This window comes from Lissotriton helveticus, chromosome 10, assembly GCF_964261635.1.
Source record: "Lissotriton helveticus chromosome 10, aLisHel1.1, whole genome shotgun sequence".
Classification (NCBI taxonomy): Eukaryota; Metazoa; Chordata; class Amphibia; order Caudata; family Salamandridae; genus Lissotriton; species Lissotriton helveticus.
In genome coordinates, this window is record NC_136071.1 from 454,786,073 (window position 1) to 454,930,251 (window position 144,179).

Below are 144,179 nucleotides of genomic sequence, written 5' to 3' on the forward strand. Positions count from 1 at the left end.
AGTAAAGCAAAAAACGAATATAGAAATGGTCTACAAGAACTGCTGAATCTTGATTCTTTTAATTCTATCAAGTGGTTTGTCCATATCAAAAAATGGTTTACGCTCCTGGGTTTATACTCAATGTGGGAGGCGCCTGAAAATTTGTTGACATCTTCTAAACTATTGGTTAAGCGAGCCTTTTGGACCCATATGAGTGACAAAGTAGTTAATGGAACTAGAGTTGGGTCTGCAGTTCAGGATTTTCTATCATTCAAGGATGAGTTCCGTTTTGAATCATTCTTGGACGAGATAGAGCCACCCATCGCAAAGTCCCTCTACTTAAAGTTTAGGTATGGGATACTCATGCTGAACCACAATACAGATCGATGGTCACAGAAAAAACTGGGAGAATTGAATGTTAAAAGCGGGTGCTGTCCTATGTGTTCCAATGCCTGTATGGAAAATGAGGTTCACATGTTTTTTATATGTAGTGCTTATGTGAATGCCAGAAAGAAATGGTTAAAACCAATGTGTAACCTTCTAGGAACCAGATCCTGTTCTACAGCTTATAGGGTCATGAAAAGTAATTCAACCCAGTACATTGTATTTAGCATAAGTAGGTTCCTTTACTCTGTCTACATCACTCGTAAGAAACATGGTCAGGTACTCTGAGCAGGACCCGTGTATATGTTTTTAATAATCGGACAAAATGAAATACATCTTAAATGGAAATTGTAAAAATTATTTTTAACATTACCTTCTTGCTACGCGTGCTACTATGAATGTATATTTTTTTTAACTGTATATCTGTCTTTTATGGCCAAATTGGCCGAAATAAAGAAATAAATAAATAAATAAAAAACGCTTTCCTTATGATACTACCAAATCTATCATATATAATAGTACTGTTAAATCACAGATTGATGTGCAGAGATGCATCAGAGTGCTGTATATAGTAAAAGACGAAGAGGTAATTGATTGAGAATCAATATTGTACACGTTAGTAGAGAAAGGATATATTTGTCAGTGACTGGTGAGTTTATCCCTGAATAGCTAACCATAAATTGTTTTCTGAACTTTAGGAGTGTTGCAGCGAGTCTGATAAATTGGTGAAACAGTTCACACAGCAGTATCTGTACTCTGACAAGGAGGATCAATCCTCATTCTCAGTTGGTGCCAGCATATTTAACAAAAAATAGTATAAGGCTTGTGCTAACAATTGTTTAGTGGGTGTCTCGGTGCATCTGTTGTATTGCATCAGCAATTCATTACCTCTAACACCAATATAATCAAACTTACTGAGGGGGCCTTCAACCGAAGCTGCTCTTCTGACTGCTCTGCAGCTGTGGTATAAAGTCAATATTTATTTTTGACTTATTATTCCATTTATATTTATACAATGCCTTCAACAATGCATGAGTGGTCTGTAAACAAACATTAATCAAAACTCGAGGATAACCTTCATATTATCCCCAGTGGAAGGCACAGGGAAAAGAATGTCTAGAAAGCTTGAATTGGGAAAATAACTCAATCTCAAAATTAACCAACTGCTTTAAAGTAATCCGTTGTCCTTAAGACCACTACAAATACATTTATTGAATGCGGTGACGTAAAATATTCCACAATTTTGTCCGGAATGATTGACTGCCCACTGGTTTTAAAGGAATGTCTAAAATGAATACAATATGTTACACCTTTTTGTTCAGGTACACAAAGTAGGAAGTTTGGTAACAATTCATTCTTAAATGTACATCTGGAATAAAGATTGGGTGTGTATTTCTTCAACATACAAATGAATTGAGTGATATTTTCAGATGTATATCAACATCATCCACTGTTAGTCTGGGACTCCGTTAAAATGAATAAACAAAGATTTGCCCATCTAATAGGCCAAGCGAAAGATTGTCTTTACTTGTTTCACAATTCCTTGAAATACGTTTTGTGGCACGAGTTGGTGGATAATTGAAACCTCCATTAGGCGACCACCTCTTTCAAGTCATTACGGAAACTGATTCCAGTCATGAACTTTTCACCGACAAATCTTTGACTTCAGGTGTGTTCGTCTAATTAGTTTAAAAGAGTCGATTCAAAACTACAACACCCAGAATGCATCGTGCTGTCACACAAGGGTCCGGAACGCGAACATGGTTTCTTTAATTTCTTGTAGCAAGTGGTAAACCTACAATTAGAAACAAAATTTGAACATTGGTGAAGGGTGTAATAAAACAGAATTATTGATTCTTTTAAATATGGCAAACTTTTCTGTAAATCAAGATGGCAATACTTTCAATTGTTTACTATAATAGGAGCTAGAATCACTACATGGGACTGGTGTACCTAAAAAAACAAAAAACTATACAATGGCCTTGAAGAACTTCCAAGCAGGAAAGTAGTACATTTGTTTGCCACAGTATCAGACCAGAAGGAATGCCACACAGGGGACCTTTTCAGACCCTGGCAATCGAAGTTCAGACGTTTAACCTATGTCGGTATTTAAATGCTGTTTTTTTTAGGTTTGCTTTTATGGTACTTGCATATTCTATATTTACTTTAACGGGCAGTTCGACCGTCTCCTTCAGGCAATAGCTTTTTTTCCCCTGAAAGCTTCAGTAACTGGCTTGAGATATCTTGGATCAGTCCAAAATAATCTTTTATTGTCAATGTTTTCCATCACCACTGCAATGCAAGAGGGACTATTTTATGTCTAACCCCGTTGACAGAGGCCTGGCCAGACTGAGAAGTCAGATATTATCAAGCAACTAAAACAGGAAAGCTACACAAAATAGTAAAACGTTTTTTTCCTGTAGCTCACAATTTTGAAGATTTGTGTCTGTGCTTGCTCCCCGCAGCTGGTGGGGAAAAAAGCAGTGGCAAAGTGTGTAGGTTTAACATTTGGCTCGATGCACACGATCGGTCCACATGCCACGTAAATGTTAAACCTTTTTGGCTTCGCAAATGCGTGTTATTTATAGGTAGAAATACTTTATTTGTTATTTACTCAAAATCATTACATACAAGAATAAAAACACATTGGGTTATGAGCATTATTATACCAATTAGATTAACTAGTATCACATCTTTAGTCGACAGAGCACATATACTACATTGTGCTGAGAAATATCGTGGTACATTGATAATCAATACCATATTTCACACCAGTCACAGGCGATTTTCCTTCAAATCAAAGTTTAACATGTTTACAATGGAACAACCACACTACCCTCAATTTTAAAAATTCACATTTCAATTTACCATAGTTAAGGTGCAAGAGGTAAAGTGAACTTGTGCAATGTCTTGCATCTAACAGCAATATTAAGAGTGCACTTAAATAAACCAAATCATTCTGTCTGATATAGCAACTATAAAAAACAAAAGCACATATAATACAATCTGATGCAAGAAATATCGAGGTACATTTTAAAATTGTTTCATATTTCGCACCTATCACTAAAACCATTTCTCCAAATGGAAGACAAAACCTTCTCAAGGGAACTACCAGCCCTACCCACAAATTTGGAATACATACGTTGGTATTTAAAAAAATGAAGATGTACTAAATAAATTGTACCTGTGCAATATCTTATGGTTAGCAGCAATGGTTAAACGCAGTTGTGCAGAGTCTTACACTTAGCAACGCCAATTAAAGTGCAAAGTCGAAACAAAGATCCAACGTCGGACTCCAAGTGCCGCACAGGCCTCAGTGTAGTCGCCCAAAGTAAAGTCTAGGTATCAATTCCAATCAAATCCAAATATACTTTATTCGGTTTACATATTTGAAAACCATAAAAGTTCACAATTCATACTTAAAAATATAGGAACCACAGTTATCAATACATTATGTGCAAATCTCCCAATACATGTAATGAACACTGATTTAAAAGAGAATAAAAGAAGATTTAGATCGCATAACCTCATCAAGGGTTTGGGGATCTCATGGTGAAGAACGTTAACCAGTTTTTAGGGGTCCACATAGTTTCTATACCTGTAACAGGATTTCAGAAAAGCAACCACAAATGGTATACAATCTGGCTTTAAAAGTTGTATAAAATAAAGAGCGGGGCGTACCTGTCTAAAATTTAATTTAAAAAAAAAAATGGTTTTAAAAAGAACCTCCGCGGGGCATCATAAAAACTGCAGAAGAACACAAAGTGCAGCAGGTCCTGAGGAGACAAATTGTCGCAGCCACAGGGTGCTAACACTTGTCCTTTATGGCACCCCCTCCGGACGGCTAATAAAAGATGAAAATAATCAAGTCGAAGCCTAGTTAATAAAAAACGCTCGTGAGCCGACAAGGGCCACTACAGGTATGGCTCCATATCTGGAGTAGACTTAAGCATTAAATACTTGCGGATGCTTTTTTTAGACAATTCCAGTTCATCCCTGTCTATTTTTTTACGCAGGATGGAAGAGTGCTTCACAAAAGCCACATCCTGTCTAGTAATGCTTTTGGGACTTAAAAAGAGGTCCGGACGCCCCAACTCCTCAAAACTGCCCTTTAGGTAGTGTAACCAGGGTATCCGAATCATATGATCCAGGCTCATGATTTATTTCATTATCTCCTGTGTTAGGCCAAGATCTTCATTAAGCCAACATTTGAGCCAAAAAAGCAGAGGGCGCATAGCCAAAATGTCACTGATAAAAGTTAGGCCGGTCTCTTTGTGTATTACCAAATTCGAAGTGCCTTTCGGGACCCCCAGCAACTATTTTAGAAAGGTATTTTCTAACACCTGGATACCCTCACAACCTGTGTATCCCCACAGTTCGCTGCCATAACTAGCGATTGCAACACTCTTTGCTTGATAGATTTTTAGCATCGCCGCTATGGGTCGCTTGCCCATTTTTCTGTCAAAGTTAAAAATCGCGGCGTTTGTCCTAGACACTTCCCCCCTTTTCTTTCTAAGTAGAGGACCTCAGTCCAAGCGAACATCCAATAAGACACCCAGGTAGGAGAAAGTTGATGTTAAAGGTACTTTCTCTCCATTCACCATAAATGGAAACTGCTTCTTAGGGCGCAACCCTACTTCCATTACGTAAGATTTTGAGTTATTTATGGCCAGATCCCTTTCAGCCATGAAACTGCGAAAGGTTTCAAGTAGGATCTGCAGGCTTTTTGGGGCACGAGCCAAAAGAACTGCATCGTCTGCATATAGCAAGACGGGCAGTCCCCTGCGGCCTACGAATGGAAAATCAACCCCTGTGTCTTTCAAGGTCTTGTCTAAGTCGTTAATATGTAATTAAAAAGAAACAGGGCTAGAATACACCCCTGGCGAACACCCCTTTCTGTTCTAAAATTTCTAGAGACCCTCAGATCCTGGGCATATCTGATGTTTGCCTTGGTGTCTTTATGCATGTCCATCAGGAAATCCACCAGATTTGCCTCCACCCCCATGGCCCTCATGGATTGCCACATCTTCCCCCGATTGACGCAGGCAAAAGCGGAGGAAAGATCCATAAAGGCCATGTAGATGGTCCCCTGGCGTGCCACAGTGTACTTTCCGAGAATCAAGTAAAGGTTGAGGCACTGCGCCAAAGTAGAGTGACCGGGGCGAAACCCATATTGTATGTCAGACAGGGTCTTGTTTTCATCTGCCCATGCCGTTAATCTGTTTAAAATAACCCCTCCGACAACCTTAACCACAAAGTCGATGAGGGATATGGGTCTATAATTCATAGTAATTTTTCGATCACCCTTTTTATAGACCGGTACAATTGTTGATATTCCCCACGACTCAGGGCACCCCTCCTTCGCTGCCGCATTAATCACTGCTACCAAGATGGATGCCCAATGTGAGGGATTAGATTTAAAATGGTCCGGTGGGATGGCACCTGGGCCAGGTGCCTTATTGCAAGTAAGACCAGTAATACCTTCCTCTACTTCTCCTTGAGAAAATGAAATCGCAACAATTCCTTGAGCTCTTGCCTGCAACCGAGGTGGGGTTAAAACACTTGTAAAATTATTGCTGAAATGAGACACCCATTCCTCTTCTGTTATATTAGTACCTGCATCCTCAGCTCTTTCCCTTTCGAAGAGAGGTCTATTAACAATGCTCCAGAATCTAGAGCTGCTGCGTAATATGGGAGGATCTAGGAGTTCCCGCCAGGTAGCCTCCTTCAACTGTGACTTACATTTAGCCAGTATCTTTTTATAGGTGTTGCGGAGACTTCTTATCTGGGAATAGTTCCTGGGAATTGCTTTCAGAGCAACTTTTAATTCTATGGCAGCTTTGGAACACATTGGATCAAACCACTTTGGGTCAGTGACTGACCTATTTTGTGTCGGGACTGATAACAATGCCCCCACCTTAGAGACAATCCCCTTAAATGCATTTAATATACCCTTAGCTGTGGAATCTGAGTCCACGCAGTAGAGGAATTCTACTGCACATACTTTGTGGACTTTTTCATGGAAAAGAGACGGGGTCAATTCGTTCCATTTGAGTCGGCGCCTTCCGTCTGTTGGTTTCAGGGTGCCTGGTTCTACCACCCTGTCCCTCCTTTTCATTACATTTCCTCCAAGTTTCAGACATATAGGATTATGATCACTGAAGGCACTCTCTTGAATTATGAATCCTAATAATAGTGACTGGATACTTGATGATAACAGGATATGATCTATAAATGAGCCACCATTGCGCCCTTTAAAAGTCGGGACCATCTGTTTACCAGGTGAAGCTACAAAACGCATAGAGGAGGACAGATCATAATCATCTAATAAGTCCTTTAATAATTCTCCCCTTCGTGAGTGCTCAAAATGAAGGCCATGTATTCTTGCACACCCCATATCACCTATATTAGTTCATTCTAGATTCTCACCTGCTATCATAAGGCTATTGCTTAAGGGAGTGCAGTACTTCTTGAAGAAATTATGTAACTGAGATAATTTACAGATCCCCTGTCTGTGTACTGCATTGTAAAAATTGATCACACATAGACTCGAGATACCTTGCCTTAAAACAACCTCCTGGAAATCGCTATGGGTGGAGGAAAGGTCCTCAATCCTACATTTCAGGGACAGGGTTATAAATATAACTAAACCACCCATCGCTCTCCCACTGATTGCTGGAGAGGCTGGGACAAAGAAAGCCCTATACCCCTCCAGGAACAGGTTGCAGTCCACCAGCCAGGTCTCGTGAAGACAAATCACAGAGAAGTGCCTGATGAACTGCAACCATATCGGATCTACGATCTTGTCTGCCAACCCAGCAATATTCCAAGATAGTATATTATAATCTTATAATCTGAATCTGTTCCCCGACAATGGATTAGGTGAATCCTCCATCAACACCGGGGAAAGGGCTACTGACTGCTCCTGGGTAATGGGCTCTGTTTCGGTGATAGCCTCAGTTGACTCAACAAATGGTGTCTCTAGGGATATATTGACCGGGTTTACAGCAGCGGGAGAAATAATATCAACCGGTGATGGTGAATGGACCAAAGTATCTGAAAGCACTGGGTTGTCACTTAGTCAGTCACATTCGTTCAACCCTGACAGAGCTGCAAATCTGTTTAGTCCCTGCACCATGGGAGAAAGGTAACCATCATTCCTAAAATTGTGCCTGGTTTCCTGATGATTAAACAAGCCAATTCTAGGGGTCTTCACTGGCTTATAAGACCAGGCATATTGAGCTGCATTGGGCTTGATCTGGCTTAGGTTCATCGATTTATAGAAGTATCCTAGTGGTAATATCTTGATACCATGTTCCATCTTTACTGGGTTAGCATTTACCCCCCAGAAGATCCTCTTGACGGACAAAGGGTTATTAAAATTCACAACAATACAGTCCCCCTCCTTTGATTTCCTCAAATTTCCAAGCCAGGCAACTCGACGGACCATGATAACATTACGTACAATCGCAGGCCCCACATCAGTATTGCCTGACAACCAGTGGGTGACCTTATTTTTAAGTTGTGTAAAGTTTTCCTTTGAGCCCATTGGAAGAGATGGCACATTTCCCAAGATAACTACCAACGGTGTTGACTGCGGCGGTAAATCAATTACAGGTAGTTTCTGCTGGTCATCATTGGTGTTTCCCTGTGTCTCGTCCCCAGTCTTTCCCCCTACACTAGAGGCTACACCTTGTTGAATTACTACCTGAGCCCCACCTGGAGTCTGATCAGCAGGTATTTTATCGTTCTGCCCTCCGAGAGAGCCAGCAAACGATGCACAAGTAATTTGGTGGTTTACTGATGTCTCATCTATGTGTGCCTTATCTGGCTCCTTATGTAAGTTATGGTGAGCTGGTCCAGAGCTGTTTCTATTTTGAATAAATTGTATGGCCTTCTGCTGATCTGCTATACTTTGTTCAATATTATGTAGCTTTGTCATAATTGGGCGGAGCTTATCTTTCAGGATACTGCATAATACAGATTTAAATACTTCTATTAATGGAGGTTCTGTTGCTGCCGTATCTAATGTCCGTGATGCGCCTTTAACTGCTGATGATACTACTGGTACATTAGATTTGCTTTTTTTGGCTTGACTTTCTAATGTATTGCCTTTTCTTTTTATGCTCCCGCTTGATAGGCGTACTCCCCCCTGTTGAAGCATTCAAATGCAGTCACTGATGGCCTCTTTAAGTGTGGAAGGGGCCGCCCTTTGCTTACAGACCTTGTTACTTTCATCTCTTCTACGTATCTGTGAGGTAACAGCCTCCTGCCTATTAACCACAATTACAGTGGGAGACAGGGGCGGCACCAACACATTTTGCTGAGACCCCCCAGTGGGGGAGAGCATGACTATTTCTTGGGTGTCATTTCCTCCCTCTAATAGATGTACAGGGCCTCCAGCCTCTTCGGGGCAATTAATATGCTGGATGTTTGCTGCCTCAGGTATCAACAAGGGGCCACTAGTAGGCGATCTGGATAGACGTTTATGTACCATGTCGATCTCCCTATCTATCAGTGATGCTGCTCTGGACAGAAAAGCCTCCATAGTGGTTATGGTACCTTTCGCATTGCCCAGAGCCCGGACCTGAGTTGCCGGTGCATTGCGCCCCCCCATAGTTGAAGCGCTAGGATGAAGTCGGGGTTTTTCCTAACACAATAATAAAATATAAACACAAAATGACAGTAAAAACAGTACGTTCCCTGGAGAGGGGGTAGAGGTGTTAAATGAAAAAGTTAAAATGTTTATCCAAAAGAGCACCAGGTAAAATTCAAATGTGACTGACCAAGTTCCTTGTGAAGCGCTGGAAAAAAGATAAATGGAAAGGGGGTAGCCCCGCCAGGACTCCTCCTGGCTACGACAGGCGCGGACGGGCCTGCCCTTGGCCCGGTCTTTGCCTGGGCAGCGCCCGCACGCGTCCTGCCCCACGTGAGGGCCCAGGTGTTTTTGAGCACCTCACGGCGCTCCCGATGGTAGGCTGGACCTGCGCCCACGAGGACTCTGGGTAGTGTAGTCCGGGGGCGAGTTGATTAGTTCCCGGTATGACCGCGTTCATCCCAGCCTTCTCCCTATTTATTTATTTATTTATTTTATTAACAGCTTTTATAAAGCGCGAACGAAGGCCCAAGGGCATCTCGGCGCTAAAAATATCTGCACTGTCTAACCAGAGAAGGGGAAGCTGGGTTTACAGATTAAAAAGCCAGGTCTTAAGTTGCTTGCGGAAGGACCAAAGTGAAGGGCATGTTTTAATCGATTGCGGTAAAGTATTCCAAAGCTTGGGCGCTGATACAAGAAATCTTCTGTCTCCCCATAACACAGTTTTGGTACGGGGTACCACAAGTTCATGTGAATTAGAGGAGCGTAGAGTTCTGGAGGGACAGTAGGGGATAAGATTTTTGGTGAAAAAGGCTGGTCCCATGTTGATCAGGGCCTTGTAGACTATGCAGAGTGTTTTGAATTTGATTCTGTTTCTAATTGGGAGCCAGTGTAGATCTCTAATGGTTTGTGACGTGGATTGGTGTTTAGGAATTCTTCCTAAAAGCCTGGCGGCTGCATTTTGGATAATCTGCATTTTGTTTAATACTCTTTCTTGAGCGTTTAAAAAGAGTGCGTTGCAGTAATCTAGTGTAGACAGTACCAAGGAACTAACCAAAGTTTTGCCAGCTGTCTCAGGGAGGAATGGCAGAATTTTTTTGATCAGTCGTAATTTATGAAAGGCAGAGGAAGTGATCTGATTGGCGTGAGGGAGAAAAGTAAGACGATCGTCGAACATGACTCCCAAATTCCTCACCTTACTGACTGGTTCAGGCGGGGGACCCAGTGATAACGGCCACCAAAGGGAGGACCATTCCGGGGTCAAGTGTCCGAAAATAACAACTTCCGACTTGTCGGAATTTAATTTCAGGCAATTGGCAGCCATCCATTTCCCTATTGCCAGCATGCCCAGGTTGAAAGCATTTGCTATTTTATGGCCATCGTTCCTGACGGCGAGGACCAGCTGGGTGTCATCTGCATAGGAGGTCAGGCTCATCCCATGTGCCCGGATAACGTTGGCAAGGTCCGACACGTAAATGTTAAATAGTGTCGGACTAAGGGATGAGCCTTGAGGAACTCCACATGGCAGTGACAAGGCGGATGATTGGAAAGGTCCAATAGTGACCACCTGGGTCCTGTCCATCAGAAAAGATGCTAGGAGTTTTTTGGCATTATGTTTGATTCCCATGCCTTCGACACGGTCGATCAAGATCGTGTCGAAAGCCACCGATAAATCAAGCAGTATCAAGACTGCTGTACCTCCAGCATCACGGATGGATCTAATATCATCCGCAGCTTTAACCAAAGCCGTCTCTGTACCACGGTATTGGCAAAAGCCAAACTGAGATTCATCGAGTAGGTTATGTTCCTCGATAAAGGCTGATAGTTGAAGATGCAAAGCTTTTTCGACAATTTTAGCCAAGGCTGGGAGGCTGGCGATAGGCCGGTAACTTTTTAATTCTTCCATGTCAAGGTTTGGTTTCTTGAGCAGCGGTTTGATAAGGGTTTTTTTTAGGACATCTGGGTATATGCCTGTACTAAACATAGAATTACAAATTGCAGTGATAGCCGGCAAAACCACTTCAATAACCGGGAGCAGAACTTTTAGGGGGCAAGGGTCCAAGGCAGAGCCCGATTTGATGGAGGATATAATGTTCCGAATCTGAGAACTGGAGACCTCTACAAACTGCGAGAAGATGGGGCCGGTGCAGGAGACAGGTGTTTTAGTGAGAGTGTCATTATTATTGGCGAAGATCTGATAAATGTCTTCAACCTTACTAAAAAAGAAATTGGCTAAAGCGTCACAAAGCGATTGGGAAGGGGGGGGTTTCAAGTTGGGTGAATATCCTGCTAACTGCTTGGTGGTTTCATACAACGCTTTGTTAGAGTTTTGTACTGATTCAATTCTCTCACAATAATCATTTTTCTTAGCCTCACTAATTAGAGTTTTATATATGGCCACCGTTTCTTTATACTTGGTTTTGGCTACTTCTGAATAGTCTTTACGCCAATGCCTCTCTTTATTCCTACACTGCTGTTTGTGAATACGTAATGACTCCGAATACCAAGGGGCCGATGGGGCAGATCACCTGCAAGATCGTTGGTTGACCTGGACCAAGTCCGAGGTTGCAGAGCCCACCCACTCATAGAATTGTGTGGTGGCGGTGTTAGGGTCAGTTGATAGGAGAGGCATAGAATTTATCAAGAGTGTTTCCAACCTGGAGCTATCGATGTCACCCCACGCCAGATAGGACTGGCGAGAATTGGGGCGTGACGTAGAGGCACCGGAGTCATGCGTGGTCAGTGATGCCAGGATGGCATGGTGATCTGACCAGGTAAGGGGGAGGATTTGAGTAACTTGTAGACCCACTAAATTAGTGAAAATGCCGTCCAGTGTATGGCCCCCTTCGTGGGTGGGTGAGTTCACCAGGCGTTGAAGACCAAAGGTGGACATATCAGCTAAAAAAGCAGCTGTCTCTGGCTCTTCTAGTTTATCAAAATGAAAATTGAAATCACCTAGGGCAGTGAGGGAGCTATCGAGGGCAAACACTTCCAAGATGGACCTGAAATCGGAGATGAATTCAGTTCTGGACCCCGCTGGTCGATAGAGAAGAATCCCTTTAAAAGTATATGATGGAGTCAATTTGATAGAGAATTGTAAGGCTTCACAGGAGGATAAGGTGATTTTATTAGTTCTCACCGTGAATACATCGCGTGCAATGATTGCAATTCCACCCCCTTTCTTACGTTGTCTATCTAATCTGTAGGTAGAAAACCCTTTAGGAACTGCAATCACTAAATCTGGATCAGACGAGTTGTCCATCCAGGTTTCCGTCATAAAAAGCAGGTCCAATTTTTTATCCTCTATAAGATCACATATGTCCTGTCGGTGTTTGCCGAGCGAGCGGACATTAGTGAGGGCAAATGCGTAGGATTTCAGGGATTTATCCCTATTGCAAGGGGTGGATTTCAGAGTGCTAGGTATAGAGGTTTTACAGCCTAAACATATTAGGACAGGGTTTTCAGCTAAGAGCTGTGGGTCGAGTGTGAGGCAGGAATGAAGAACAGGAGGGCGCAGTTGTAGAAGCTGCATCGCTGTGTAAGAGCCTCGTAGGGGCAGGGGTATAGACCAGGGGTGGTGGCCCTCGGCCCGGGCCAGGCGCGGACGGGCGCAGACGGGCTTGCCTTTGGCGCGCCATCGGCGCACTGCCGGCGCGCCCGCTGCGCCCACCCGCTGCGCGGACGGGATGGTCTAGTGATTTTATTCATGATGAGGCGGAGGGGGGTGGGATGGTTCGAGCAGCAACACCGCTAACCTTCCCTCACCAAGATGGCGGCTGAGGAGGGTGGGGTGAGGTCCCAGCGGTTAGTTACAGCCGCGCTGTAAGTGGCCAGCTGAGTGTGCAACCTCAGGGCGAAGCAGATCTCGCACCGAGGTAGGGACAAACAATTTAAAAATGTACCGGTTAAAATATGAACAAGTTTTAAAAACACGTTATTATAATCAATAACGCGCTGACAATTCAATGTGCAAAGGCAAGAGTAAAGCAAGATTCCCCCGGCTTCCGCCTCAGGGGAGAAAAGTGCAAATTACTCGAGGAACAAGGTGCCACCCTTAAATAACCTGGGAGGGTTCGAGCAGCAACACCGCTAACCTTCCCTCACCAAGATGGCGGCTGAGGAGGGTGGGGTGAGGTCCCAGCGCTTAGTTACAGCCGCGCTGTAAGTGGCCAGCTGAGTGTGCAACCTCAGGGCGAAGCAGATCTCGCACCGAGGTAGGGCCAAACAATTTAAAAATGTACCGGTTAAAATATGAACACGTTTTAAAAACACGTTATTATAATCAATAACGCGCTGACAATTCAATGTGCAAAGGCAAGAGTAAATCAAGATTTAGGGCCACAGGAGTCCCCTTTTGGTATCAATTGAATGAATGGTGTGCACAATCTGCCTCTGCATCTGCCGTTGAGGGATGCAACCTGCCTGATCAGGAAACAAACTGAAGTGCGACGTAGGCCTCCATGATAAGGGCCAGCAGTGGGAAGCCTGCAGTAGCGGTCATTCCTACAGCTTGACGGTTATTGCACCTTTTGTTACTACAAGTGACGCCTTTTGCCATATATTTATTGCGGGGTGGGGGCTTTCCTTTCAATATACAATTTGTGAGAAGGTGGGTTGGTATATGCTGTCCACTAATTAAAATGGGCACCTTGTACCAGGCCACACAACCTTTTGATGTATAAGGTCAAAGATAACCTTTGTAAAAGCTATCCTATTGGTAGCTGCGGAGAGCAGCCTTCAGGCTTAATCTTGAAGTAATGTAAAACAATTTGTTTTACCTGAATATCATCTCCTGAATGACTAAATGAAAGGAGAACCACACAGTAGTTATATGAAAATATGTATTTATTAATAAAATTATCTTTACTAATCTCTACACGAGATTATAACTTAATACTGTAACAATAGAACATTCGTAAGTAGGAGAATACACAGCAGTCTTCAGGGGGAGACCGAATCATGTACTAAAAAAATGGTATAACAATCACAACTTCAATAGACACAGTGCCTAGAGCACGTAGAATCATTGGGACCCTAAGTAACCACCCAGAGGAGTAACACAGGGAGCCCACGGAGGACGGGTGCAGTGAGAGAATATAACCGCCTGCTCCTACAACTCTATGGGAAAGCCGCGGTTAGAAAGTTAGAGTTTAAGGACACTTCTACGAGGACATCAAGCAAACCCTTTGGAACATAGGAGGTTCTAAGGCCAACCCACCAGTGAGTATCGAAGTACCCGTGTTACCTATCCCAGAGGAGTCGGGTGCATAGGGGGTCAAGTGGTATCTGAAACCTTCGTCGTTTTCAGTGGAGAGCTGCAAAGAAGTACTGCTGCCACGAAAGGCAAAGAGTGTCCGGTGGAATATAAGCCTGGATTCAAGGTGGATTCAAGCCAAGGGGACAGAGTCTGGGCCGCAGCAAGTGACCAGGGGCTCGGTAGTTGAATGCCCACCGATGTCGGGTGCTTCAGGTGCGAAGAAGGGATGCTTGACTCTGCAACCATGGGGTCCAGGAGATGTCAAGGAAAACCAGGATCTGGAGGTGAGCTGTCCCACGAAGGATGTTGAGTGCTGAGGGGTAAATTTCCAGTTGGAGCACTAACAAGCCTTGCCAAATGCAACCAGTGCTGTCAGAGGAAACAGGTTATGTATGGACCAGCAAGGTCAAGGGGACTCCCCAAGCAATGGAAAGTCAGGGCACATCTCGAGAAACCGGGTAAGCTCAAGAACAAACAAGGGGACCTTCACCCGGACCCACAGGCCAACGGACCATGGATCACGAGGAGAGCACAAGCCAAGTTTGCAAAGCACCAGCCCACAGAGCACTCAGTGAGTGGAGGCCGGATATTTTCTGTGAAAATACTGGTCGGGGTTAGGACTACATGGAGTCCAATACTCAAGCTCAGGAATCACCAACAAGCATATGCACTTAAATGTACGTGCTGCACAGGGGTTCAGGTTGCACACCCCCACGAGGGCTACTGGTCTCAGAATCACTAAGAGGTCAGATCTACCCCAGGGATCTTTAAAAACACACCTCCTGTGTTGCTGAAATCTTCGGAGTCTGCAGGAGCTCTGGAGAAGCAAAGAGGTCATATGTGTTTAGGTGCCTGCTGCTGCAGGGGAATAAATCTTTTACTCCAAGGGAGTTTCTTCAGTCGTACAATGATAATGCAGACAGTCAAAGTACTTGGTTTCTTCTTAGCAGAATCTTGTCCAGGTAAAATCTAAAGTCCTGTAGCCAGGTAATCCAATTTATACCCATGGGAAGGGGATGAAAAGATTCTGTGGACCCTCCTAGGGGAGGGGCAGGACAGAGGGGTGGTTATACCCATGTCCTTTGCCCAGCTTTGCGCCGGAGCAGGAGCCAATGACACTCAGAACTGGTTTGAGCTGGACTATGCACAGGGATACCAAATGTGCCTCTCGGAACGAAACGCGTTGACTGATGTCCAAACATTTTCAACTGAAGACATAATAAAGAATATATTTTGGAATACATCTGAAAATTTTCAACTCATTCTGGTGCACCGTCTTTCCATTCTTAAGATTATCACGCGGTCAGAAGCCACTGTCAAAGTAAACTGTTGAATTGCGGCCAATAGTCTTTCTGACATTTCCTTAGTTCTGATAGAAATACATGGGTACAGACAACCTGATAATGATTGGCCCATTCTCATTTCTTGGATGCTTTGCTCCTTCTTCAAAGTTTCCAAAAAATGATAGAAGTTAGGATGAGGTTTGGCAATTGATTTGTTGAAGGAGTTGTGCTAACCCTCTATGGCATTGTTTGCTTTTGATCCTCCCTCTGCTCATGTCGAGTAACAATTCCACCACTCAACATGGAAACGTGGTCTCTTCCTTTGGTCCGACCTGCTCAGATGGCCAATCCATGTGTCTTCAAAATAATTTAGTATGGGTGTTAATTTTTCTTCATTTGTTGTAAAATATTCTGATTCTGTAATTGCAGTGTAGTACTCATCTATACTTTCAGGCGGAACAAAGCAAAAGGCAGTTTGTTTTTTAAGTTCAAACTGAAGTTTGCTATCTGATATATAATCCTCAATTAAGGATGTTTTTTGAAGTTTACGCCAAAATGTCTGAGAAAAGTGAAAGAAACATCCTTGAATTTGGCTATCTGGGTATGTTTTTGTTATTGTAATAATCTTAGTTAATTCAAAGAAATTATTACTTTTCTAGGACTTTTGTTGGATGTTTTAGAATTTTCACTGATAATAATTCAGTATATGTTGAGGATTATTTATCAAGGAGGAAACTGTATATTAAGGGAATTACAGTATTGTTAATGTGTGCATGAATAGTGTATATTTGGGAGAATGGATGGGGCATCCTTTTAAACGTTCCACCCATCATCCAAATATCACTGTTTTCTAATCCTACTAGGTTATGGGCTGTGCTAAAGATTATTATTCTCTTTTGAGGGGTTTCATTGTCATGCAAGAGGAAAGGTTAATTAGAATAAGTAACAGAGAGTTCAGGTGGAATTATTATTTTAGAGTAGGTTTGGGGTGTGACTTTTTCTGGGTTACTTATCTGTTTTTGACGATGAATAATTCTTCACTAATTAGGTATGGTGAGAATACTACTTGCAACATGTGGGGGAATGTGTTGGGAAACCTCCCTTAAAACTGCACCACAGGTTTCATTGGAGGGGGATGCAATATCTGTTATTTCATTAATCTTCTTCTCTAACTTCAATCTCCATTGCAGAGGCGGAGTGGTTATGGTCTGTGGTTCTTACAATAGTGTCACCAAGAGTAACCGCTCTGTCTATGCAATGGGTTGAGTAATATTGCACCACACCTCCAATGACACCTAGGTTCAGATAGTCTCTCCTTACAATACACATACCCACTATGGTTCAGTAGACTGTTCCCTCTTTTTGATTTCAAGTATTTTGCTTCTTTAGATGGGGTAGTCATTCTATTTTCTGAAAAGAGAGAAAAAAATTAATGTTATATTTAATATTTTATTGTGTATACCTGTTTAGAGGGAAAATGACTGTATATTTGATATAATAAATGTGGCAGCTTACAATTCATGCATTTACATGTTCTGTTTAATATTTTAACTTTGTTGTTTTTCTAACTTAGTTGGTTTATTACATAAAGATTCCTGCTTTATTGGGAGAAAAAAACACTAATTTGTTGTATTGAAAAATAGTACAATTTTCTTACCTTTGAATTAGCTGTGGTTACAATCAATCAATCAATCAATCAGTTTATTTGTAGAGCGAACTACTTACCCGTAAGGGTCTCAAGGCACTGGGGGGGGGGGGCGGAGGTGCTGCTACTGCTCGAACAGCCAGGTCTTGAGGAGTCTCCTGAAGGCCAGCAGGTCCAGGGTCTGTCATAGGCGGATGGGTAGGGTGGTCCAGGTCTTAGCGGTGAGGAAGGAGAACAATCTGCCGCTGTCGGTCGCTAAGTGGATGCAGGGGAGGGTGGTTCGAGGTATAGAAGTTGAGTTGTTTGTTGGGGTATGCTGGCCCGGTGTTGTGGAGTGCTTTGTGATTGTGGGTGAGGAGCTTGAAGGTGATCCTCTTATTGACGGGGAGCCAGTGCAGGTCCTTCAGGAGGGCTGGGGTGGGGAATGTCGAGGGTGCGGCGTGCAGAGCCATTCTGTATGCGTTGTAATCGTTTCTGGAGTTTGGCTGAGGTTCCTACGTAGAGGGCGTTGCCGTAGTCCAGTCTGCTGCTGACGAGGGCCTGGGTGACTGTCCTTCTGTTGCCTGGTAGGATCCATCTGTAGATCTTGCGGAGCATGCGGAGGGTGTTGAAGCAGGAGGAGGAGACGGCATTCACTTGCTGGGTCATTGACAATGCGGAGTCCAAGATGACTACCAGGTTGCGTGCATGGTTAGTAGGCATAGGTGCGGCTCACAGTGTGGACGGTCACCAAGAGTCGTCCCAGACAGATGGGGTAGATCCAATGATGAGGACCTCCGTCTTGTCTGAGTTCAGTTTCAGGCGGCTGTTCGTCATCCATTCGGAGATGGCCTTCATTCCTTCGTTGTGGTGGGGGCCTTGGTGAGGGAGAGGATCAGCTGAGTGTCATCGGCATATGAGACGATGTTAGGGTCGTGCGACCTGGCGATGTTGGCGAGCGGTGCCATGTAGATATTGAAGGGTGTCAGGCTGAGGGATAATCCTTGAGGTACGCCGCAGGTGAACTTGGTGTCTTTGGAGCAGAATGGGGGAGGTCGATACTCTGGGTCCTGCCGGTGAGGAAGGAGGTGGTCCAGTCCAGTGCTTTGTCTCTGATTCCTGTATTGTGGAGGCGTGTGTGTGGCGTGTGGTGGCAGACGGTGTCGATGGCCGCCGAGAGATCCAGGAGGATGAGGGCCACAGTTTCTCCGTTGTCCATCATGGCCCTGATGTCATCGGTGGTGGTGACGAGCGCTGTTTCGGTGCTGTGGTTGCTGCTGAATCTGGATTGGGATGGGTCCAGGATGTTGTACTTTTCGAGGTAGTAGGTCAGTTGCTTGTTGATGATCTTCTCGATGACTTTCGCAGGGAACAGGAGGAGGGAGATGGGCCAGAAGTTCTTGAGGTCCTTGGTGTCAGCTTTGGGTTCCTTGATTAGGGCATTGATCTCGGCGTGCGTCCAGCTCTCCGAGAAAGTCGGTCTCGAAGGAGCTGTGGATGATCTTGCGGAGATGAGGTACAAGGGTGCAGCTTGCTTTGTTAAAGATGTGGTGCGGGCAGGGGTTGGCTGGTGAACCAGAGTGGATAGTGTTTATGATTTTGATGGTGTCTTTGTCGTTGATGTGGGTCCAGGACAGCAGGGGGTTGATGGGGCGGTGAGTCGGAGGTGTCTGTGTCTGTCGAGGGGACCTGGTTGCTGAAGCTGTCATGGATGTCTGCGATCTTGAGGTGGAAGAAGGAGGCTAGGTAGTCCCAGAGGTCTTGTGATGGCGGGATGTCATTTGAGTTGGCACTGGGGTTGGAGAGTTCCTTCACAATGTTGAAGAGCTCTTTGCTGTTGTGTGCGTTGTTGTCAATGCGCTCTTTGAAGGAGGTCCTTTTGGCGGTTTGGATGAGTTGATGGTGTCTGTGAATGGCACTCTTGTAGACTCTGTTGCAGTCTGGTTTCTGTTCATGGTGCCACTTCTTCTCGAGCCTACGGCAGGCCTGCTTGGATGCCTGGAGGTTGGTGGTGAACCAGCTGGTTTTTCTGTTGGTGCGTCTGTTTGATGGTTTCTTGAGAGGGGCGAGGGCGTTGGCGCAGTCGTTGATCCATTGCCTGAGGTTGAGGGCAGCGGCGTTGGTGTTGGTAGTGTCTGTTGGAGGGTTTCGGGCAAGGGCTGTGACTTGCTGGTCTTCGGAGACTTTTCCCCAGCTGCGGTGGGGTGCCTGTTGTGTGCGGTGGTGCGTGGTGGGTTTCTTGAAGGTGAAGTGGACGCAGTGGTAGCCGGTCCAGTGGAGTTTGGTGGTGTGGCTGAAGGTGATGTGGTTGCTGGCTGAGAAGATGGGGTCGAGCGGGCGTCCAGTGGAGTGGGTGGGAGTTGTGACGAGTTGTTTGAGTCCATGGTTGGCGAGGTTGGCGAGCAGGGTGGTGGAGTTGCAGTCGTTGGTGTTCTCAAGGTGGAAGTTCAGGTCACCGAGGAGGATGTAGTCCGTGGACGCAAGGGCGCAAGGGCGTGCGTGCTGACGAAGTCGGCAATGGAGTCGGTGAACTGTGGCCGGGGGCCAGGTGGTCTGTAGATGAGGGTTCCTCAGAGGGTGGTGTTGGGGCCGGTGTGGATCTGGGAGTGCAGGTGTTTGGCGGTGATGAGCGAGTCGTCTGTGCTGGTCGAGATTCTGAGGGTGTTTCTGTGGACGATGGCAAATCCTCCTCCTGTTCCATTGGTGCGGGTGATCTTGTAGCCGTCAGGGATGGCTATGGCAATGTTGGTGCAGAGGAGGGGTTCATCCAGGTTTCCATCAGGAAGGTGACATCTGGGGAGGTGGAGTCGAGTAGGTCCCAGAGTTTGATGGCGTGTTTTCGGGCAGATCCGGTGTTGAGTAGAAGGCAACGGAGGCTGTTGCGGTCTACTCCAGTGGGCATGGTGGTTGTTTGGATGCTGGTGTAGATGCAGATCTGGCAGGAGAAGGGTCCATGGGTCCGCTTCGGGGTGGCCTGGAAGAAGGTGTGTGAGCGGCCGGTGTTGAGTTCGTGGAGGGTGCTGGCATCGTAGTGGTGTCAGGCATTGTAACAGTCACAGGGGGCAGGGGTTCAGGTGCTTGACGCGATCCACGCACGGACAGGTGCAGACGGGCTGGCCGTTGGCACGCCAACGGCGTGCCCGTGCAGCAACTGGCATAATACGGGGAGTCTGGAGGGAGGAGCAGCTGGAGAAAGGGAGCAATACACCAATGGGTGCGCAAAGGGGGTGGGGACGCAGGGGATGCAGCAGCGGGAAAAACGGGAGGAGTGAGGACACAAAACACGAAATGCAGGGAACAATGCCAAGGCACAATACAAGAAAAATACAGGGATTCAATGCACAATATCGGAACAGCAGTGGAGAGAAAAACAAAACCAGTGGAACAGATACCAATGAGGGGCCAAGAACTCACTGCAACAGCTGCAGCTGCGGGGTCAGGGACACAGGCACAGGAAGGTGGAGCTGTGCGGCGTGGGGAGCGACCTGCTGAGAACAAGGTCAAGGGCCACTCTCTTCACTGCACAGCGGCCGCCATAATAAGGGGAGGTGTAAGGGAGGAGCAGCTGGGAGGCAGGAGCGATACACCAATTGGCAAGTGAGGGGGCGGGGCCGCAGGGGACGCAGCGGCGGGAAAAACGGGAGGAGCCAAGACACAGAACACGAAATGCAGTGAACAAAGCCAAAGCACAATACAAAAAATACAGGGATTCAATGCACAATATCAGAACAGCAGTGGAGAGAAAAACAAAACCAGTCACAATAAACAAATGGTGAAAAAGTGAAACAGATACCAATGAGGGGCCAAGAATGCGCAGCAACAGCAGTAGCAGCGGGGTCAGGTACACGGGTACAGGAAGGTGGACCTGAGCAGAGTGGGGAGCAAACTGCCTAGAACAGGGTTTAATTCTTCTTCTTTGGTAAATTGATTGATTTTCTTTCATGTTTCTGAAATTAAATATAATTGTTGGTTTTTATTATATATATATTGTTTATTGAGAAGTTTCCTACGGAGAGAAATATAGTTAATATTTTGTATGGGTTTTTGCTTCTGAAATCTTACCTTTATAATATTGTTTAGGTTGTTTCTTGATTTTGTGAGTGAGTTTTGTTTGAGTTGTGTTTTGAAAACGTAGAAAGATATTTATTGTTAGCATATTTTAAAATTATTTGTCTGAAATACAATAATATAATTTTTGTTAGGTAATAACAGTTTCAAGTTTTATAATTGGACAACATTTTTTCATTTTTCTTTGAAGAAATATTTTTTCATGCTTATTTCTCTACATTTCCTTAACACAGTTTAACCTATCTATTTAACTGTTATATGTCTTTTTCTGTGGAAGAAAAAAAACAATTTCTTACAAATTTTAATATAATATTTATTGATGTGAAAATTACCTTGTTATGTTTTTCTTTTAAATGGTTGTTGAAAGTTTTGAAAGCTGAAGGATAAAATATTTGGACATTGTTTATAATTTTTTAGGATGGTGTTTTTAAATTATTATCATTTGTGTTTGTATACTGTTTAATTTGTTTACTTGATTTGTGTTGTTTATATATAAGGAAATTACCTTGCAATATGATTTCCTCAACTTTTTGTGGATATTTCGATATGTATTCTCGTGAAAATGTTCAGGGTAATTTGTTTTTGGATGTAGTAGTAACCTGTTGGTATCTAAATATGTAGCAATATGTTTAGTTTGTGAAAACATTTCTCATGTAGTTCAAAATGCAACATAATGTTTTACTGAGATAAGTTGATGTTTTAGTTGTATTAGCAATATGTTTTTCATCAATATACAGTATTTTTGCAAAGTTGGAAATCCTTTATTTTAGAAGTAATAGTTTTAGCTTCATGTCTATTTAGTAATATTTTTGAGGTGTGCATGTTGTAGGGTAGGAATAGAAATTCAAACCACACCACTATCCAGCATTTTCTCTGAGGCAAGCACCCTTTGGAGTAGGAATAGTAATTTAAACATACCAGTATCCTGCACCTTTCTTGAAGTAAGCAACATTTGGAGTTGGAATAGTAATTTTAACTCCATTACTTTCCAGCTGTTCTGAAACTTAAGCATCCTTTGGAGTGGGAATAGTGATTTGAAAATGCCACTGTCCTGCACCTTTCATGAAGCACACAGATTTTGGAGTTGGAATAGTAATTTAAACCCCATCACTATCCAGTGTTTTCTCTGAGGCAAGCACCTTTTGGAGTTGGAATAGTAATTTTATGCACAATACTATCCAGCATTTTACAGGAGGTAAACACCCTTTGAAGTAGGTATAGTAATTTTAACATACCACTAGCCTGCATCTTTCTTGAAGCAAGCACCTTTTGGAGTTGGAATAGTAATTTTAACCCCACCACTATCCAGCTTTTTCTGTGACTTAAGCCTCCTTTGGAGTGGGAATAGTAATTTTAACATACCACTATCCTGCACCTTTCTTGAAGCAAGCACCTTTTGGAGTTGGAATACTACGGAAACGCCCTCTATGAAGGAGCATCGGCCAAGCTTCTGAGACGATTGCAACGCATCTAGAACGCCTCGGCACATCTGATCCTCGACATCCTCCGCCGCAGCCACATCACACCCCACCTGAGAGACCTGTACTGGCTCCCCGTCAACAAGAGGATAACCTTCAAACTCCTCATCCACGCACACAAAGCTCTCCACAAGACCGGCCAGCATACCTCAACAGACGACTCAACTTCTACTCCCCCACCCGCCAGGTCTGCTCCACCAGCCTCGCCCTCGCCACACTTCCCCGTATCCAAAGAACGACCGCCGGCGGCATATTCTTCTCCCACCGCGCCGCTAAGACCTGGAACACCCTCCCCACCAACCTACGGCAGACCCAAGACCTACCGGCCTTCAGAAGACTCCTCAAGACCTGGCTATTTCATCACTAGCAGCACCCTCCCCCCAGCGCCTTGAGACCCTCACAGATATGTAGTGCGCTTTATAAATGGCATGATTGATTGATTGATTGATTTTAACCCCACCACTATCCCTCTTTTTCTGTGACTTGAGCATCCTTTGGACTGGGAATAGTAATTTTAACATATCATTATCCTGCACCTTTCCTGAAGCAAGCACCTTTTGAAGTTGGAATAGTAATTTGAACCCCTTCATTATCCAGTGTTTTCTCAGAGGCAAGCACCTTTTGGAGTTGGAATAGTAATTTTATGCACAACACTAATCCAGCATTTTACAGTAGGCAAACACCCTTTGGAGTAGAAATAGTAATTTTAACATACCACTATCCTGCACCTTTCTGAAATCAAGCACCTTTTGGAGTTGGAATAGTAATTTTAACCCAATAATATTCAGCTTTTCCTGTGACTTAAGCATCCTTTGGAGCGGGAATAGTAAATTTTAAATACCACTATCCTGCACCTTTCCTGAAGCAAGTACCTTTTGGAGTGCAATTGTAATTTTAAATCCACCACTATCCAGCGTTTGCTCTGAGGCAAGCATGTTTTTTAGTTGGAATAGTAATTTTATACACAACACTATCCAGCGTTTTACAGGAGGCATATCAACTTTGGAGTAGGAATAGTAATTTTAACATATCACTATCCTGCACCTTTTATGAAGTAAGAACCTTTTAGAGTTGTAATTGTAATATTAACCCCACCACTATGCAGCATTATTTTGGAGGGAAACACTATTTGGAGTACGAATAGTTATTTTGATAATTTTATATTTTGCATAATTTCAGAGGCAAGCATCTTATGGTGTCGTAATAGTAATTTTAACATACCACTAGCCTGCATCTTTCCTAAGGATAGTATATTTTGGAGTTGGAATAGTCATTTTTACTTCATCATTAATTTGCATTTTTGAGAAGGAAGCAGCGTTTGGATTTGTAATGGTAATTTTAAACCCACCACTATGCAGCATTTTGTAGGACGGAAACAGTGTTTGGAGTAGGAATAGTTATTGTAACATACCACTAACCTGCACCTTGCTTCAGGCAAGAACATTTTTTATTTGGAATAGTGTACTTTATTTTCGGATTTTTTTTTATAAACTCATTATTATACATTTATTTAAAAACAGTCTTAAAAATATATATAGTTTTAATCACTTATTTTAGATATATCATCCAAAATAGAGTATTTTGTAATGTTTAGTTGGATTTTGAAAGTCTTCGAATCAACTAAAAAAAGTTCATATACTTCATTTTAGTATGTTTACTCATCTAGAAGTTGTTAAGTAGTTAAACATTTTTATAGTTTTTACTTACTTCGGGTTTTAGAAGGCTCGCTTCAAGGTTTGTTGTTCTTAGTAGCAAAACGCATGTGCAGTCTCTGGTAATCAGGTAACTACAGTTTTAAAATGGTGGTCGGCTTCTTTTATACGTTTTGTTGTGTTGCACCTAATTTGAAAGGAAAATATGATTTGTGTACAATTTTTCTTTCTGTTTTTAATGGTGTGTGAGAATGCAAATAATTTTTTTGTTATGTTAGTTTTCGTAACTTTTTTTTGTATGTTATAACGTTCTTTTTGAGTATTTCTGGGTCAAAGTAATTTCACTGAAAGAGTTGTAGGACTTTTGTTTTCAGAATTTAAAAACGGAAGTTTTTCTTTTTTGTGTTGATAGGGTTGTGTGTTATAGTGCTTTTGTTTTGTGGACTTTTAAGATTTACTAATGGTAATTTGTTTTATTTTATTATGTGTATTAATGTTTGTTTATTTGTTTTGTGTTTATAGAGTAATTATTTTTAAATGTTAGTTAAATGCATGCTATGTTAAATATCGTATATAAAAATGTTTTTGTTACTTTCAATCAATCAATCAATCATGGGCATTTATAGAGCGCTCTACTTACCCGGAGGGTCTCAAGGCGCTAGGGGGGGGGGTGCCGCTACTGCCCGAACAGCCAGGTCTTGAGCTTCTTCCTGAAGGCGAGGTGGTCTTGGGTCAGGCGCAGGTGGGTCGGGAGGGAGTTCCAGGTCTTGGCGGCCAGGTAGGAGAAGGACCTTCCTCCTGTTGTCGTTCTTCGGATGCGGGGGACGGCGGCGAGGGCGTGACTGGCTGATCGGAGGTGTCGTTTGGGAGCGTAGAAGTTGATGCGGTTGTTGAGGTAGCTCGGGCCTTGATCGTGAAGAGCTTTGTGTGCGTGGGTAAGGAGACGGAAGGTGATTCTCTTGTTGACCGGGAGCCAGTGCAGGTCTCTTAGGTGTCCGGAGATGTGGCTGTGTCGTGGGATGTCGAGGATGAGTCTGGCGGAGGCGTTCTGGATCCGTTGGAGTCTCTTCTGGAGCTTGGCGGTGGTTCCGGCGTAGAGGGCGTTGCCGTAGTCCAGTCGGCTGGTGACGAGTGCCTGGGTGACAGTCTTCCTGGTCTCGGTGGGGATCCACCGGAAGATCTTCCGTAGCATGCGCAGGGTGTTGAAGCATGACGAGGAGACGGCGTTGACTTGCTTGGTCATGGAGAGGGAGGAGTCCAGGATGAAGCCCAGGTTGCGTGCGTGGTCTGTCGGTTTGGGTGCGGTGCCCAGGGCGGGGGGCCACCAGGAGTCGTCCCAGGCGGAGGGTGAGGATCCCAGGATGAGGACTTCCGTCTTGTCCGAGTTCAGCTTCAGGCGGCTGGTCTACATCCACTCGGCTACCTCTTTCATTCCTTCGTGAAGGTTGGCTCTGGCGGCGGCGGGGTTGTTGGTCAGGGAGAGGATCAGCTGGGTATCGTCGGCGTAGGAGATGATGTTGAGGTTGTGTTGGCGTGCGATGGCCGCGAGGGGGCTCATGTAGACGTTGAAGAGGGTTGGGCTCAGCGAGGATCCTTGAGGGACGCCGCAGATGACTTCGGTGGCCTCTGACTTGTACGGTGGTAGACGGACTCTCTGTGTTCTTCCGTCGAGGAAGGAGATGATCTATTCCAGCGCCTTCTCCTGGATTCCGACGTTGCTGAGGCGATGCACTAGGGTGCGGTGGCAGACGGTGTCGAAGGCCGCGGAGAGGTCTAGTAGGATGAGGGCCGCTGTTTCTCCGTTGTCCATCAGGGTTCGGATGTCATCGGTGGCAGCGATGAGGGCGGTCTCGGTGCTGTGGTTGGCTCGGAAGCCAGACTGTGAGGGGTCGAGGGATCCGTTCGTCTCGAGGAAGGCGGCCAGCTGCTTGTTGACGGTCTTCTCGATGACTTTGGCTGGGAACGGGAGCAGCGAGATGGGGCGGTAATTCTTGAGCTAAGTTTGATATTTATTTTATATGTGTTTCATATATTTTGGTAATGATTAGTAAAATATTTTTAAAAAGAAACATTGGGGAAAGTACTTGAGTATTAATTTTATTACTGGAATATTACTTTTTTTAAGTATAAAATTTTAATAAATATTGTGTTATAAAATAGTATCTTTTGTAGCAATATTTTGAATCAATTTATATAATTTTATTTGATAATTTATTAATTTTATATTCGAGTATTAATTGTAGTACTCGACTATTCGTTTTAGTAGTTATTTATTAATTCCCAATATCCACGTTTCAATACACTTCTCCACTGGAAAAACCCTATTTTGCGTTGTAAAAGTGTGAATTGTTGTAATATGCGCTGTAATAGATCATTTAATGTATTATACTGTATTTGCGTTGCAATGGTATGCATTGTAAAAGCTTGTGATGTAATGTCACTTGCATTGTAAAAGTTGCGTTGTAAAAGCATGTGTTGTATTTGTTTGTGTTGTAACGTCTTTTATTCACCAACCACCAGTGCTGCTTCTGAAGACTCTGCTAACCACAGTAAGTCCTATTATTTATTATAAATATTCCCTAATGTTGGGGTATTGGAATGTTGGTGCTTGGTCCCAGAATGGCTGCCTGGTGGTTGCTGTTGCTGGTCAGAAATAAAGGTTCTCTGACACCCTTTCCTGCCGTCTTCCTAAAAACCCACTCGTGCAAAGAACAATGCATTCGATTTTGTGTCATTCCTGTTATCCCTGCATTATCTTGTTTTTCCTTGTATTACATGGCTTCCTTTTTTGGTATCTGACTTTTTCCATTCTCTAGTCTCTAGTTCACTTATCTTCTGCTTTATTTATAATCTTTACCTCTCTCTCATTTATCTTTTGATACTCCAAGTGTAAGACTAAGAATAACATATTTTTGGTACTCAGATGTATACTTTGAAGTTGCAGGCCCAAGTAAGCTAGAATTATGAATAATATTCACCATGTCTGTTTGTTGAGAAGGCTTCGTATTCCTTCTCATGATCTAACAGAACAGTTCACAAGAGAGTGGCCATGATTGTGGACCCCTCCCAATGTTGTGTGCTGTGTCATTCACTTATACAGTAGACCCGGCGGTTTTCCATGACTGTGCATCATGGCTGGAATAAATATGTGAGGTCCCACTTCCATTGCATTTGCCAACCGACACCATATGTCTTTCATTGACCATTATTCCACCACTGGCTAATCTAACATTGTGAATCAACCAAATGCCCAGAGTGATATTTTTGTTAGAAAATACTGAAGTGCTAACCAAACTGTAGTGAAGTATTGCAGTTGTATTTTTTGATTGAAACAATGTGTCCATTAATTAATAAAACCAAACCTGATTTGCTAAGATCGAATAATCTTAAACTCTCCCTGATTGGGAGGTGCAACTTAATTAAAAGGCTATACCCCTTGAGGTGGATAATTAATGGTTCAAGGCTCTGGACAGCATGCTTGGGTGGTTTCTCTGGGCCTATGCCAGGCCCATCAGGGCCCTGAAGTTCCTCTCCCTTTCTAGGGAATGGGAAGGATGAGCCGTACCAAACTTTCAGCTGTATTACTGGGCCTCAGCGCTACCACAAATAATACCCCTGCTTTCTGATCCCCCTCAAGAAGAGCTTAGTCGGAATATTGTACCCTCATGTTTTGAATTGACCCATTGAGCTGTGGTTCGCGGCTACTTATTCCGGCAATTAGGATTTGGTTATTTTAAAAAGGGCAGGTTCAAGACAATTATATACGCTTTTAGAGTATGGACTAATGTTAGGAAAAACCTTGGGGTTGGTCATTTCAGTTTCTACACCCCCCTTTATGATAACCCTCTCTTACAGGATATATTTCACGATCTGTATCTGATTGATAAATCTGGTCCATTTATTTTTGGGGGGGTTTCTTTATTGATAAGAGTTTCACAACCTTTGAAAATTTGAAGAGTAAATTCCTCTTAGGGTATAATGAATTCCTTAAATTCTTGCACATTATGGATTTCATAGAGAAGAAAAGGGGAGGTGGGGAGATGTACTAGCCAGGCACACATCTTTGATCGGAGACAAATACAAATGATTGAACAATAGTATTGTGTTTTTATCTAGGAGCCTAAATCAATATTCCTATTTTATGCCCTTGCCCAGTTATAATCAATAATATCCATACAACGGCATAATAATCATATCCATATTCAGTCGTAGCACATGCTGTCACATTAAGCAAGGCTACTTCCCTGGCCCCCTAGAAAGCTCAACGAGTTCTCTAAACAAACCAAACCTCCAGCAACCTGGGAAATCCCCCTGGCTTTTGTTTTGATTTCATCCTAGAACTCTTGTAAAACACTGTAAGAATGGCCAGTTCTTCGTGACATCTTTATTGACGTCTTATATCCAACCTTACGTTAAACCGGGCACCTTTCAGGTATAAATATACCAACATTGCCTTAAGCAAACACACGGTGGTGATTTTAGAGCAGAGCAGCTATCTACTTGCCCGAGAGCCCAGCTGATGCGAGAGCCCAGGGACGCTGCCCCTCCTCTTTGACGCACTGAGAGAGACGCTGTCTTTTCTCCTGCCGAGAAATCCAGCTCCGGTGTTTCCAAATACCTTCGCGGGTTACTGGGATATCGAGTCCTGAGACAGAGATACAAGACCTCCTGCTTTCTAATTACCCAGGTACGGAGCTGACTAAACCCTTAAAGAGAATTCTTGAGTCAGATTCTTGGCAAAAACCAACTTAACTTAAACTGCTACTTATTTCTCCTTCCCACGTATTAGGCTTAGGTCAGGTACACAGGAGTAGGCGTATTTAGAAGCACCAGTTGAGTACGTTAGTCAATGTATATATGTATATATATTTTATCTATTTTAAAGTATCATATGGCTAAGAAACCATATCAATGCTTTTACAGTATTATTTTATAAACCTTTTACTGTACGCACTTTACTTTACTATGAGTATTGCAATTGTGGCAATTCATTTCTCTTGTATGAGGAAGAAGACTGCTCAATAAATTACATCTTTTATTGAAAACGCCCGTCTCTCTTTTCTCTGCATACTGGTGAAACTAAGTACGCACATTTGACTGAGTGAAATAGATGTCTATTGTTTTCACACGACTCTAGAGATACACTCTTATTCTGAGGGAGCAAAGTTGTCATGTTATATGGTTGTCGGAAGCTAATCCCTTCTTGTCTATTCAGGAAAGTTAATTCCTTCTTGAACATTCGAGAAGGTTTCTAGTGACCTCTGAGCTAGCTGGCAAACCTTAAGTCTAATATAGTCAGTAGAGACCTAGTCGACCTCAGTCCTACGTCTACACTGCTGAATATATTATTCCAATGCGCAGAGCCTATTGGGAATATAGGAACTACACTACATGGCGCCCAACGTTTGGTAAGGCGATAAATCTAACGCAAGACGTTAGAGTAACTCAGTCGTGCTTTTTCACACAGACCCTTTTTCCCGTAAATACTCCAAAAGACGTCTGGAGTGGGTAAAAGGTTAAAATCCACCGGAACTTAGTAGGAAGAGATTTCTATATATAGTTTTTGGTTTAGTCAACGTTGAAGGATACAGTGTTCCAAAATATTGTGCACCTAATCTTTGTTTCCTTGAAACTTGATCTGCAACAAAAACCTTTCTGTTTGTAAAAATGTCAGAAAGTGAAGATGAAAGGAAGGCAGCTAGAATAGCAGCTCAACTCCTAGCGGATGACACAAGTCTCCGAGACAATGACCCGAATGTTATACTCATTCCGGTCAACATAAGAAAAACTATAACTCTTAAACTTATAGAAAATGGACTAACACCGAGAGGTGGAATAGTCGTATTTGTAATTGAGGCCCATGAATATCGGCAGACAGAGGTATTCTACACATGGATAAACTTTCCAGCAGCAAACGCTGTAACACACGACTTCCACTATTACAAAATAGAGGAACCTCCGGATGAATACACTCCTTTCGAGGAGGTTGAAATCCCATTAAAATACCAAGAGCACCTGCTCTGGTTTAAAGGCGCCCTAAAACATAATAATCACATCACCAGGCTCGGTCCACTAGGTAGACCAGGAGCTACGTGCCGGTTCAAGCCAGCTACACACCACCAGACATTGATAAAATGTCAAGCGAAGTTAAAATAAAAGAACTAACAAAGGCATATAGAGAATTAATTCAATTGGCAACAAAGGACATAACATATCTCCAGAAATTGAAAGAAACAGATAAAGCAGACCAACCAATTGAACTTACCAGAATCATAGAAAAATCCTATGAAGAACTAGGAAGAGATAGTTTGGGTGGGAAACCAGTAAAACCCCAACTAACTGAAAATCCTGAAAAGATATTTATTAAAAATAATCTAAACACTCCAAAAAAGAGTTGGGATGGAAATAAACAATCCACTCCCAAAGAAAAAAGATTCCAGTTCAGAGGAAGGTCTCCTCGGCGGAGAGAAAGGTCTCCTGACCAAGGACACAAGTCTCCCCAGAGGGAGCCCTCTGAGAAAAGATACAACCTTAGAAATAGGGATAATCTGAAGAAACCTGATAGATTTAAAGACATTGATACACATCCCTCTCGATCTTTTCAGACTTCCTCGCAGAAATCGGAAAGAAGAGGATGGTCAGAACACAGGGAAGAGCACGTCAAGTCCAAAGACAAGGAACCTGCTCATCAAAATAAAAAATTACAATTTCCAAGAAAGAAAGTAGCCAGCATTAAAATAGTTAAACATGCCGAGGATACTGAGGACACAACTGAAAAACGGAGAGTAGGCTCAGACAATGCTAGACAGCGCAGCAGAAGTGACAATAGCTCGCAGGATCCTGATGAATCATCTGGAGACAGTGGACACGAATGAATACATTCAGGTGGAAACTGCAGATACCAGAGTTAGCGAACCTCATAAAATATACGAGATAACATTACGTATAGAGGGAGATAAGACTAGGAAAGTAAGGGGTCTATTTTGGGATAACCTTTCCAAAGGCTATGATATCCTTTTAGCTGAAAAAGACTGGCCACCAGAGTTTGTCAGGGAGTGCCCTCATGGCGAAGAAATGATTATGCCTGCCTTCTCAAATCATATTGCAATTCATAGAAAATATACATATGCAAGAAAATGGGCAGTAGCCCAAGCTCCTGCATTATATAAAAATCATGTAGGATGGGATGAGGACTCTCCTCCTCACAAAATCCAATTAAAAAGTCAACCAACTGCACAAAGGCAGTACCCAATTAAGCAAGAAGCTAAAAAACAAGTCAGGGAGATCTTAGATCAACTTGAATACCAAGGGGAGATTGAAACATGCACCTCACAAATGAACAATCCTTTGTTTCCTGTCTCCAAACCAGGCGATTCATATCGTCTAGTTTTGGACTACAGACACCTTAACTCATGTTGCAAGACATTTGCAGTACAAAACTCACACAATGCAGCACTAATGAATAACATCGTACGCGAAAAATACAAAACAACATTAGACATCTCTAACGGATTCTTTTGTCAAAACATAGCACCTGAAAGCAGGTATTTGACCGCTTTCTCAATAATGGGGTCGCAGAAATTTCTGTCGACTCCCACAGGGATTCAAGAATAGCCCAGGATTATTCTCAGCTAGGGTAACAGAGGTACTACAAAAATATGATGATGAGGCATTATCTTATGTCGATGACATCTATCTGACAGATGACGACTTGGATACTCACTTGAAAAGAGTAAACACCAAAATACTTGGGTTTGCAGCAGAGGGTTACAAATTCAACTTTAAAAAGTCACGAATTGCCCATCTAACTGTCCTGTTTTTAGGATATGAATTATCAAGTGAAGGCAAAAGCCTAGCAGACAATTTCTTAGAAAAATGCGCTGTACTCCAAGCACCAAAAACGCTGAAGAACTTACAATCAATACTAGGTTTCCTGAATTTCGGAAGAACTTACATTCTAAACTATGCAGAGAGGGTTAAACCTCTCTATGAACTAATAAAACCTGATTTTAAACCAATCAATTGGACTCAAAAACACACAGAAATTTTGAGATCATTGCAAACAGACATGTTAGCTAAAACAAAATTGCAAACTCGCGATAACACACGCAACCTTGTAATCCGAGTCATCCCAGGAAGATGCGGATTCACGTACCTGACCTCTAATGAGGGAGAAACGGTACCAGTGCTTAATTTGTAAAATATGAAGTGCAGGTGCTCAACATTTTTTCAGAGGCCACACCCACTTCCTCCCTGGCTCCACCCACTTCCTCTACCTAATTACTCTATTGGATCCACCCACATCCTCAACTGGCACTGCTGAAAGTCTGATGTAATAACCAATCTGAATTTCAGCAAGGGAGCCTTCCCGCAAGTAGGGATTTGATAGGAGGTCCCCCTGCCCTGTGAACATTTTGAAAAAGATTAAATAAAAAGTACATTTAAAGCACAATTTTAGAATAAATTAGCTAAAACGACTAATGTATTTAAAAGGGACACGTGAAAAATGTGACCCACTACAAGGCGCTCCAGGGCCAAATAACATTGGGAGTGCAAGAAGTGTGTCTCGCTGCTCCGGACATCCTAAGTTGTGGGCCGGTATCCCTTGTGCATGGCATCCTATAACATCGAACACAACACACGCACAACAACCCACACACACATACAAACATGCACAACACATGGAATGTTGTTTTCAGGACTCCAGATTCATCCTGAGCAGCAGAACTTCACATGACTGAGCTTCTAAGTGTGTATTCACACCTCACAGGTACAGGCCTACCACTGTAATTCATCAATCAAACCAGTAAGCTCACGATAGGGAGAGTACGCTTGGTTCACCCCTCCCGGTTCAGGACCGGGTCCAGAACCTCTAATAATCAAAAGATTGTTCCTCAGACAATTTACACACATAGGATTAGTGTGTGTCATTACAAAAGTCAGACAGTATGGATCACAGGAATGCAGGTCGGGCATGCAGAGCTGGCATGGCACACGGACAATCATGAATGCCATTTTTTTAAAACGGAATGAGTGTCACACCCTCTCCCCCACCAAACACCATACTGCCCCACTGAGAAAAACTCACACTGCCTTCAACTACAACCCAATTGCTGGCTGCTATAAACAACTGAATGCGGCTCAATTTAAATGACGCACTAGACAAGAGCAATATGCATCCTACAAAAAAAAGTAACAACATCCTGGAAAAAGCAAACACTCATAGGGAATGCAAAATTTAGCAAACCATGTGAAATGTAAGCAGGAACAACATGGTTACCTTAACGCTTTTACACTCACTATTCAGGAATCAGTGAGTGCTTTTGCCTGAAAAGTTAAGGACATGACTACAGGGCCCTGAATGGACCCATTTCAATGTCCATTGCTTATATCCTTAAGCAGCAGTATGGTAAAAAGAATACATCTCTGGACGCAGAGCCGCTGTACACATTTTATTTTCCAATCCACACATTGCAGTACCTCCAGGATTGGTGCTCTAGTTGCAAGCCCAGGGTCAACAAAGACAAGAAAATAAAAATAGCGCTTCACTGGCAAACTCTGTAAAAGTGGCGCTAATGTGTTGGGTGTGAATAAAATCAGTCTGGCCAGTTAGCTACCACTCTGTCTTACTTTAGTTAGTTATTTTTCATATTTTTAACCTTTTATTCCAGATGCTGCACTTTGGAATTAAAATGTCAGAAAAATACGACATTTCCAGCAAAAAAAATTCTTTTTAGATCCATTTCACTGGGGAGCAAATAAAAGAAAGGAGAGGAAAGAGAGTGAGAACCCTGTCTTGAAGTCTAGGTTTTCAGCAAGAGAAGAACTGCTGGACAGAAAGAGAGGGAAGAAGGAAAGAGTGGAGGGGGGCAGCTGAAGCGCCAAAGCAGAAGTGAACATGTTTTTTTTCTTCTCTGGGTGACTCACCCCTCTCAGGCATATCAGTCTTCTGACGGCGACCTGGAGTAAAGAGGGCTGAGCAAATCCATGTACTCCCGACCATCGCGCTGGTTACTCAGGTCTCAGGGCCAAAGGTATTTCAGTGTAACTTTGGAGCACCGGCCCTGTCTGCTTTGTCCCGTCTGGCAGGCACACAGTTATTGTGCTCATCGAAAATTGCTTAAGTAATTCCAGGCTGCCCCGGGGCCGGAGCACTGCACGCCCGACACCAGTGGCATGATGGCTCGGGCCTGGGGTGGCGCCGGACCTCTGACTCGGGTCAGGTGACCATCAATGCGTCACAACGTGCCAGAAAAAAAAGCAGCATGAGCTTCGGGTTGTTTATTAGATAATAAACTTACTGCGGTCATCGCTCGGTGACTGGCGGCACTGCCTTTTTCAAGAGGCCTGCTGCGAAGATGAATAAAAGGGCCCACCTTGACATCGCCTAACTGCTGCTGCTACTACTGCAATGCAGTGCGTGTGTGCAGGGGCGTGGTCCGCCAGCCGTTGAAGGAAAAAGTTTACGCACAGCATACGCTGCCCGCCGTGGCCCCTACCCCCAGAGAACCAAATGCAGCCCAGTCAGTGGCCCGCCCATCTGCAACATTGCAAGCGAAAGCAAATTTTTAAGGGTTCTAATTACGGGCTCACTGCGCTGTCTCAGCAGCGATGCACGTCGTCATCAACAGTATTCTTCTTCACCGAAGGACTGGAGACTCTCTCAGACAGTAATAGAGTGCACGAACAAGACTGCATGCAATAAGCCAGCAATTATAATTGATTTAATTTGAGGACGCATGACGTGCAGACTGCAGTGAGGTTGGTTGGCAATGTAGAGTAGGCCCGGCCCTGATAAAAAGGTGCCGGTGCTAAGCCCCGGAAAGCACCGGCACAAATTAAGCAATGAATGGTACCAATAGCTTACAAAACACACTTGTACACACAAGCTGAAAAAACATTCAGTCTTGCGGAAAATGTTGTAAATGCAGTTCAAACAGCTGTAGCAAAAGAAAGAGACGAAACCCAAGGCAAAAGGATAACTGTTTTAACAGCAGAATCAGCCTTCGAGGCATTAACAAATCCACGCAATTTAACTACCGTGGCATTAGATCCAAAATGGATACAATGGGAAAATTCTCTTGCTACAGAAAGAGTAAAATACTATTTTGACCCGAACATGAAAAAACTAAAAAATTTAACATATGAAAAAGAATATCCTCTGCCAATCGAAATTCTGCCCATACAACTTTACGCCTGTGTAATATATACAGACGGATCTGCTCAACCCTCGGTTTGGGGAAAGCAAGCTTACAATGCTACGTGCTCGGTTGTTAAAAACCGGTGGCACGAAGGTAAATTGAGACCACTGATAACTATGTCTCAATCCGTAAAAGACAATTCAGGTCAATGAACTGATTTATTAGCTTTAAAAATGGCGCTCGATATTGCCGATCGCGAATTCCCCACACTAATAGTGTGCGATTCGCATTACTGCATCAAATCCTACAATAATGATTTGCAGAACTGGGTTCAAAACGGTTACAAAGATGACACAGGTGCCACAATAAAGCATAAAAAGCTTTGGGAACAGGTAGTTTTTTTTGCAGAAAGAACTACAAAAGACTCACGTGATACATACACTGAGTCATCAGCGTGATGGCGATCACGCTGCAGGGAATTCATTGGCTGACACAGCCACAGCGGAAGCAACTACCCGGCTTCCGTAGCCACAAAAAAGTGTTCAGAAAAATACATAGACGGGGAAACCATGCTGGCGGTAAAAACGTCTTTAAAAAGCGACTGTGCAGCATTACCCGTGAATCCCTGGAGTGGGGGATAGAGTAATTCCAAACACGAACAGGAGAATCTTCTTAATACAAGAAGCACATATGGGATTAGGTCTAAGGCATCAGATGATTAAAGAATCTCTGACTGAATTACAATCAGAATACTGGTGGCCGGGAATGAGCTTGCATAATCACAAATTTGCAATAAACTGTCAAAACTGCAACAGAGATCGCAGTGGCGAACCGGCCGAAGTAGTACCAGAACACCTAATAGACAGCATAAGGCGATCTATACGCAAAATCAAACAGGAAAAATGCTTCCCAATGTATATTATTTAAGACTAGAATCACTAAAAATGTGGCCCCAGCGCTCGGCTGACGCCAGAACTGTTATAAAAGATTTGCTAGTCTATATCGACACATACGCAATTGGCATGCTACATTCTGACCAGGGTCCTGCTTTTAGCTCTCGAGCTTATAAGGAGGCCATGACCAGCATGGGCATTGCATTGCGGTACTCTTGTCCCTTCCATCCTGAGGGAAATGGGATTGTGGAAAGAAAAAACCGAGACATAAAGCAATCTATAACGGCGAGGGTATTAGGATCGGGTGATGGGTGGGTCCAACATTTAACAAGTGTCCAACGTAGTCTTAACAATCTGCCAAGAAATTCTCTAAAAGGTTTCAGCCCGTACGAACTATTGTTCGGTACTAGAATGCATATTCAGGACTTAGATAGTCAGACTTCAGTGGTAGAAGAAAAATGCTTTGATATCAAAGATCGTTTGGCTATTTTACAGGACTTAAATGAAACAAGAAAAGACCTGAGCAACATAAAGCTAAAACAGCAGCCAACAGCCACTGAAGAAAAAACACCTGTCCCAGCAAGGCCTGTCTGGATTCCAAAGATTGGGGATCTGGTCAGAGAGAAGATCGGGGTGAAGAAGGAATTTGGGCCTTCTTACAGAAAAGCAGTACCTGTCAGCGGAACAAGATCAGTTGTACTACCGCCCCTTGCTGGTAAAAAGAAGAACCGGGTTGTATCCATCGACCTGGTAAAACCACAATCAGGTGGCCAATAATAAGTAGTAGGCCCAGTGGACTCCCAAGAAGTAGCAGAACACCAAAACTTGCTACAATACAAGAGGTTCAAACTGAGAGACTAATCACATTTGATAAACCTGCAGTGAATAAAAAAGGACTATGCAACAATGCCATGGAACCTGTGTCTCTTGAAACTCAAATTGCAACAGTTCGTCAAGAAACACCTGTCTACAATGATGTAGCCTCAGACTATGCTAATGAAACAAAGAAAATTCAAAAAGCAAAAGAAAATCCGGAAGCGATTCCAACAATTGACAGAACTGCGTCTGGCTACTCCATCAATTTCGATGACTTTTCTGAGGATCCAAGCGAGCCTGAAGAACAGCCAACAACTAAAACTTTCAAAGACAAAGCAACAGAACTATTTCGTCAACTCAAAGAAACCTATCTGATTTCTCCATGGATTGAATTTTGGATTGTTTTAGGTGTACTTTTTCTCCTGCTTTGGCTCATCATGGTTCTTTGTTTGGGAAAATTCATTGAAGGAAAATAAAGTACAATGGACACAGCAAGTCAGAACATCAACTTGGTCCTAAAGCCACACAAGTCATCTCACATTGAGAAAAGAGAACTATCATCCGTGAATGTCACAGCCAATCCAATACCCGGTGGGGTAGCTTGGGACAAAACAGATTACGAAATCTATGGCCCGGTCGAGCTCTTGAAGTATCCACACCAGTTTAAGGTTTCATTAAGTGACTTTGTAAAACCGAGCACATTCTCTGATGATTGGGACTTTGAAAGTATTAATGATATTCTGTCAGATTTAGTAATGTCAGCAAAATTTACAGAACATGATTATTTGCAGGGTTCATCTAATTATGAAGAAATGTACTGCTACAACCACTTTGCACATCATTATTTGCATAAATCTGCTCAACCTAGAAATGTTTTTAATTATAATCAATGGGAACATTGTGCAACTCCACCAAAAGGCAGTTCGAAAACATTTTACGAGAAATTCCCATACTTCCCAGGATTTAACGCAAGTGATGCAGAAACGTTTTATTTTAAAATGTTAAATAGGACAGGAATGAAAACAATGCTGACAAACACTAAATTAATCTATTCAGAAGCATTTTATGAAAAACATGAATACATTTGGTTTTGATTTTTGGAAAAACAACATTGAAACAAAAAACATCGGGGGTACCAAAGATTGGCAGGTCCAAGGTATAGAATCATTATTTAGAGCCTGCATGATCCCAGAACAAATTATATTCCTGAATGATACCATTCAACAGACAACCTGTCTTGGCCTAGCCAAAATTAAAGACTTAAACAAACCGTCTATTCCAAAGTCAACACCTGACAGTAATAGCACTACAGATGTTGAGATAGACGTATCCCATATTTTTAACCAAAACAGAACACATCCTGATTGGAAAAAATGGTTGATCTGGCCCACAGACACAAATAACTGTCAAGATAGATTCCTGAACAAATTACAGGGGTTCAAATTGACCAGGCCAGACCCTAGATACTCCCAGAGACAACATCCAGGGATAGTTACAACATACAGTGTAGGAAAACTCTGCCTCGAATGGCTACGCACATCCACACTGGCAGAAATTAAGCAACACTTGACTTTACTTAAAGACGGTGCTGACTTGCGTGATTTCATAATGGGACCACGCAAACACCGTCAAAAACGTTTCATAGCGGCCGGTGTATACGCTGCTACAACGAAGCTTGGAAAGTAATGCAAATTGAAACAGCAGAAAAAATACGAGAAATTGATCGTATCAATTTGGAAAAATCACTTTCTGTTGTGGACAATGGGTTAATGACTCTGTCTTCCAGAATATATTCACTGGACAGTATTGTATCATCTGCTATTGATATAATAGAGCAGGACTTACTAATGTTACAACACTGTCAGTCCCAATTGCGTTCTATTGTACAGCTTGGCTGGACGTTGCAAAATCTGCGTTCAGGCTACGTGCCCTGGCGTTTAATCAACACACCGTCATTATTCTCTATCTTTAACCTCACTGATACACAAATCAGCTTGGCACAGAAAGGAGCAGAGTATACAATTCTGAGCATTGAAAAACTTGAGAGATTACCATTGACAATGTCAGAAAGACCTGTCATTGAATGGATAATACACGGAATAATAACAATTCCGATAACAACTTTACAATTTAAATTCTGTCAAGAGCATATACCAGCAGGCCAGTATGAAAGTTTGGGTAAAGGGTACATTAAGTCATCATGGAAATTACCTTACACACACACATGTTATAGTGAAAAGGAACAGAATGTATTTCTTAGTGGTAACAATTGTAAACGATCACTAAGTGGTATACTTCTGTGTCAAGGTATTAACTTGCATGGGGCCTGTGATGGGACTTCAAATAACCTTTCATGTCACCAGCATGGCACACCTGCAACTCGAATAGAGCCATTCTTTAGCCGGCTTTCTAACGGGAGCTATATTCTAATAGTGGACCACAGATGTTGTGGCATGGTGCCAGGAAAAGCTTATCTCGTGAGCGTTAGTTCCATGGTCACTTGCTGTATGCAAGTATTGTATCCATGATTAAATCAGCTGGGAGGGTTGAGGAAGCTGTGTACCCTTTTCTTTCCCCAGGGTAAGAGCAGTAGTTTATCAAAGGAAAAAGGGGACACTTGTAACACTTTAAAACCGTTGGTTACGGAAAAAGTGATTGGAAACCCTCAAAGAAAACAATGTAAATTTGGGGAGTGCGGTATATGTGTTTCATCCGCCCCACTTTGAAGTCATGGCAGTTATCATTGGGTATTCCAAAAAGTGGTAGGTGCCGACCTCAACCAGAGGTACCTCCGGTCTCAAAGTGCAGTGTCAGAGATAGAGGATTTATTCCCACAAAAAGGTGTGCAAAACAAACTTTACAAAAAAGGAAAAAATCTTTAAAAATAGAGGAAAAAACACCCAAAAAGTTTAATGGGGGTGAGCTCCCTTAGGTTTAAAATATATTCATACTTGAAAAAGATCGAGTTACTAGATCTATTGGTAGTGATAAATTGTCGACATGTTTCAGCTCCTATGGCCCTAGGGGTCTATGAAGCTTTCATCAGGACTAACAAACGGGTACTAATACTCACACAATTTGTGCGGTGTTCTTCAATTGGTCAGCGTTTTCTGTGTTCTAGGAACGCTTCTCTTCAGCGGGGTTACAGCTATTTTAAGCGCAGTGCCGATGTCCTGGGGCAGAGCCAGCACAAGTCCGAGGAACAGCCTCGCCGCGGCACTGCGTTTAAAATAGCTGTAACACCGCTGAAGAGAAGCGTTCCTAGAACACAGAAAACGCTGATCCTAGCATCACGATTGGTAAAGACTGACCAATTGAAGAATACCGCACAAATCGTGTGAGTATTAGTACCCGTTTGTTAGTCCTGACGAAAGCTTCATAGACCCCTAGGGCCATAGGAGCTGAAACATGTCGACAATTTATCAATACCAATAGATCTAGTAACTCGATCTTTTTCAAGTATGAATATATTTTAAACCTAAGGGAGCTCACCCCCATTAAACTTTTTGGGTGTTTTTTCCTCTATTTTTAAAGATTTTTTCCTTTTTTGTAAAGTTTGTTTTGCACACCTTTTTGTGGGAATAAATCCTCTATCTCTGACACTGCACTTTGAGACCGGAGGTACCTCTGGTTGAGGTCGGCACCTACCACTTTTTGGAATACCCAATGATAACTGCCATGACTTCAATGTGGGGCGGATGAAACACATATACCGCACTCCCCAAATTTACATTGTTTTCTTTGAGGGTTTCCAATCACTTTTTCCGTAACCAACGGTTTTAAAGTGTTACAAGTGTCCCCTTTTTCCTTTGATAAACTACAAGTATTGTATCCAAACAGCACTCCAGACAGGGAGGCGAAAATGTGGCCATTTTTGAATATCTCTTCTATTCGAATTGATACTTTAAGCAGAATGAAGTCTGTTCTTCTACAGACAACTGTGCTTTTGACGTCATCAAAAGAAACGTATGATCTTCAAGTTGCAAGGACAACGGCAGAGATACATACACTTTTATCAACAAATTACCCCCTGCATTTTGCAGAAATGTTAAGCCAAATCCTAAATATGTCTGATACCAGCGGTATCCCACATGTATTTAAGACAATTTTTTTCGGGACTGTTAACACCCTTCAAAACAGTTCTGGGCATCTTTCCTAATTTTGTCCATTCTGTCTTTGGCGGCCTACCACTCCTTTTGGGACTCGTAGCAGGCATTTTATTTTTGATACTTCTGCTTCGATATGGCAAGCCAAATCGCAGACAAGACTCCAGCAACAATGGAAGAAACGATCCTGGCTATACGCTATCGGGACCGCATAAATAAAGTCCTTGGATTAGCCCAGCTAAGAGATCTGAATATGACCTGGTTTCTTTCATTCACACCCATCTGGCAGAATTGCATCTTACCTGTGCTTCGATGTATGCTATGCGGAGAAGAATGCGTGTTGGACGTCTGTCTTACACTACCATCAGCAGTACCTTTGGATACAGATACTTTGCAAAGTCCTGTAACGGCTCATGCATCGTGTTGTCCCCAGCGGCTACCCATTCTGATGACGGCATTCGTTGAGACTTCACCCCTGTGATTAGAGGGTAGCGAAGTACGAGATGAGAGCAACATCACCTAGGTACGACCTTCTGTGAGCATTGCTGATCAAGACATCGATGATAGCAATCATTCTCACGACTGCACAGTTGCAGCATTTTCCAACTTGGTCGAACTTTCACCTGAAGCGGTAGACCACTTTTTTGAAAGTCTGTCTGAAATGATGTTTTCCCACAATCAAAAAGAATAAACTTTTAAGCAAACTAGTACACAGCGTTCCCTGAACTCTGAATTCGGCCTTCGGCTTTGATAAACAAAAGCTACTGAACATATTTGGAACTATATTTTTTCTCTCTCCCCTGAAAACGAAATTATTTTTCCCAATTCCAAAATATTTACCTTTTTTCTGGCACATGTACTCTGCTTAAAGCAGAACTATTCTTAGAGAACAGAGCTTCTATTTTTAGGCACTCTAGAGACAATATATTACCTTAGCCTCTAGCACATTTACAGCAACTGTATTTATATGTGATGGAATGGTCTCGACCTTCTTTTCTGTATTAAGAGCCATTTCATGTGTAAATTTCGCAAATCATTCATGCTGATATATATATATGCGTCGTTTTAACTAAATGATTACACTGCTTGAAAAGCGTACAGTACCAATATCATTTTCTTGTATTTTGCATGCACCATTTCAAATGCAAAAAATGTATTTTGGGGTGGGTTGGAATACACATGCACCTTTAAATGTTTACTATTGCTTAGTTTTAGTAATGATGGACATTAGATCGTGGAGTGGGTACTGTGTTTTTATCTAGGAGCCTAAATCAATATTCCTATTTTATGCCCTTGCCTGGTTATAATCAATAATATCCATACAATGGCATAATAATCATATCCATGGTTGGTGCGCTGGGTGCCACACCAGAGAAGACTACACTTCCCAATGGGCATAGCGTGAGAACGTGCTTGATAAGAGGTACGCCGACCCACACCGCTTTTGGCTGCTTTTCCCTGGGCCTGTTGGTGTGCTGGGGGCCGCTCCAGAGAATACTACACTTCCCAACGGTCATAGCAGGAGGACGCCCTTGATAAGGACTGCACCGATCCGTGGCCCTTGTAGCTGCTTTTCCCTGGACTTGTTAGTGTGCTAGGGACCATGCCAGAGAAGACTACACTTCCCGAGAGGCATAGTGTTGATAAGGAGTGTGCTGACCCAGGATGTGCCCGTGCCGTCCACACTCATTGGAGCCCAGAAGAGGCTGGGCAGAGCCCACTCTCTAACAACCAGGATCTAACTGAAGGTACTATGATTCATTCTTTCCAGGTATCATGGTGAAGAGGAAAGTAAATATGGACAAAACGGGAAGGGGCCAGTGGCCACATTGGATGCCTTTTCATCCAGAATGGCAAGTGTACTCACACATGAAATCGAACTTACCCAGAGGCGTTTGTCCTTAGATCCCCTTATGCTCCCACAAAACTGCCCAACAGGGTGTCAAATTGAGGAATCTTGCGGTAACCACTCAACACGAATTACTCTATCTCCCAGCCTACTCTACACTAGGGTAGAAATATTGTCATTTTTACTGGCTACCCCTGATGTGTCAAATAGGGGGACTGATTTTTCCACAAGTATTGACCCCTGTATCGATCCCACTCCCAATTGATGAAGGGGTGGTCCGACGATGAAGCAGAAGCCCATTATTCCAAATCATCCCTAGAAACCCAAACGTGGAAATGCTAAGACATTCTCAGAGTCTCCTTTATACCCGTGTAACGGTTTTGCAAAAGAAGCCCAAGACAGAAGGACAGTAATGATGCTTGAATGGTGTTTTATTTAAGTCAAAATAAACAAACAGGGTTGTAGCCAGAGTCCCATGTGGATTCCTCGCCAGGGTCCATCTTGCTTCAGACGTCCTCGTCGCCACGTCCTAGGATTCCAATACTCAAGATGTCTAGACCAACCAAGGGAAGAGAAAATAAAGCACTATCGATAGTGCGAGAGTCGGGACCAGTAATATGGGGAAGGAGTGAGGGAGCACAACACCACCTAATGCGAAGGGTGTGGGAGGGGATATCTATCACCAAGGAGGTAGGGGAGAGCGGAGCGTATGCCCGACCAGTCAAGATATCACAGACTCGGTACGGTGCGGCTCACCTTAGCGGGAATAGGTACAGAAGTTCCCATCCGACACCCGGATCCCCTTTTGCGGTCACAAACCTGTTGAAGCCACGACCCTCCTGGGCCGGGGGGCGGTGCGTCCTCCTTGAATACCTGGGGTTTCTTGGCAAATGATCGTCCAGCTCTCGGTTTCTCCTTATCAACAGCGATCGTTCTCCGGTGTCCTCAGGGGTTCCGCTGCTTGCTCGTTCTCCCTTCCGGAATTGGACACACCCCTCCGGCCCTCTCCAGCTGATATCGTTCTCCGAGTACGGATCGTCCAGCCTCTGGGATTGTGTGTCCACCATCCTCCACCGAATCCTTAAAGGACCAGCTACATGATTGGACATGCTCCTCCCCGTCCTCAGAACCAGGTAGCTGTAAGGGAGAAAAGAGACCACTAGGTGGAGGTGTCCTGCATTCTGAGTCCAGGGGCCTTGATGTCCAACCCCCCACCCAGTGTAAGCAGAGTACTTCCATCTGGATCTGTGGACAATGAATTCTTTTCTGGACTCACTAAACTGAAGCCTTCTTTGCTGGAACAAATTCTAACTAAGCTGACAGTCATTGGGGAATGCCTAGCTGCTCTTGAGACCACAAACACCCTGCTTCTTTGTCCGACAGAGTGCCTGCCTGATGAGAGGGTTCCCGATAGTGCCACTAGGGACAAAACAATACACCAGGTCAGTAAAAACCTCGAGTTGGGTAGGCCAACTTTATTGCATTCCCCGCTAACTGCTCCAAATCATGCCACACTGCCCAGTGATCCACGCACAACAGCTGCTATACACCAGCCTAATGGCGGGGAGCCCGACTCTTTAAGATTGCCTGGTTTAATAGACAGGGCACAACAGGCTACAGAGTCGTGCAAGGTGTGTTTGAGGATGGTGACCCCCAGGCAAATCAGCATTATGATATTTCAAGGGAAAGTTTTGACAACAAATCTCTTCAAGCGCAACAAGTTCTACACCTTCCACCTGCTGCCTCTCCTTTAGTCTTGGTCCTGGCAAATGTACCACCTTTATGGGACAAGCAGACTGAATCCACCCCTCAATTAATGGATAAGGGTTTGCATTGGCTTTTGCAAAAACTAATGGACAAAGAAATGAGAAACTATCCACTTCACCGGGAAATCATTATGGCACGAAGAGTGGACTGGGTGGGCAGATCCACCAAATCTATCTAGGGTGACTGTGTGGTGGTGAATTTCAATAACAGATATGTAGGCAGCACTCTTAAGTAACCATCAGAAAATGCAGACTATGTGTACCCAGATCATACACTTATGTTATGTTATGTTATGTTAAATTGACTCTTCTATAGCGCACGGCTACTCGGAGGAGTGTCCCGGCACTTTGGCGAAGAGTGAAACAAGGTTAGGTACAGCATAACAGTGATCCAGAAAAGACACAGATTACAGAGTGAAAAGCCAGGTCTTTAGCTCCTTTCTAAAGGCTAACAGATTGGTCATCAGTCTTAAGGATCGAGGGAGATCGTTCCAGCACCGAGGCGCAAGGTACCGAAAAGAGCGACCTCCGATTCGAGAGCGCCTAATGGAAGGAACCACCGCTTTGGCCTCGAAGGCAGACCTGAGAGCTCTTCTAGGGACATAGAAGGCTATCCGCTTACGGAGATAGTGAGGACCAATTTCGTGGAGCGCCTTAAAAGCCAGAGTCAAGGTTTTAAACGTGACTCTCTTGGCCATCGGAAGCCAATGGAGTTGCTCCAAAAGCTCCGAGGCCCGCGCCCTCCGGGGAAGTCCAAAGATGGCTCTGGCCGCCGAGTTCTGCACCACCTGCAGACGGGCCATCAAATATTTAGGAAGGCCCAAATAAAGCGCGTTCACGTAATCGAGGCGTGATCCTATCAAGGCCTGCACCGTTATTCTTTTGTGATGAAAGGACAGCAAAGGGAGAAATGTTCGTAGCATCCTAAGGATGCCGAAACATTTCCCCGTCAGCCCAATGATCTGAGGTCTCAGGGAAAGGTCGACATCACACAAGAAGCCAAGATTCTTCGCCTTTACTGCAACCGTGGAAGGAGGGGACATATCACACGGCCACCATGACTTCCAAGCCGGGTCGGGAGAGCAGCCGAAGAAGAGCAACTCGGATTTGTCTGAGTTGCACTTCAGACTATGTCCCTGAAACCACTCAAAAACGGCTTCCAGGCATTCCCGAATCCGCCCGCCGTCGAAATCCTCCCCCTTGCCACTCGAAAAAAGAAGCTGCGTATCATCCACGTAGGAGATGATCTGGGCACCAAAAGACTCCGCCACCGCCGCAAGAGGGGCCATATAGATATTAAAAAGGGTGGGGCTCAGGATGGACCCCTGAGGAACCCCCACCTCGAGCGGCGGCATTTCGGCGGAGAACGGCGGTGCCCAGACCACTTGCCGGCGGTTGGTCAGGAACGACTTAAACCAATCCAACACCGTCCCACTTATCCCTTGAGTATATTCACATGCAGGGATAAATACAGGGAAGTGAACAGGATAGAGATCATAACCAAAGTCAAGGCCGTAACCCAAGTTATAGGGGGGCTCACAACATTAAGGGGGCGGGGCTTTACAATAGATTTGCACCTCTCTCAGATCTGGAGACGTGTGACTGACTAACTCCAACAACTTCGCTACTGCATGAGAGCACAAATGACCCAGAGCCAGATATTCCAGCTATTCCAGCCCCCATAAGCCAAGGGAGTCTCATGAGTCCCCTGAACACTCAGCTTACAAGTGTGACAATTAATAGTAAGTTCAAACTAGGCTCTTGGAACATAGCTGGAATTAATCCAAAGTTAGGGAAAGAAGAGTGGCATAATCTTTGGCATTCCATTGAGACCATTTGTTTCTAAGAAACCTGGACTGTCGAGTCCATCTTTGTTACCAGTCATTCCACATACCTGCAGTCGAGTCCACGTCGGGCAGGGTGAAGGGAGGGTTATTAACTTTAGTATCTAATACCTTTTCCCTACAAGTAAGGATGGTAGGATCCCAGAATAAATACTTTCACCTGATTCTTTTTGAGGTCTTGGATGACAGTGCTTGGCTTTTAATTAACTTTTATAATAAAGAAACGGGGAATTGCAGGAATTTAGTGGTGGAGGAACAAAACAGAGAATTAGATAAAGTAAATTCTTCCTTAAGAAAGGGCCCCTTAAATATTAATTGGGTGGGGGGCTTCAATGCTCACCTCTGTAAGTATAAAGAGGTTATGGTGTGCGGGCTTACAGACAATAAGGGCAACTCCCTTCTCCACTTCAAGCATAATGACTATGGTGATAGTCTCACAAACTTCTTATTCAAAGAGACTTGGGAATATCAAACAATAGAGAAGGCGGAAGCTTAGAGAAAACATTTAGGAGGTCTAGCAATGAGTCCACTATTGACTTTATTTTAGTTTCCTCGAAAATTAGCAGGAAAGTTGCCCATATACAAACCACCTTCACCTGTTACAGTGACCATGCAATTTTATTGAGCCAACTAATTAGCCTGTATAAGCAGAAAAATAAACAACAGATAGCTAGAAACATCTCTTTAACTAGAAAAAAACATGTACCAACTTAAGTGGGCGGAGGGGGTTAAGCTGAATTTGGCACATGCACTCATAGCACAAGTAAGGGACAATATCCCACTTTGTTTATCGATTGAGACTGCTCCAGCACTACTAGTGTCCTAGTGCAAGGGGCAAATGAGAAGAAGCTGGTTCAACTCACTGTGCTCACATGCTAGAAGAGCGCTCGTTAATGCCCGAAAATCGTAACCGAGAGATCCAGTACAGATGAGTAAGCTGCGAAGTGATTATAAGATTGCTAGAAGGGAAAGAGAGAAGGAAATTAGGGAGGAAGCTTGGGACGAATTACAGCAAGCCACAAATTTGGAGAGCAGTAGAGACTTCTGGAAAGTTATAAATTCTCCCTACTTTAAAGACACCAAAGATCCATCCTGGGATGTGCACGTGAGTGAGGATGCCTGGGTGAGATATTTTGGTCACGATACCCCCCAGGTCACCGTGCCTGTTGAGGCAATCCACCATTCGCAAGGTTCCCTGGAAATTTTTCTCGATGAAGGTATAAAAGGGCTGAAAGCCTGTGTCCCTGGGAAGGCGATGGGTCCAGATAAGGTGCCGGCTGATTTTTTTCAAGATAATTCTGAGCTGTGGGCCCCTCTACTGACAAACGTATTTAACAGCATATTGATAGAGGGTCCCCCTCCATCCTGGAAGAACAGCATAATGGTCCTGAGTTACAAGAAAGGGGATAGAAGTAACCCAGAGAACTATAGACCCATCTCGCTATTGGACACCAAGGCCAAGATCATGCGTAGCATCTTATTAGCTAGGCTGGAGGTCTGGGCCCAAGATCATAACATCCTGATGCAGGCCCAATATGGTTTCCAGAAAGGGAAGGGAACAGTTGACTGATGCCTCAACTTAACATTATGTATTGATAAATATACCAAAGGGGAAAGTTGGGGAGATCTATATGGCCATCATAGACTTGACAGCTGCCTTTGACTTTGTCTCCCATCACAGGCTGTGGTCCATGATGGAAGAAATGGGGACTGATCCACCAATACTACTGTTCATCCATCAGCTATATGCCAACGCCACAGCCTGTGTTAGATATGGCGTCAATGGGGAATGCATTTGTCCATTCAATATAGAGGAAGGAGTCAGGCAGGGATGTGTGCTCCGCCCTTTTCCTTTTGCATCTACACAAACGGGGTTGGGGCCACCCTGACTGAATCCGCCGGTGACGTGCCCATCTTTGACAGCACTCTCTTTCCAATATTAACATATGCTGACAATGCTGTGCTAATTGCTAAGACTGGGGTGGCCCTGCAAGGCCTGAGAACAACGTATGCCTCATTCATGGCCTCACTAGACTTGAACTTTGTCAGGATCTTTTATTATCATAGCTGGAGCTTCTGGAGGTTCTAAACCCCCTGATTCCATCTGGGAGCAAAGAAAATTGAGGTAGTAGATTTTTTTCCATACCTGGGTGTTTTATTTTATAAAAATCATTCTTGGAAAAACCTGGTAAGTGCCAGAGCCCTTGGTATGCAGCAAAGTCTCCAAGCTATTAAGGGTTTTGCCAAAAAGCTGGGTACAAGCCCCCTGGACCCTATCAAAAAGATTTACGCTGCAAAAGCAAAGGCAGCGGTGAAGTGTGGGGCAGGAGTTTGGGGGATGCCAAGATTAAGAAACTTCAAAAAGTTGAAGATACCTTTTTTAAAATAGGGTATCGCTTCACCAATCCTTCTCCAATTTTATCCTACATAGTGAATTAGGGCTGCCTTCTATAGCTGACTCAATTAGATTTTCTCCAATTCTCCTCTGGTTTTCAATATGGTGCAGGTCTACTGTAAATTTGACGCAGCGCATAATTGCTGACTGCTTGAAACTGGAGCACTATAACAGGGTTGGTTGGCTCAGCTACGTAGAAGCGTAACTGAGTGTAATTGGGCGGGGTGATCTTCAGGGTACCTACATCCTGTAAAATGGTTCCTAAACAGAAAATCATTGAAGCATTCATGCTGAGGGCAAATTATATCCGTAGAGAAAAGAATTGTGCAACAAAAAGGGTTAATTGTATATTATCTCATCCCCCATAAAAGAGAGGGTTGTTTTCCCTACATATCTAGTATCGCGCCCAGCCAACACAAATGTATTATTCTTTGCTTACGAATGAACCTCATTCCCCTGATGCTAGAGTTCCCGGAGTAGCAATTTAAACATGCAGATTTGATTCCATGTTCTTGTGACAACTACTCGCCCCAAACTGACCTTCCACTTGTCTTGTTCTGCACATTTTATCAGACAGAAAGAAAAGTTCTAATTCTCCCAATTTTAAGGCGGTATAATTTTAATCAGTGTAGGGTGGCTTTGTATTTTTTAAACTTCTTTTAGATCAATTTGTCTGCTTTTCTGTAGCCACTTTTTTATGGGCATGTATGAGGAAGAGAAAGTCCTATGGTAGACTGGCAAGTAATTAAATTGTCAACCATATTTTGCACTTCCGAATATAATGTTTACAAAAGAGGCACTGGGCGCTTTGATCTATAATTGCTTTTATGAGTTGTGTTGTGTGTATTTGAAGCTTGTATGAAATGTGTTTGTAATGAATGATATGTTTTTATGATCACTACCAAGTGACCGAATAAAGATTTTAAAGTAAAGTAAGTTTACCAATTATTATTATACTCACTAGCTAGTACCAGGGCAACATCAACTCATGGCCGTGAACCCCCCAGCTTTACCAGCTGCAGCAGTAGTTGAGTTTTATGGCCACTTCTATCTGCAACTCACCATAAGCTCACATAAATAGTATTGAAGGCTTGAGGGAAACGTGAAAGAACAGAAGGTTAAAAGAAAGGAAAATGGTACATGACTAAAAGGGTGGGAGGGTGAAAGGGTGCGTGGGGGTAAAGGGACGGATCGGTGAAAGTATTGTTGTAAGAAAGGGTGGCTATTGAATGGATGGATAATCAATTGGAAATTTTGATTCAATATTGGATGACAGAAAGTAAAGCTTAAATATTCATGGTGCTAGGGGTAGATTAAAATGAAAGGACAACATAATATTTGTATTGCACAGATGAATAAGCAAGTCAGCTCTTTTCATTTGTTAAGTGAGCCAGATATGTCCCACCATAATTCATCACCCCTATTCCCTGCCCATGTAATTTTGCCATGTACAACGGAAGTGCATTATGGTTCAATTTGTGACTGCAGAGTTGACTGTACAATGTTGTGGCCTTTTTCAAACTTTCCAATGCATTGCAAACTGAACACAAAATGAGTTTTTCCCTTTGCCCACTCACACACCTCTTAGTACTTTGTTGATTTATTTTTTCCTAAGTTCTTCCATCCCAGCCTAACCAAATATTGGAAAATCTATTATCGGCATGAGCCACATTAGATTTTATAACCATGTGAAGTGATTCCAGAATATAAATATTTCCTGGTTTCCCATAACAGATTTATTTCACACAGATTTTTCCCTTTTGACTATGTTGAATACAATGACTGAATAAGCTAAAGATGACTAATCAATGATTAGTGTAGTGACCCCATTATTCTATATCAAAATCTCTACCCTACCCAGCTAATCCCTCTACCCTGCCCTGCAGTAGAGTAAGTAAAATTTCATTTCCTAACTTAATTCCCAGCCAATTAATTGGTTGGAAATAATATGTGCTGGTGGCGAGGCTAGTGAGTAAGGTGGGAGTAAGTGGATAATTTGATGTCAAGTTTGGCATATGAGATATACTGTAACGAACATGCCAAATACAATCTATATATCCTGTTCCTTTCCCTGTTTTGCAGTGCATCATTCATTGCCCCACTGTCTACTTACAGAAGACAGGATAAGTAATATTCGCATGTCATCAGTGAGGTTTGTGATGTAGTATCGTATTTAATATTCATCTGCCTCTTTGGCATCAGGATAGAATGAGAAATGCATTCGGAGAAAATCAAGGCTATTGGAATTGAAAATAGATAATTGTCAACTGCAGCTGCCCCACCAGCAAACAGTAGCAAAATAATTAACGCACTGACTAGCAATTAGCATGGCTCCACTATTTTAGCACAACACCCTATTCTATTGTGCATAATGTCATACTCTTTAATGAGCGGGAATTTATATTTCCACTCAAAGTGTTTTTTATAGTTACTTGAATAGCCTTTAGAAGAAAAGAAAATCACTGTTTTTTTAACCCTGAGTTATCCTGCCATAATTATTTTTTGTCTCGCGGTCAGTGCTTTTTATGTTAGGCATTTGTGAGTAAAACATAAGTTTAGCCTTGTGACTCACCTAATCATAATTACATCAAATTGCAATGGCCCTAGGGGACCAGCAATGTCCTACTACTGTGCCACGTACTAATTTTAAACAATTGTTTGCACAGAGAATTATTTAAAATGTGTCTTTTTTGATTATGTTATTCTTACTATTGCTACTCCTACTGGTCCATCTGTAGCACCTAACGCCAACAGGCAGGAGATAGCAGTCCATCTGAAGCGGCACAGTCTGGATCGCATTTTATAGAAATAATGGTGGCTGGTGGTCCTGGAAGTTGAGGCTAATAAAGTGGATGCACCTCAGCAGTGCACCAGTGTACTCGGTCAACCTTAGACTCCAGTCTCCTGGCCATCCCATTGCCGGCACAGCACTGACAACAGCAGGCCATTGCTATGGCATGTCCTGCAGCGGTCAACGCCATAAAGAGCCAGCTCGCTACAATGGAGAACATTCTGGACTAGCACCGGACCCAAATACAGAATGCCCTCTTTTAGTCTGTTGTTTTTTTTGTTTGTTTTAGTGGGAGGGACTTGTGGATGGAGAGGGTGGGAAGGGAGTTGGGACCAGGTTTTCTTCTTTAGACATTTCGAATTTTGGGACATTGGGGCTTGTGTCAGTTTGGTTGGGTAGAGGGGTGAGCATGTTGTGTGGGTGGAGAGGGTGGGTTTGTTAGTAAACAAAATAAAGAGAAACTGTATTTTATCAAAATGTATGCCTAAAGTAGTTTGTTGCACTTTTATTTTGCACTGGTGCCTTTAGTTTCTATGCAGCCTGTCTATTGTAAGAGTGTACCACTTAGTTATAGAGTTATACCTCTCTAAGTATTGTGACTATTAGGGGGATGCTGCCATGACCTATATTGTCTACAACAACCTAGATGAATTATTACTTGTAGTAGCAGTTATTTGCTTACTTACTAACTTAACTAGTTCACTTCACTCCATAGTTGTCTTACCTGAATTTAGATGAAGCAATAACATGGAAGGAATCACAACTTCACAGGCAAGGTCCTACTTCCACCCAGATTAGCTCCAACTGTAGGATTAATCGGAATGATTATCCATCACACACAACTTAATGGAAATAAAAACACTGAGTTAGTGGGTTATATCGACACTTATGAAAAAAAGTACACATGATGACTACTTGATGACACAACAAGAATTCCTGATAATGATAAACTAATAGCAAAAAATAGGAATAGTAGTAACTTGAGCAATTGGTAGCTACTAGTAACTTAAGAAATCCTTGAGTCATAAAAATTGGACTCAAAATCTAGAGTGGACAAGATTAGGTTAGGCATTTAAGGTTACTCAAAACAAGGCCTGGATGATGATGCTGACATGTGACGAATGATGGTCTTCATTCAAGATCTAAATTATAGATCAATTTTTATATGTGGGAGGGTAAAAAGGGCCAGTGTGGGCTATTGCTTAGTAGACCCTGCAGTGATGTGGTGTTGCTTTCACCACATCCAACCACAAAAGTGTGTGATCCATAGATGGTGTAAATTAAGCCACCCCTCAATAAATCACACAGTCCAGGGGAAGACGGTTTGGGGTTTGATGAATGGATGGGAATGGGGATATAGGGAAAAGTTTCACAAAGATAAACACTACACCAAGGCAATATTCATCTGGGCAATGATCAGCACATTTTTTGTCAACAATCTGTTGTGGAATGACACAAAGGAATGAGTATGGCACACTACAGTTAAATCCAATGCAAACATCCCTTCTGCCACCAGGACCCAAGTTAGCAGATATCTAATGCTTTGTCTTCTAGGTTGGAGGTGAAAACACCCATCCAGCTCTCCAAATATGAATGTTAAAAGAAGAATGATACTGTACTACAAAAGCAGTTGGTGGATTTGCTTACTCCTGAGAAATCTCTATCACTCATAGGTGCATGTCTGGACTGATCCAGTTGGCAAGTAGGAGTGTTGAGCTCAGTTTTTGCCTTTCATTCGTATATGAGACTAGAAAGCCGGTGGATTGTAAAACAAAACCTTTATTTTGGAGTCAAGGAGAAGGACATAAGGAAGCTTCTTAAGGAGTGCATGAATAAGACTCTGAGGCAGAACAAAAAACACAATATGGGGACTCAGAGTTTCACTTTTTCCACCAGTGCAACACACACACCCACACACATGCACACACATACACGCACAGACACACACAGCAGCATTTCACAAACAAATGCACCTCTCTCCATTTCACGTAGCTAAGTACTAGCCCTCAGATTATTGGTTTACCCTTCAAGCTGATAACTTCTTGCTTCTAGCTATTGATGAGGTAGCCCCACAGCTCCTGTCCTGAGTTCTTCCATTCTCCACCTGACTCTTAGTACCTCTGTCCCAGACCAGTCATGACCCAAGCATGATAGACATGCAGTGCACTGCTGTTGAAGAACAAGTAGAGAAACAGAATTTCAGTATTTTGCATACTTTTTGTTTGTTAACTAAAGTGAATGTCCTAGTCTCTGAAGAACCACAAAAAAAGAAGAGGACCCTGCACATAAATCTGGCTAAGTGTGAAAGGGCCAATCAATATCAGGGATAACATGATCCCCTATCACTTACACCCAAACATTGCAAATCAATCACCTCTAGCAAGTTCCAACATTATAGTTCAACACACTCTCTCACTGTCTGCCACAACATAATTCATCGATCATCACTCACAATCACTTGATAATCAGATCACTCATTGGTGTAATGGTTACCTGTTCTAATCCAAGTACGCTGGTGGGTACAGTATCTCCCCTATGATGCAAACAACAGATTGGAATTTGGCAGTCTTGTGGATCAAACACTTATCTGGGGCAGTCATACTAGATGGGCCCCAAACTTTGCAAATCAATCATCTCAAACTACTTCCCATATTATAGTTCAAAACCCCCTTTCACTGTCTGCCTCCACATGAATCATCAATCATCATCTTTCACACAATCACTCACTTACCATTACAATAGTAGTAGTTGCCTCTCCCTATCCACGCATGGGGAGTTTGGGTATTAGGTATTCATCTTTGAGGCAGGCAACACATTGGAATTTGGTATTGGCATTCTGGCCTGCTAGTGCTAAGTGATGCAAAAAAGGATAGGCAATAGGCACCTAAGGGGGTATTCATTGTCTCCAATGTCATGAGGGAATTATGGAGGCTTCTTCAATGTACACTGGTCCATCTGAAATTTGGCAATATATATGACTGAAATTAGTGGGGCAGCATAACATTGACACAAAAATATTAATGTTCCACTACCTACTTTTTCTGTTGAAAATATAAAAGTTCAAAGAGAAATAATTAAAAAGTGCTGGCATACTTAGGCTGGGAAGTAGAGTTCATCCTCAAACTCAGGTGGTTCACCCAGAAGTTGGTCTGCAGCACTCTAGATTCTGACCAATTATCTTCCCCCTGTTCTGTTTCATGAATTGGGCGATTGTGTGGTATGAAATGTTGATTCATTTTGGTCATAGCTAATCTCTCCACGTTTTGAGGCGAGAGACTGGTCTTTCTCACTGTAACAACTGCACCAGCTGCACTGTACACAAACTCAGTAGACAGAATGGCTATAGAACAATCCCAATACTTTATTGCCAGTCTTCTGAGCTCTGGTCATTGTTGCATCTTCCCATACCAATACATCAATAGACTTTGATCCACATAGACTTATTTTGGATCATCCAGATACTCCTGGAACATCCTCTGGATGGTCAATGGTGCTGCCACTTGCCCAACCTCTTTTGCCATCGCCTCTGGACTGGCCTTAAGCCCTGCCTATTGAAACCAATACATTGCAGAGGTTGGGTCTGGTCCTTCTGCTGCTATTGTTGCTGGTGTTGTGGTTGATGGTATTGTTGGCTTCTGTGAGACATGACTGCCCTCTATGCAAGTTGCCGGCGGTACCCCAGAACTGGTGGGTGGGACACTAAGTACCAGCCATTCTTCTTTCAGGTCCCCGGCTCGCTCAACAATCCACCTCTTGTATTATTATTTGTTGTACCATGTATCAAGCAGTGTGGAAAATATATACTCTTTGGACATGATGATGTCATGTTGCAGCCTTTAGTAGAAGCCAAGCGAAGGGTTAAGCTCTCAACCAAGACATGCGCTTCATTGTTTTCATTTACACATGCCGGGGCAAACATTTCAGACACCTTCTCTACATGGTCCTGTAGCAGATGCAACCACTGTATAGCTTGGCTCATGGTACTGTCCTCCTTCCTAAATGTCTGTGTGAAAATCTCAAAAGGAATATCAACTCTGTCAGGCATTTGATTAGGCCCCATTTGTCTGCATCCATGGTCATAGCTTTCCCATCTGCATCTCCTGCTCTTAGAATGACATAGGCATTGACCTGTTTGTACTGCTCAAAGAGGCTTTGCAATGTGTAATAGGTAGAGTTCCGCCTCCTGTATCATGACTTTAACTGGTGCTCTATTATTACGCAGAATAATCTGCAACTGTTTCTGGGCTTTAAAAGAATGGCTGAAATTAGTGCAGATTCTTATGAAGGTGGTCAGTGTGTTGCTGACTATGTTTTCTTCTTTGAGAAAGTCTTACACCACCAGGTTGATGCAATGGGCCAAACACAGGGCCCTGAAATAGCCTCCTTCTGACATGGCTGTGACTATGTTACTGCCATTGTCCATGGCAACTAATCCAATTCTGACACTCTGAGTCAACGCCATTCATACACCTTGCTGTTAAATTATCCTAAGATGTTTATAGCTGTAAGTGATTTCTCCATGATGAACATGGCTACTGTTTCATGCCTCCAAACGCTCTTAGAATGATCTTCAGGGCCAAGACATGCAGATTTCATTTGCTTTACCCCCGCAAAAGAGATTCAGTCTGCAGTGATGCACATGTAATCAGTGTGGCAAAATAGGTCCAACTTGGAACCTTCCATCTTGGGCAGATGGCTGCCACAATTTCTAAGAATCCCACTCCTTCAACAAAATAAAAATAGAGGAGGTCCAGCACTAAAACGTTTTCTAATTTCCCATTCTACAAACATGTGGTTGGGTGGTTCTGCTCATAGGGATCCTCCTGCCTAAACATGTTTGTACTAGTAGCATCCATATTCTTCTTTTCTGGGGCCACTGACACAGGTGTCTTTTGAGAAGTAATAGACCCAATGTGTGTCATGTTGGGGATGTCACTTTATGCCGTGGGGTCTCAATCTCATTCTGAGTCTTGTGCCATTATGAAGTCGCAGAAGTGGTTAATTTTGTAGGCAAACTGCTGGGGAGAGGGCTGCTTTGCATGAAGATGTCACAGTCTTCTTCCTCATCATCACCTCCTGCCATGATTGAACTTGTAGCTGATGTTCATTGGCTCTCTTCACCACCTCAACCTTGTTCAGCATTTTTTTAAAGATGCTCCTCCCACTTGATTGTGTGGTGTTTTTTCACATGGATTAATTGGCCTCCAGTACCATAATTTGCACCAGGTTTACCTCAACGAACATTTGTGTTTTGCAAATGATGCATACTGCAGTATGCTTCCCCTCTTTGCTAACCAAAAAAGTCCCAAACTGGGGAGTAGTACTTCTTTATTGTGCCACTGCCAATGCCTGGAGGTAGGTGGGCATGTCTACGATTGGTTCTCTGCTTCTCCTGAGGTAGGTGTTGGTGCATGTCTCAGCTGGGGCTTTGTAAATGTTGGAGCTGGTGGTGCTACCTGTGCAACATCTCTCGGAGTAGTTTCAATAGCATTTTCAGACTCCTCTATCTCACATTCCACAATGACTGCCTCGTCACCATCATTATCATCATCATCCTCTCCCATAAGTCTAAGTATTACAGCAACTTTTCTTTTCCCTTGTCTCTTCTGGTGTCTTTTGGACTCTGCCAGGTACCAATCCACGTCCCTATCATCATCAGAAGTGGTGATTGGTGAAGATGGTGGAATAGTACCCTTCCCATTCCTTGCCGGGGATCTGGGAGTCAATGATTCTAGAAGAGGAGGTTCCTACTCGGAAGGAAGCTCACCTTCCTGTTCTGCTTCAACATTCGGAAAATGTGCTTTTGCTGGCTGTGGCTGCTGTCCACTTTGCTGTTCTTCCTGAAACGATTGGGTACTACTTTGTAAAAGGGATACATCTAATTTTATTTCACTGCTTGTGGGAATTGTCAGGATTGCAGTTGCCTCCTCACTGCAGATATGGTCTTGGGCTTAAGTTGAGGTGCTGCTGTTGATGCAGAGTGCTGCTCTCAACTTGATTCCCAGAGGCTGGTCCAGCTGGCAAAAGATATGGTGGTCCAAAAAATGTTTGGAGCGACATGCGACTGGTGGGAAGTTGCTTCTTCTCACTGACCCCTTTCTTGAAAGCATTTTTCTTTGTGGCCATCTTACAGCTCTTAATCAACAGTGGTATTAAGCTTTACAAGCAAAAGTGATTGGAGGACTGATTTGTGACTGCACAGGTCTTCTGTTCAGCTGTACTGTGGGTGATGTCTCTTCTCTTGCAACTAAAAGCGAACAAGCTAGACAAGCATTTATTGTGAAACCTGGCATTGTTTGCAGTTTGAATAAGTACAGACAAAGGCACAAATTTTGGTTTGTTTATAGTTAACCATTTTAAAGTCAAACCTCACCACCATACCACATAATTCCCCACCGGAATAACACACAATATACAGAATGATAGAGCTCTTTCATTTATGTCCATGTATTCTAAAGGAGACACCTGTGCCACTCAGGGAACTCAATAGGCAGATGGAGTAGTAATATTTTGGAAAAAATGGAGGTTAGTGTGTGCCTATGGCAGGCAATATGGTCATAGGGGAATGGACAATAATCATCATTACAGAAATGAATAAGGCTAAAGTCTATTCTACAGTGCACCATAGCCAGGGTGCCCAGGAGGAAACTGAATATACCTATAAAACTGAAAGTTGTTGCATGGCTGTGCATCTATGTTGGATGGATGGATGAAGGGTCAACCAAGGTAAAATGGGAAACACAAATTTACAGTAAAAGAAAAGATTGACAAAAAATTCAAATAAAAAGAACAAACAAGAAGAAAAAGAAAATAAATAAATAAAAATAATTACAACTAAAAATGTACAATTAAAAACTATTAAAATAAACAAATGATCAAAACATGTAATACAAAAATGAATTTAAAAAATCAACAATAAGTGAAATTATCCTCAAGCATGTTATTTAACTGATATTTCATCCTTCCAAGCAGGCCTATGGCAAGGGCACACTGGTTGGATGCACAAAATGGCTGCCAGCCAGTGCCACATTATCAACAACACTGAGCAAGAATGCATGGGGAACAAAGACATGCAGGCCTATGGCAAAAGCACACTGGCGACCTACACAAAATGACTGCCAGCCTAATGGTCAAAATAACAATAACTAGCAAAGAGGCATGGCTACAACAAAAACATCATGCAGACCTAAGGCAAAAGCACACTGGCTGCCTACACAAAATGCCACCAGCCACATGGCCTCAAAAACAAGCAGGAAACCTGGAAAACGAAGAACACATGCAGGCAAAAGCAAACGGGCTGGCTACACAGGATGGCTGCCAGCCACATGGTTACAACAACTACTAAAACAACCAGCAAGGAGGCATGGCCACAACAAAGAAGACATGCAGGCCCGTGGCAAAAGCACGCTGGCTGGCTACACAAAATGGCCAACAGCCACATGGTCACAGCAACAAGTAAGAAGCATGGGGAACATTATAGACATGGAGGCCTATGGCAAAAACACACTGGCTGACTATACAAACTGGCTACCAGCCCCATGGACACAAGAACAGAAAAAAATAGCAAAGAGACATGGCAACAACAAAGAACACCTGTCGGACCATGGCAGAAAGCACACTGGCTGCCTACATAAAATGGCCACCACCCACTTGGTCAAACATCAACAAGCAGGAGGCATGGTAAACAACATACATGCCTATGGACACAGACACCACAAATACAATGGCCCCTGGCCACATGACATGGGGGGAGAAAGAAAAGGGTGGCCTATGGCAAACACATTCACACACTGGCCAGACAATGAAAGGATGAATGGTAATTGCTAAAAAAGGAGAAAACAGCATTAATTCAGCAATGCCAAATTACATCCTTCAAAGGCATCAAATACATTACTTCACCTATACACTATTTGCAGAAAGAAAATGTGAAATTTCCCCAAAAAAATAGATTTTGTAATTTAGTTCAATGCCATTCACGGCCTAAATGCTGCTTTAATTCAACAGACACCACAGAAACAGTTGTTTCATGCACCCATGACTTTTACTGGTCCTACTGACTGGAAGGTCCATAGTCAGACTAAGCCACATACTGAATTAAATAAATAAATAAATATTTCACATTTATTAAAAAACATTGAAAAAATATATTAAACTGCGCAACATATTTCCTTTACAAAAGAAGATAAACCACATGCAAAAAAAACACGTAGGTTCCGTAGGCCACCGTCCACAATAATTTAAAAAATCGAAAAAAACGTACAATTAAATTCTTATGCATGCAATCAAACAAGCAACATACTTATACAAGTTTTTGAACTTACTTATAAAATCTCAAATACAAAGTCCTTATAGCCAGTGGGATATATGCAGCAGACAAGGAGATTGATCCTTCCAGCTCAAAATCCAATTCAAAAGTGATCTGGAGATGGACAATGGACTGGTAGGAGTCTGCTGGACAGGAACAGGAAGTTGGATTCTCTGGGACACTTCCTCCCTATTGGAAAAAATAAATAAAGCCTCTCAGCCTTTTTGAGAGAATGAAACTTGCTCCAGTGTTTTTTTTGTGATCGGCACTACATAGGTGCTGTCACGGCCAGAATCGGTGCAAGTGCAAACCCACTAGCAGCCAGAGAGTATTGTGGCTCTCACACAAATCTCAAACAAGCAAACAGAAAAAACACTACTTTGCACCTGGGAAGGTGGAATTCGGTGCCCAAATTCCAAAAACTTCGTAAGCAAAGCTGGGTCTACCGCCTGGGACTAGTAAAACCCCACATCTTCATTCAATTAGGGTTTTGCTACTTTGTAATTCTTTCAGTGCTGTACTGATGTTCATACAACTGATGAAAAACAACCAATATGTAAATTTCGTTATGGTTACCTGATCACATCTATCTGCAGTGATCCCCACTGTTCTCTTAATTCATCAAATGCCTCTGTTTCTCATGGGTGTAATGCCTTGCCTAGATTACTTGAACAGTCTTCTCCTGTGTCTTCCAGCTAATCCAAACCTGAAGCTCAACACAGAATTTAACAATCACATCATTTGCCTGGTATGCTGAGATTGCATCAAAGCTTTGAAGGCATTATGATTGCTCACTATTAAACATTGCTCTACATTTAAAACCATCTATCTTGAACGTAAAACATACAGAGATCAACATGAAAATATTCCTAATTCCTCATCTCCCCTTGTAAACTGCCCAGTGTTCAAGAATGATTTGCAATAAGTGAAAAAAACATCAATTGTGCAGAATATTTGTCCAAATGTAACAATAGACATAATAAAACACACGTTCACTGTATTAGTACCTTAAAATACATGTTTGATATTTTGAAATGATTTGAAAGTCAATTTGTTCCACTCTGCATCTAATTATTAACATAACTGCTTGAGAAAATCCTGTTGCTCATGGTGACTTCATTAATCATTCTCAATTGCGAATGTATTCATCTTGCCTTTATGAAAATTCCCCTGGAAGCAGAAATGAGAAAGGATGAGCACTATTTTAAGAAATTGTGTTATTGGTTGAGGGGGTGGAAGCCTGGCCCAGGCAACAACCTCAATCCTTGTCAGGGTGTGTAATATTAAGTTTCCAGATTAACCTGTGCTTGCTTAATATTCTGGTAGCTTGGCACAAAGCAGTCATGCATAACTTATAGGCATAGTGTAAAGTATGTATGCAGCACACAAACAGTAATGAATTGCAAACTCAACATAAGAGAACTCCTAACCCAATTAAAGAAAACGTAGAATACATTTTCAGAAATAAATTGACACCTGAACGACACCAATCTAATCAATAGAACTGGAGATGTTCAATTTCAAAGTTTTAAGTGAAAATTCACCTACAAACACACAGCACCAACTGTGATTATCAGGTCACGCCAGACCAGGTCAAAGTCAAAAGTTCAGTATGACACTCGCATGGGTTGACCAAGTGCCTGCGAGAGGAAATGGCCCTAAACACAACATGGATACATCAAATTTTTCCACTGAAAACTGACCGTGTTTTTTACAAAGTGGGCAGCTGTGGATTCTGGGCCTCATCTCAGCAGGTACCTATGGAACCTAGCAATTCTGTAATTCTTTTAATACTAGACACCTAGGGGAATCCAGGATAGGGTGACTTCTATTGATCTCACCAGGTTGGTTTACCCAGCATCATTTGCAAACCTCAAACCCTGACTAAAAACTTTTCATTGCATTTCCAGATTGGGAAGCTCAGGAATCTGCAGAGACCCACAATCTTCCTACCACCCACAATTGCTCCAAGTCTTCTGATAAAAAAGGCATGTCACTTGTGTGGGTAGGTCTAGTGATGGTGACAGGAAACATCCCAAAACACAACATGGATACATTACTTTTTACCACAAAAAACGGAACAGTTTTTTGCAAAGTGAGTAGCTGCGGATTTTGGCCCTAACTCAGGCGGCACCTAGGGAAACCTAGGACACCTGCACATTTTTGACAACTGGAGGAGTATAGGCTGGTGTGCCTTGCGTGGATCTCATGAGGTTTTTGTACCCACAGAGCCATGCAAACCTCAAATGTTTCCCAAAATCACACATTTCTGTAATGAAAACTTCCATAATTCGCAGGAATCCACAAAATACCTACCACCCAGCATTGTCACATTTGGCCCAAACAAATGTGCTGTGCAACTTGGGTGGCTATTCCTAGTGCCTGCATTAGGACTGGATCAAACCAAGGTCAATGGGAATACTTTCATGGGGACTCCATTGACTTCAGTTTAATTCATTTCTGTCCTGGGCACTAGGCCCAACCACACAAGTTGCACAGTATTTTTAACAGCCACAATGTTATTTTTGAGAGCAGTTGTTCACCCATGTCTCATAAACTAATCGGTCTATATTTTGGAGGTATAATGGTGTCATCCTATCTATGGATGGGTCCTTTAATTGCACCCTACCAGTTTTCCACAAGCAGAGCTGTCACTGAGATTTTATTCAACAATAATTAAAATTGTGCCCACTAATTCATGTTTGTTTTAAGGAAGGTAATTCATTTCTGTGGCTCTAGTCATTTTAATACCATTATGGTTTCCTTAATAATCGTAAGGTCGAACTATGGTGCCTCTTCTCAATTATTACTTTATGTTTCCCCCAGACAAGTTACCCATGCTTTATTTATGAGCAAGCACCACATTTTCCCTTCCTCCTTTCCTTTCCCTTACTTCATGAGCAAGACGATTTTTTTTTGTTTCTATCACCTCCAGCACATCTTTTCAGCATTTATCTAGTAAGCATTTCTCTTGTTATCAACTTTTCTCTTATAGTTCCTTTTTTTAAGATAGGAGACTTTTACCTCATGATCATAGTTTTTCTTAAGTTCTCTTTCTGATTTTGTATCTGTTTTTTAAGCTTCTACATTGCCTATCAAACCTGACATTGAGGTTCATCGTATCATTCAAGGCTTTCTTCTTTCACTGCTTATCAACCTTTAAGTATACCTTCAAAAATTCTACTACCTGTGTAATTGTTTCAATATACTATTTTATAAAATTGTCAGGCACTTCTTCATGTGATATATCTTTTCGCTGTTGAAAGCTAGCTAGCAGTTAAAAGGGTTTGTCTGTAATCCTAATTGTATAACATTTTGGATAATCTACTTGAAGTGGGAGGACCTGCTTTCCAATATCACAAACTCAAATATTTTAAGCTAACTGCAATCAGCGGTGATCACTTTCCTCTGTGGTGTCATATTAGTTTGTAATGATGGAGTCTTTGTGGCTTCTGATGCACTCCGTAGAAATCTGACAAAAACATAAGAGAGTAGTATATTGAATGCAGGGTTAGATGTGTTACACTAAGCTCCATGTGTGGTGTATTCATTGTTAATACCTGATCTGGGGAGGATGTTATAAATATCTACAAGAAAAGGAGGGCAGAGATCGACAGTGCTCTCCCACAGAGTATGCCATGGCACAGCAAACTACACGTGCACGGCTAGTGTGCCTCCGTAAAAGTGCAAAATCGAGATTTGGCATATTTTGATTGAAAGCACAGCCCCAGTTCCATGTATAGCATTTGAAGTAAATGAAAGCTTCACTGAGAAGTCTGCACATCGGTGGCTGAGAACCTGTTGAGAAGGTCACACAAAGAGGTATGGCGCTACTACGCAACTCAAAGCTCTACATTCTTATAAAGAGCCAACACTATAGGCAGATGCTACCAGGTTTTAAAAGAGCAGAAAAGTGCAATATAACATTGCAAACAGAAGTGCTGCAAGGCAGAGATCAACCAGGTGTCAGACAGCCAAAGAGATGCCTAAAGGCAAAGTGATACAAGAAACGGTCATCTGCTTACAAGTAGTGAGTAGAGTCATCATGCCACAGTGCTAAAGGGAGTCACCCAAGACAAAGCACCTGGGGTTGTGCTTGCAGCGCCTTCCATAGTGAAGCATCACCCCACCAAAGATGCCCAGTGGGGCTCAGAACATCTACAAAGGGTTCCAAATTGATTGGTGATTGGATTTATGACAGTTTGGTTCTCCATTGGAGACCAAGACAGGGGTCTCATTTCCTGTCATTAGCAAAGATTATCCAGAGGCCAGCACATCGCAACATCTCTGAGATGGTTTGCATTAGCAAGATCACCAATCAGCGTCGGAGAGAACTATACTCTCCACATTAATAAGGTCCACCAATGGTTACAATGCTGCCACCTTCTTGAAACCACCACCGCAATTTGATACTGTTAAAAAGTAGAATATTGGCGCCAGATAGACTGCCTGGATAGAGACATCAGATGATTTAATTAATGTAATTGAAGAAGTAGATAACAAGAAGATTATCAAGTACCTCAAGAATCTTGCTGGAAATGGTGTAAAAGAAGTCATAAAGAAAATGCTGTGAGCTGAAAAATGACATACAGTCAAATCAAATCAGCCTTGAATCTCAGATTCAATCTAACGCCAAATGTAGATTACAAAAGGTACATCTTCAGTCAAGAGTGACACAAAGCTTGTGAGACCCTTGATGAATGTGTTGAGAGACTGTATATGCTCTTCAAACATTAAAAGTTCAATTAATTTGATGATGAGGAATCTATACACCTCTGAGTGATTAAAGCATGCTTGTCATATTCATTTGGATGAGGAATGCTGAGAGAAACTTCTAGTCTGGAGAGAATTCTCATTGCTGCCAGAGCTAAAGAGCACGCTGATAGACAAGCTGCTCACATGGAAGCTGGGGGTGACCAGAGTGAATCAGTCATGAATGTGAAAAGTAATTCAAAGCAAAAGACAGAGACACACAAAGGGCATATTTAGAATGCCCCTACTGTACTATTACGCCCATGGGCGTCTCTTTTGTGATGCCCCAGAGGCGCAGTGTGCCAGCCCATATATACAAGGTCACGCAAAGCCACCCTGTGTGGCTTTTCATGGCCTTGTAAACATGGAGTAAGGCATTGCCTTATTCTGCATGTAAGGTGCATTCCACGGGTGTTCCCACATAGCATAAATTTGGGGCAGCACCAAAACTAACGCCTTCCCAAAGCAAACGCAACGAGGATAAATTTGTTCCTAATTCTGCAGTACACATAGAATGACGAAAATGCCTCTTTTGAATTCTCTATACAAAAAGAAGATGAGTTTCAGATGTGTATTTTCGTTTCCACACCATTGATCAGATCTGTAAAGACTGTGGAAAGGAGATCCATTTTGTGTTAGTGTGCAACATAAAGGAAAAGTAAGTTATTCACGGCATGAAGACAAAACAGCTGCCTGAACTTTCCAGAAGTAATGTTTGATGCATGCCTTTAAGGCCAAACTACCACATCAGCTGAGGAAATCAACACCAAAAGAAGTCAATCGACATTGAAATCTTCATCAAACAGCTCTTCCGTATCAATATCAAGGGACAGTGAAGAAAATTGATCTGCCATGTCAATGATTGCCTCAGAAAAGCATTAACATGTTGGACTAGCCGCCTGTGAGGAAAAATACTGCTCCAAGAGAAATTGGCATGACAAAGCAACAAAGTAATTCAAGCATTGTCCAAAGATCACAATAAAAGTTAATGGTTGTTTATGTTATATGTTATGTTATAAAAGTATTTCTAGAGCGCACTATCACCAATTGGTTGCTTGGCGCTATGATCAGTAATAGCATGAACATAAAGGGGAGAGGATTATTGGAATGCTTGTCGGAACAGCCAGGTCTTCAAGGCTTTCCGGAAGGAGAGGAGGTCCTGACAATTCCGGGTCTCCGACGGGAGAGAGTTCCACAGGCGGGGGGCAAGGGTAGCAAACCTGCGGCCTCCTGCGCGTTTTAAGTTGAAGGAAGGTGGCTGCAGGAGGTTCTGGTGAAGTGAGCGAAGGTTGCGGGATGGGGTGTATTTGAAGATCAGATTGTTGATGAATAGTGGGCTTTTGTGGTATAAGGACTTGGAGATTATACAACCGGTTTTGAAGGCACATCGCTGGGCCACAGGGAGCCAATGTAGTTTCTTAAGGAGAGGAGTGGCTGCCTGGCGCCTAGGTTGATTCAAAATTAACCTTGCTGCATGATTCTGTGCCATCTGGAGTCGCTTCACTAGGTAGTTGGGAAGACCTAGGTAGACGGAGTTGGCGTAATCCAGGTGGGACAATACAGTAGCGATCACCACTTGGGTGAGTGCCTCGGATGTAAGCAGGCGGCGTACCTTCCGAATTTTCTTCAGTTGGAAAAAACACTTGGAGACCACTTGACCAACTTGGGTTTTGAGGGATAGGGCACGGTCCACAGTGACTCCTAGTGTTTTGGCTGACAAAGTGGGTGTAGGGGCTTGGCCCAGTTCGGGAGGCCAATAATGCGGGCCCCAGAACTTACTACTGTCGCCAGTCAGGACTAGTTCCGTTTTGCCCGGATTTAATTTAAGCTGGTTTTGGTCCATCCAGGTTTTAATGAAATTCATTGTGGACTGGAAGTGCCGTATAGAGTCTTCGGAGTTATCGATGGTGAACAGCAGCTGTAAGTCGTCTGCGTAGTTGAAGACTCTCACCTGATTGTCTCTCAAGGTCTAGATCAGAGGGAGTATGTAAAGGTTAAATAGATGAGGAGATAGGGAGGAGCCCTGTGGCACTCCACAGGTGATATCCTGTTTGGTGCCCATTAAGTCGCCAAGGCGTAGAGTTTGGTTGCGGCCAGTCAAGAAGGATCTCAGCCAACCGGCTGCAAGATCCCTGACGCCGGCTTGTTCGACACGGTCGACCAAGATGTTGTGGTCGACCGTGTCGAATGCGGCCGAGAGGTCTAAGAGCACCAGGGCCTGTGGAGAGCGTCTGTCCGCACAGTCGCGCAGGGCGTCCAGGACTGTCGTGACTACTGATTCGGTTGAGTGGGCCGGCCGAAAGCCTGCCTGATGGGGGTTGAAGCAGGAGGATTCCTCGAGGAAATTGGACAGACATTTGGCCACATGTGCCTCAAGGACTTTTGCCAGGTAGGGCAACAGTGAGATCGGACGAAAGTTGGCCTTACAGGCTGGGTCAGCCCCCGGTTTTTTTAGAAGTGGAATGATTATGGCTTCTTTGAAGGCTGTCGGAACTAAGCCAAGAGTCAAGGATTTATTCAAAATTGTAAGGGCGGGGGTTGGGTGGGCCAAGGTTTAATACCTTTCATTATCAATAGTGATGTGTCAATAAATATGGCTGAGGAGAAATATAATGAACTGACTCCATTTCCCCGACTTACACCACTGAAAACTAAAGTGTATACGTGAGCTGCATCGACCCACTAAAAAGTCAAGGGTCATTTGTAGCAAAAAAGAATCATAAGAAAACAAAAGCACAAGCACCCATTCATGTACTTCAAAGTACGGTATCAAGCATCTGTTTACTGGGTTTCAGCACAGCTGCTGATGTGGGACTGATATCTGTGAATGCCAACTATGAAATAGTAAGTCAATTACCTTTGTTGTTTCAATGGTTGAGAAAACTCAAGTCTATAAATATCCAACTAAATTATAATGAGGACATTACTCCTATTGCTGAAAGACACGGAAAAATTGCCTTTCACTTACAGGAAGCAGTTGATAAAGAACTTGAATCTTTACTCAAGCACGATATTATTGAGTTGTCCACTGGTCCAACTCCATGGGTTTCTCCCATAGTGGTAGAACCCAAAAATGACTAAGCCTGGGCAGAGTTTGCAGAGTTTAACTACATGAAATTCCGTGAAGTTACTGAAAAACTCTGCCAAATTCTGTGAAATTCTGCAGGCAGGCGGAGTATTGCTCAGCCATTCCTAATTGATACCTGTTACAAAGTAGATGGCAGTATGACCAAGTTCATGGCCCAAACCAGGAGATGCATCTTCACAGCTCAGCCCACTCACTCCAACAGTCACTCTTCCAGTCCACCAGACATACCAACATTCCACACTGTCGTCAGGCATTCTAAGGTTCTATACATACACACATGCAAACTGGCTGAGCTGCTGTAAATGTAAGTACAACATATCCTCTTTCCTTAAGGAAACAAAGAGAACAAATAAACAAATAGTTACGACAAATAATGAAGAAAAGAGCAGAAAGTCAAAAATAAAGAAAGGCAGACTAAGCACAGACGAGCAACAAGATATAGGTGAGTAGATGCTAACAGGAAGACGTAGCGAGACACACCACCCCTTCCCTAGGGAACATCATGAAAATATCAGGAAGATAACATGCAATAAGTAACATGCTGAGAAGAAAGTAATAATCAAATAATGTGTGGAGATATAAATTAAACGCACCACACACCAAGAAAAACTCTGGAACATGTGAAATAATCAAGTGTAGAGTATGCAAAGCACAATAAAAACCGGTACAGGTGAGTACAAAGTAATGTTGACGCAAAGTTTACATAGGTACGTAGAGTAAAAACAGTGAAAACAGTGAAAAGGATGTGCGCACAACCCCCACTGCAGACTAGTTCAAGAATATAGAGACCAGCTCCTCAATACAACCACCCTACATCAAAAAACAACCATGTAAACTTAATACGCCAGCAATACTAAGATGGTCTCAAAGAGGAACATAAGCAACTCACACAAACTTTGTACTATGTAAAACACACAATTAAAGTGTGAATAACCAAAAATAAGTGTTGCATGAATTACTCCAGGCATTGCAGTCTTATTTAAATTGCTGCATGAATTATTGAACGTACAACAGTCTTACTGAAATTGCTGCAATAGCCATATACCAGTCTTATTTAAATTGCTGTATGAATCATTAAACATATAACAGTCTTACTCAAATTGCTGCAATACCCATATAACAGTCTTACTTCAATTGCTGTATGAATCATTGGACGTTTAACAGTCTTACTCAAATTGCTGCAATACCCATATAACAGTCTTACTTAAATTGATATATGAATTATTAAATGTATAACAGTCTTACTCAAATTGCTGCAAGAATTATTACAAGTATTACAGACTTATTTAAATTGCTGCATAAATCGTTATAAGGTATAACGGTCTTACTCAAATAGCTGTATAAAACATTACCAACACAACAGTCTTACTTAAATTGCTGCTTATATCACTATAAATAAATCAGTCTTACTGAAATTGCTGCACATATCATAATAAATATATCAGCTTTACATAAATTACTTTATAAATTATCACAAGCAGTATAGCCTTATTTAAATAAGTAGGAGCTCCAGGAAACATTAAAAGTGAACATTAAAGGAACAAATACAAGTTCAATACCAACTTAATCCAGTAGATGGCAGTATGACCAAGTTCATGGCACCACCAGGAGCTGCATCTCCACAGCTCAGCCCACTCACTCCAACAGTCACTCTTCCAGTCCACCAGACATACCAACATTCCACACTGTCATCAGGCATTCTAAGGTTCTATACATAAACACATGCAAACTGGCTGAGCTGCTGTAAATGTAAGCACAATAATACCAATGGCAATAACACAGAATTCAATTACCGAAACAGGCCTACCTGAACATGGCAACATCGTTCTTCATCCACTCGGTGGTGCAAAAGAACTGCGAACAGTTTGACATTCGTGTTAAATGAAATCTCAACCTGTGTTTGCTTGTGTTGTTCACTTAAATGGTAAAATTAATCTGTAGGTTAATTAATGCAAGTGTAAAATACATCTCACACAACCTTTTGGTTTAATGCAGCTTAATCCAGATCTTACAGACAAAAACGCAACAAAACCTTTGACTGTGCTGTGGCACTAACATATTTGTTTAGCACACGCTGGAAACTGATTGGAACTGTGTATCTGGTGTGTGAATCCATAGAGGGTTTGTGTTCTGCATCTGGGTTACAGCTTAGCCACTTTTGCTGCCAGGCTCTGCTAGGAGCCTATCTTGGAAGGAAATACTTTTTCATTTGTTCAGCCCTGATATGGTTCAGGTGCTGGCATTTTCTGATTTGTGTAAATGTTGCCTAGTTCATAAAGCTCCTACAATGGAGCTGCTGGTTAGAAGATTGAAGCAGTTTTTCTCTCACAAAAAGCATGCAGGTCCCCAAAGATCCTGTCTGCCATCTGGACGTGTACCTTTCAGATACAAAGGGAGATAACTAATATGAATGCAGTATAAAATCAGTTCCAAAAGGAGGACAGAATTTCAAAAACAAGATGCGTAAAAAAATAAACTAGTGGGTTTGAGTACTATGTGAATTACCCGCAGAACATTAAATGATTTCATAATGCAGGCACTCAGTCTATACAAATATTTCTCTGATTTGCATACCCCAAATTGCTCGCATTGGCACTAGTATCCTATTCATACCGGTATCCATAGTCCACGTATCCTATGAAAGAAAAACACAGTCAAAGAAGAAACAACTTAATGGAGTTAAAATTTCTGTTTCATATCAGGACCCTAGGTTATTAAACTGAAGCATTGTTTGAGTACTAAAGATCACACATGCCTACTCTTACCTGCCTGGGGGATTTGCTATTTGGGAGAGCATAGAGCTTACTTCCTTCGGTAAGCCTTTCCCCATCACCCGGCTGCATTTTGGCTCAGTTTCTATGAATCTCTTCTCACCATGCAGGAGCTTTCTAAATACTGCTACCAATTATCAGCTCAGTCACAAGTTCCCAATAGGACCAGATTTGTAATTGGATCCTCCACTTATTATTTTCACACCAGCCAAAGATTGCCAGCATGAGGCGGGAGCAGGCAGGAGGAGGCTAATGACCCTGGGTAGACAGGGGTGGGGGTGTTGGTGCTCCCCTCAGCGATGTGCAGACTCCAACAGCGATAACTGATTTAAAATTCCTGAAGCACAAAGACACAGAACAAATTACGCAATGCAACCCCAGACCAGTGTGATAAGAAAGAACCACAAGCTCAGCCAGGTGCCACTAAAAGGGCAATACTCAATTCTAAACAAGAAGAAGAAGATAGTTTGACCACTTCAAGCTTCACGAACCCAACTCTATCACCGTGGCACCAAACGCAGCAATACCTTGAACATTAACCCCTTCCACGCTCATGACGAGCTGGGCTCGTCATGAGGTAGCCTCCTCGCACGCTCATGACGAGCCCAGCTCGTCACGTAACATGCGAATCCGCAAAAGTCAGCGTGCGAGCGGAATTCCGCCCGCACGCATGCGGTTAAAACATGGAAATCAAGGTCCTGTACTTCTGAGCCCGTGGGTAAAATCTGCTCCCCTGATGGCAAGCAGGGTTTGCCGGACTACACTCTCCAAACAGAGTGCACAGTGCCGAAAACTCAATGAACTCTGCCAGCAGAGTGGAGTTTACCGCCAACCCTTAAAAAGGAACATGAAGGAGTTGTACTCATCTGCGTGGAAATTCGTCAAGCTATGCACCTTTAAGTGACTTGACAAAAAGATGTTTCTTTTCTTTGGTCACGAGAATGTGAGCAAACCTTCCTGAAAATAAAAGAAGCTATTGAGAGCACTACTGAAATGCCATATTTTGATGCAGAGCTTTATGCAGATGTTGTAGTTGAGGCTTGCCCTGTTGAGTTGCACGCAATCCTTTCACAGCACAGAGAAACGTTTGAAGACATATTGTGCCATATGCAAGTTGAAGTTTGTCCAAAGCCGAACGTGCTTACTCACAACCTGACAAAGAAAGCTTAGAAGTAGTGTTGTCAACATTTCTATGTATTCTTGTATGGAAAGCCCTTCAGACTTGTGACCAATCATCAAGCATTATTGACTATCTTTGGAAATCCAAAAGCAAAATTGCCTCCTTGCATTGACCGCTGGGTCTATGATTTCAAGTGTATAACTACATCATCGTGCATCATCCAGGGAAGATCAGAACACTGTCGACTAATTCTCATGAGTGCCTCTACAATGCCCTGGCATGCTTTCTATGATGGCTGAAGTTTACATAAATGTCATAGTGAATTCAAGCACCTCAGCTGCAATTTCGTTGGAACAAAATGTCACAGCCACAAGTCAAGATAGTGACATGCTGAAACTGAAGGACATTATTACACATCAGTTTTGGTACCAGCACCCTCGACCTCTTACTAGTGACAGTGAATATCAAAAGTTTAAAAATGTCAAAGATCTACTGTCTGTTACTCAGGAAGGTATTATTCTAAGAGGTCAGAGTATTGTCATTCCGGAGATTCTGCAACAACAGATACTTAAAGTTTCCCATGAAGGACATGGCAAAATTTGTGCCCCCAAACGAGGTCTCTGACACCGATTCTGGTTCTCACAATTTGATGAGGGAGTTGAAAGCGAATGCAAGGCTTGTCACTTATCCAACTGCCTGTTATTGAAAACCACTCATCACTTTTTAAACATATCACATGTCAGAGTTTTATGCATAGGAAAGAATTGTCTCTTTACTTTTTCGGTCCTTGAAAAGGGACATCACTTGATGGTGATCGTTGATGAATACTCCCATTTCCTTTGCACAAGGATCTCTCTGTCATGCACGAATGGGTAATTGAGAAATTAGACAGCAGCTTCATGATGTGGGCTGATTTTACCATCTGACAATGGCTCACCTTTCAATAGTCAAGAATTCAAAGACTTTCTCAGCCATCTTATTGTAAAGCATCTTAAGAGCACACCTCTTTGGTCATAGGCCAATGGCTTTGTCAAATGTTTCATAAGTACTCTAAAGAATCCTGTTCATCCTTGTTGTATGTCGTTTTAGGATCTGAGTGAATTTTCCGGCTTCATGCCCTTATATAGGTACAATTCACATTGCCCTTATATAGTCATAGAAATCATTCCTTTATTTAGACATAGCCCATGCAGACCAAATACAGGCATGGCTGCTTCCACCCGTACCAAAACGTCACAACGATTTCTTGGAAAATCGGCTTAAGCAGTCTTGAATATTGATTTGTCCAAGAACTCATGTACTTTACAAAGAACTACTATTCCCTTGGGGTTCTTTCCTGACGTTATCACACCCGACTTTACGTCAAACTAGACACCTTCAAGGTATAAATATGCCTTCACTTGCTCTAGCACGACACGGTGATTGCCCGACGCAGCTCGCTACAGCAAGTGCCCAAGGAAGCCGGCCCTCCAACTGACGCACTGATCGAGAGGCTGCATTTCTCTCAGCGAGAATCCAGCTCCAGTGTTTCCAAGCTCCCCTTGCTGGGTGTTGGGAAATCGAGTCCCGAGATTGAGATACTAGACCTCCTTCATTCTAAAGTAAAGGTACAGAGCTGATTAGAACCTAGAGAAACCTTGGATAGATTCTTGGCAAAGAAAAACGAAACCTATGCTACACCACACTTACTCCTTCCCGCGTACTAGACTTAGGTTAGGTACATTGGGGTAGGCGTATTTTAGACGCACCATTTGAGTACTTTTAGCCATTGTTATTTATGTATGTATTTATATATGGTTTAGAAACCATACAATGCTCTTACAGTATTATTTTATAATATTGTTCTTGCTGTATGCATTATACTTTGCAGTCTGCATTACGATTGTAGCAGTTCACTTTACTTGCATGAGAAAGAAGACTGTTTAATAACACCTTTTATTGAAAACGACTCTAGAGATACATTTCTTATTCTTGGGAAACAAAGTTGTCATGTTTATGCAGTTCTCAGAAACAAATCCCATTTTGTGAATTCGAGGAAGTTTCTAGTGACCTCTGAGCTAGCTGGCATTCACTATTAAGTTTAATATATTCGACAGAGACCTAGTCGACCTCAGTCCTATGTCTAATCTATAGGATATATTATTCCAATGCGCAGAGCCTATTGGGAATATAGGAACTACACTACATGGCGCCCAACATTTGGTAAAGGCACTAATTTAACGCTAGATACTAAAGTAACTCAGTCGTGCTTTTCTCAAAGACCCCTTTTTTCCCGTGAAATACTCCAACAGACATCTGGAGTGGGTAAAAGGATAAAATATCCACCAGAACTGAGTAGGACAAAAATCCTATGTATTAGTTTTGGGTTTTTTCAACGTTGAAGGATGCAGTGTTCCAAAATATTGTGTACCTCATCTTTGTTTCCTTGGAACTTGCTCTGCAAACTTTCATTAAACAATGCCGAACGGCGACAACAACGCAACCGGTGGAGCTGCAGCAGCTGCACCCCTACCAGGCTTAGACAGTACATGTTTCCAACAAGATGACCCGGGTACTATAATCATCCCAGAAAATTTAAGGAAAACCATCACTATAAAACTTATAACAAGTGGCCTATCATCAAGAGGTGGTAGGGTCATTTTTATGAATGAGGCACACAAATATCAGCAGACAGAGGTATTCTATTCATGGATTATCTTCCCTGAAGCAAATTCAGTAACACATGTGTTTCACTTCTACAAAGTAGAGGAACATCCTACGGAATGCATTCCTTTTGAGGATATTGAAATTCCACTAACTTACCAAGAGCATGCGCTCTGGTTTAAAGGCACCCTACAACATCAAAATCACATTACCAGGCTCGGTCCACTAGGTAGACCAGGAGCAACATGGCCAGTACTAGCCAGCTATACACCACATCCTGACATTGAAGAAATGACAGGTGCGGAGCTAGTAGTTCAACTAAAACAACTAATCAAAATACATAGACAATTGGTTCAATATGTCATGCGGACTCTAACAGTCCAACCTCCTATAAAGATTTCACAACACACCCCTTACCAGGGAAACACAAATAAAATCACACCACAGACTATACAATCAGTCATTGGTAAATTACCCGCAAAAAGGGAACAAATTCTATTCTGGATAGCTCATAAAATTACTCAAATTGAGGCAGTATTTCCTGATACTACCCCTCATGAGAAACACAGGATTTTAACAATCTGTTTACCAATGGGGATCGCACCACACCTGGAGGACTGCGACACTGGAGGTACAGTCTTTGCTGCAATCTACACAAAAACACATGGTGTTCCGTCTATGGAGGTAATACCAGACATTCTGAAACAGATTCAAAATGAATACATGGCAGAGCCTGCTTTAAATCTAGGTAAGAAATTACTTAAAGATTTCAAACAGGTCTCAACAATATTATTATCTAATATTAAAGGTGAAGCAGCATCCGTGGCGATCCGTCAAAAGTTAAGAGAATTTGATGTAACTGAGCAACCTCAAGAGCTAGCCAGAACAATCGAAAAATCCTATGAAGAACCAGGTAGAGACAGTTTGGGTGGTAAACCAGTAAAACCCCTGCTGACTGAAAGTCCTGAAAAGGTCTTTATTAAAAACACTCTCTCTGATCCTAAAAAGAAGTGGGAGAACACTAAACAAACTTCTCAATCCTGAGGTAGGTCTCCACAAAAGGAGCCCTCTGAAAGGAGGTATAACGTCAGGAATAGGGATAATTTGAGAAAACCTGATAGATATCAATATACTGATACACGTTCCTCTCGTACCTTTCAGACTTCATCACAGAAATCAGAAAAAAGAGGACGATCAGAACAAAAGGAAGAACTTGTGAAGTCCAAAGACAATCAACACGTTCCAAAAAATAAGAAAACTCAATTCACCAAAGAGAAGGTAGCAGGTCTAAAAATCAGACATGTTGAGGATCTTGAGGACACAACTCAAGAACGGGGAGTGGGCTCAGACAATGTTGGACAGCGCAGCAGAAGTAACCGTAGCTCGCAAGATCTTGAAGAATCTTCTGGAGACAGTGGACTTGAATGAGTACATGCAAGTTGAAACTGCTGATACCAGGGTTAGTGTCCCACACAAGTTATATGAAGTAACACTCAGGATGGAGGGGGACATAACTCGAAAAATAAGAGCACTCTTTTGGGAGAAGCTCTCTAAGGGTTATGACATTCTTCTAGCTGAGCAATACTGGCCACCTGAATTTGTCCGGGAATGCCCACATGGCGAAGAAATCATTATGCCATCCTTCTCCAACCATATTCCAATTAATAAAAAAAAACAAATATGCCAGGAAATGGGCAGTTGCCCAGGCACCTGCATTATATAAAAATCATGCGGGATGGGATGAGGATTCTCCTCAATGTAAAATCCAGTTATAAACTCAACCAACTGCACAAATCAGTATCCTGTTAAGCAAGAAGCTAAAAAACAAGACAGGGAGATCTTATATCAACTTGAATACCAAGGAGTGATTGAAACATGCACCTCGTGAATGAACAATTCTTTGTTTCCTGTATCCAAACGAGACAAATACAAATCGTATAGTTTTGGATTACAGGCATATAAACTCCTGTTGCAAAACTTTTGCAGTACAAAATGCACACAGTGCAGCACTAATGAATAACATTGTGCGTAAAAAATATAAAACTACATTAGATATTTCTAACGGTTTCTTCTGTCAAAATACTGCACCGGAAAGCAGGTATTTGACCACTTTCTCAAGTATGGGGACACATCGTCAATTCTGTCATCTCCCCCAGGGATTCAAGAATAGTCCTAGGTTATTTTCAGCCAGAGTAACAGATGGGAATATTACCAACAACTAGTGATAATTATCGCTATGTTGGCTTAGCAGCAATATTTTTATCGCCGAGCTGCGGCGATTTTTATCGCTTAGGAACCTTGCTATTATCAAGGTTTATCTCCTAAGTGATAAAAATCGGCTGAAATGCATAAATATTGCTGAAAAGTCAGTGCTTTTAAAGGTCACTGGCGCGATGATAAATTCTGCCCTATGGTCACAAAAACACAATCTATCGGAGACTGTACAGCTCGGCGAGCTGAACTACAGGCATTCAAGATGACACTTGTACACACAAGCAGAAATGAAATTCACTTCTACAGAAAAATACTGGCAGCGGTTCAAACAGCAGTAGCAAAAGAGAGAGCCCTCACAGAGGGAAAAAGCATAATGGTCATTACTCCTGTACCTGCCTTAGAAGCAGTGACAAAAGCGAGCATTCCAAATACAAAGGCTTTACATCCAAGATGGATACAATGGGTTAATTCTCTTGCTGCAACAGACGTTGAATACGTTTTTGACCCGTATTTGAAAACACAAGAATTTCTACAATACGAACAAGAATGTCCTCTGCTCACTGAGATTCTGCCTCTAGAACAGTATGAATGTATAATTTATACTGACGGATCAGCACAACCCGCAATTGGGGTAAACAAGCTTATAGTGCTGCGTGTGTGATCATTAAAGGTCACTGGCGCGATGATAAATTCTGCCCTATGGTCACAAAAACACAATCTATCGGAGACTGTACAGCTCGGCGAGCTGAACTACAGGCATTCAAGATGACACTCGAAAATACAGATCGCAAATTCCCCACACTCATAGTGTGCAATTCCTATTATTGCGTTCAATCTTAAAATGAATACTTGCAGAACTGGATTGAAAACAGTTTCAAAGATGCGAAAGGTGGCACAATCAAGCATAAGTTGCTTTGGGAACAAGTAGTTCAGTTACGAACTACAAAAAGCTCACGTGATCCATACACTGAGTCTTCAATGTGATGGCGTTCATGTTGCAGGGAATTCATTGGCTGATGAAGCCGCGAGGGCAGCTGTGCAAACGGCTTCCGTAACTGCAATCACTCGGTCAAAAACTAAAATAGACGGCAAAATAATGCTAGCTGTCAATGCGACAAGCAAAGGCAGCGGTGCAGCATTACCTCAAAACTATCCACTCGAATATTCATACATAATTGATTCCAACTCCATTCCTTTTGCTCGTATCCCTGGAGTGGGGGATAGAGTAATTCCAAACAGGTAACATAGAGTAGCTTTGATACACGAAGCTCATTTGGGAGAGGGTCTGATGCATCAGGGGATCTCTAAATCTATACTAGAATTAAAATAGACGTACTGGTGGCCAGGGATGAATAGTCACATTTACACATTTGCAATTAATTCCCATGACTGCAACAGAGATCGCAGCATAGAACGCCACCAGATTCCTGACTACAGCATAGCCAGCCCAGTACCGACACCATTGATAGACAGCATTAGACTATCTACAGGCAGATGTTCCTATGGACAAATGCGGTCCCACAAATATTAGGCTTGAGATTTATTTGGATGTGGCCCCAGCGCTCGGCTGACGCCCAAATTGTTGTAAAAGATTTGTGAGTCTTTATCGGCACATACGCAGTCGACACGCTACATTCTGACCAGGGTCCTGCGTTTAGCTCAAAAGCTTAGAAGGAGGCCATGGCCGATCTGGGCGTTGCATTGCGGTATTCTAGTTCATTCCATCATGAGGGAAAATCGGTTGTGGAGAGAAAAAAACGGGACATAAAGCAATCTATAACAGCTAGGGTACTAGGCTCGGGTGACGGGTGGGTCAAACATCTAATAAGTGTCCAACGTAGTCTTACAAATCTGCCTAGAAGTTCTGTAGGGGAAATCACTCCATATGAAATCCTTTTTGGAACTAAAATGATTGCCCAGGACCTTGATTGTTACACTTCAGTGGTAGAACTTTTGATATCAAAGACAGTTTGGCTGTTTTGTAGGACTTAAATGAAACAAGAAAAAGTCAAAGCAACGTATTCCTGAAGCCAACGACCACTGAAGAAAAAACGCCCGTCCCACCTAGGCCCTCCTGGATTCCAAAGATTGGAGATCTAGTCAGAGAAAAGATCACGGACAAGAAGGAATTTGGGCGTTTATACAGGCAACCAGTACCTGTTTAAGCAATTCACCGATCAAGAACAGTATTACTGCCGCCCCTTGCTGGAATCGACCTGGTAAAACCACATCATGTGGGGAACCATAAGTAGTAGGCCGAGTGGACTCCAAAGAAGTAGCAGACGCCAGAATCTGGCTACAATCAAAGAGGTACAGACTGAGAGACTGATAACAATTGAAGACTCTGCAGTACAAAACAAAAGACTATGTAACAAAGCTATGGAACTTGTGCCTCTTGAGACCCAAATAAGAGTTTGTCAAGAAACACCTGTCTACAATGATATAGAATCCAAGCATACTAATATGACAAGTGATCAAATGATTCCAGCGATTTCATCGAATCCGGAAGCAATCCCTACAATTGACAGAACTGCCTCTGGCTATTTCATTAACTTTGATATGTTTTCCGAGGATCCGAGTGAACCTGAAACACCACCAGCTCAAAAAAAACTTTCAAAAAACAAATAACAGATCTCTTTCAACAACTGGAAAAGATATATCTGGTTTCAACTTGGGCTGAAGTATGGATTGTCTTAGGTGTACTTTTTATTCTACTATGGTTGACTACGGTATTTACCTTGGGAATGCTGATCAGTGGGGAATACAGTACAAAGAACACAGTAAGAAAGAACATCAACTTACTCCTCAAGCCGCATAAAACATCCCATCCTGAACAAAGAGACTTGTCAGCAGTAAACATTACAGCCATTCCTATACCAGGTGGTATAGCTTGGAACAGAACTGAATATGACATTCTTGGTCCGTCGGAGATGTTGAAGATTCCACACCAATTCAAGGTTTCCTTGAGTGATTTTGTTTCACCCAGCACATTTTCTGATGTTTGGGACTTTGAGACTGTTAATAATATGATGTCAGGCTTAAAAATGTCTGCAAAATTTACAAATCATGAATACTTAGAAGGTTCATCAGATTATGAACGAATGTACTGTTATAATCACTATGGTCATCATTTCTTGCATAGATCTGCAAACCCTAGAAATGTTTTTACTTATAGCCAATGGGAACATTGTCCAATGCCACCAAAAGGTAGCTCAAAAACATTTTATGAAAAATTTCCATACTTTTCAGGCTTTAATATTTCCAATCCAGAATCATTTTACTTGTTTTAAAAATGTTAATAGGACAGGAATGAAAAGTATGTTGACAAATACAAAGGAAATTCATTATGCGGCCTTTTATGCTCAGCTGTCTATATTAGGTTTTGACTTTTGGAAAGACACCATTGAGACAAAAACTGTCTGGGGCACAAAAGACTGGCAGGTGCAGGGCTCAGAAGCTTTATTTAGAGCCTGCATTATCCTAGAACCAATAATGTTTTTGAATGACACTGTTCAACAGACATCTTGTCTTGGTTTAGCAAAGATAAAAGATTTAAACAAACTGTCAGTACCTACACCTACACCTGAAAACAGTAACACTTCAGAGGGGTGGTCGACGTAAAAACTATTTTACTTAACAACAGAACAGATCCTTATTGGAAAAAAGCATTCATCTGGCCCACAGACACAAACAACTGTCAAGATAGATTCCTGAATAAAACACAAGGGTTCACATTCACTAGGCCAGATCCAAGATATGTCCAGAGACAACATCCAGGGATAGTAACATTATACAGAGTTGGAAAACTGTGCCTTGAGTGGCAACACAAATCTACACTAAAAGAAGTAAAACAACACTTATCTTTACTTAAAGATGGCTTTGATTTAAGGGACTTCTTACAAGGACCTGCGAAACCGCGTCATGAACGTTTTATATACGTCGGTATCTATGCCATGTATAATGAAGCATACAAAACAACACAAGCAGAGACTGCAGAATGTATAAGAGAAATTGATCGTAATAATTTAGAGAAATCTGTCTCTGTAGTCGACAATGGGTTAACAACTATGTCATCCAGAATATATTCTTTAGACAGCTTACTATCCTCTGCCATTTACATAATGGAACAGGACTTGGTCATGTTACAGCATGGTTAGTCACAATTGCGTTCTATAATGCTTTTGGGCTGGGCGTTGCAAAACCTTCATTCTGGCTATGTGCCATGGCGTCTAATCAACACCACGTCATTGTTTTTTGAGTTTAACCTTACAGATAAACAAATCACTTTGGCACAGCAAGGGGCAGACTATACGGTACTGAGCATTGAAAAACTGCAAAGATTACCATTAACGGTTTCTGAGAAGCCAGCGACAGAATGGACAATACATGGTACAATCACTCTGCCTGTGACAATTTTCCATATTCAGTATTGTTTAAAACATATACCAGCAGGCGTATATGAAAGGTTGGGTAGAGAATACTTCAAGACATCCTGGGATTTACCTTATACACACAAATGTTGGAGTGGGGAAAAAGAAGTGTTTCTTAGTGGTACGAATTGTGAAAACACACTAAGTGGTTCACTCTTATATCCGGGTATTAACTTACACGGGCCTGCAATGGTTCCTTGAACAACTTATCCTGACACCTGCAAGGTTCTCCAGCTGCAGTGATAGATCCAATTTTTAGGCAGCTTTCTCATGGAAGTTACATTATTTTGAATGATCACAGCTGTTGTGGCATGTTGCCAAGGACCCCCTATCTCATAAGCGTGTCAGCCAAGGTCACTTGCTGTGTGCAAGTATTGTTTCCTAAAACTAAGACAGACGGGGAGTTGCCATTATGGCCTTCACTGAACATCTCTTCTATTCGAATTGATACTTTAAGCACACTGAAAGCCACTCTTTTACAAAAAACTGTGCCACAGACCTCGGCCAAAGAGACGTATGATGTGCAAGTTGCAAGGACTTCTGCAGAGATACATGCGCTTTTATATACAAACTGCCCCATACATTTCTCAGAAATGTTAGGTCGTATCTTAAACATGTCTGATACGAGTGGTATTCTACATGTATTTAAGACAATTTTTTGGGACCGTTAGCACCGTTTGAAGCAGTCCAAGGCATATTTCCAAACTTTGTGCACTCTGTGTTTGGCGGCCTCCCTCTCGTTTTGGGTCTCGTAGCAGGAATACTATTTTAACTCATTCTGCTCCGATATGGCAAGTCAAGTCACCATCGACACCCAGATCACCTTGGAGAACACTCTCCTGGCAATGAAGTGTCGTGAGCGCATGACACAAATTCTGGGCTCGGCTCGTTTAAGAGATCTAAATACCATGTGGTTTCTATCATTCCGACCAATCTGGTAAGATTGCATATTACCTGTTCTACGATGCCTGCTATGTGGAGGAGAATGCGTGCTAGACATCTGTTTGACACTCCCATCAGTCCTGCCAACGGATGTTAATGCTTTGCCTCAACCGGTAACGGCTCATGCACTGTGTTGTCCGTAGCCGCTACCAATCCTGATGACGGCATTCATTGAGATCTCACAGACGCAAACTGCAGACAGTGTTGTATAACTCCTATATATCCCTATATCGTGTTAAGTTAGCATAGGTACGTTTGAGATTTAAACGCCATTTTTCCTTTCTTGCAACTTCTGCACACGACCCTCATTTGTTGACTTAGCTTTCAACCTAGTAGTTTGCCGTGGTGAATGTGAGAATAATATATTATTGCTCTGATATCTGCTTTGTTTAATAAAACATGTCTGCACGGAGAGTGCTGAAGTTTCAGGAGCAACACGATATGGAATTGTTATGAGGTCTGATCTCCACGCCTTCATAGTCATAACACAAGTGCAGCCTTTGCCAACTTGGGCTTGAGGCGGGATTGATATTGCTTTGCACGAGAATTGTTAACACACTTGATGCGGTGCACATGCAGAGAGAGCTGGTGTATGCTGATGTGATTCCTTCATGCTAGGACACTAAGGTATGGGCCCGCCCTAAAACAACCCAAAGAGACCTTCTTAGATAATAATATAATATATGTGTTAGGGAGGGTGAGATATAAGTGTTGTTAACTCTTATTCATTACAGCATGTTAACATGCTGTCACCATTCGCTTTTTATGTCTTAGTAACTATGCTGATAATTTTGCTACTGATAATAAGTATACTTGTATTATCAAAGATACTGCGCCTGAGAAGACGGCATTAGTAAATAAACATTTCAAATGCACATGTGTCTTCTTTACTCCATGTTCTGGTTTGTAATGATAATATAACGAAAGAGTGTTCATGAGTCCCACGTACCCTGAGGTACTGTAAGTTCATGTTCTGGTTTGTCTAAACATTGGGTGTTTGATATGTCCAATGAGACACTGTAGCTAGCTCGGTAAGGGGTGAGTTGGTTGCTAAGGTAAGTTTTGGGACACCCTAATTTGCCGAGGTTCCACTCCTCTGTGCACAGTTCTGTGTGAGTACAGAAACCCTGCAACATGGCGCCCAACGTTTTCGGTGGTCTTATATCATGACACTCGAGTAGTTTATCGTTCATGCCTTAACCCCTTCACTTCCGTTTCCGGAAAACGGGGTGTTGGTGAAACCTACCTATTTCTTGGAATAGGTCTTTATTCAAGCTTGATTCTTACCTAAACGGTTTCTTTGGATTACTACCCAGTTGTGCTACAAAGTATTCTTTGTTTTTTCTTGTTTCCAGTTCTGTAATGGCGGCAGCGGTGGCTATTGCGCAGCATAGTCGCGTAGCGGTACGCAACCATCTTCAGACGTACCAGGTCCCAGTAGATGGGATGGCTGTGATTTTCGTGGTATGTGCAGATCCGGCGTTTCCTTACGAGTTGTTTTACTCTTGGGTTACGTTTCCGGCTGTGGACGCTAATTCTGGTTTGTTCCACTCCTACACCGCCTCAGATGTCCCAGCTGAATATACGCCGTACAGGGCATTGGAAATACCTATTGATCATTGGCAGCATCGAGTTTGGTTTGATGGCGCCCTCCCCCACTCTATGTCCCCTGCGAGGTTAGGTCCACTCTCAATTCCAGGTACTAATTGGCCTGCGTTGGGTGGCTTTACCCCGCACCCGAATCACGGGGCTTGCACCCTGGCTGAAATTCGCAGGCTGCATGTAGTTTCCATTTCCGTGATTCGTGCTTTAGTGCAATACATCGGTCGACATCTTCCTGGTGGTCCCCAGGGGGGTGCGGCCGCTCCCATGGAACGAGGCGGTATGCGTCTCAATCCAGTGATGGTAAATTCGGTTTTTGGTGCGCGTCCTGTTGACAACGATGACTTCCCATTCTGGCTAGCAGAGAAGTTTGATCAACTGGAGGCGGTTTTTCCGAATTCTACTCCTGCTGATAAACATAGAATGTTAACGATTACTCTACCGAAGGATATTACTCCTGAACTTGCTGACTGTGACAGCTGGGGAAAAACATTTGCGGCAGTTTATACAAGGTGTTTCGGCACCCCGTCTATGACTGCCCTGCCTGAAATCGTTAGACGTGTTCAGAATGATCACGGTCCAGAGGCAGCGGTTGAATTGGGTATGCGCCTGTGTGGTTCTTTTGAGATTGTAAGTGATCTCATTCTCTCCAATGTTAAAGGAGATGCAGTTAACTTTCAGGTGTCGAATGCTTTGGCTGCTCTGCCCGATGCCGACAAACCCCGCCAGTTAGCAAAGATTGTGGTGGCCGCTTATAAAACAATTGGCCGCACAAGTAGAGGTCTAAAATATTTTCCAGTAAAGGAGAAAAAACAACCACAGGGACAATCTGCAGTGACAGATGCCCAGCCCAAGTCCAAGAAACAAAATTGGCCTAAAAAACAGACACAGGGGAAGCAGACAACGCAGACTCAGGGTAATTTTCCTGCAATACAAGCTCCTGCGCCACCCGAAAAAGTTTATGATTTGCGCGACCGCGCGATGATTAAATCGCCTGATCGTTTTCAGGGTTCTGATCAACGCTCTCCTCGTTCCTTTCAGGACACATCGGCTCCCAAGACCGGTGGAGGAGGAGGGGGTGGACGTGGACGTGGTGGCCAACAAGGACGTGGTCAGTCCCGCCAGACGGACGGCGCAGTGAAGCAGGAGGATTCTACGCCTAGGCGTCCGCAGTTTGCGAAAAAGAAAGTCGCAGCCTTAACAGCGCATCGATATGCCACAGATAGTGAGAACGCGGCTTCGGAATCTGACGTGGGCTCTGACCTTGCTGGACAGCGCGGCGGAGATAACCATAGTCAGAGAGGCGCTGCGTCCACTACTGAGGGTGACAGCGACTGATGTCTACGTTGTGATAGAAACAGCGGATACGAGACTTGCTCCCCCTGAAAGACTATATGAAATTGTCCTGTTAATTGAAGGTGACATACAGCGTACCGTTAAAGGTGTATTTTGGGAGAATCTGTCTTCTACATATGATATTTTACTTTCGGAGGCTGACTGGCCCCCACCTTTTGTGCTCGCGGCGCCGCGAGGGGAGGAGGTAATCCTACCCAGTTTCGCGAACACTGTCTCGAAAGAGCATGCGCAGCATTTTGCAGAAGAGTGGGCTCGGGCTCTCGCGCCGGCTCTGTACCGTAACCAATGTGGTTGGGATAAATTGTCGCCTTGCCACGAAATTCCGTTGCGGTCTCAGCCGCAGCCTCAACCTCAATATCCCATTCGGCGTGAAGCAAAATCTTCCGTCGCGGAAATCCTTGAACAATTGGAATATCAGGGAGTTATTGAAACGTGTGTGTCACCGATGAATAATCCCCTTTTTACTGTGAATAAACCTGACGGATCATATCGTTTGGTTTTGGATTACCGGCATTTAAACTCGCATTGCCGTAACTGTGCAGTACAGAATACCCACGGCTCTGCCCTAGTGGATAGTCTCGTGCGTAAGCGTTTCAAGACAACGCTTGACATATCCAATGGTTTTTATGCCCACAGATTGGACAGCTTTAGCTCCCAATGGACCAGTTTTACAAGCGCTGGAGTCCAAAAGCAATTCCGGCGTCTTCCAATGGGCTACAAGAATAGTCCTGGTGTATTTACCGCTCGAATAGTCTCTATTCTGGAGGCACTCGACCCTGATGCTTTTTCGTATGTGGATGACATATATCTCACAGACGACGATATTTGGGAGCATCTGTGTCGTGTAAATTCTCTTGTTTGCAACTTCGCAGACATGGGTTACAAATTCAACTTTGCAAAATCGCACATTGCTGAACACACAGTGTTGTTTTTGGGCTATGAGCTCAACAATGAAGGTAGAGGTTTGGCTCCTCACTTCTTGGAGAAGTGCGCACAATTGCGCGCACCAACAACTCTGAAAAAATTACAATCCTTACTGGGCTTTTTGAATTTCGGCAGAACTTACATTCCGGAATATGCCCAGCGTATCAAGCCTTTGTATGCTTTGATACAACCAACTTTCTCAAAATCATGCTGGCTGCCTGAGCATTCAGCCATTTTGCAATCCTTGCAGGCTGATCTGCTCGCTTCTAAATATTTACTGACTCGTGATAACCACACCAACCTGGTCATAAGAATAATTCCTGGGACGGTGGGTTTCACTTACCTCACTTTTAATGAAGGTGACACAGTACCTATTGCTTACAAGTCACACTTGTACACCTCGGCTGAGATGCGGTTTCCCACCATAGAAAAGGTTTTAACTGCTGTACAGATGGCTATTCTAAAGGAACGAGCTCTGTCACAGGGGAAACGCATGCTAGTGGTAACACCCTGTCCTCATTTGGAGGCAGTCACGAAAGCGAGTGTACCAAATTCAAAAGCTTTGCACCCTCGGTGGATTCAGTGGGCTGCGTCATTGTCATCCTCGGATGTCATGTTTATTTTTGACGCTTCCTTACGGTCGCAGGAGTACTTGCAGTATGAATTCGTTCATCCTGCTCCTCTGGCGATGCGACCTTTGGAGGACTTCCATTGCATCATTTACACTGATGGGTCGGCGCAGGTTGCGCATGGCTCTAAACATGCCTACGTTTCCGCATGCGCCATTGTGGTCGGTGCTATGTTGAATGATGAGTTCATTTCCAGGGAGGTACACACGTTGCCCCTGGGCGATTGCACCGCACAATTGGCAGAGCTTCGTGCTCTCTTACTAGCTTTGGAGTACGCAGATCCAAGTGTTACTACTCTAATTGTAAGTGATTCTTACTACTGTGTCCAGTCTTACAATGAAAACTTGTTCTTTTGGATTCGAAATGATTTTCATGATTCCAAGGGTAGCACAATAAAACATAAAATGATCTGGGTTCGAGTGGCAGAGCTTAAGGCTATGTTGCCACTCGTTTATGTGATTCATACTCTCGGTCATCAGCGCGTGGGAGTTCACGCTGTTGGCAACTCGCTTGCTGATGAAGCAGCGAAATCAGCAGTATCTACATACTTAGTTGCAGCAGTTACTAGGTCGAAAACCAAGATTGATAGCGACATCTTGGCAGCGATTGCTGCCTCTGAGAAGGGAAGTAAACATCCTTCGGGGTTCCCTTCGAAGTATAAATACCACTTAAGTCCCGAAAAGGTTCCTTTTGTGACAATTCCTGATGTTGGGGAACGGCTGATTCCCAACTCTGATCGCAGAACAGACTTGATTACAGCGGCTCATGAAGGTGTGGCGTCTGCGCATGCGGGCGTCTCAGCCACTGTAACGCAACTACAACAACGTTTCTGGTGGCGGGGACTGTACAAACAGACGCGTGATTATGTCCTTCTTTGTGACATATGCCAGCAGATTAAACCTTCAACTGCTACGCGTCCGCCTCAGACTCAGTTGTACATTTCTAATAAACCACTAGGCTGTGTTTATTTAGATCACTGCGGTCCATTTTCATCTGATACTGCGTATAAATACATCTTAGTAGCAGTTGACTCATGCACACGCTTTGTGTGGTTATGGCCACATCGCAGCGCTGATTCCCGGACTGTCATCAGAGATTTGCGTATCTTTATAGGGATTTTTGCCTGTGGTACCTTCCATTCGGATCAGGGTCCGGCTTTCGCCTCTAAGGCGTATAAGGATGCCATGACTTCGATGGGGGTCCAAGTCAAGTTTTCGTCACCCTACAGACCCGAGGGTAATAGTGTAGTTGAACGAATGAACCGTGATTTAAAGCAATCTTTGACAGCCCGAGTTATAGGCACTGGCAGAAATTGGCTGGCTCACCTCTATGGCGTGCAGCGTGCTCTTAATAATCTCCCTAGAAGGTCTCTGGGTGGGCGGACCCCATACGAAATGCTCTTTGGCGTCAAGATGTTCGTCCCTGACCTTGACGGTCTAGACTCGGTGGTTCGCGCCACTTCCTTTGACGCAGATGAACATTGCAATGTTTTACAGAATCTACAAAAGACGAGAGACACTCTTGCAAAGGAACATTTGCCCTCCACATCGGATGATGCGTTGCAGATCCCGGTAGTTGGCTGGCTACCCCAAGTTGGAGAACTGGTTCGGGAGAAGATCGACAACAAGAAAGAGTTTGGTCCCTCCTATCGAGCTCCGGTCCCAGTGCTTGGAGTGAAGGGCACAAGAACAGTCATTTTACCACCACTTCCAGGTCGTAAGGAAAACAGGTTTATTTCTATTGACAATGTCAAGATACACAGAGTGGCCGATTCTTCTTAGCATGACACCGGCTGTTTCCTGTCCTTCCATTGTGAGAAATTCAATTATGCCCACTGCTTCTAATAATGAACCTGAGGTGGCCATCGAATTACCTGCTGTTTCCACTCCATTATTGAATACTTTACCAGGAACTAACCTTGATGAGACAGACTATACATACCCCACTGATTTGTCCATGCCTGACCTGCAAGCTCGTTTAGCCACGGAATCCAGATTTTCATTTGACTCTGCTTCCCTTGCCTCGAAAAAACCCTCTAAAATTGCATTATATACTAGCCTGTTTAAAAAACATTTTTTGATACCTCCTTGGATATACATTTGGCTGGTCCTTTTTTCAGTTTACCTTTTTATGTCAATTGGTTTTGTGTTTTATTTTTTTCGAATTATGAATGGACACTATGTCGAGGAGAGAACTTGCATTACTCATTTGAATGGAACTTTGGCCCCACTTTCGTCTTCACATTCTACACACAGATTAAAAAGAGACTTGACTTTGGTTAACATCACAGCGTGGCCTGTTCTGGATGGAATCGCGTGGGATGCAGTTCGTTTTCAGATTCATGGTCCAACGGAAGTCGTTAATGTCCCTAATGTACTAAGAGTTAATATGGGGGATGTGGTGAAACAAAACATTCGTTCTGATGATTGGGATGTTAATGCTGTGGAAAGTTTGTTTTCAGATTTGAAATATTATGCTGCTTTTGATGCTGAGGATTTATATTTAGAATCTGCTAATTATGGTGAATTGTTCTGTTACCAACATTATGGCAATCACTTCTTACACAAGACATCTTCCCGAAGGAATGCGGTTAATTTTACTCAGTGGGAACATTGCCCAGCACCAACACAAGGGAGTTCAGAAACGTTTCTTAAAAAGTATACTTATTTCACTGACTTTAATCAGTCCAATCCGGAGTCCTTTTATTTTAAATTTCACAAACAGCCACTGTCCAAGGTTCGACTTACAAATACAAAATTGTTATATTCAAAGGCCTTCCTGGATCAATTAGTTACTGGAGGGTATGAGTTATGGAAGGATACCATAGACCTTAAATCAGTTTGGGGCTCAAGGGCCTGGCAGGTACAAGGCACTGAGGCTTTGCACCGTGCATGTCTCATCCCAAATCATATGTGGTTTTTAAATGAAACCATTTCCCAGACCACGTGCTTTGGATTGGCTACATCTAAAAGGTTAAACACCCCGTCTTTCCCGGAGTTGGAGGAATATGAGAATTGGAGTAATTTTACTAAATTGTCCATTAGAGATATACAGGCTCTGCTTCTGAATTCCTCCTTTAACATTTCCAGTATGACTCCCAAGGGTTGGCTGCTTTGGCACCGTAGTGCTGATTCTTGCCAAAAAAGATTTTTAAATATAACTGACGGGTTTAAGACTGTTAGATCTGATCCCCGTTTTGATTTGAGTCATACTGTCACCTCTTACTCTGTTGGCAAGTTGTGTCAAGCTTGGCTGAAACATTCAACTTTACCTGCGGTTAAGTATCACCTTTCCAAACTGAATGCAGACGTGGATTTGAATGATTTCATTAAGGGCCCAGCTAGTGGCAGGTCGAAAAGGTGGTTATATGGTGTTTACAATGAAATTTGGAAACTCTCACAGATTGAGGCTGCTTCACGCCTTAGGGCTATTGATCAGGCAAATCTTGAGAAAGTGCTTGCAGTGGTTGACAATAGCATTAACGTGCTTTCCTCTAGAATTTACACATTAGATAATATTGTGTCGTCTGTTGTTGATATTGTGCATGATGAAGTGTCTGTATTATACCATGGTCAAAATCAATTACGTTCAATCATGCAGTTTGCATGGACACTACAGACTCTAAAAATGGGTAAAGTTCCCTGGGGATACATGAACGTTTCCTCTTTATTTGCACCATTTAATTTGACAGACAAACAACGCTTGCTTTCAATGCGTGATGCTTCCTTTTCTATGCTCCATATTGAAAGATTGGAATCTTTACCTTTTTCTGTGGCAGAGACCACTGCTGCTACGTGGCTTATCCACGGTTTAATAACGCTGCCTTTTGCTTTATATAAGTTTTCAAATTGTATGAAATATGTGCCAATAGGTCGTTTTGAACCCTTAGGTAGCGGTTTTCTTCATGAGGTCTGGTCACTCCCATACACATACAGATGTTTCAAGGATGAACAAGAGGTTTATCTAACAGGGGATGAGTGTACTGAGACGCCAGATCATTCTTTAATGTGCAGACACATACAGTTACACGGTTCATGTAACAAGGACCGACCGAATATGGCTTGCGTTTTACAGGGCACGCCAGTTCCTGCTATCATCCCCACGTTTAAATTGTTAGAGAATGGTAGTTATTTAATGCTCAATAATGAAAACTGCTGTGGTTTAATTAAAGGTATAGCTTTCATAGTAACGGTTAGTGAGCGAGTTATTTGCTGCAGAAATGTTCTTTATCCTCCCACACGTGAACATAGGGAGTCTTCCATTTGGCCACAGATACCGACCTTGGGAGCAGAATTCAGCGGCATGGCTAGAATAAGAGCTCTATTGTCCCAGAAAGAGGTGGCCTTGAGCTCGGCCCGTGAAACTTTCGTGCTTCACATTGCTAACACCCGCACGGAGGTTCAGGCTCTTTTAAACACTGATTTGCCCTTGCATTTCGGAGCCATGGTCCGTTCTATCTTTAACGCATCCTCCACAACGGGCCTAGCACATTTTTTTAAAGTTGTTAGCGGTGGTCTCGTGACTTCCTTTGAGAAGATTTTTGGAGTCATCCCTGCTTTCTTCCATTCTATTTTTTCATCCTTGTTTGGAGGGTTCCCGTTTTTGCTTGCATTAGCGGCTGGCGCATTGGTGGTTTTCTGCCTTTTTAAATATGGATGCCCTTCCTGTGCAAGACCACGCACAGCTACTACTGACGCGGTTTCGCAACCGCATGCTTGATTACTATGGCACACTGCCGTTAGCGACTCTAAGCACGGCGTTTGGATTATCTTTTCGGTTCTCCTATTTCACCTGTGTCCAGCCTGTATTTCGCTGTCTGACCTGTGATTTCCTTTGGGCCATTGATTTGTGTCTCTGCGGACCAGCATCTTCTGACGTCGATTTTGATCAACTGATGAGTCCTATCATTGCTCACGAGTTGGTTTGTTCTGACGAAAGGGTTATGGCCTTGGCGGTGGCACATGGACTAATGGGTCCCTGGGATGTGTTGTCGGCGGCGCAAAATTTCTTGGAACTAAGTTTTCTTGAGAACCCACCGAGCTGTCCTCTGATGGTTATAGAGGATCCGGTGCTGGAAGATCACGTATGTTCCTTTCATCTTTTAAATTGGATGGCTGAACTGTTTTCTGATGAGGACAGTGACTTCCTCCTGGAGGCTGTTGCAGCTTACTTTTCATATACGGTCTTATCATAGACACTGCCTCAAATTGACATGCTGATTGATAGCATTTCCTTGATTTTATTGACTTTTGGTCAAGAGATTTTATTTTTTGCTTGCCTATTGGCTTGAGCCACAGTATATTTGTGGGCTATTTTTTTTAGCATTAATTTTTATATTCATGCTCGTTTATAAATGGATTCTGCTCTCATGTGATGGCACTTCTGTTACCTTATTTAGTCCGTTCTCGGATCATGGGGGGGTGTTGTATAACTCCTATATATCCCTATATCGTGTTAAGTTAGCATAGGTACGTTTGAGATTTAAACGCCATTTTTCCTTTCTTGCAACTTCTGCACACGACCCTCATTTGTTGACTTAGCTTTCAACCTAGTAGTTTGCCGTGGTGAATGTGAGAATAATATATTATTGCTCTGATATCTGCTTTGTTTAATAAAACATGTCTGCACGGAGAGTGCTGAAGTTTCAGGAGCAACACGATATGGAATTGTTATGAGGTCTGATCTCCACGCCTTCATAGTCATAACACAAGTGCAGCCTTTGCCAACTTGGGCTTGAGGCGGGATTGATATTGCTTTGCACGAGAATTGTTAACACACTTGATGCGGTGCACATGCAGAGAGAGCTGGTGTATGCTGATGTGATTCCTTCATGCTAGGACACTAAGGTATGGGCCCGCCCTAAAACAACCCAAAGAGACCTTCTTAGATAATAATATAATATATGTGTTAGGGAGGGTGAGATATAAGTGTTGTTAACTCTTATTCATTACAGCATGTTAACATGCTGTCACCATTCGCTTTTTATGTCTTAGTAACTATGCTGATAATTTTGCTACTGATAATAAGTATACTTGTATTATCAAAGATACTGCGCCTGAGAAGACGGCATTAGTAAATAAACATTTCAAATGCACATGTGTCTTCTTTACTCCATGTTCTGGTTTGTAATGATAATATAACGAAAGAGTGTTCATGAGTCCCACGTACCCTGAGGTACTGTAAGTTCATGTTCTGGTTTGTCTAAACATTGGGTGTTTGATATGTCCAATGAGACACTGTAGCTAGCTCGGTAAGGGGTGAGTTGGTTGCTAAGGTAAGTTTTGGGACACCCTAATTTGCCGAGGTTCCACTCCTCTGTGCACAGTTCTGTGTGAGTACAGAAACCCTGCAACAACAGTGAGATACGTGGAGCAACAGGCACACAGGTACCATCTACTTCAAACATTGCTAATGCGGCTGACGGCGATGCTTCTCGTCTATGTGTAATTGATCTGCTTAACGAGGTAGTCCAACTTTCACATACAGTAGTAGACAAATTCTTTACCAGCTTAGAAGATTTGATGTTTTCTCCAAACATTGACACTGACTTTTGAAGTTAGCACACAGTGTTCTGTGAGACTCTGAATTCGACCTTCACTTTCCAAAACAAACTCCTAACTTTGGAACTCTATTTTTCTATAATTTGACTTTTTTCCAAAATGGAACCTTTTTATTGGCACAAAGTAATCTGCCTAAAGTAGAACTATTCCTAGAGAACAAGAATTCTTTGAATACTTCCAAGGGACAATATTTGACCTTGTCCACAACCAAACAATTTATATATTATGTCATGGAAGGGTCTTGACCTTTTTCGTCTGTATTTAAGAGCCATTTTATGAATGTATTTTCATGACTCATTTGGATAACGTTTTAAAAATGTCATCTATATCCTTTGAATGAAACATTGCTTTTAAATACGTACAGAACAAATGCTCTTTTTGTGTACAACACATTTTTCGAATGCATTTTTTTGTATTTAGTATGGGGGTTTTAAACACATCATGTTTTTGATATGTTTTATGTGCTTAGAACTTAGTAATATCGTACATAATAAAGTGGAGTGGAAGTTGTATAGCGTTTTAGGATCCGAGTGAATTTTCCTGAATCATGCCCTTAAATAGGTACATATATAGGTACAATTCACATTGCCCTAATAGAAGCATAGAAATCATTCCCTTATTTAGACATAGCCCATGCAGACCCAATACAGGCATGGCTACTTCCACCCGTACCAAAACGACACAACGATTTCTTGGAAAATTGGCTTAAGCAGTCAGGGACCTTCCCTTGCTTGAATATTGATTTGTCCAAGAACTTATGTACTTGACAAAGAACTACTATTCCCTTGGGGTTCTTTACTGACATTATTGTGCCCGACTTTACGTCAAACTAGACACCTTCAAGGTATAAATATGACTTCATTTCCTCTAGCACAACACGGTGGTTCGGAGCAGTTCCACTATCTACTTTCCCAACGCAGCTCCCTACAGCAAGTGCCGAAGGAAGCCGACCCTCCAGCTGACGTACTGATCGAGAGGCTGCATTTCTCTCGGTGAGAATCCAGCTCCAATGTTTCCAAGCTCCCCTTGCGGATGTTGGGAAATTGAGTCCCGAGACTGAGATAGCAGACCTCCTTCATTCTAAACTAAAGGTGTGGAGCTTATTAGAATTTCGAGTTTCTAATTTTTAAACCATAACATTGATCGTAAAGTAAACAATTCTTGACATCCGAAATCTTCAAATAACTTATATATTTAAAAAAAAAAAGTCCAATTGGTCGCACACTGCTTGTCCTACCAGCGTGTTGCCCCAAAACATTGTGGTCCATGAAGTAAGCATCCGCGGGTGCGCCTCTGCCAGGGTCTTTCTTGAGCAAAAAATCACCCTCGCGTTGGCCATCACTGGACACGTGTTTCGAGGTTGTTACCTCTCGTCAGCAGAGAATAGGCATATATGTAGGGGTGCTGCGTAGGCTGCCAAAAAATATGTTCAGGTCCGGTACCGCTCGTGGCACGCAGGTGCGTAACCCGGGCTCGTCAGCCCCATCAGCTCAAGGGAGCTTGAATATAGAAGAAAGTCCAATTGGTCGCACACTGCTTGTCCTACCAGCGTGTTGCCCCAAAGCATTGTGGTCCATGAAGTAAGCATCAGCGGGTGCGCCTCTGCCAGGGCATTGAGCAAAAAATCACCGTCGCGTTGGCCATCCCTGGACACGTGTTTCGAGGTTGTTACCTCTCGTCAGCAGGGAATAGGCATATATGTAGGGGTGCTGCGTAGGCTGCCAAAAAATATTTTCAGGTCCGGTACCGCTCGTGGCACGCAGGTGTGTAACCCGGGCTCGTCAGCCCCACCAGCTCAAGGGAGCTTGAATATAAAAGAAAGTCCAATTGGTCGCACACTGCTTGTCCTACCAGTGTGTTGCCCCAAAGCATTGTGGTCCATGAAGTAAGCATCAGCGGGTGCGCCTCTGACAGGGTCTTGGGCAAAAAATCACAGTCGCGTTGGCCATCCCTGGACACGTGTTTCGAGGTTGTTACCTCTCGTCAGCAGGGAATAGGCATATATGTAGGGGTGCTGCGTAGGCTGCCAAAAAATATTTTCAGGTCCGGTACCGCACGTGGCACGCAGGTGCGTAACCCGGGCTCGTCAGCCCCACCAGCTCAAGGGAGCTTGAATATAAAAGAAAGTCCAATTGGTCGCACACTGCTTATCCTACCAGCGTGTTGCCCCAAAGCATTGTGGTCCATGAAGTAAGCATCAGCGGGTGCGCCTCTTCCAGGGTCTTGAGCAAAAAATCACCGTCGCGTTGGCCATCCATGGACACGTGTTTCAAAGTTGTTACCTCTCATCAGCAGGGAATAGGCATATATGTAGGGGTGCTGCATTGGCTGCCAAAAAATATTTTCAGGTCCTGTACCGCTCGTGGCACGCAGGTGCGTAACCCGGGTTCGTCAGCCCCACCAGCTCAAGGGAGCTTGAATATAAAAGAAAGTCCAATTGGTCGCACACTGCTTGTCCTACCAGCCTGTTGCCCCAAAGCATTGTGGTCCATGAAGTAAGCATCAGCGGGTGCGCCTCTGCCAGGGCATTGAGCCAAAAATCACCGTCGCGTTGGCCATCCCTGGACACGTGTTTCGAGGTTGTTACCTCTCGTCAGCAGGGAATAGGCATATATGTAGGGGTGCTGCGTAGGCTGCCAAAAATATTTTCAGGTCCGGTACCGCTCGTGGCACGCAGGTGCGTAACCCGGGCTCGTCAGCCCAAATAGCTCAAGGGAGCATGAATATAAAAGAAAGTCCAATTGGTCGCACACTGCTTGTCCTACCAGCGTGTTGCCCCAAAGCATTGTGGTCCATGAAGTAAGCATCAGCGGGTGTGCCTCTGCCAGGGTCTTGAGCAAAAAATCACCGTCGCGTTGGCCATCCCTGGACACGTGTTTCGAGGCTGTTACCTCTCGTCAGCAGGGAATAGACATATATGTAGGGGTGCTGCGTAGGCTGCCAAAAAATATTTTCAGGTCCGGTACCGCTCGTGGCACGCAGGTGCGTAACCCGGGCTCGTCAGCCCCACCAGCTCAAGGGAGCTTGAATATAAAAGAAAGTCCAATTGGTCGCACACTGCTTGTCCTACCAGCGTGTTGCCCCAAAGCATTGTGGTCCATGAAGTAAGCATCAGCGGGTGCGCCTCTGCCAGGGTCTTGAGCAAAAAATCACTGTCTCGTTGGCCATCCCTGGACACGTGTTTCGAGGTTGTTACCTCTCGTCAGCAGGGAATAGGCATATATGTAGGGGTGCTGCGTAGGCTGCCAAAAAATATTTTCAGGTCCGGTACCGCTCGTGGCACGCAGGTGCGTAACCCGGGCTCGTCAGCCCCACCGGCTCAAGGGAGCTTGAATATAAAAGAAAGTCCAATTGGTCGCACACTGCTTGTCCTACCAGTGTGTTGCCCCAAAGCATTGTGGTCCATGAAGTAAGCATCAGCGGGTGCGCCTCTGCCAGGGTCTTGGGCAAAAAATCACAGTCGCGTTGGCCATCCCTGGACACGTGTTTCGAGGTTGTTACCTCTCGTCAGCAGGGAATAGGCATATATGTAGGGGTGCTGCGTAGGCTGCCCAAAAATATTTTCAGGTCCGGTACCGCACGTGGCACGCAGGTGCGTAACCCGGGCTCGTCAGCCCCACCAGCACAAGGGAGCTTGAATATAAAAGAAAGTCCAATTGGTCGCACACTGCTTGTCCTACCAGCGTGTTGCCCCAAAGCATTGTGGTCCATGAAGTAAGCATCAGCGGGTGCGCCTCTTCCAGGGTCTTGAGCAAAAAATCACCGTCGCGTTGGCCATCCATGGACACGTGTTTCAAAGTTGTTACCTCTCATCAGCAGGGAATAGGCATATATGTAGGGGTGCTGCGTTGGCTGCCAAAAAATATTTTCAGGTCCTGTACCGCTCGTGGCACGCAGGTGCGTAACCCGGGTTCGTCAGCCCCACCAGCTCAAGGGAGCTTGAATATAAAAGAAAGTCCAATTGGTCACACACTGCTTGTCCTACCAGCGTGTTGCCCCAAAGCATTGTGGTTCATGAAGTAAGCATCAGCGGGTGCGCCTCTGCCAGGGCATTGAGCCAAAAATCACCGTCGCGTTGGCCATCCCTGGACACGTGTTTCGAGGTTGTTACCTCTCGTCAGCAGGGAATAGGCATATATGTAGGGGTGCTGCGTAGGCTGCCAAAAATATTTTCAGGTCCGGTACCGCTCGTTGCACGCAGGTGCGTAACCCGGGCTCGTCAGCTCAACCAGCTCAAGGGAGCATGAATATAAAAGAAAGTCCAATTGGTCGCACACTGCTTGTCCTACCAGCGTGTTGCCCCAAAGCATTGTGGTCCATGAAGTAAGCATCAGCGGGTGCGCCTCTGCCAGGGTCTTGAGCAAAAAATCACCGTTGCGTTGGCCATCCCTGGACACGTGTTTCGAGGTTGTTACCTCTCGACAGCAGGGAATAGGCATATATGTAGGGGTGCTGCGTAGGCTGCCAAAAAATATTTTCAGGTCCGGTACAGCTCGTGGCACGCAGCTGTGTAACCCGGGCTCGTCAGCCCCACCAGCTCAAGGGAGCTTGAATATAAAAGAAAGTCGATTTGGTCGCACACTGCTTTTCCTACCAGAGTGTTGCCACCAAAGCATTGTGGTCCATGAAGGAAGCATCAGCGGGTGAGCCTCTGCCAGGGTCTTGAGCAAAAAATCACTGTTGCGTTGGCCATCCCTGGACATGTGTTTCGAGGTTGTTACCTCTCGTCAGCAGGGAATAGGCATATATGTAGGGATGCTGCGTAGGCTGCCAAAAAATATTTTCAGGTCCGGTACCGCTCGTGGCACGCAGGTACGTAACCCGGGCTCGTCAGCCCCGCCAGCTCAAGGGAGCTTGTATATAAAAGAAAGTCCAATTGGTCGCACACTGCTTGTCCTACCAGCGTGTTGCCCCAAAGCATTGTGGTCCATGAAGTAAGCATTAGCAAGTGCGCCTCTGCCAGGGTCTTGAGCAAAAAATCACCGTCGCGTTGGCCATCCATGGACACGTGTTTCGAGGTTGTTACCTCTCATCAGCAGGGAACAGGCATATATGTAGGGGTGCTGCGTTGGCTGCCCAAAAATATTTTCAGGTCCGGTTCCGCACGTGGAACGCAGGTGCGTAACCCGGGCTCGTCAGCCCCACCAGCTCAAGGGAGCTTGAATATAAAAGAAAGTCCAATTGGTCGCACACTGCTTGTTCTACCAGCGTGTTGCCCCAAAGCATTGTGGTCCATGAAGTAAGCATCAGCGGGTGCGCCTCTGCCAGGGCATTGAGCCAAAAATCTCCGTCGCGTTGGCCATCCCTGGACACGTGTTTCGAGGTTGTTACCTCTCGTCAGCAGGGAATAGGCATATATTTAGGGGTGCTGCGTAGGCTACCAAAAAATATTTGCAGGTCCGGTACCGTCCGTGGCACGCAGGTGCGTAACCCGGGCTCGTGAGCGCCACCAGCTCAAGGGAGCTTGAATATAAAAGAAAGTCCAATTGGTCGCACACTGCTTGTCCTACCAGCGTGTTGCCCCAAAGCATTGTGGTCCATGAAGTAAGCATCAGCGGGTGCGCCTCTGCCAGGGTCTTGAGCAAAAAATCACCGTCGCGTTGGCCATCCCTGGACACGTGTTTCGAGGCTGTTACCTCTCGTCAGCAGGGAATAGGCATATATGTAGGGGTGCTGCGTAGGCTGCCAAAAAATACTTTCAGGTCCGGTACCGCTCGTGGCACGCAGGTGCGTAACCCGGGCACGTCAGCCCCACCAGCTCAAGGGAGCTTGAATATAAAAGAAAGCCCAATTGGTCGCACACTGCTTGTCCTACTAGCGTGTTGCCCCAAAGCATTGTGGTCCAGGAAGTAAGCATCAGCGGGTGCGCCTCTGCCAGGGTCCTGGGCAAAAAATGACCGTCGCGTTGGCCATCCCTGGACACGTGTTTAGAGGTTGTTACCTCTCGTCAGCAGGTAATAGGCATATATGTAGGGGTGCTGCGTAGGCTGCCAAAAAATATTTTCAGGTCCGGTACCGCTCGTGGCACGCAGGTGCGTAACCCGGGCTCGTCAGCCCCACCAGCTCAAGGGAGCTTGAATATAAAAGAAAGTCCAATTGGTCGTACACTGCTTGTCCTACCAGCGTGTTTCCCCAAAGCATTGTGGTCCATGAAGTAAGCATCAGCGGGTGTGCCTCTGCCAGGGTCTTGAGCAAAAAATCACCGTCGCGTTGGCCATCCCTGGACACGTGTTTCGAGGTTGTTACCTCTCGTCAGCAGGGAATAGACATATATGTAGGGGTTCTGCGTAGGCTGCCAAAAAATATTTTCAGGTCCGGTACCGCTCGTGGCACGCAGGTGCGTAACCCGGGCTCGTCAGCCCCACCAGCTCAAGGGAGCTTAAATATAAAAGAAAGTCCAATTGGTCGCACACTGCTTGTCCTACCAGCGTGTTGCCCCAAAGCATTGTGGTCCATGAAGTAAGCATCAGCGGGTGCGCCTCTGCCAGGGTCTTGAGCAAAAAATCTCCGTCTCGTTGGCCATCCCTGGACACGTGTTTCGAGGTTGTTACCTCTTGTCAGCAGGGAATAGGCATATATGTAGGGGTGCTGCGTAGGCTGCCAAAAAATATTTTCAGGTCCGGTACCGCTCGTGGCACGCAGGTGCGTAACCCGGGCTCGTCAGCCCCACCAGCTCAAGGGAGCTTGAATATAAAATAAAGTCCAATTGGTCGCACACTGCTTGTCCTACCAGCGTGTTGCCCCAAAGCATTGTGGTCCATGAAGTAAGCATCAGCGGGTGCGCCTCTGCCAGGGTCTTGAGCAAAAAATCACCGTCACGATGGCCATCCCCGGACACGTGTTTCGAGGTTGTTACCTCTCGTCAGCAGGGAATAGGCATATATGTAGGGGTGCTGCGTAGGCTACCAAAAAATATTTTCAGGTCCGGTACCGCTCGTGGCACGCAGGTGCGTAACCCGGGCTCGTCAGCCCCACCAGCTCAAGGGAGCTTGAATATAAAAGAAAGTCCAATTGGTCGCACACTGCTTGTCCTACCAGCGTGTTGCCACCAAAGCGTTGTGGTCCATGAAGGAAGCATCAGCGGGTGCGCCTGATCCAGGGTCTTGAGCAAAAAATCACGTCGCGTTGGCCATCCCTGGACACGTGTTTCGAGGTTGTTACCTCTCGTCAGCAGGGAATAGGCATATATGTAGGGGTGCTGCGTAGGCTGCCCAAAAATATTTTCAGATCCGGTACCGCTCGTGGCACGCAGGTGCGTAACCCGGGCTCGTCAGCCCCACCAGCTCAAGGGAGCTTGAATATAAAAGAAAGTCCAATTGGTCGCACACTGCTTGTCCTACCAGCGTGTTGCCCCAAAGCATTGTGGTCCATGAAGTAAGCATCAGCGGGTGCGCCTCTGCCAGGGTCTTGAGCAAAAAATCACCGTCGCGTTGGCCATCCCTGGACACGTGTTTCGAGGTTGTTACCTCTCGTCAGCAGGGAATAGGCATATATGTAGGGGTGCTGCGTAGGCTGCCCAAAAATATTTTCAGGTCCGGTACTGCTCAATGCACGCAGGTGCGTAACCCGGGCTCGTCAGACCCACCAGCTCAAGGGAGCTTGAATATAAAAGAAAGTCCAATTGGTCGCACACTGCTTGTCCTACCAGCGTGTTGCCCCAAAGCATTGTGGTCCATGAAGTAAGCCTCAGTGTGTGCGCCTCTGCCAGGGTCTTGAGCAAAAAATCACCGTCGCTTTGGCCATCCCTGGACACGTTTTTCGAGGTTGTTACCTCTCGTCAGCAGGGAATAGGCATATATGTAGGGGTACTGCGTAGGCTGCCAAAAAATATTTTCAGGTCCGGTACCGCTCGTGGCACGCAGGTGCGTAACCCGGGCTCGTCAGCCCCACCAGCTCAAGGGAGCTTGAATATAAAAGAAAGTCCAATTGGTCGCACACTGCTTGTCCTACCAGCGTGTTGCCCCAAAGCATTCTGGTCCATGAAGTAAGCATCAGCGGGTGCGCCTCTGCCAGGGTCTTGAGCAAAAAATCACCGTCGCGTTGGCCATCCTTGGACACGTGTTTCGAGGTTGTTACCTCTCGTCAGCAGGGAATAGGCATATATGTAGGGGTGCTGCGTAGGCTGCCAAAAAATATGTTCAGGTCCGGTACCGCTCGTGGCACGCTGGTGCTTAACCCGGGCTCGTCAGCCCCACCAGCTCAAGGGAGGTTAAATATAAAAGAAAGTCCAATTGGTCGCACACTGCTTGTCCTACCAGCGTGTTGCCCCAAAGCATTGTGGTCCATGAAGTAAGCATCAGCGGGTGCGCCTCTGCCAGCGTCTTGAGCAAAAAATCACCGTCGCGTTGGCCATCCATGGACACGTGTTTCGAGGTTGTTACCTCTCGTCAGCAGGGAATAGGCATATATGTAGGGGTGCTGCGTTGGCTGCCAAAAAATATTTTCAGGTCCGGTTCCGCTCGTGGCACGCAGGTGCGTAACCCGGGCTCGTCAGCCACACCAGCTCAAGGGAGCTTGAATATAAAAGAAAGTACAATTGGTCGCACACTGCTTGTCCTACCAGCGTGTTGCCCCAAAGCATTGTGGTCATTGAAGTAAGCATCAGCAGGTGCGCCTCTGCCAGGGCATTGAGCAAAAAATCACCGTCGCGTTGGCCATCCCTGGACACGTGTTTAGAGGTTGTTACCTCTCGTCGGCAGGTAATAGCCATATATGTAGGGGTACTGCGTAGGCTGCCAAAAAATATTTTCAGGTCCGGTACCGCTCGTGGCACGCAGGTGCGTAACCCGGGCTCGTCAGCCCCACCAGCTCAAGGGAGCTTGAATATAAAAGAAAGTCCAATTGGTCGCCCACTGCTTGTCCTACCAGCGTGTTGCCACCAAAGCGTTGTGGTCCATGAAGGAAGCATCAGCGGGTGCGCCTGATCCAGGGTCTTGAGCAAAAAATCACGTCGCGTTGGCCATCCCTGGACACGTGTTTCGAGGTTGTCACCTCTCGTCAGCAGGGAATAGGCATATATGTAGGGGTGCTGCGTAGGCTGCCAAAAAATATTTTCAGGTCCGGTACCGCTCGTGGCACGCAGGTGCGTAACCCGGGCTTGTCAGCCCCACCAGCTCAAGGGAGCTTGAATATAAAAGAAAGTCCAATTGGTCGCACACTGCTTGTCCTACCAGCGTGTTGCCCCAAAGCATTGTGGTCCATGAAGTAAGCATCAGCGGGTGCGCCTCTGCCAGGGTCTTGAGCAAAAAATCACTGTCGCGTTGGCCATCCCTGGACACGTGTTTCGAGGTTGTTACCTCTCGTCAGCAGGGAATAGGCATATATGTAGGGGTGCTGCGTAGGCTGCCAAAAAATATTTTCAGGTCCGGTACTGCTCGATGCACGCAGGTGCGTAACCCGGGCTCATCAGACCCACCAGCTCAAGGGAGCTTGAATATAAAAGAAAGTCCAATTGGTCGCACACTGCTTGTCCTAGCAGCGTGTTGCCCCAAAGCATTGTGGTCCATGAAGTAAGCCTCAGTGTGTGCGCCTCTGCCAGGGTCTTGAGCAAAAAATCACCGTCGCTTTGGCCATCCCTGGACACGTGTTTCGAGGTTGTTACCTCTCGTCAGCAGGGAATAGGCATATATGTAGGGGTACTGCGTAGGCTGCCAAAAAATATTTTCAGGTCCGGTACCGCTCGTGGCACGCAGGTGCGTAACCCGGACTCGTCAGCCCCACCAGCTCAAGGGAGCTTGAATATAAAAGAAAGTCCAATTGGTCGCACACTGCTTGTCCTACCAGCGTGTTGCCCCAAAGCATTGTGATCCATGAAGTAAGCATCAGCGGGTGCGCATCTGCCAGGGTCTTGAGCAAAAAATCACCGTCGCGTTGGCCATCCTTGGACACGTGTTTCGAGGTTGTTACCTCTCGTCAGCAGGGAATAGGCATATATGTAGGGGTGCTGCATAGGCTGCCAAAAAATATGTTCAGGTCCGGTACCGCTCGTGGCACGCAGGTGCTTAACCCGGGCTCGTCAGCCCCGCCAGCTCAAGGGAGGTTAAATATAAAAGAAAGTCCAATTGGTCGCACACTGCTTGTCCTACCAGGGTGTTGCCCCAAAGCATTGTGGTCCATGAAGTAAGCATCAGCGGGTGCGCCTCTGCCAGCGTCTTGAGCAAAAAATCACCGTCGCGTTGGCCATCCATGGACACGTGTTTCGAGGTTGTTACCTCTCGTCAGAAGGGAATAGGCATATATGTAGGGGTGCTGCGTTGGCTGCCAAAAAATATTTTCAGGTCCGGTTCCGCTCGTGGCACGCAGGTGCTTAACCCGGGCTCGTCAGCCCCACCAGCTCAAGGGAGCTTGAATATAAAAGAAAGTCCAATTGGTCGCACACTGCTTGTCCTACCAGCGTGTTGCCCCAAAGCATTGTGGTCCATGAAGTAAGCATCAGCGGGTGCGCCTCTGCCAGGGCATTGAGCAAAAAATCACCGTCGCGTTGGCCATCCCTGGACACGTGTTTAGAGGTTGTTACCTCTCGTCGGCAGGTAATAGCCATATATGTAGGGGTACTGCGTAGGCTGCCAAAAAATATTTTCAGGTCCGGTACCGCTCGTGGCACGCAGGTGCGTAACCCGGGCTCGTCAGCCCCACCAGCTCAAGGGAGTCAGAATATAAAAGAAAGTCCAATTGGTCGCCCACTGCTTGTCCTACCAGCGTGTTGCCCCAAAGCATTGTGGTCCATGAAGTAAGCATCAGCGGGTGCGCCTCTGCCAGGGCATTGAGCAAAAAAATCACCGTCGCGTTGGCCATCCCTGGACACGTGTTTCGAGGTTGTTACCTCTCGTCAGCAGGGAATAGGCATATATGTAGGGGTGCTGCGTAGGCTGGCAAAAAATATTTTCAGGTCCGGTACCGCTCGTGGCACGCAGGTGCGTAACCCGGGCTCGTCAGCCCCACCAGCTCAAGGGAGCTTGAATATAAAAGAAAGTCCAATTGGTCGCACACTGCTTGTCCTACCAGCGTGTTGCCCCAAAGCATTGTGGTCCATGAAGTAAGCATCAGCGGGTGCTCCTCTGCCAGGGTCTTGAGCAAAAAATCACCGTCGCGTTGGCCATCCCTGGACACGTGTTTCCAGGTTGTTACCTCTCGTCAGCAGGGAATAGGCATATATGTAGGGGTGCTGCGTAGGCTGCCAAAAAATATTTTCAGGTCCGGTACCGCTCGATGCACGCAGGTGCGTAACCCGGGCTCGTCAGACCCACCAGCTCAAGGGAGCTTGAATATAAAAGAAAGTCCAATTGGTCACACACTGCTTGTCCTACCAGCGTGTTGCCCCAAAGCATTGTGGTCCATGAAGTAAGCCTCAGTGTGTGCGCCTCTGCCAGGGTCTTGAGCAAAAAATCACCGTCGCTTTGGCCATCCCTGGACACGTGTTTCGAGGTTGTTACCTCTCGTCAGCAGGGAATAGGCATATATGTAGGGGTACTGCGTAGGCTGCCAAAAAATATTTTCAGGTCCGGTACCGCTCGTGGCACGCAGGTGCATAACCCGGGCTCGTCAGCCCCACCAGCTCAAGGGAGCTTGAATATAAAAGAAAGTCCAATTGGTCGCACACTGCTTGTCCTACCAGCGTGTTGCCCCAAAGCATTGTGGTCCATGAAGTAAGCATCAGCGGGTGCGCCTCTGCCAGGGCATTGAGCAAAAAATCACCGTCGCGTTGGCCATCCCTGGACACGTGTTTAGAGGTTGTTACCTCTCGTCAGCAGGTAATAGGCATATATGTAGGGGTACTGCGTAGGCTGCGAACAAATATTTTCAGGTCCGGTACCGCTCGTGGCACGCAGGTGCGTAACCCGGGCTCGTCAGCCCCACCAGCTCAAGGGAGCTTGAATATAAAAGAAAGTCCAATTGGTCGCACAGTGCTTGTCCTACCAGCGTGTTGCCCCAAAGCATTGTGGTCCATGAAGTAAGCATCAGCGGGTGCGCCTCTGCCAAGGCATTGAGCAAAAAATCACCGTCGCGTTGGCCATCCCTGGACACGTGTTTCGAGGTTGTTACCTCTCGTCAGCAGGTAATAGGCATATATGTAGGGGTGCTGCGTAGGCTGCCAAAAATATTTTCAGGCCCGGTACCGCCCGTGGCACGCAGGTGCGTAACACGGGCTCGTCAGCCACACCAGCTCAAGGGAGCTTGAATATAAAAGAAAGTCCAATTGGTCGCACACTGCTTGTCCTACCAGCGTGTTGCCCCAAAGCATTGTGGTCCATGAAGTAAACATCAGCGGGTGCGCCTCTGCCAGGGTCGTGAGCAAACAATTACTGTCGCGTTGGCCATCCCTGGACCCGTTTTTCGAGGTTGTTACCTCTCGTCAGCAGGGAATAGGCATATGAGCTGCAGCTGCATCAGCCAGGAAAAATTCAGAGGCGATATTGTATGTTGTCAATACATCAATGTATAGTAGATCACTCTTACAAGGATCTAAGTTATGATTAAACCTGGTTGAATATGCATATTAATAACAAATATATATTCACAAACAAAACCTTTTTAAACATCTGCACAAGGAACGCCAAATTACAATAGCATTTTGCACTCACTTCTGACATTTTCTATGCCAGTTTTGTAGAAACCTGGGTTATCAACGCCTCCAAAGGAGGTCTTGTGTATCACAGCCAAGTTTCCTTAAAACATACAATCTCATAAAATCCAAGATTTCTTTAAAAACCTCTAGTCACAATAATTTTCTGAAACCGCACCCATTCCATGATTGAATAAACAAGCTGTGTGAAGAACTTTTATCCAAATCTATGTTGCTCTAGCACCTCAGTTTCCTCTATGGATGCCAGACTAGCATGGCAATTTCCTTCTCCATAGCTAACCCTGCCAACGATATCTATAGGCACAGTTACTCTTAGAGAACCTTTGTTACAGTGACGGCTGGCACATGTAAGTGTGGTGGGGAGGGCCAGGTGGAGGCAGGGGGGCAGACGGACAGTATTATTTATTTATGTAATTCTTCATAATCTGTCGGCTGCTCCCTTCCACCACGCTCCCTCTCCACTCCCTTACCACATTTACCTGGGATGGCCGCTGCTGTCTAGGTTACTTCTATCTGCCTGTCTTCTATTGTGACTTTAAATATCTAACAGTTTTACTTGGTTCTTACTGAGCTCAGCATATTGTTGTAGGAAGCAATTATTGCTAATTTCCCTCTGCTCTTTGATACAAATTTGATGCCTTCATTTCGGATCTCTTTCTCTGCTTTTTTCAAGGATAACTTTATGATTTCTTAAAAAAGGTAAAACCTTCGTGACTCTGCTTTGCCAGTAACACAACTCACTTGCTTTACATCCTTGAGGAGATCAATGAACAAAACAAGAAAAGAATGACAAAAATCCAATGAGTAGAACAGTAATTATTAATTTTTAATAAAATATCTGCAAATATGGTGCTTAAAAGCATAAAGTGCCAAACAAGGCAGTCTAGACGCACTTGACTGGGTCAAATCCAAAAGGAAAGGCCAACAGCGATGGAGCGCTGGTCGGATACAGAGACTAACTTTGTCCTGCTGAAAAAGTACCATTGTCGATGGGGCCCAATAGGTGGAGCAGAGGAGGTGATGTGTTGCCGTCGGTCCCTCTGGAATGTAGGTGATGCATCTGTTCTGAGTCATGTAAATTAAGATATGTTGTCGTCTACTTCTTCAGATGTAGGTGATGCGTCGTCGTCGAGCTGTGCAGCCAGCAGTGCAATGTCTTTGTCCTTGGTGCAGCGGCAATGCATCGGCGTCAAGAGCAGATGCGTTGGTTTCAATCAGTGCAATGACAGTGATGTGTTGATTTTGCTGGATACAGCACATAAAACCCACTTCCAAGTGGCCAGGACTGGATTGGCACTGTTTGGCAGGGCAAGACTCACAGTTGGCAGAATCCAGGTGCTGTAGCAGGGTCGATGAAAGTGTATGATGTCCATGAGACTTCAAAACAGGTGGCAAGCCAGCAAGCCCTTGGTTCTGGGATGTACAGATGCAGATTCAGTCCTCCTCCCTCCCAGGCAAGGAGAACAGCTGGACGCAGTGCAGGCACATCAAAACAGGAGCGCAGGAAAGTCCAGCAGAGTCCAACAAGCCCTTTCAACAGCACAGCAGTCCTTCCTGGCAGAGTATCCTCAGGTCTGGAAATTCACTTAAGTGGTGGGGTCTGAGGTCAAGTACTCATTGGGATGGGTGGAATTTGCGTAATCACGTTACGCAAATCACCGCGAAACGGTAAAACATCTCCGCAAACACGCAGAAATTCTGCGAACACGTGGAATTGCTTGTTTGCGATGCTTTTTTACTGTTCACAATCGCTGTTTGCATGTTCGGGGGAAAATATCTTGCGAACACGCAATTGAGAAGCAAAAAATTCCCCAAGTCGTGGAACGCAGAATTTTGGGCAATTTTGCGTTCTCTGTGGAACACAAAATTACCCAAATTCCTCAAATTTACCGCCCAGGCCTAGTACTGTACCCAGTTGTGCCTTTGAAGTTGGGGAGACTTCAAAGAGAGGTCTTTGAAGTGCACAGAGTCCCTGTTCTTCCTCCCTTAACTTAAGACTCACTACATGGGGGTATGCAGCCCTTTGTGTGGGCTATTCAGGTGCAAGTGGCCGTTCCTCCCCTCCCATCCTGCCCAGGATGGCCCATCTGGATGCGACTGATCCATCAGTCATATCTCAGCTGCCTTTGTGTGTAGCTGTCTGGAGGGAATTCACCCACCCCAGACGTGTATTCAGAGACAAACAGAAGACACCAAACACCTGAAGTAAGAAAATGATAATTTTCTAAAAGTGGCAGTTTAAGAATTACAATTTAAATCTAACTTCGCCATAACTTATGATTTTAAATTGTAATTCTAGAGACACCAAACATTATGGTGTTTTCTCCTCCCAATTGGAAATTATACTTCTAAGATGTAGTAAGGTAATCCCAATGTTAATCTATGGGAGAGATAGGCCTTTTAGTAGTCAAAAATGAATTTAAGAGTGTTTTTTACTAGTAGGACATATAAAACTTAAAAGTTTATGCCTAGTCAAACTGTTTAAGTACATTGCACCCTGCTATTGGGGCTGTCCAGGGCCTAACTTAGGGGTGACTAGAATGTATTAAAAAGGAAGGTTTGGGCCTGCCAAGAGTTTAACTTTCCAGGTCAACATGACAATTTGAAACTGCACACACATGCTTTGCAGTGGCAGGCCTGAGACATGTTTAAAGGGCTACTTAAGTGGGTGGCACAGTCAGTGCTCCATGCCCGGTAGTAGAATTTAATGTACAGGCCCTGGGCACATGTAGTACATTTCCTAAGGCTTATAAGTAAATAAAATACACCATGAATTTTAGCACTGATTACAAGTGGTAAAGATTTTATTGTCCTAAAGCCAACAAAAATGAGGTCAGAAAAAGAGGAGGGGGAAGGTAAAATGTTTGGGGTGACCCTACAGAAAGGGCTATTTCCAACACAAACCCCCTCAAGCCTAATGCCAGTGTTGACTAATCACTACCTTGAAGCACTTGTCTGCTTATGGCATTAGAACATGGAAAATGACCCACTTTTTCAGGGGCATTTGTCAATTCCACGCCTCTCCAAATTCATTTGGATACCTTTGCCTGTACGCCTCCTGAGCCCCTGAACCAACCCATTTGGAACACTTCATTTCACTTGTGGACCCCATCTGTGTCTGCAGCACCTAACCTTAATTTGCTCACCAAAGCATCCCAGTAGGTAGGCAGTACCACCATGTCCACAATTGTGATGTGGGTCATTCTACCTCAGGGTCTGACTTCTGTCCCCAACCCAGGGAAAACTCTGTCCATAAGGACAACAACCAACAGAGGCCACTGACAGCTGTCAGCATCCATAACCAGTCCGCAGGCAACCCAGGGGTCTTTGACCTCTGTAATTTCCCAGAGCGGGGGACGGTAGAACTAGGTGCCTTGCACCCTTTTTTTCACTCTGCCTCCCACTATTTCAGGATGTTATCCTGAAACTGGTCACTCAGGCCAGGGTCTGTACCCTTAGACTGAACATGCAACAGGGATAAGTTCGCTCTTATCCTGTCCTTCCATCTGGGTCCTGTACCCTCTGCTTGGTACCCCCTGAAACCTAAACTGTCAAGGCACCCAGGGTGACCAGCCCACCCCGTTACCTGACAAAGGGGGAAACTCATTCTCCAGAACGCAGTATATGGGCCACTGTGGACTAACTATAACTCTCCTATGGGTCACATCCCCACCCCAATACAAGGATACCAGGGTCATTGGTTGACAATGTTCTGCCCCTGGACCTGGACCTGCACCAGTAGACTTTCCACACACTAGTCTGGCTCGCCCGGTGTCACTCAGAGCAGTAACTGGGACCCCATTGCCTGGTAGAAGTGCTGACTCCCACACTTAGGGATCACCATCTCACCTTCTGAGTCCACCAACCATGTAAGGGTGATCATGGCATGGTCTATTGCCTGCCCCCGGGGGCTATGTACTGTTAAGGCCACATTGGCCACCCCTGTAGAGTTACCACTGGTGATGGTTTCTTAGGTCAGACAGAGTACCCCTGCTTATGTCCTTGCTGGGAACAATTTAAGCAGCAGGGTTGGAAATGGGGTGCCTGAAGCCACCACCCATCAGAACCTCCTCCCAGTTTCTCAGAAGGGGCATGGGAACCAGTTCCTTCCCCCTTACCCTGGGCCCTGTCTTTGTCTCCCTTGACCTCCCCCTCACTCTGTTGGGAGGAGCCTGACCCACCCTTCTTTTGAACCCTGATGCTGATCCAGAGGTCAGCCTCTTTAGCAAGCTCTCTGGGGACAGTGAGCCTACTCTCAACTAGGTGTTGGCACAGATCTGGAAGCCAAAGACTAAACGTGTACTCCTTTGAAATCAAGTTATACAGCCCCTTATAATCCTTAACTTCACTGCCCTTTACCCAACTATCCAGTGCCCTGCAAAAGGAATCAACATAATCCACCCAGGTCTTTTGGGATAGCATATGACTGTCCTTACACTCCTGTCTGATCTTATCTGGGGTCAAATCAATTTCTGGATTAAGGCTTCCTTCATAGGGGATACCTCATTTTGTCAGCCTTTCTAGAGCCAGTAGGGTGTCCCTCCATTCACTATGGATACGTCTCCACAGACAAGCCCTCCAATCCTACCTAGGGACCATCTGTATCTGTAGGAAAATATCATAAGCCTCAAACTATCTATCTATGTAATCTCCTACCCAAGTCAGACACCAGACCCCTGGGTATGTGGATACTCCTGTCAGAGTGCACTGAAGAATTGCTGCCACCACTGGACTCTACTTGCATGGCATTTAGGTCCAGTTCCTATCAGCTCCTTTCATGAGTCAAATGTTCCAAAGCATTCCCTTCCTCCACTGCCAGTTTCTTTTCCTCAAATGCCCATTTCCTTTCTTCTGCTTCCATGGCCAGCATTTTCTCCTCTGGTAACACAGTCAGCCTTTGCTCCTCCAAGGCTTTCTACTATTTGAACTTGGCCAGCTGCAATTTTAACCTCCTCTTCTCAATCCTGTCCTCCAGTTCCTCTAGGGGCAGGCCTTTGGGTGATACACTGCTCCCTGCCCTGGTGGGACCCTCTGCTTCTGGAAGGATGTTGGCCTCCAGTCCCAGAGACAGCTCCAGATTCTCCAGTCAATCCTGCTCTAGCTCCTCATCATCATCCCGTTTCTCATCCTCCTCCTGTGGGAATACAGTTACTGCATCACAAGCTTCTATCCAGGCCCACAGCACCTTTTGCAGCCCTACCTACCTGGTGAAACCTTTAGTAGAAAGCTCAAACCTCTTGCAGAAATCCTTGAACTGGGCCACAGTATACTTTCAAGCTCGGCCAGCAAAAGATCTGCTTATGCAGGTGAAGATGTAGGATGGCCAATCAGAGACATGATTTTGGTGAAAGAAAAAACTAAAATTGCAAATCAGGGACAATAGAAAAATTAAAAATGCCAATCAGAGAGGACTGACAAAAATGCTAATCTGGAAGAATTGATTCAAATTGGTACTAGGTATGGGTTGGTAATTAACACCAAATTACTCTAAGACCCTGCACACACACAAGTCGTATCCTCACTGCTGACCAACAATGTTAGACATTGGGTTTCTGGTTGGCAAATGTATGCACCCTGTCTAAGCAGGAACCACAATACTAGTCAGGTTAAGTCTGTAACACGCTTTAAATTAACCTGTGCTCTCCCTCTGGTAGTTTGGTATGCAACAGGCAGTCTTAACTTAAGAGACAATGTGTAAATATTTGTGAAACACTTAATACAATAAAACAGTAACACAACACCAAAATAATCCACATCAGGTTTAAAAAATAGAGCTCAACTTAATGAATAAAACAAGACAACAGCAACAACAATCCAATAGGTAAAACCATAGTTATTAACTTTTAAAGAATATCTGCGAATATAGTGCGGAAAAGCATAAAACTGGTCACGTTTGACTAGGTCACATCCAAAAGTTCAGACTGACCACGATTGAGCCAGGGTCTGACACAGGCACAGGAGACGTTGCATTGTCGTTGAGCCTTCTGGATGTAGGCAATGCATCAGTTCTGAGTCGCACAATTTGAGATGTGTTGTTGTCAGCTCCTTCAGATATAGGCCATGTGTCGTCATCAAGCCGTGCAGCTGGTTGCGCAATTTCTTCATCCTCAAGGCAGCTGCGTTGCGTCGGATTCGTGGAGAGATGCTTCCGTTCTGACCAGTCCAACAACAGCGATATCTGAATTTTGTTGGATACAGCATAGAAAACCCACTTCCAGGGGCCCAGGACTAGATTGACACCACTTGGTGGATCAAGACTCACAGTTGGCAGAGTCCAGGTGCTGTCGCTGGGTTGTCCGAGACTTCAGAGCAAGAGGTATCCCAGAAAACCCTTGTAGTCACTTTGGTTCTGAGTTGAAGAGATGCAGGTCCTGGTCTTCTCACTTCCAGACAAGGAGGGCATCATGGCATGCATAGCAGAGTAGGAGTCCAGCAAAGTCCAACATAGTCTAGCAGAGTGACAGTCCTTTCAGCAGCATAGCAGTCCTTCATACTGGCATATTATCTTCAGGTCCAGAATTACACTGAAGTGGTGGTGTCTAAGATTAAGTACTTATAACCAATTGTGCCTTTCAAGTGGGGAGACTTCAAGGAGGGGCTCTTGAAGTACACAGGGTCCCTGACCCTCCTGCTCTGGCTCCAGACTCATGGCAGGGGGTATACAGCCCTTTGTGTGGAGTCAGGTACAGCCTATTCAGGCGTAAGTGTCAGCGCTTCCCTCTCACCCTTCCCAGGATGGCCTATAAGGATGTGGATGGCACAATAGTCACACATAGGCTCTCTTTGTCATGTGGCTGTCTGGAGGTAATTCACAAAGCCCAGCTGTCACCCACCCAGACATGTATTCAGAGACAGGCAGAAGGTACCAAATGTCTAAAGTAAGAAAATGCCAACGTTCTAAAAGGGGAATTTTCAGAATTGCATTTGAAAATTTAGCTTCACAATAAGTTATCATTTAAAATTGTGAATCCAGAGATACCAAACACGAGGATGCCATCTCATCCCAATTGGAAATTCGCTTATAAGATGTAATAAGGTAATCCCAATGTTAACGTTAAACTATGGGAGAGATAGGCCTTTAGTAGTGAAAAATACATTGAAGAGTTTTTCACTACCAGGACATGCCATGCAATGCACTCTGCTCTTCGGGCTCTCCAAGGCCTACCTTAAGGGTGACTAGTAAGTATTTGGGGTGCCCCATGTGTGGTTATAAAAAGGAGGACGGTCACTATCTGTTATTTTTTTCTGGCCTGCACAAAGTGGGATGCAAGCAAAATGGAAGATTCCTATTTACAGGAAGCTTGGTACAATAAGGTATGAGGAAGCCTATAGGATCCTTTAATTTGATATAACCCCTCATTTAGTATTTGCTGAATCTAGGTATCTGTTTCTTGTTTGGCTGGCAAGGAACAGAGAGGTCAGTAAACCTAACAACAATGGCTCCCATAGTTGAATCTCATAAATTCGGTCCCTATTTCTTATCCAGCAGTCAACTTAACTCTTGGTTTTATTTTTACTTATGGATTATGAAAGGGCTATTCTATGTTCGTAGAGCATGTAATTATATTCGCTTTGTAGGTGTTTTTACTTTTCAACATGATGTTAATTTTAAACCATTTTAAAATATTGTATTTTTGTATTGTGCACCTCTTTTATAGTCTATTACCAAAATAAAGAGATTTATGATGATGAAATCTAACTCGACCTTAAGTTAGGCTTTTATTTGTGATATTCAGAGACACCTAACTTTTGAGTCCCCTCCACTCCCAATTCAAAATTACACTTATAAGATGTAATAAATTAATCCCAATGTTAACCTGTGGGAGGGATAAGCCGTGTAGTAGTGAAAAACAAATGCAAGCATGTTTAACTAACTCAACATGTAAAACCTAAAACTACATGTCCATCTTTTTCAGTACACTGCATCCTGCCCTTAGGGCTGTTCAGGGCCTACTTTAGGAGTGACTTATATGTATTAAAAAGGAAGGGTTGGGCATGGAAATAGAGTTAACGTGCCAGGTCAACATGGCATTTTAAAAGTGCATACACAGGCTATGGAGAGGCAGGCCTGAGACATTCTCAAATGGCTAGGTAAGTGGGTGGCACAATCAGTGATGCAGGCCCACTAGTAGAATTTAATTTACAGGCCCTAGACAAATGTAGTGCATTTTACTAGGGTTTTATAAATAAATCCCTAGATGTACAAATTGTGGCTAAGCCAATGTTTCCATCTTTTAGGTATAGAGCAGATTAGTGATGATAAAGTGCCCAGAGTCAGAAACAGAAGAGGAGGAAGGCAATATTTTGGGGTGACCCTGCAGAAAGGGACATTATAAACAGTGGGGAAATGCTAGCTGATAAGACAATTTGTGGATCCCCATTATTTCTGCAGCTCTCTCTCCAAGAAATATGGAATTATGTGTTTTTATCCAGAATTTGGGTTGTGCAGGGGCTATTGGGAAGGAAAACCTTGTGAGAGCCCTGCAAGTGACCTCAGCTTGGACTCTCCAAGGGTGTCTAGTTTTTAGAAATGTCTAGGTTTGATAAGTTTTCTTGGTTTGTAGTCAAACCCATACCTAAAATCCACAACTACCAACTAAGATTGGGAGGTGAACTCCTCTCTGTTTGTAGATTTTTTCGCACTCTGCACTCCACGGAGCTCATGGAGTTCCAAATACTCCACTCTGCGTAGTGGAGCGGAGTGTTTTCCTCACTGTCAGGTACCCACAACACTCACCGTCTGCTTGTGGAGTGATCCCGCAGGGATGACGTGGACAACCCCCTGCGGCTCCCTCTGTCTCCTAGAAAGGACTAAATACTAACCAGGGTGAAGAGGGGACTGGAGGAGGCAACTAGGATAGGGTGTGAACAGCGTAGTAGGATGCTGGGAGTGATCTGCCCTTGGATCCTCTTGGGGTCTCGTGGTGGACACTGCCTAAGGGATGGAACAGATGGGTAACACACACGCCAGACACTGGCAGCTAAAGAGAAACGACACAGAATAGAAGAAAAAGGTGTAGTCACCTGAGATGCAGCACTTAAGAGCAGGAAGACCAGTCAGCAGTGTTCTAGATCCTCATAGAAGCAGCGTTGCAAAAATCCCTGATCCAGAAGTAGTCCAATGGCATACTCCTACCCTTACAAGGGTTGTCGTGGAAATAAAAAAGGGAACGCGCTCCTGCGCTGGTGAGTGTGTTCAGGAAAGAGCAGCTGTAGTTGTCAGTCAGTCAGTCAAATTACTTTTATTCGATAAATTAATATCATAAAAAGACAGAGGTACATTTATATTCAAATAACATATACAACAATAATTATGCATATTAAATATTCAGACAAGATTTGATAAAAATTAATCACTAGTAAAATACAAAAATCTCAATTACAATTTGATACTACATTAGTGCCGTAAGTCTAAAATGAATTAATTCCAATTAAAGTCAGCCTAGGATAGACGGGGCACAAATGCTCTTGTTCTTAATCCGCACACCAGCTACTAAAAATATTGCAACATGGAATATAATACGGGGGCTATTTAGCAATTGTAAAACAGGAGGGCAGGCCTGACCTGTAAAAACCCTGTCTCCCCTCCCTCAAAATTGGGAGCAAAAACCTCTTCCTAATGTTCGCGTAGTATTCGCAAAACATATTAAAGTGCAAAGTTTCCTGTGCCAAGAAATTATCACATTTACAAGGGCTAGAATTTTCTGGAGTGCCCCACGTGGGAAAACATCCTAATGTCAAATGAATCAAGTTAAAACGAAATCTGGTTAGCAGATGCTGATGAAAAGGGCGATTCACAATAGTAAGATAGGGCTCAAGTCCAGGGGAGCTAGCAAAAACATAATTCGCTCTAACAGTAGGTTTCCTCATTTCCACCTCCTCCCTCTCTCGCGACAACAGATTCAGCAAAGCATTTTTTGTCTTTAAAACATCCTCTCTTGTAATAGTCTCTGGCGAGGAAAAAAGCTCAGGTCGCCCTATTTTAAGGAAGCTTGATTTAATGTACGCCAGCCATGGGATCCTACTGGCTTTATCCAACAAGAGGCAATCTTTAAGGATCATATGATTCAGGGTAATTTCCTGGTTAAGCCAGCTCTTCAGCCAGCAGGTCAGGGGGGCAATTTTTATTAAATCTGTAACATACCCCACCCCCAACTCTGTTTGAATGGTATAAGTGGTAGTAGACTGTGGCACTGTTAAAACCGACCTTAGAAAATGATGTGGTTGCTGAGGTGAAAGTAAACAGAAGCGCTCCTGTGCTGGTGAGTGTGTTCAGGAAAGTGCAGCTGTGGTTGCTGGGTGAAAGTAGACGGAAGCGCTCCTGCGCTCTGTGGGAAAAACAAAGGAAACCAAAGAAAAAGCGCTCCTGCACTGACGGGAGCAAAGTTGAAAAGGATGTGACCCCGTGCCTTTGCACGGGTCGCAAGTGCTGGTGTAAGCGCTCCTGTGCTTGGTGTTAAATAAAAGTAAACGTGACCCCATATGATCTACACGGGTCACGGGATGTCAATTCAGGCGCTCCTGCGCTTGCGGAGAACATAAGGAAACGCGACCCCGTGATCTACACGGGCCACGAGATATCACTGCAGGTGCTCCTGCGCTACAGAAAACAAAAGGAAACACGACCCCATGTGTTCTACATGGGTCGCGGAAATCAATGCAGGCGCTCCAGCGCTTGCGGACAATAAAAGAAAATGCAACCCCGTGTTTCCTACACGGGTCGAGGGATGTCGATAGAGGTGCTCCTGTGCTAATGGAACAGGCCTGGCTTCAGTAGGCACCCTTGCGTGATCCGAAGTTTTTCCGGGTGCGGGTAGAGCCTTTGCCCCTGCGAAGCTCAGTACAACAATACGAAGCGCCGATTACGGAGGCTTCGATATAATTATAGGTCCTCCCCCGGAAGTGCAGGTCAGCTGTTGGCTTACGGCTAGTCCTGTCTAGAAAAGCTAGACGGCCGACCTGCTCAGCCGATCTCAGCAGAAAGAAAGGGGGCTGGCGCGTGCATGCACACAACACCTCGCGCACCAGCCATACCAGAACCAGGGAACATGACACTCACTCGCCAACTGTAAGTCGGTCAGCACGGGTGAGGGAAATCCAACTCTTGACCTCTTCACAGTGAGATTTCTAAAAGCTGGCGGTCATGGATGGTTGCTACCCCTCGCTTTGAGAAACCTTCCATTTGCATGGAGGAAGCTGCTGCTCGAGTAGAACTTCTACTCGAGTGGCAGAAAGAAACAGTGCCCTCTTGCGCTGTCTAAGATGGCATTTGTGCTCATTTTGCAGTGCGAGACAGACATCTGGCACTAAAAATCAGTGTGAACAGCTCGAGGTAACCCACCGCTGGCAGATCTCTGCGTAGCTTGATGGAGCTTTTTTGTCAGTTATCCCAAGCCTACCTCCAACATTGCAAGAAAAGGGTCAACTTTAAGTGAAAATATTTGATCTGTCTATGTGTGTCTTGGTCCATGTTGTGTCTTGGTCTCTTCTTTATTGTGGGGTACTAGAATCCACCCACACAAGTGAGGTACCATTTTATTGCATGACATGTGGGAATGCTGTGTGGTAGCACATTTGTGAGTCCTCACAATTTTTGGAACTTTATCTCCCAGAAATGTGAAAAAATTCACAGCCATCAACATTGCAAAAAAGGGTTGGTGTGTAGTGTAGAAATCTGATGTATCCATGTTGTATTATGTGTGTTTTCATGTGAGGTACAATTTTTTATTTGGAGCTTTATGAAAAAGCTGTCTGGTAGAACGTTTGTGGATCTCTGCATATTCTGCAACAAGGGCTTCTGTATAGGAACACCATGTGAGATCCATGAATGTCTCGCCATGGACTCCCCTGGATGTCTAGTTTTCAGACCAGTGAGGGTCTGGTAGGAGTCCTTGGGTGGCTGCTAAGCTAAGGCCCAAAATCCACAGCTATCTACGCTGAAAAAAAGATTTGGTTTGGTGCAGAAAAATGTGATCTGTCCAAACTGCATTTCGGGCTCTTTGCTGCAGGCATCTCTAGGACCACCCACACAAGTAAGTTATCATTTTTGTTTAGTGATGTGTGGGAAGTCAGGGTGATAGGACATTTATGGCTTTCCATAGATTCCAGAACCGTTCCTCACAGAGGAAAATGTATGCTTTTATCCAAAGTTTGAGGTTTGCAGGTGCCCAAGGCGTGTAGTTTTCAGACATTTCTGGGTTTAGTAGGTAGGCGTCTAGTTTTATAAAAATGTACAGGTTTGCTAGGTTTCCCTAGGTGTTAGCTGAGTTAGGGTCCAAATTCCTCAGCCACGGACACTGCAAAAATAGTTTGTTTTGAGATAAAAATGTGAATCTATGTTCAGTTTTAGGCTTTTTCCAGTCATGGTCACTAGGGACAGCCACACACGTGGGACACTTTTTTTATAAGGAGATATGGGGAATGCTGTTGGTAGATCATTTCTGAATCCCAGTAGATTCCATTTTTTCCCAAAGTTTAAAGTTTCCAAGGCCCTGTCCATAAGAAATCCTTGTCAGAACCACAAAAGTAACATCTCCCTGGACACCACAGGTTGTCAGGTTTTTAGAAGTGTTTGGAATGGTAGGTTTCCCTGGGTTTGAGCTGAGTGAGGACCCAAAATCCGCAGCTACAAATATTGTAAAAAAAGTGGGGACTTCGTGATAAAGCTTCAGCAGCTATGGGTAAATAATCCACACTTTTAGCTCCTTATGGTATGCAATAACTGATTTAGTTTATGTATTAATGTTCTTCTTTTTCTGCAGTAACTAAATTCTAGTATGAATCAAAATATTAAAAAAACAGATTGTGTGTAAATGAATCTCAAGGCATATGTAGAAGGAGCATTGCCCCGTACCTAAAATTGCTTCAGTTCTTATATTAATTGTACTCTTTTTTTCTGAGGTAATTAAATGAAAGTATAATTCAAAATATTACTCCTAAAACCAGCTCATGTGAGAATGAACCAAACGACAGATCTAGGAGTAGTGTCAACCTGTATCGGGATGAACCATCCTAAATGTAGAGTTATTCGTGTAGTGAAGGTCTGTCTGAATATGACTTCTAAACTTTATCAGAACTCTTAAGAAATCACCTTTGTTGCCCTAAGTGGGTATGGTATGCCGTGCTCTCTCCATCACCAGATTCAAGCTAGCCTGGCTGATGAGTGGTAAAACCCCAAACAAGTCCAAGGATGCTTGTTTCCGGTCCAGGGAGGATCTGGCCTGGCAGTTCTGGCTGGACTGTTCCCATGGTTTGAACTGGAATGGCATGACATGCAAAAAATGATGGATTTAACCCAGATCAGTTACTGGGGGTGAATGTTTGATTGGTTCAGCATTTTGTCCATCATCTATCATTTTGCCCATATTTCTTTGTAGCACTGTATTTGGCTAACACAGGCATAGAACAAGTACTATCTTGTGCTAACCTTCTTAATTTTGCTGCAATGTAATTCACCCAAATTAGGGTAAACTGATGATATCTAATGCTGAGTGATTATGGAATGAGCCACTATTCCAGAGATATACATATATTGTGTATTTATTCTCCCAAATGGTGGTGGAATGGCCAGGTGTAACAAGACTATAGACAATGAAGGCTTTACCGTAGCTATCCCTCCTAGTGACATCTGCCTGAGGCCTGTGTCTTGCATGACCAAAATATGTGCACCTTTTCTTTATATTTCTAAAAACATTGTAATGACTATGGGGTATATTCACAAGAACGTGCAATAACTATCGCCAAAGTAATTTATCAGCAGAAAAGTTAGCACTGTCTAACCCCGATTATATTTGCTGTGATAGCGTAGTATTCACAAGCCTGTTCTACATGGCGATAATTGCAGTGAATGTCGAGAAACCAGGCAACAACCACATTGCAATGGTGATAGTTAGTTCTGCGTTAGCAGGGGATAGCTTTGGATCGGCACATCAGCACCAGATAGCTCACCTTTCTCAACTCAGGCGATATCGCATTGCGAACATGGTCCTAAACATATTAGGATGAGAGGGTTAGGGTGTCATGTTCATTGCCTACTATGGCATATGTGGGTCTTCAGGTGTGGCTCATGGCTGAGCTCCCTTTCATGCTGTGGGTAGTTGTCCTGCTTAGCACATGCAAAAGGCAGGAATAAATTCCCTGGTGCTACCGCGGTTTATCCCTTGTTTTTGCGTCGCTTCACAGATCTGGCAGTTAGGAGTGAAAGTGGTGTTTGGGTTTTATTGTGTGTTTTTGCACAGGAATGCCTACTCTGAATCTCATTAGTGTTAGTTGGTGGTGTCCACAGTGGAGATACATATGGGGGCAGTTATCACGGGAATACTGGTGTTGGCTGCAGTTTGCACCAGCTTGTGAGTGGGGTGTTAAATCTATCTCTTTCATTGGGGGGCGTGGCTTGCGCGCCGCTTTGAGATGGCGGTTTGCGCTTGAGCTCTCAGGCGAACAGGGTCAGTCTGAGGTTTTCGGCGGTTTCCAGGTGCCCTATCTTCGTGGAAAGCCTCTCCCAGGTTTATGAAGTCGCCGTGTGCAGTTTGAGGGCATTTTCCTTCCTCTTCGAGCTGCTGTTCTATGCATTTTATCATTTTTCAGTGACGCTCGGTATTTTCATGAGCGGCCGCCATCTTGAATTCCTTTGATGACGGAGATCGGAATTTCTCCTCAGACGGCAGCGCTACTGTTACAAACTTGCCAGGAATGCATGTGAGCTGATACTGGTGACTATTTTTCTTCATCATTATACCCAGAATTGTTTTCCTTTCTGCTTCTTGTTGCGTGACTGATCAATTGGAGCTTACTTTGGATGCTCTTATATATTTTTTTTCCTTCTTTCTTCAGTGGGCTTTCACTGCTTTTGTGATGTGCTTCAGCTGCTCAGTGCTACATTACTTTTCGGCTTCTGCTTTATGAAAGTGTTCTACTACTATATGCAGAGGCATATCTTAGGTGTGTTGACTTTCCTCTTTTTTCCCATGTAAGTCCGTCATTATATATTGCTCGGCTTTGCTTGCTGAGAGTGCGCTCTGTTATTTTTGCCCAGTTATCACCTCCTAATCCCTCTGGACTTTTGCTGGCCTCACTTTTTTTTTCTTTCTCTTCTGTGTCTGCGTGCTCTATGGCTGCAAATATGGGCTTGTCACCGAATGCAAAAGACGCAAAGGACTCCAAAACATCTCTTAAGAGGTCCAAACAATTATCTCCTACACCTGAGTCTTCTCAAAAGGACACCAATTCCACTCTGGAGACTATTCTGACGCGTCTGAATGATGTTCATGACATTGCGCAGTCTACCAAGACTTACACAGATTTGCTGCAAGTGGAGGTGTCAGCCATCAGAAATGACCTTAAAGCTCTCTCCCTTCGTGTTTCGGCCACGGAAACACGTATTAGTGGTGCAGAAGATACTATGCAAAAGCAATCTAGATCTCTTTGCCAATTACAGCGCTCAATGGCGGCATTGCGGAGGGATCTCACTGAGCAAGAGGATCGTAACCGCAGATCCAACCTGCGCATTTTTGGCCTTCCTGAAGAAGGTGAGAAGGATGCACTTTCTATGATTGATTTTTTATACCAATGGATTCCTTCTACGCTGCAAATTTCTTTCCAAAAAGACTTTGAGCTGGAACGGGCACATCGTGTCCCCACCTTTCGTTCTAAATCAGCCACGCAACCAAGAGCGATAGTTTTTAGGCCACTGCGTCACCAACATACGGAACAAATTTTGGCTCATATGCGGGAGGTTAAAGCTGTTTCCTGGAAAGGCCATTGAATCTCAATTTCTCAGGACTTTGCCAGAGACACGGTAATAAGGAGGAAAGGCTTTCTTAATCTCCGGAAACGTCTCTCTGAGATGAATATCCCCTTTTCCTTCTCTGGTCCTTCAAAATTCCGCATTACCTTCAAAGGTCGTTTCAGAATCTTCGATGAACCTGCTGATTTGGCCTCTTTTTTGGACAATCAGATGGAGCTGCAGATGGAACTTCAAATGGAGGCTTCGCTTGATCCTAGCTCCTCTCGCACCTGAGGTGGTTTCATGTATCTGCAATGACTTTTCTCTTTTCCAGATCTACTAAGTTTATCTTTTTTAGATCTGCGTAGTGGTCTTATTGTCCACTGTTGTTGGTGTTCTGTTGCTATTTTGTGTGTGGAGTTGTCAGCTACGTTGTACGGTGTGTTTTCTTCTTTTCCTTATCTGCTCTCTTTTTATATCTCTATGATGTAGTCTACCACTATCTTCGGTATATCTTCTTTCCGTTCCTTTTAACCTTTTTGTGGTATTGCTTTTTTCTATGTTGCCCTTAATGTTGATTGTTCTTTTCATGCTTCCCTGTCTTTTTTTCTCTTTGCTTGTTCTTTGCCGTGTCAGCTTTCGGTTCTTCTATTGTCTCATTTTATGGCTTCTTTTATTGCCTTCCATTTTGTGTGTGAGACTTGGTCTTATTTCCCTCTTTTGATCTTCTTTTTCCTTTACCCCAATTAATGTTACTTCTATTGTGGTATATCTACGTGGTCCTTTCGCCTGACGCTTCTCTCATGTTGTTTCGTCCTTAGTGTCTACACCATTGATTATTAACTGTATTGTTTTATAGATTGGTTATATAAGTTGTTTCATAGATGCTTATTAATTACACCTATATATCTAGTGTTAAATTCTAATTATTGTATAATTACTTTATATATCTATCTCATGATAGTTTCATTGATTAGTTGTTTACCTATTATTATCAATTGATTCTCTCTACTAGTTCTAAGCTATTCTATTTATATTGCACTGTATAGTCTCCTGTAATCTTACTTTCTATTAATATATATTTGACATGTTCCTGCATTTTCAGATTCAATTAAATATAACAAGTTCTATATATTTAAGGACAGTTAATTAATTGCTTATCTTTCGTGTTTGCATTTTCATCTTCATTATATAGTGGTTTCTTGTATTTATCTAGCTTGGTGCTTCATTGATTGTTATATTGACCAGCTTTTTGGTGTCTTTCTATATTATGTCTCATTTCTTTTCTTTATACTGCACCCTATAGTCTTCTTGAGAAGTATATTTTCTTCTACTTATTCTTTCCTGATAGTTATGATGATTGCTTCAACTTCGTTCTATTTAATCTTCGTTTATTTTTATGATGTTTTTGGTGTTTTCTTTGCTTATAATAAGATATATATATCTTAGAATTGCTATTGCATTTATTCTATTAGATGTCTTTTTCTCTTCTACCTATTCCACTCTTTTATGGTATACTTTTTATGCTACCTGTGTATTAACTTGGTCTATGCGTGTTGACTTTATAGACTTACACGATGAATTGTTTTAGTAATACTCTAATGGTATTAGTTCATATTTCAGATGTTTCTTTCTCCTAATTAAGTATAATCAGTTATGTATTGTATTGGGGCTGTTGATATCGACTGTAATTACTCCTCGTGACGGTCCTTTGCTCGCCTTCCCACGTTCCCCCTAGTATGAATTTGGTCTTTTTCAGACCTCCCTTGCTGGTTCTTCTCTCTCTTCTTTTTTCTCCTCTCTTGTCTCATTTCTTTTTTCGGATTTCCCCCATGGATTCTCCTTCTTCGACGTTAATGTTTGATATCTGGATGCTTGTATTCGTGCTGGTTGTTTTCTGCTTTCCATCTATGGATTATGTTATCTTTTTCTATGTATGTCTATGCCGGGTTTGAATGTGTTGTCCCTTAATGTTAAGGGTTTAAATCATCCAGTGAAAAGATAAAAAATCTTAGATTATTGCAAATCTCTCTCTTCAGATCTAGTCCTTTTTCAGGAAGCAAAGGTCTCTACCAGAGAGGCGCTATTCCTGAAGAAGGAATGGGTTTCAGATGTTGTCTGTTCCGATGCTTGTGGCAAAAGAAATGGGGTCATTACTTTAATTTAAAAAAATTCAGGTTTATCCATAGTCTCTTCTGCTCACGATACTGAGGGTCGTTGGTTGTTAACTAAGTTGTCTGATGGTAATGCTGATCTTTATGTTATGAATATTTATGCCCCTAACAAGGATGATCCGTCCTTTTGGAAAACGGTTACCAAAAATTGAATGACACACCTCATTCTGGGAATCTTATCGTTGGTGGGGATTTTAATTTACCAATGGATCCCATTCTAGATAGGAATTCAGCTTTTCAATTTCGCCCTCCGAAATCCCATAAACAAATGCTTAACATGTGTTCCCTCTCTCATCTTCAGGATGTATGGCGTCTTCACAACCCCACTGGTAGTGATTTTTCCTTCTTTTCTTCCCCTCATTCTACCTTTTCTCGTATTGATTATTTATTGGTTCACTCCTCTCTTATTTCGTCTTCCTCCTCTCCGCTTATTCATCCTATTCTGATTTCTGATCATGCCGCGGTTACTTTTACATTGTTGTCCTTTGCTCCTAAATCAAGAGCTCGCTCCTGGAGATTAAATACAGAAATTTTGCATGATAATGCCCAGATTGATGAGTTCTCTAGTGCAATCGAAACCTTTTTCCTAGAGAATGAAGGCTCAGTTTCTTCCCCAATTGTCCTCTGGGATTCGTTTAAATGTACTTTTCGTGGCCAGGTTATTAAATGTATGTCAAAAAGGAATGCTGCTATTAAAAACGAACTTACAGATCTAGCAACTAAAAAAATCTGGAATCTACCTTTACACATTCTAAGGATAAATCTTGCCTACAGTTAATCAAGCAATTAAAGTACACATATAATACTATAGTTACCAAAAGAGCCCATATTGGGGTTCAGGATCAGAAATCCTAAAGGCTATTGTTAAAAAATCGAGCTGGGAAGATTCTCGTGGCTACATTAAAATTTCAGGATTCCTCCTTTAAGTCTTCTCAAATCTCTTCTATTAATGATCACCTTGGTTCTAAAAAATTTCAGACTAAGGAAATTCTCGAAGTCTTTCGTGATTTCTATAATAACTTATATACCCCTTCTAATCAGGCCTCTTTTGAGCAGTGTCAGGACTTCTTGAAATCTGTCCCGGTGAAGTCGGTATTCGTGGAAGATAGCAATTTTTTAAATGGTCCGACTACTCCTGAAGAAATTATTGCCGCAATTAAAGCCACTCGTTCTGGGAAAGCTCCGGGGCCTGAGGGCTACCCTATTCTGTTTTATAAAACTTTTCTTCCTGTGATTGTTCCCAAGCTTCAATCTGTCTTTGACGCTTTTATTAAGGATGGGTCTGTTTCTGGCACGGCGGCTGATGCTACCATTGTAGTGATTCCAAAAGACGGAAAAGATAATTCAGATCCCAAAAACTTCCGTCCTTTTTCCCTTCTTAACATGGAGGCTAAGATTTTTGCTAAAATCTTAGCCAAGAGATTAGAATCCTTCATTCCTAAACTGGTACATCCCTCTCAAACGGGTTTTGTAAAGGGCCGTCTTGCGCGTGATAATATACGTTCATTTTGCCATATTCTCTGATCAGCTAAACGTTCTCATCTCCCAGCCGCGGCCTTGGTTCTTGATGCTGAAAAGGCCTTTGACAAGGTTTCTTGGCCTTTTCTTCGTGCTGTCTTGTGTGCACATAATCTTGGTGATTCCTTTATTAATATGGTCATGTCCCTATACTCTCAACCTAGAGCTAACATAAGAGTCAACGGTGCTACGTCGTCCTTTTTTAATCTTCGCCAGGGCACCAGACAGGGTTGTCCTTTATCTCCATTTTTGTTTTTATTATCCATTGACCCTCTCCTCAGATTGATTGAACTACACCCAGACATTAAAGGTTTTTCTTTTGGTCCTCGTCGTATTAAAACTGCTGCGTACGCGGATGATGTCCTTATTTTCTCAGATAATATTGCCTTGGCTATCCCTGCTATCTCGGATACGATTTCCCTTTTTTCGAAGGTTTCAGGGTACACCTTAAATAAGGATAAGACTGAGATGTTCCCCTTAAATGCCTACTGTTTCTCTACGCATATGGGCTCTGCTGGTTTTAAATGGCAGTCTAAGCAAATAAAATACTTGGGTATCTATTTTTGCTCTACCTTATATGCTACAATTGCCTATAATGAAACCCAGACTATTCTTAAAGTACGGCGTCTTTTGGACACTTGGTCTCCGAAACACATTTCCTGGTGGGGTCGCCTTCAGACCCTCAAAATGATGATTACACCTATTATTAATTTTGTATCCTCTATGCTCCCGGTAAAGTTATCGGATTCCTTCTTTCATGAAATTGATGTTCTGACCTCTAAATTTTTATGGAATGATAAACGGGCTAGAATTGCCTATAAATTCTTGCGGAAGCCTTATGATATGGGAGGATGCAATCTTCCTGATTGGGAAAAATACCAAACTGCCTTTTTGGCGTCTCAAGGTGCTCTATGGTTCTCTTATCCCCCTATTCATGTTCCTTTCTGGTTGTTAATAGAGCAGGAATTGGCTTCTCCATTACCGACTGCCTCCTTTTGCACTGCGTCTACCTTGTCCATCCCGTTCTCCCGTTCTATTATTCTAGATACTCTTGCTGCGGTCCGGAAGGTAGACAAGAAAGTGGCGATTCCACTTCACAAATCTAGGTGGTCGTCTATTTGGCGGAATTCTAAAATTAAAATTATTATTGATCCTTCTCTGATATCTTATTGGGCTGATAAGGGTATCTCGCTTGTTAAACATCTTTATGGTTCTAATAACGAGCCACTACCTTTTTCCTCCTTAGCTCAACAACATTCTTTAACTAATTTGGATTTTTATACTTTTCTCAAAATCAAAGAATCACTTGCTAAGGTGCGTCTTCATCCTACTTCTCCTACGATTACTCTACTTCAAATATAGACTAAATTTGGTCACGTAGCCTCTAAAATCTATAAATTTTTATCAACTGTTTCCTTACCTACTCATACGGTTGCTCAACAAAAATGGTTGCACCATTTTTATCATGATGTTACTGACCATATTTCTTCAGACACCTGGCAGATGATTGGTAAACTTTCTCTTCGCAATAAAATCGCCCCATCGTTAATGCAATCTAAATTTTTCTCCGTCAACCTTCTTCATTGGACTCCTGTTCGTTTACATTCGCTCAATCTCAAAGAAGATGACCTATGTTGGAGCTGTGGCTTATTGACAGGTGACTTTCCGCATATGTTTTTTGAATGCTCCTTCCTCCAACCCTTTTGGGACCTCATTCACAAACACCTCATGCTCATCTTTGGTATTAGGTTCCAACTCTCCTTCCCATTAATTCTATTAGGTCCATTGGCTGCCCCAGCCCCTCTCCCCTTGGATCCCATGGAATTACAGCTGTTGGATCTTCTATTGACTATTGCAGTGAAAGTAATTCTTATGGAATGGAAATCCTTTTCCTCTGTTTCTTCTCATACTTGGTGGGCTTGGGTTTCCTTTTTACGAAGTGCTCATACCTCGGTCGATCATGCTCACCTTTCTCCATCTATAGCTAGTGGGGTTTGGAATGCTCTGGATAACTATATGGATTTGTCATCAAAGGGGTTGGTTGACCAATATCCCTTCGATTTGTCTGGTTGAATGGCGTCTTGTTTGTCGGGTTAGTTCGTTAGAAATCCTTCTCTTCTTCTTTCTTCTCCTCCTTCTCTGTCTTCTCTTCTTTTTCCATCTTTTCCCTCTTTTTTTCTCTTTCTTTCTTCTTTCTTCTTTCCTTTCCTCTCTTCCCCTGATTATACCAGCTGATAGTGATACTCTTGATTGTGGACTCTGCCTAAGCTACTTACTTTATCTTAATTATTTTGTTTTTCTGTTTTTATAGTGGTTGATGCACAGCAGATGTTTCAATAAACTTTTAACACAAGTTACAGATTCATTACTTATTGTTCGTTGGTGCTCTACCAGGTGGCGTCGCGGGTCCTACCGACGTCAAGTAAACTAAATAACGTGATGCTAGAAAGGCTCTAGTTTCATCCCCAAGTAGGCACACATTGTTTGTCGACCTCCCTTAATTTCAGAAAAGACGACTTAGATACAGTTCCATGTATGTTTCTTGATTTTATTTAATTTTTCATCATTGCTTGTTTCTACATTTCTTAGGATGAGGCGGATTCACATATCTGTGATTTAAATCATTTTCCAATGTTATGGTTCAGACATTGTCTACTGAGTATGTCCAATGCATTTCGGGCATTAAGAAAACAGCCCTTCATCAGGGACTTGACAATGTCTGTGTTGAAGAGTGTGGGTGAACCTATTTCAAGTCGGTGAATGCCTTCGGTCCGGTACTCGTCTCCGCCAAAACGCCGGCCGAAATGCATTGGACATACTCAGTAGACAATGTCTGAACCATAACATTGGAAAATGATTTAAATCACAGATATGTGAATCCGCCTCATCCTAAGAAATGTAGAAACAAGCAATGATGAAAAATTAAATAAAATCAAGAAACATACATGGAACTGTATCTAAGTCGTCTTTTCTGAAATTAAGGGAGGTCGACAAACAATGTGTGCCTACTTGGGGATGAAACTAGAGCCTTTCTAGCATCACGTTATTTAGTTTTTCTGTTTTTGGCAGACTACTTTTGTGTATGGATGTATTTGCTACGATTCATTGTTGAATTTCAGCTTCTGATTGCTTTTTATCTGTTATCAATTGTATCACTTATACTTGTATTCTGTATCTTCATTTGCTTCTTTATAACAATAAAATTCTTTTGAAATAAAAAAAAAATCTATCTCTTTCATTAAGGTGGAGATAAATCAGAGTTAACTCCTTGTGAATATGCCCCTATATTGAGTATAATAAAGCATCCATCCATTGAAGAACATCATTCTGTGGAAGTTGGCTCCTCTCAGCAGTGTATTCTCATAGTCAAAATATCTGTCTCAAGTATCCATGTAATTCAAAATTTCTGTACGCCGCAGCCATTTCATGCACATATTCGCAAATTATCTGGGGAATATTCTCACAAAGTTCCCTTCACTAATACCTTAACAAATTGTTTGCTTTATCAACCCTAGGCACTTTCTGAGCTAAGTCAGTTGCCTCATATATGACTGATAGGCAGAGGCCGCTAAGAACAGAGACCATTTGTCTTTAGGGGAAGCTAAAAGATGCATCCAGTTGGTAGTTTCTTTAACTGACCTCTACCCCAGATTTAATTGTATTTTTTATCCAGGAAATCCCTGATCTTATTCATATTTTTATTTTTCCGTCTTTTAATGATGGTGGACTAGAGACTGGGAGATAGGCGAGCACAGCATTGCAAGGTCGTCTCAGTGGGGAAGGTCGGTATTTCATATTTTTGGAAAAGTTGTCAACTATCAGCCTAGATGGCCTGCAAGGTCTTATATCTTACTATTTTAGGTGTTTTCGAATCCTATATTTGCCTTCACCAGGCTTTATATGTCATAGCATCTGATCATATATAAAAGATTAAAATTGCCAAATGGGGAAATTTGCATCGGAAATCTGCAAGTCTGCAGTGTAATAGATGATAAATAATCAGATCTAAAACATGGAAATTCTATTCCTCCGTCTGACTTTGGCAACTGCAACATTTTTAGACTGTCTCTAGTGAATATATTTCTCCAAAGAAATGATATCAAGCAGCTTTCCAATTTATCAAAAACCCAGCAATCAGTTTACAATGAATGTTCAGAAAAGGAAATAGTACAAGTGGCAAGATTGACATTTTAATTAAAGATACACCGCCTATCACAGAGAGTGGGAGGGATTGCCAAACCACAAGGAAAGAGTGGATTTTAGATAGTAATGAGACAAAGTTCAAGAGATGGCTATCAAAAACTAAAGTAAAAAATACTCTTGATATCTTTTACGATGTGTATTATAATTGAGGGTAACACGTAGTGTTAAACAAAAGAGATTTGGGTTCAGTTTAGTTGATTGTATATCCCCTAATTTAGTGAATTTCTGAATTGCTTCTAAGAAAGTCTTGACGCTATCTCTATCAGGGAATGGATATAGCTCAGCATTGTTGGCATACATTTTAAACTTAATGTTACATACCAGTGGTGGACGTATTCGCCTATGCGAATGACAGTATTGGGCTAAGGGCTCTTTAAATAGAGCAAATTGTGTGGGTGATAGTAGGGAGCCTTGGCGAGTGTCTCAACTAGGAAATAAAGGGGCATATTAGCAAGAACCTGGCTCTAAAATTATCACCGTTTTAGCGGCAGGAAACTCCAGCTAAAACGGCGATAATGGGCTTGCTAATATGCATTGTAGAATTCCAATATAAGCCCAGGTTAGATGTCTTGCACATATGTCCAGAAATGGATGATTAATTGAAATACTACTGCCTAAACCACAAATTCCTAAACCACGACGGCTAAACAATGAACAATACCAAACAACTACGGGGCATATTATCAAGGGGCTTTATCTCCGCTTTTTTGGCTTTAAAAGCCAAGAAAGCGGAGATAAAATTATCTCCCTATTACCAAGCTGTCGCTAACACCAGTTAGCGACAGCTAATAGGAGATAGTGACCATCTTGGGCCCCGCTTTGCATGTCAGTGATATTTATCACTAATGACATGCAAAGTGGGCGTGCCAAGATGTTAGCGACTGAAAACAGTTGCTAACATCGCTATCTCCTATTACCAACTTTTGGAGATATTCGTGCTAAGCGCGAATATCTCCAAAAGCTAACACTTGCCCAGGAGCAGTTCTTAGCCATGTTATCCAATGGGAGGTGGATAACATGGCTAAGAGCATTTGCTCGATAATGCATGAATATCGCTGACTTTTCAGCGATATTCATGCATTGCGGCCGTTTTTTATCGCATTTGCGATAAACCTTGCTAATAGCAAGGTTTATCTGCGATAAAAATCGCCGATTTGCGGCGATAATTTTTGTCTCTAAATAAGTTAGAGACAAAAATTATCTCTATTGGTTGGTAATATGCCCCTACATTTTTTGAAACGAGTTCCTCAACCACGAAAAAAACCACCTCGAGACTGGCCAATAGATGGCACTATTGATTATATTTTTCCTTCTGAAACGTCCTTGCGAAGAGTGGATGTGCTCCTTTAAAAATGTATTCATAACCTGCACTCGTAGTTCATATTTTGCAATGTGTTGCAGCTGTAAAGTGGAATGCATCAGTCAGCCCCGTTTCTGTCGAGTAAGCACACTCGGATATTTATCCTTTACAAATTATAAATGTATTGAAGCATTCTGCGCTTTGCAAATGAGCCGCTTCTAGGCCCTGGGTGCTGTGAGTGGGAGCACACGGCCGGCCGGTCGGCACCCTGTCCAATCTGAGGTAGGATAATACTGCACGCGAGCAGATAACAGTTTTACCAACCGATCATTTGTATCCACATAACATATCAGAACTGCTTGTATCTGTGTGTGGGTGGTTGGGGCAGTTGAATAAATACACAGGGCCTTATTTATAAAGGCCTTGCGCCGCCGGTGCGTCACTTTTAAAATGGGAAAAAGTGACGCACCGGTGGCGCAAGGCCTTCATAAATAAGGCCCACAGTGCTTATATTTATTATTTCACAGGTGCCATTGATCGGGAAATGGTCGGCTGTTTGATGGTTTCATGGAGGCTGATGGGGCCACATGTTCCACGGTTCACTAGTACAAATCAACCTTAATTTGTGGACCCCTTACTCCCAGGTGCAGCACCGGTGGTCCTGCACCTGCTGTGCTAATGGGAGCGGTGCCCCTTCCTTGCCACCATTATGTTATACCCACCGCTATTTCAGATGTGAATGGTTGATAGGGTCCCTCCTTAGACTTTTTTGCTTACAAACATAGGGGCATATTATCAAGGGGGTTTATCTCCGCTTTTTTGGCTTTAAAAGCCAAGAAAGCGGAGATAAAATTATCTCCCTATTACCTAGCTGTCGCTAACACCAGTTAGCGACAGCTAGTAGGAGATAGCGACCATCCTGGGCCCCACTTTGCATGTCAGTGATATTTATCACTAATGACATGCAAAGTGGGCGTGCCAAGATGTTAGCGACTGGAAACAGTCGCTAACATCGCTATCTCCTATTACCAACTTTTGGAGATATTCGCGCTAAGCGTGAATATCTCCAAAAACTAACACCTGCCCTGAGCAGTTCTTAGCCATGTTGTCCAATGGGAGGTGGATAACATGGCTAAGAGCATTGGCTCGGTAATGCATGAATATCGCTGACTTTTCAGCGATATTCATGCATTGCGGCCGTTTTTTATCGCATTTGCGATAAACCTTAATAATAGCAAGGTTTATCTGCGATAATTTCTGACGATGCTTAGCGGTAAAAAATTCGTTGCTAAGCATCGTTAGCGATAAATATCGCTTAACGTTGGTAATATGCCCCATAATGTCCATGGGAGGCTTGAAAGTTGTGTTTGGAGACTCTAGGCTGAGTTTATTTCCCATGTATATGTCTTCAAAAGTAAAGAGAACAGCAGCCTTAGCCTGTTACATTTGAATTAGTAGCGTGGTATGGACAAAATAATTTAATGGCCCCAGCGAATTGGGCCGGGATTAGACAGCAAAGGGGTATGAAAGCAAAGGTATTTTTTCTAATTTATTTTTTTAAAGAAAAAAATGCATTTATCTTCGAAAATTCAGTCAGACAGCAAATTAAATTTTAAATGTTCGGAATCTTGTAGTATCATTTTTTTTATTGTTTTCAGCATAAGCCTTAACAATTCATACAGTCGAAATATTAATATCATGCTGTTATGAAATCCCTATATATCATATACATTACATCATATATAATCAATTGTCTACTTCATTTTACGGTAGAAAGGATACAGAGAATGAATAAGACAGTTCACTTCTTAGTTGATGATATATCCAGTAATTAACCAGTAATACTTCCGTAACCGAATAGAGAAGGAACCTGCAACACATAGGAGACTTGTCATTGTAATAACAGTGCCATCTACTGGCCAGTTAAAAGGTCTTTTTTTTGTGGTTTAGGGAAGTCGTTGTTCGAGTAAGTTGTAGTTAAGAATGTCGTAGTTAAGGATGTCGTCGTTCAGGATTCGCTGTTCAAGTCAGTCATTTTTAAAACTTCGTTACAAAGGCTGTTTCCCATGAGAAACCAATCAGTTTGTGTGGAAAAAAGAATTCCCCCCAATTTTTTTTTTTGTAATAGTGATAATAAGTACAATCCAAATTAAAATGATGGTCTTTCACCGAAACGCCGCGTCAACAGTTTTCTACAATTTTCTGACCTAGATAGTTTTGTGAGAGGTATTTAATAGTTTTTAACATATGTGAGACATTGATTATTGTGGTTTTTATAGTGTCTGGTGTATAGGATTATGCATAAAAGTGATACTTTGTAAGTGAATCCTATTATTTGCACTAGCGCTTTCTGATATATTATTGTCATGATATATATTTTGTGATCACTAATGATTGTTATAAAACAATAAAAAAATTGATTTATAGTTCCATATTTACGTTGTTTGATTTCTATTATTGTGATTTTATGTATAGAATTGAAAATTAATGTTCATTTAAATTTTTATTGTATTTATTATCACTACTATAAAACAATTTTTTATTTTGGGAATTCAATTTTTCACAAGAAAGTATTGATTTCTCGTAGTGCCATATTGTAAAATTACTAATTGGAAAGGGAATTCGTAATTGTTGTTGCTATATATACCCGTTCATTTTCCCTGTATCAGGGTATTTCCCTTGTGATTTTATGTTTCAAAATATAAAATAAGGATACATTCATGTATAATAATAAAACAAACAAATTCGCCCATCATGAACTCTGTTTCATCCCCAACACAGAAATACGTGGATAGGCAGGCTCTGAGACTCGAATAATTTCAAAAGGGGGTGGTGATGGACAGAGTATCTGAGTTAATCAGAACACTCCTACCCAGTCAACAGATCAGGGCTTGATCCATCACCGTTTTTTAGCTCACTGCACCATCCCAGTTCAGAACCTGGCTATATGCAAATTAGTCTGTCCCTGGCCCAGTGCATCATGGGAACAGGGCAGACCAAACTACCAAGCCAATTCTTCACTGGAAAGGAAACAAGCTTCCGGGGACCGGTTTCTGGCATTACAGCCGTCTTCGGCCCGGCTTGCTTGAATCCTGATGGTGCAGTGAGCAAGGGACTCACGTCTGAGCATACCCTTCCACACTTGTGGTGGCCAAAATATTTTTAAAAGGGGGTGGTGATGGACAGAGTATCTGAGTTAATCAGAACACTCCTACCCAGTCAACAGATCAGGGCTTGATCCATCACCGTTTTCTAGCTCACTGCACCATCCCAGTTCAGAACCTGGCTATATGCAAATTAGTCTGTCCCTGGCCCAGTGCATCATGGGAACAGGGCAGACCAAACTACCAAGCCAATTCTTCACTGGAAAGGAAACAAGCTTCCGGGGACCGGTTTCTGGCATTACAGCCGTCTTCGGCCCGGTTTGCTTGAATCCTGATGGTGCAGTGAGCAAGGGACTCACGTCTGAGCATACCCTTCCACACTTGTGGTGGCCAAAATAATTTCAAAAGGGGGTGGTGATGGACAGTCCCAGGCACTCCACACCACTGGAATCAAGCTAGCCGGGCTGATGAGAGGTGTTACCTCGAAACCGGGCCGGTCCTCGGTTGCTTGTTTCCATTCTGGGAAGGACATGGCTTTTGTAGTTCGGACTGGACTGTTCCCATGGGGCACAGGGTCAGCGCTGATTTGCATATCGCCATTGTCTAACCCAGGGTGGTGTGGAGTGGAAAAACGATGGATTTGGGCCCAGATCTTTGGACTGGGGTGAATGTGTGACATTGATCCACATTCTGTCCATCACTGTTGTGTTTGCAATTACCGCTCTAAGTGTACTGGGGATGCTCAGACGTGAGTCCCAGGCACTCCACACCACTGGAATCAAGCTAGCCGGGCTGATGAGAGGTGTTACCTCGAAACCGGGCCGGTCCTCGGATGCTTGTTTCCGTTCTGGGAAGGACATGGCTTTTGTAGTTCGGACTGGACTGTTCCCATGGGGCACAGGGTCAGCGCTGATTTGCATATCGCCATTGTCTAACCCAGGGTGGTGTGGAGTGGAAAAACGATGGATTTGGGCCCAGATCTTTGGACTGGGGTGAATGTGTGACATTGATCCACATTCTGTCCATCACTGTTGTGTTTGCAATTACCGCTCTAAGTGTACTGGGGATGCTCAGACGTGAGTCCCAGGCACTCCACACCACTGGAATCAAGCTAGCCGGGCTGATGAGAGGTGTTACCTCGAAACCGGGCCGGTCCTCGGATGCTTGTTTCCGTTCTGGGAAGGACATGGCTTTTGTAGTTCGGACTGGACTGTTCCCATGGGGTACAGGGTCAGCGCTGATTTGCATATCGCCATTGTCTAACCCAGGGTGGTGTGGAGTGGAAAAACGATGGATTTGGGCCCAGATCTTTGGACTGGGGTGAATGTGTGACATTGATCCACATTCTGTCCATCACTGTTGTGTTTGCAATTACGGCTCTGAGACTCGGGCCTGAGGTCACTGATTGACATGTCACAGGTGGGGTGGCACATAGCCTGCAGAAAATGCACCAGCAGTATATCCCCGATCAATCCCACAGATAGGCACAGGAAAATCACCATGGTCCAGGGAGATTGGCCCAATGATGCACACATTGCCGGAGGGGTACATATGCTCCTCAAACACCATAAAGTCAGATGCCATGTTAAAGTTAGGAACATATAGTCAATCGGGACACAGCACACAAAATACATGCAGTGATCACACTTTCCCATACCGGATATCTGTACACGTTACCAATTGGCCCAATTGTATCCATGCAAGGTCGAGACCCACCTGGATTCCGTATCAGATATATTAATTTGCGACTCCATATGTGGAAAATTAGTACGGTTTGGTAAACATTATCTGCGCCATCTTGCCTTTCCCCCTGATGCCACACTTTTTGTCGTGCGCACCCGCCATTTTAGGCGCCTCGATCAGAACCACCCTCTGCACGCCACTGATCCCCAGCACAGCTCTTCGCCCTCACAAGCCCCCCCCCCACGCACTGGCCACCCCCGCTCTCACATGTCCTGGGTCATAAACCCCTCTTCAACGCAGCTCTGCCCCGGAATCCCATCCTGTTCCCAGCGCGACACCTCCCTTCATCCCTTTCATGGTCCCAGGCCCTTCGATACAAACCCCCTTTTTCCTGTGTGCCCGTTTGTCTTCCTCGTTCCCAGGCCGCCACCTGGCCCTGCGGATACTGTTTATTGCCCCCCCCCCGTACAGTAGGAAGCTTCCCCCATTAAAGGACCCTTGAATTGATCAAAGCCCCTCCCTATGAGATCCGATCAACCCCACACATCCCGTGAGTCGGCGGAATGTCCAGCTGCGCGATAATCATCACCTGTTGTGACCGGGGTGGGGACTTCAACTGTTAATGTGTGTGGGAACGGGCCTGAAGGGGAGATTTCGAGGATGTCCTTTCATACTTCAAAGCATTGCAAGAATGTGTTACCTGCAATAAAGATCATAAACCTGTGTATAAGAGGCCAGGCCTCAGAGATGCGGGTAGAGCACCTCGTGACGATACTGGCTGTCTGAACTGACGTGTTCTCCTCCGGAGAAAATAAATCCTTGTTTCCTGCCTTCCAGTCTCCAGCGCCTGCCTCTTCATTTATTAATATTTTGTGGGTTCAATAGGCGACACCGCCGGGCAATACTTAAGGATCTTTGTTTATTGGTTATCCCTGACCCTTCTTTTGCACATAGACAGAGGTTCACACGCCTTACCAAAAATATTTACTGGACCTGTTTACGGCATTCAATTAATCATACTAAAACCCATTTTAGATTGATTGTCCTCAGACAGACAGTCCTCAGACCCTATGTCTGTGGCTGTTCTCCCTGTGCACTGTTTAATCAAACAAACTGTTCCGACTTTGCCAAATGCCTTTCATCTCTTATTGTTTCAAGGTATTTGATGTTCAAGCAGCACCTTCAACTTAGCTGCATGTAATAGGTGTGCTTATGCACCCTCAACTCTTAAAGTCTTAGACAGATGGTGCAGCTCCATTTTTCACCATTTCCTTGTGTGCAATTTTAATTTCTTGGCTCTCCACCAGCAGCTGTTTAAGAAGGGCACAAAGTGAAGCACTAGATTTTTCTGAAGTTTACTCTGGTACTCCTTTCTCTGTCACTAACTTAATGTGATTTCTCTGTGGCTGAACAGAACATGTCACCTTAGCTAGGCTCTGGACATTTAGCTGGTCAGTGACTGGGAGCGTCAAACTTTGGGAGCCACTCTTGTTGCTACTCAATTGGGTTAGGGAAATTGATTGTCCGAGTGCAGTTTACTGATATATGCCACTTTACTGATCTTCTCAAGAGGGTGAACAGTTCTCATGTTCTCACATTATGAATCTTAAGGTAACTGTCTGATGAAGATTCACTATTGTGGCAGGCTCATGGAGCACATAGAGCTGCGATCTAAATTGACTTCAGTCACTGTGAGGTAATGTGTATATCAAAGCTGTCTTGAGCTTTTAATAGGCTATCCAATCCAATCCAAAAATTCTTTATTTCGGTCTAAAAGACCATAAAAGATACATGATGTATACATATAACAACATTTAGAAAAAGAATTACAGATATAAAAACACATGTACATTAAATGAGTAACGCATCATTCCAGGAACGATGAGGGAAAAGTGAACATTTCTTGATCAGGAATAAAATAGAAATAAATTGATAAAAGCACAGTCCATGAATAAAACGACAAGTTCATTGATTAGGGTTATGTCCATTTAACAATTTTTTCCTGATGAGCCACATAGCCATAATGAATTTCGCCACAGCAAAAACTACATGAGGCAGAGTACTGGTTCTTAAAACTCTGTGGGCATCTATATAGCTCCTGAAACCCAAATTCCTGCAAAGAGGGACCAACCAGTATTTCCTTGGTCTATAATATGCAGGACAAAAGAAAAAAAGATGGGTTTCTTCCTCATCGTGAGAGTTACAACCTCGACAGGATTTATCTTCCCTCTGAAGCCATTTGGAGGTAAAAGTTTTGATCGGTAAAGTGCCAAGCCTCCCCTGTATAAACAGCTTCCTGGCCAGGATTGGGTAAATAATATCCATAAAATCCTCAAACTCATAAGAATTTTTGGATTGCAGGAAACGTTCAGTTAGGGTGCTGTTGTTGGTCGAGGTCAAAAGTAGATCGAGGCTTTTTTCCTTATAAATTTGTACAAGTCGTTTCCGGGATAGCCTTGGACAGCCTACTGCTGGGGCTTCCCAGAGTTCGGACAGATTTAAACGGTACAGTTCCTTCTTAACAAAGGCCAGCCAGGGAATTCTATCTCGTTGATTCAGGGCCAATACGTGGGTGAGATCACTCCTGTAATGTTCAAGCTCGCTGGTGGACCAAAGCCTGTGCCAGAATCGTACTGGCTTAGACTCCAGCTCAGCAGCGATAGAGGGTAAACCCACGTCCAATCTCAGGGGAATCAGGGGTGTGCCACGGGGGAGAGCCAATAGGCGTCTGAGAAAGATGTTTTCTACTCTGGCGAGATCCAGGCCTGCTCTGTACCCCCAAAGCTCGCTGCCGTACATTGCAGCCTCCTTGGCTTGCGTTTTGTACAGCTCCAGTGCCGGACTTATAGGTTTGTAGGTCGAAGTATTTGCAACCTTCAGGATTGCACCAGATAGTTGGGTCAGCTTTAGCCGAGATTTCACTATCTGGGGATCCCAAGATAAATTCTCGTGCAGAGTCACCCCCAGATATTGAAAGGTTGTGACCCTTTCTAAGCTAGCTGTACCCAGAGTGGGATATGGTCTTCTCTTTGGTGAGGGATTAAAAATCATGAATTTGGTCTTCTCTGTATTGATCTCTAGACCATGTTGTCTACAGAAAAGACCAAATCCATCCAGAATGCTCTGGATCCCCATTGGGCTTTTGGAAAGCAGGAGGGTGTCATCAGCAAACATGATAGCTGGCACCCTCCGGCCTGCCAGAGAAGGGGCGTCATTATCTTTTACTTCATCAAGGTGAGATATAACACTGTTCACGAAGAGGAAGAACAGGGTGGGCGCCAGGACGCAACCCTGCCTTACCCCCCTGAGAACAGGAAACCTTGAGGAAAGCGCTCCATCCCTCCCACACCTAACCTGCGCATAGTTGCCATCGTGCAGCCTGATTATGGCTGATTCAAGCAAGCCGGGCCGACGACGCCTGAAATGGCAGAAACCGGTCCCCGGAAGCTTGTTTCCTTCCCAGTACAAGAATTGGCTTGGTAGTTTGGTTTGCCCTGTTCCCATCATGCACTGGGACAGGAACAGACTAATTTGCACATAGCCAAGTTCTGAGCTGGGATGGTGCAGTGAGCTAAAAAACGGTGATGGATCAAGCCCTATCTTTGGACTGGGTAAGAGTGGTCTGCTTAATTCAGGCACTCTGTTCATCACCACCCCCTTTTCTGAATCAATTTGTCCACCATAAGCGTGGAAGGGTATACTCAGATGTGAGTCCCTTGCTCATTGCACCATCAGGATTCAAGCAAGCCGGGCCGACGACGCCTGCAATGGCAGAAACCGGTCCCCGGAAGCTTGTTTCCTTCCCAGTACAAGAATTGGCTTGGTAGTTTGGTTTGCCCTGTTCCCGTCATGCACTGGGACAGGAACAGACTAATTTGCATATAGCCAAGTTCTGAGCTGGGATGGTGCAGTGAGCTAAAAAACGGTGATGGATCAAGCCCTGATCTTTGGACTGGGTAAGAGTGGTCTGCTTAATTCAGGCACTCTGTTCATCACCACCCCCTTTTCTGAATCAATTTGTCCACCATAAGCGTGGAAGGGTATACTCAGATGTGAGTCCCTTGCTCATTGCACCATCAGGATTCAAGCAAGCCGGGCCGACGACGCCTGAAATGGCAGAAACCGGTCCCCGGAAGCTTGTTTCCTTCCCAGTACAAGAATTGGCTTGGTAGTTTGGTTTGCCCTGTTCCCATCATGCCCTGGGACAGGAACAGACTAATTTGCATATAGCCAAGTTCTGAGCTGGGATGGTGCAGTGAGCTAAAAAACGGTGATGGATCAAGCCCTGATCTTTGGACTGGGTAAGAGTGGTCTGCTTAATTCAGGCACTCTGTTCATCACCACCCCCTTTTCTGAATCATCTGATTATGGCATGCAGCAGCTCAGTTGGTACGCCCAGCTCCTTTAGGACCTCCCATAGTTTTTTCCGTGGGACCAAGTCAAAGGCTGACCGCAGATCCACGAACACCATGTACAGTCTCCCGCCCTCGATCCTCACCGTTTTCCAGTATAGGAGGATGAGGCGGAAAATCTGGTCCATGGTGGACGTGTTTTTTCTGAAGCCAGCCTGGAGAGGACTGAGAATTTCATTGGCCTCCATCCAATCAAGGAGCTGGTCCAGGATGAGACGAGAGAAGAGTTTTTGGGGAACGTCTATGAGGCTAATCGGCCTGTAGTTGGCTGGGAGCAGATGAGAGCCCTTTTTATAAATTGGCACTATCTCTGCTCCCAGCTAAGTACAGGGGATTTCCATACCCCCCAAGATGGCATTAAATAGAATGAGGAGGTAGGGGCCCCAAATTTCAGGATATTGTCTGAAAAGGTCACCGGGCAACCTATCCAAACCCGGGGCCTTCCCCATTGCCAATCTCTCTACTGCACCCACTACCTCACCAAGGGTGAATTCCAACCCAGGTACAGGGGTGATTGTATCATCGGGAGCCACTTCACAGGCAGGCAATATGGTGTCCTGGCAAAGTTTGCTGAAATGGGCCTTCCAAACAGATGGTGCAATATTTGGCTCCACAGCAGCTTTGACCTCTCCGGTGCCATTATTCACCAAAGACCAGAATCTTTTTGAGTCTCTGGTTGCTAATGCAGAGGAGAGATCCTGCCAGTGATTCCAATCCCACTCCCTTTTAGCCAACACAATGGCATCCCTATGATCCCGTCTGAGTTTGGCGATCGTACCCTTATCTGACCCTGCCTTGATATTAACAAATAATTCTTCCTTGGCTTTTCGACAAGATGAGTTGTACCAAACTGAGGTGCGTGTCTTTTTACGCCGTGGGGCTGCCACAGGATGGAAAACCTCTGCTAGGGAACCCACTAAATTTGCATGTATCTGTCCCAGTTTGGAGTTAAAGTCTGTGGACCCAGGCTGATTAATTAATTCATCTAATTCCACAAACTTCAGGAGTGCAATATCAAAGATTTTCCTTATGTTTTCTTCAGTACTGACTATTTTCCCCCATTTTACCCTGCGCCTATTGGAACTAAGGGCCAGATTTCCCGGGTCATCCCTATGATTGGTAGATAGCGAGTCAGCAGAAGGTGCTGGGTGTTTCAGGTCTAATAAAAGAGCGTTATGATCGCTATCAGTTCTAGGGGATACCCTAAAATCCTGGACCCTGGACCATGAGCCAATGTCGACAAAAATATAATCCAACCTGGATTCTTGACCCTGCCTATTGAAGGTGCACGAAGAGGGACAGTCTGACGGAGTACGGCCGTTGCAAGCCCTCAATGCATAGTTTAGGGTTAAGGACATAATTTGCACAACAAGTGGGGACCAAGATTTGGGGTGAGGGGATGAACATGGTGGAACACCCCAGAAATCATCTTTGGTGTTAAGGGCGCCCTCCCTTAAGCCTTCCAGGGGTTCGAAGTGGCAATTGAAATCTCCGCCCAACACGATTTTATGGTCGTTGGGCAGTGAGTCCAGAAAGGACGCAAGATCTTCTAAGGTAGGCGATTCCTTGGTTGCGCTAACTGGACGGGAATATACATTCATAATTGCCAGTTTTGCTGCATTAGGCCACACAAGAAGTACACACTGGATGTCTTCAGAGAACGTTGGAACGCTCTCCGCAGTACAACCAGTGTGACTCGCTACCCAAATCGCCAAGCCCCCCGAGGGTCTCCCCTTTCCACTCCATTTAGCCTGAGTCTCAAAAACAGCAAAGCCCGCACTACTCACTGGTTCCCTGGCCCATGTCTCCTGGAATAGACAGATATCACTGGTACTAATTAAAAGTTCCCAGTCTGCTGTGAGTATTTTGTTTGCAATACCTGCCACATTCCAGGAGAGAACTTTTAGAATTTCGGTGGGCAATTTGGGAGTACACCCTTCAGTTATTTTAGGAGTAGTGCCCGTTGGTGGATATGCGGGGGGCCGGTCTTGCATTCCCGGGGTGGATTTAGCAAGAGATGTTACATTAGGGGCGCAAAGTGCTTCAAATGGATTCAGGGATACGCTATCTGCAGTGACCCTAAGGCTGGGGGATTTCAAACCACCGCCCTGGTGTAGTTCCAAATGTCTATTCGAAAAGTCAGACCCTTGAGTTCCCGTCTCCTGCCCCACAGGTTCATTGTCATTGACTTGGTAAGATTGTGAGGGAGGACCCCCTCGAAGTCAATCTACTTCATCAAGGCAATTAAACCTGTTGGGATGTACATAGTTTGTGTTGGCAAAATGGGTGTTATACCTAGGCCTGTATCTAGACCCATCCACTGCAAAGCCCACCTTTGTCCATCCTTCGTCCCTTCTCATAGATGACTTACTGGTGTTAGGATAAAAATATGAGAGAGGGACGAGTTCGATTGATGTATTGGCGGTGTTACCAAACCAGTTACAGATGTAAGAAACAACCTGGGGATTCTTAAAACTAACAATTACACAGTCCCCCACACTTTTCTTGGTGGTATAGCCAACCCACGTAACCCTTCTGACCATAAGGACTTCTCCTTTTAGGCTGGATGGAAGGGGCCTTTGTATGTTAAGCCAGCTGATTACCTTATTTCGTAGGGATTCGAAAGACTCTGCTACCCCACTAGCCAGTTCAGGTACCCCCATCAGTATAACGGTGTAGCCCGCTGCCTCAGGGGGCAAGTTCACTGCCCTACGCTGTATTTTGGGACTAGGCCGGTGGGTAGAGCTACTAGTTGGCGTGTTTGGTGGAATCCCCTGTGTAGATGGATTAGCAAGAAGTGGTTGTTTCGACCTCCTAGGTGGGGGAACCGGAGGCAATAGCCTGGGCAATGGTACTGGTGCAGTTTGCGGCACCAAAGTTGTACTGTGAGTGCTGATTTCCCCATGAGAAGTTGTAGAAGATTGGGGAACCTGAATCGTGGTGACCGGGGGGGGATGTAGATTCCTGGCTCCCCCTGTGGATAGCCCTTCTGTACTTGCCCCTGTCCCAGACCGGCCTAGACTACCCACACTGAAACTCTCAATTGCAGCTAATCTCGACTCTATTGAGTCCAACTTGATAAAAATAGGACCCATCAGAGCACTAAAAGCAGCAGTGAGTGAAGCAATAATGGGATCTGTGGTATTGGGGCTAGCCCCACCAAAAATAAATGGCTGAGAAAATGCGGCAGTGGATACAGAAGAGGGATCACATAGCAATGCCCTCTCCCTCCCCAAACCTAGAGTGTCTTGTGTGCCCAATTGTTCGCCAATAGTCAGTGGAACAGAATCAGTCTTGGCCCTTTTAGCACCTTTGGGATATCTCAGTCTTTTCCTTTTCATTACACGATCCTCTATTAGGGCTGTGTTCTCCGGCGAGATGTCAACCACGCCCTGTTCCCCTGAAGATATTGACTCTGCAGCAGGAGAGGGGTCCACATCGCTAGTAATGCGTGATGTGTCTCTTTCTCTTGGCAGAGATGACGGTGTCCTCAACTGTTGGAGTACAGACTCTATTGTTTGGTCTATGCTGTCCAGTAGGGAAAGGTGGGTAGCATCAGGCAAGAGCGGTGTGCTGGTAGACATCGAAGGGCCAGGCGATGTTAGACACGAGTTTTCCACACCCTCCTCATTAGTTTTGTCTACCAAAGTGATACCCTTTGTGTTCACTAGGTTGGCCTTACGTAAAAATGTGTCCATAGTTCCAGAAACCACAGTGGCAGACTTACTTCTGGTTTCTCTGCTCGCCATAGTGATGAGTCTGTGTAAAATGGCCTCGGGATGAGGGCGTAAGAGGGATGGCCCGGTCCGGTCTCTAGCGACCTCTAACGGCCTCAAACGGCCCGCCCTTTGCCCGGGCTTAGCCCGGCGCTAGCCCGCGCGCGTCCCGCGTGACGCGTTGGGCTGCCTTGTTCTTATGGCCAATGTTCCTTCGGAGTACCCAGGAGGGGGGCGGGGTCAAGGAGGGAAGAGTCTCACAGGTGCGGCCAAACAAGCAAGCCGCTGCCGCTCCTGGGACTCGCAGTCCCACTCTTCCTGCCGCCGCCGTCCACACAGCCCACCTCAGCTTCCAGGCGAAGGGAAAAGACAAACCCAGCAGTCCAGCAGTCCAGGTCACGATAAGGCAGCCTCGAGCGGCACCCGCAAAGCGAGGGCCGCGAGGCGTAGGTATTAAAGCTCCCGGGAGGGGGGCGGGGTCAAGGAGGGAAGAGTCTCACAGGT